The sequence below is a fragment of the Xiphophorus hellerii genome, chromosome 10, assembly GCF_003331165.1.
Source record: "Xiphophorus hellerii strain 12219 chromosome 10, Xiphophorus_hellerii-4.1, whole genome shotgun sequence".
Classification (NCBI taxonomy): domain Eukaryota; kingdom Metazoa; phylum Chordata; class Actinopteri; order Cyprinodontiformes; family Poeciliidae; genus Xiphophorus; species Xiphophorus hellerii.
In genome coordinates, this window is record NC_045681.1 from 9201223 (window position 1) to 9312308 (window position 111086).

Here is a 111086-nt window from a genome sequence, read left to right on the forward strand (position 1 = left end):
TAAAAGACAGTGGAGTATTGTCTCTGTTGAGACTTAAAATACCAAATGTTAATAAAAAAAAAAACTAGAGGTTTCAGTTTGGTCTTACTGCTGCTGTGCAGTAAATTCAAATTCAAGTATTTCAGTCCTACCCAGTTACTTTTGTGTGTGACTTCACTATCTTGGAGCAAATTCTTCACCTGATCTTACAGGCAGTACTCCTCTGATGTGTCTACAAGGCGTGTTTTTGTTTCTGACCTGTTTAAGGAAGTGTGAGACCTCCTTCACAAAACATTTACTCATCAGGCACATCCTTATCCACCTTTTTCACGCCTATATTCCTCAGGAATGGCACGTCAAGAAGTCAAGCTGGGGTTTTTTGTGTTGGTGATTTTATTCAGTATTGTTCTTTTCATAATGTCTCAGGGATATTTACCAAGTAACATCAGGTAAGTGCTTTTATGATTTCTTACTTAATGTATATATATTAATATGTTTTGTGTTGTGCTGTGTGATCACCATTTTTGTTTTTGTTGTTATTTTATCCAAACCCAGATATAGATGGATAGCCATGTCGGCAGTAAAACATTTCAAACGACTGGACAGCTTTTATAAAAATGAAAGATTGTGGCAAAATGAAGGAAATGTGACCTTATTGAATGCTACGAGAGATTCACTGACAATGTTGGAGATGGATCAAATGAATAAATCTCGTTCTGAATATCCCATTCCAATAATATACAAAAGATACTTCAAGAAGCTTCCTCAGTGGACTTTTGAGGATATTTATAACTTGGATGCTCCTCCAAGATCTACGGTAAGTCTGGTGATACACAAAAGGGGAAAAAAAATTAAAGTGTAGAATTATAATAGGGCTTCCCAGGTCTGGTATGTCTTTTGTTTACTTATTAGCTTTTGGTGTGGCCCTGTTGACTTTCCTCCTCATATATAGTTTGTTTTTACCTGCCTTTGTGTGCCTCTGTGGTTCTAACCAAAACAAACGTTTGACGGGCTGTTTTCACACCTGATAGTCCGGTAGGCTCATTTTGATTGGGGATCAAAATTAAAATGTTACATTTTCACCTGGTGCTGTTCACTTTACTGCACTGTCAACCATCCAAACTAATTGAATAAACTGTTCTCCTCCTCACCTGTGGTGGCGCTGCTCCAAGAACTATTGAAGGAAACGGCAGAAAAACCTCAGAAGCAGACATGAACTCAACTTCCTTCTTCACAAAATGTAAACGAAAATCGAATAGAATTGCATTTTACAGGTTGTAGAATTTCTCTTTTGTATTTGGCAACAGACCACAAGCTATTTCTCCCTCTAATGTTAGAGTCTTGTGTTTGTTTTTGTTTTATTTACCCAGAATGCCCTGGGTAGGGCAAACAGGTAGCAAAACTAAAGTTTGCTACCTGTTTTTGGAGTGATCTCTCCAAAAACAAAAACTGCATTCATATATTCATTTAAACCGCACTAGAGTTCACTTGAACTGAGATGTAGGTTTTTAGGCGGACCAAACTTTGCTTTTCGGTCCACATCAGAGTTCGATTTCACATTCACACCTCCCCAAACAAACCAGACTTTGTAGGCAAATGAACTAGAGTTTTATTCAAGTTGACTAAACAGAATTTATATGAATGCTGCCTAAGATTACACAAAATAAATAAATAAAACATTTTTTTTTAGCATTTTTTCATCGATAAATAAAAATATGACTACTGTCTCCCCTTCAGAAATGTGCCCAGTCTCTGCGCAACTCCAAGGACGAGGACTTTCAGAAAGCTTTCCTTCCCAACATTCGCATGTTTCTGCACAAAGATAACATCAACATGAGAGAGTGGAACCGGCTCTCACATTTCAACAATCCCTTTGGCTTTATGGATATGGCGTATGAAGGTAAGGGTTTGCTTAGATTGTAAGAGAAACATTTTCTTACAATACCTCTTGATTTTAAGGTATTAGTTAAAGGGGTTGCACCAACTAATCGACAAGTCGATTTCTTTCTCTGCAGTGACTTTTTATCTGGCTAGTTTACTCGTTGCAATCACTTAAAACAGATTTTCCAAGAAGATGAAAGACAATGAACTTTGTGTTTGTCATATAGTTTGAATTGTATAAAATATGTAAGTAATTTTGCAAAGACTATTGGAATAAGTTTGAACATACCTTTTACTTTTGGCTAATCTAAGCCTTTATTTTGCTGGGTGAAGTATGTTCTATTATTGTAGAATTTAATCTTTCATTTGACGTTTTGTACTGGAATAGTAAAGGAAATCTATTGGCACGTCACCCCCACATGCTGCCACTGAGTGTATCTTTAAAAATCACCACCAAAGGAACTGAGTTATGTTATTATGCTTTTGTCTGCAGATGTAATGCCAGTGTTGAAGCTGATCTCAAAGCCCAAAGAACCGCTGCTCCGCCCAAAACCAGGCGGGGACGGCTGCATTCACTGTGCCGTGGTGGGAACAGCAGGCATCCTGAACGGCTCCAAAATGGGCGCTGAGATTGATGCTCACGACTACGTCTTTAGGTAAGAAAAGAGCAGAGCAAACAGGCTGCTTTAGATAATTGTGCACTAGGTATTTTAAACATTTTATTTACTGATTTTGAGATATTTATTGGAGTCGCTCGCCCTGAAAAATAAGCTCATCATTGAAAGGATGTGCAGCAAAAGCTTGGCAGAGCCTCCCCAGTTCTGCAGAATCAGAACAGCTAAAGCTATTCTTGTGGACCCAAATCCCCTTTATTAGTGTCGTTACAATTTATGGTGATAAAACGCAACTCTAAAAGTTGCAAATGTTCATTTATCCTAAAATGTGTGTCTTTCTCATCAATAATTTTAGATGATAATAAGCCCAAATAGAGACTGTGGTTGTCTATAATTGTATCGTGTGCAATGCATCAGTGATGTTGTGGTTATTGTTAATATTCCATTGTGTTTGTACTTTTATTTGCAATTGTTCTTTGCTGGCTGCCGAACAAAATGACCACTGAGGACAATAAAGTTGATCTTAACTCAGCGTTTTGTAAAAATGGTTAAATGGTTTTCATCAATTCAAGGTGTGGCATCAGATTATCATCCTAAAAGTGGATTATCGATGGGTGGATAATAAGAAAAGGAAAAAAAAGACTGGAATAAATTATACTGAAACTAAATATGGCAAGGCATGTTGAGCAATAGACGCGTTTATATGGACAAATGTAATTGGAATAAATACGATCAGAATAGAAATGTGTAATTTAAACACCTCAACTGGAATACATTTATAGTCGTAATGAGAGGGATGGTTTATGCCGATTAATAATCCAAACAGTGCACATGTAAATACTTGTTCTGATTATGTGATGGCATCATTGTGTCTCTGGCAAACTGAGCTGACCAAGAATGTATGTCTTTTGTCAGAATGGCATTTACAACTTCACTGGTAAGAAAAACTGGCAGGGAATCAAAAGAAAGCTGTTAATCTCCCATTCAAGAAAACCAGCAGCTTCACACCTGCACTGCCTGCAGCTTAATGACAGAGTACAGTAACATCTCAAAACAGACTGCTGCAGTTGTTTTTATGTTAAGCGCAGACTGAACATAAAAACTGTGTCGGTGCTTCTATTCTGAATAAATTTATACATTTGGATTATTTTATTTGAATGCATTTCAAATGTGCGCTTGTAAATAAAGCTACAGATGAGGAACACAAATATAAAGAACAAGGAAATGATTGAAGAACAAACACAAATGAAAACCAAAACTTAAACAACACAAGAATGTGACGTTTGTGTCTTAATTAAGTGTTGCTGTTTTGTATTTGTAAAACAATTTTTTATGTAACCTAACATCTCAACTTACTTTAGGTAAAATCTAAAACGCAGAGTATTCGTTCCACTTAATGTATGTCCCAAAAACAGTAAATAAAAAATGTGAAAAGAACCAGTCGTTCTATAAAAAGCAGGAGCTTTGGCACAAAAAATATCAGCATTGACTTCAACAAAGTGGGAATGGTTATTCGGCCAAAAAAAATTCAAAACGTTTATCATTTTTCAGAACAAAATTGAATTCATGCGTGAGATTATTTTAAGACATCTGCCCACCAACTTCACCTCCGTCAGATCGCTCACCGAAACTGAAAGAGCTCCACTCAAGGCTTTATGTGATTCTTCTAGTCAAATAAGGCTTGAACTTTGTGACAGGATAATTATATGAACAAGAGTGACTGGCTTTTGAAAGGTTGCTGAGATAATATCTCTTGACAAAAAGGAATGCAGTAGCATTGTGGTTTACTTATTTAAACAAGTATTTCCACCGGAGGCCTGGCACAATATTTCTTCTTCAGTGACAATGGAGGCCTTTTCATTTGAACTCAAACGAGGCAGATGAATGTTTCTGAATCCATGGCTATTAAGCCGTGATTCCTCCACATGTCACTTCATTACACCAATAAAACACGTTTTTAGAAATTAAATAAAAACAAAAAAGAAAAATATGGCAGAATGCAGGTCATTTTAAGTTAAATACACAATTAACTCTGAGCTTACATTACTTGCAGTGTACTAAAATATTGTTTTATCTGTCCTTTGAGTTTTTACTATTATTAAATATTGAATTAGTTGGCATTAAATTACAGAGTTGAATACCACAGAACAACACATTAGTTCTGACTTGGGTAAAATGCCTCTAATTTTAATAGCATTTTCCTTTTCAGAATTGGTGTTAATTTAACTCATTCAGTTATTGAGTAATTTTAACATTTGAAATGCTCAATCTCTTGTTGAAATAACTCTTTAAGAGTTGATATAACTCTGCCAACTTCACGTTTTGACTAAACAATATATTTTAAAATCAAATCACAGCTGTTTTTGTGACAGGATGAACGGCGCGGTGATCGAAGGCTACGAGGAAGACGTGGGGAACAGAACATCGGTGTATGTTCACACATCTTTCTCCATCTCTTCGTCCCTCTATATTTTCAAAAAGTACGGATACAAATCGGCTCCACATGATGAGGTACAGAAGCTACAACATCAGCACAAAGTGTTGGTTATTGTGTTCATGAAACATTATGATCCCAGCTGATATTCTGCTCTTTTTTACAGGGTATAAAGTACGTCATGATTCCTGAGGGGATGAGGGATTACAAGTGGCTCAAGGCTCTGATCAGAGAAGACAAGGAGTCTGGAAAGAAGTGACTATCATCTTGTTTCATTTATTTATTCTCTATCTGTAGAGGATGCAGATAAACCTCTAAATACTCTGCACTAAACAAGTAATAACAGATGAAAAAGCTTCAAATTATCTGCTAAATCTGGTTATTAAAAAAAATCTGTACGGTATATTTACTCAACATTTAGTCGAGGCTTCGTTAGCTTGAATTGACGCAGAAAGGTTTCGTTTCTTTGAGGAAATCTGTCCAAATTGTCTCTGTTGCTAGTTCTGGTGTCTTTTTATCTTCCTGTTGAAAAAACTCCAAAATATTTTCTACTAAGTTTAAGTCAGACCAGTTCATGTGCTAAATAAACACAAAGGTACCAAAGTCACTGAACAAGGTTTTCTACTTTCAACCTGATTTACAAAAACAGTTTCTCACATTGTCAAAAGAAAGCACAAGCTGCTTTCTATTCACCGTTTCTTTTTTTCATGATGTTTCCTTTGTGTTTTTACCCTGCAGCCCCAGAACTTACTATTCAGGCCAGTACAATGAGAGCCGGTTTTATGTTCTGCACCAGGATTTCCTGCGATACGTACGAAACAGGTCAGTCTCTGATCATAATCCTATTCAAATGCCTACAGTTTAGGCTACAGCTGGTTTATGCAAAGTGACAACTATTTCAAATGTCATTTCTAGGCCTGTCACGATAGCAAATTTTGCTGAGCGATTAATTGTCTCAAAAAATATTGCGATAAACGATAATATTGTTTGAAGACCTTTTTACACTGATTTAATGGAAATGACATAATAATCCATGCGATTTCCTGCCAAAGATAGATACACTTTATTTTCAAAAGAACACTAAACACTGGAACTGATAAACAAAATAAACAAAACAACCAAAAACGAAAATAAAATGGATTCTCAGTCTCCATTAACAAAAAACTCACTTGAAAAAAAAAACCTAAACAACATAAAGTAAAAGTGGAAATAAATACTGCATTCAACCAAAATAGTGCAGATTATGAATTCTGTATATTATGTTGCCCTTCAGTAATAATTAGATTTAAATAGAGAAGATGGGCACATCGACTACCTGATGCAATAGTTCACACTACATGATTTTTTGCTGCTATTTTTCCCTTTACAACAATCTTAAAACGTTGGTCTTTCTAAGATTGTGTGGTGTGTTACGGTAGATCGTCGTTGCCGCTCCGATCCAAATCAGGGGTTTTCCCCGACTGGGATCTTAACGCAGCCTGTTGAAAGTGACAGGCAGCCAATCAGAAAGCGCAGATTCCCTCAGTGTTTTCTGAGGGGAAATTACGTCGGGGAATCCCAAACAGCTGACACGACGCAACACGAAGTCCAGCGGACATTGGAGATGATATGTAGAAACAACATTAATGTTTATTCAACATGCAAAGAATATAGAAATGACAAGGGAAGGAGTTGGAGCGAAATTGCTACCGCAGTTGATAAACCCGGTAACTTTTCAGCTGTTCTTCGTTAACGTGACGTAAATAGGTTATAATGATTTTCATTCGGTCAGGACTTTACGCTGACACTAGCCACATGCATTGCAGGTAGATTGTAGTAACGCATTAATTAATGCCTGGTTTTAAAATTAGTTAACTGGACTTGTAGCCATTATTTTGTGCCCATTGTTGGACACCACACGGCAGGAACGAACCCGATCGAACCGTTATACCTAGGATCTCTGTCGGCTAATGTGTGGTCTGTCAGGGTTTGAAAATGGGCCGACAATCGGCCAACAGCTCTAAGATCCTGTCGTGTGCGCTGGGCTTTACACTGAGGAAATGAGGAAGGGAGGAGTCAGTGGAGAGCACCGGAGTTGAGCTTTTTTTTCATTCAGTGTCATTAACAGAAAGAGAAAAAGGCCGGAAGAGACGATAATGCCGATAATTAAAATGACGTCGATAGTTTTAATTTATCATACGATTAATCGATTTATCGTTTATCGCGACAGGCCTAGCATTTCTGAGTAGATTTATGTCTTTTTAGTTGTTTGTTTAGCTTTAATGGAAATAAATATGTAAAATAGTTTCCTGAGTGTCCAGAGAAGTGAACACACAACTTTTTCATCAGAATGAAAGTTAACATCTAATACAAAATTATACGTAAGATTAAAAATATTCAGTTCTACTTTTAGTAAATAATGCATAAAATATCTTAAATAACATAACTTGCATATCAATGTGTCAGGAAAAATAACTTTTTGACTAAATAAAATAAATTTGATGAATAAATAATCCAGTTTTGACAAACCTCACATCAATAATATTGTTAAAATAAAACCATGTTACACCTATAATTTCTTACTGTATAAGTTTCCAGTAGCGCGTCAAACATAGGTATAATAAGGTCGAACTTACACAAAAATGGAGATTAGAAATCAGTCATAATGTTCTGATTGATGCATATATATTAATAAAATATTTTTTAAAAGCTTTTGGACATACCTTTAAAAGCAACTGTAGTGGCACTCTGCGTCCCAAAAGTTCGTTGTACCACCTTTGCAGTTTGTCTAACAACAAATATTTGAATCACTCGACTGAAACCAAGTCTTCTTTTATGATGTTTACTTAAAGAACTCCAAAAGTACACTTACAGAAAAAATGAAAGGCTCGGTACAGATCGGTCAAAAAATTGTGTTGCTTCCACCGTATCCAACTGCAATCTGACCTCAAACGTGCATACGGGCAATATTAATGTTATGCATTACGTAGTGGAAGCCAAAATTACTTTTCACAATAAAAGTATCCCTTTATATTAACTAAGTTATACATTCTAGAAAATATACTCATCATGAATTTCTTAAAATTAAATTAAGCATATTTATACATTTTTAATCTAAATTATTATTCTATATGAATTCCCCATTAACTGGCTCTTACAGCAACTTTTTCCTTAACTCACAGGTTTTTAAAATCAAACAATCTTAATCGAGGATACTGGGCAATCGTTCGTCCAACCAACGGGGCATTCGCTGTCTTTACAGCTCTGCACGCTTGTGACACTGTAAGTACATCAAACTGCACTTTATTTGTGAATACAGCTTTTACTTAATGCCATTTTGTTGCTTTTGTTTAATTCGTTACTCTTCCCCTTTCCTCCACGTTCTTTTTCAGGTGAGTGCCTACGGATTCATCACAGAAGACTACAAAAAATACTCCTGTTACTACGCTGAGAGGCACCTGAAAACCAACGTGATTTTCTACAGCAACCACGACTACATCATGGAGAAGAATTTATGGAAGAGGCTTCACGACAAAAAGATAATAAAGCTTTACCAAAGAACTTGATCACAAGATGGGATCAACAAGATCCCACAAGATGGGATCTGTTCTGAAACTCTGAGGATGATTTTAAAAACAAAATATACGGAGAGTGTAGTTACTCTGGTTTGTGTCATGCTTTTGCGATGGCTTAAATAAATGTGAAATGTATAGACCAGTGAAGATTTTTGGTATAAATGTTGCATTTGATATTAAGAAATGTAATAAACATTGTGTGACTGAAGGAAATTAAGATTTAATTTCAGTGTCTAATCTGCAAATTCCCAGAAATTATGTGGCAAATTTAGATTTTATAAGATTTGTGCAAAACAATGTCCCAGAACTTATTCTTTACTGCAGAACAATGAGACCGGGTTCTATTTTCTTCTTTAGGACTTTCTGTGATATGTACTGATCAGGTCAGTATTATTTTTGCAGATTTTTTGGCACTTTGTGGCCTTTATTGGATAATATAAACAATGTGGAGAAGGGGAAGACTTGCAGCAAATTACAGCGACCAGGAATCAACAACTGCATCGAGGTTTATAGCCTCTTAAATGTTGCTTCAGCTCCATAAACTGAGCCACCCAGCAACCCAAGGTCAATATTTAATCACCATAAAGCGGTGCACATACTTCGCTAATGTGCTAATGACAGAGCTAATTTTTAGCTTAGCGCTGCACCTTAAAACTCAGAAACTACATATTTTAGTCATAAAATAAATCTGTTCACCTCAACATCAACCACCCAGCATTGTTTGCAAGACAATGTGTGCGTAAGTGATGTGTATATTATCACCATATCGTCAAAACATCTTCGTGTTTCCCTAACCGCACCACATCGCATTGGTGCCAGAAACATAATTAAAGAAATAAAAATTTTCCTTCACCGGGGAGGATCCTTTGGTTTTATTTCCTGGCTACAGTACAATGCACTTAGTCAGCCCTATTACGTGCATGGCTTTTATGTATTCAAAGTTCCTACAAAGCTTTGAAAAGGGTGGAATGTGCTTTCAGTGCCAAATTTTAAATCCAGATCCGAGCCATCTCCACTGGCTCCTTTCAATGTGAAACTTATGAAAACTAAAACACTTAAATTAATGAATGAGCTTAACAATATGTTGGTGTTCAGGGCCACTGAATTTGTCACAAAGCTGTTTATTGAGAATGACACCATCTGTTTTTATGATGCACTAAAAACAGTGGTCCCCAACCTTTTTCTCACTGCGGGCCGGTCAAGATTTGCCTATTTTACTGAGGCCCGGGGGAAGATGGGGGGAGTGAATCGTCAGATAAGGCTTCTGCATGTTGGTGTGTAAGCTAAGGCCTAGTTCACATGGCACCATTTTACATTTTTTGCCCTGGTTTCCCTAACTGGGAGCGAAAACGCAAACTGTTGAATGTTGAATATGACAGGTAGCCAATCAGAAAACGCGGTGACATAAGAACGGAGGGGAATCCCAAACAGATAACATGGCCCAACCGAGAGTCCGGTGGACATCGGAGATGATATGTGGAAACTACCATGTGCTCAATAAACATGGATGTTTATTCAGTTAAAAATGTTAACTACGAAAAAAATAACTCGCCTCCAAATCATAGTGCAGCACCGCCGTCTTTTATCAAATGCCTCTTCTTTTTGTTACGTCTTTTATCGCTTAAAATGAGTCCACAGACTATCACTGCTGCTTGTTTGGAAAATCGGCCGACAATCCTTAAATCGTGCCGTGTGAACCAGACCTAAAACTCACAAGCTCTACAGCTCAACTCCTCTGTCTCCATCGCTGCCCTAACGGTCTCTGACTCTGGTCGCTATGGCAACGTTTACATATCCCTCCAAAATAAGATACAAATGCGCCACAAAACGAACATTTTACTTTCGTGAAAATTTTAACTCACGATAACGACTAATGGGAGCCCTGAGCTTGTTTCTCTGCAACCAGACGGTCCCATCTGGGAGTGATGAGAGACAATGACACCCGAAGTGTTGCTTATGCTCAGGGTTCTTGGTCTCTACGTGGCGAAGCAGTTTGAAGCTTCATTGCCTCATTAACATCCGGTCACCATATCATGCAGAGCTTGGAATGTGGGAATCACCTACCGGGATAAATCCATTCTCCTTTTCCCCTTCGCAAAGAAACTTCGCAAAGACATCTGATCTGTTTCTTACTCATTTTGCTGCTTGTGGGCTCAATTTTGGCGCGCAAGACATAACCGAGAGAATCCGGTTAAAGGATTTTCAAAATAAAAGATCCTCCAGACTCAAATAATACATAAAACGGAAATATTTAATTATTTCTTGTGCGGCCCGGTACCAATTGGTCCACGGACCGGTATCGGTCCGCGGCCCGGGGGTTGGGGATGACTGATGTATATCATGTGAGTAAATGTTACCAGATATCTTAGCGTTTCCCTAACCGCACCCCATCGCATCTGTGCCAGAAACATAATTAAGGAGATAAAAAATTCCTTCACCGGGAAGGATCGTTTGGTTTTATTTCCTGGTTACAGTACAATGCACTTAGTCAGCCCTATTATGAACATGCCTTGTATGTATTAAAAAATCCTACAGAGCTTTGAAAATTGTGGAATGTGCTTTCAGTGCCAAATTTTAAATCCAGATCGGAGCCATCTCCACTGGCTCCTTTCAATGTGAAACTTATGAAAACTAAAACACTTAAATTAATGAATGAGCTTAACAATATGTTGGTGTTCAGGGCCACTGAATTTGTCACAAAGCTGTTTATTGAGAATGACACCGTCTGTTTTTTTTTGTTTTTATGGTGCACTAAAACGCTCAGAAGAAGAGAAGGCATCCAAGTTGTCTGGTTAAATTCCTGATTGTGAATCATTTGTAACACAATCCAGTAGCTAGAAGGAGGGTGTGTTTCAGGGAGCGATTATCTGGAATATTGTCTTTCATTTCAACGTGATGGTATATCAAAAGGTTATAAACCACAGTTCAAACGACAGGACACAGTAGGTCTCCCATTAATCTGAAACTCAACTGGACTGCTTTAAGTTTTGTGGCCAAATGTTTACTTTCAAAACTTTACCGATTTTTAAATCTCCAAGTAAAAAAAGGCTAATAAAAGACATTCTTTGGCATTTTTCTGTGGGTTTATACAGTCCCTGCATACAATTTCCAAATAAAGCCAGTGGTGCAAGTAACATTCTTGTGTTTATTAGGCAGCAAACTGTTTATTGCTCTTCCACAATTCCTTTCTAGTTCCTTTGGCCTCATGGATGTTAAAATTGGATGACTGCAAATGTTAAATATAGCACATTACCATTATTTCACACACACGCACACACACACTGTCATGGTGTAAGCAAACCAGACTGAGGCGGCGTGTTGCTGAATATTTAAAGAATATGAGAAAACATGAATTTACAAAAACTAAGGAATCTCGATAAGAACCAGAGATGAAACAAAAAGCCACGCAGGAAGTAACCAGGCAGGGAACTGAGCAAACAGGAGAATCCAGCAACGAGTGGCAGAGAATGAGGATCTTAAATACAGAGGAGCAAATAGTAGCAGGACGCAGCTGAGAGAGGGGACCATGTAGGCAGACTGAGGGAGAGCAGTGGCCCAGGAGGAGCAGAGAAGGAGTAAACACTAAATCTAACCATGAAAAATGAACAACTAGTCTAATAATAAGCAACAACAGATAACTGTTGCATGACTCAGGTATGCTGTACTTTTTTTCCTTGTTTGTTTCCTTGAAAAAACGTGTTTTCTTTGGCAAGTCCTTTGGGTCACTTTTGAGAAAATTCCTCTGTTGACTATGAAACAAATAAACAGCAACTAAGAACAGACTGATCACTGTAGGTGTTTTTTCGTAAAGTAATTTCAAACTGCAGTTGAGGATTGCTGAGTTAAATCAGCAGGAACACAATTAATGGAAATATTATACAAAGAAACCAAAACAACATCTGGTCTTATATTTCTGCACTAGGCTATAACCTCAGAAATAATACAAAAGTTGTACTTAAAAATACATTTGTACTTTTATAAAACCTCTTTTTTTGTTGGTAAGGCTACAAATTCAGTTGAACATGTTATTAATGTATCTGGTTAATTATGGTGTTCCTCAGGCTTGTGTACCAAGACAATTGCTATTTTACTTATACATATTTCTTTGTATCTCTTATCAGAAAATTTTATATCCAATGCTGTTGCTACACTGATGACATTCAGCTTTGAATGTCATCAAAGCATTGAAGCTTGATTAATTTAATTTTCTACAAAATGCATAAGTCTTGGATATCTAGTATCTTCCTTTCACTGAATCAAGTAAAACGAGTGTATTTTTCTATTCTGAAAGAAAACACAAAGACTTGATATCTATAGATGTTTATTTTTGTTTTCCAGCATCAATGTGAAAAACCTTGCAGTTGCTTTTAGTGTTAAACAGCCTTCTTCCACCTTTATATCTGCAAAATCAAGGCACACATTTTGTTTGCAGATGTTATGTCTGTAGTGAAGATGATTTCAAAGCCAGAAGAACTGCTGCTCCTCCCGAAACCAGGTACGGATGGCTGCGTGTGCTGCGTGTGCTGCGTGTGCTGCGTGCGCTGTGTGTGCTGTGTGCGCTGCGGATGGCTGCTGATGGCTGCGTGCGAGACGCCGTGATGGGAACTCCAGGCATCCTGAACAGCGCCAAGGTGGGAACAGAAATTGATGCTCATGACTACGTTTTCCGGTAAGGAAAACAAAAATAAGAGGCCAAACCTGTTTTGCTTGCTGGGTTGGTCGAACAATAGGATTTCAAAACATTCTGTCTGCAAGTACATCAATTAATCATCAGCTTTTTAAGGTTTGTTATTTTTAAGAGGTCAGACTGCTCATGGCGCTTGATGCTCAGATTTTATTTTCTTGGAAGCTTTTTGTACAGATCCACTTGCAAATCCTTTAGATGTAAAACATTTGAAGGTGGTTTAAATAAAAGTCCACCTGTCCACCCTTGAAAATGCATTGTCATGGCAGCTGGTTTAAGTCAACAAGAACATTGTTTTGGTTTTAACTCAGAAATGAAAGTTCATAAAGTTGATTTAATACGAGTCAAGTTGCCTAAGGATTGTTTTTTAAGTTCAATAACTTAAATTGTGAGTGTTAACTTAACCAAATAATTATTTAATATAATTACTAGAAAACAATGTCATCACCAAGTTAAAGGGCACACATTTGTCTTTTACTTTTACTCACAATATCAAATTAAAATAACTATTCATTTAGTGTGAACAGGACATTTAAGTTTTGCAAACTTAAAATAAACATTTACCTTAATAAAACACAAGCGTGCCACAAGCCACATAGTTGTGTCTAATATCTTCTATTCTTTAAATCAAACACATTTATCAAGATTTAGACTTTGAACCTAAATGTGTGAGTTTGTGAAAGATAAACTTACAGCAGTAAGTTGTGTTAACTTTTGATTAATTTTGTCAAACCTAAAAGAATTGAATAAACTAGAGTTTTTAGGCTCACATTTAAATACAACCTGGACAAAGAAAAAGACAGGAGAGGGACCTATTTCCCATAATGCTTAGCGACATGTTTTTGTATCCTGAGATGGAAGTGCGTTACTTTGATCTGACTGCATTATTAAGGTAAATGTTTATTTTAATGTTCTGTTCACACTAAATGTGTTTAGTGTGAACATAATTATAATATTTCTCTGAAAATAATAGAGAAATGTGTCTCTTTAAGGAGGTGAGGGCAGTTTTTTTTCTTGCATATTGTGAAATAGTTGTTTGGTGTCGGGTTCTGGGGGTCTTGGTCCTTTTTTCCTTTTTGTTTTTCTTTTCCCCTCTTCCTGGTGTTAGTCTGTAGCATCACTGTGGCCCACTAGATGGAGCCAGAGGCTGTCCACCTGGGAGGCGCGCCCATGGGTTTTACGCACCTGGCAGTCATCATCTCATCATCCTCTGGAAGTTATAAGAAGCTGACTGCCAGCACTTCGACGCCGGAGTGTTTTACCTGCTTGGAATCGTCTACTCCTCGGGACGATTTGGATTCTCCAGAGTGACTTCCATCCTGGCTTTTTGGTTAAAGCCATCCTCGTGACGCCGTGGACGGTACCCACTGGTTGCCCGAGTCCCGTTTTTACCTCCCGTAAGATCTCAAGATTCTCAGTTGTCATCGGCTGGCAGTCGGACCTCACCTCCACCTCCGTCAAGTCATCGCTTACCTGCCCGCCCTCCACCGCAGCCTCCTTGCCGAGGAACCCGCTCGTTTATGGAAGCTGGATCCGTTGACTTCAACCTGGAACCCACAGACTACCTCCCTGATTGTGCTCAATCTTTCCCAAGTAAGAACCTGTCTATTCCCATCGTAACTCCCGTTTCCCAGTTGACCCGAACTCACCATCTCCTCCTGTTTCGCAGTTCTCCGCTGTCCTCCAGACTCCACCCCAGGATCCCCACCACATCACATTACTTTGCTTCAAATAAAAATCTTTAACTGATTTCTGTTCTCTGTGGTGTTCTGCATGTGGGCAAAGCTTTAACGCCAACATGACAGAACACTCCGGCCAACAGGCAAGCCCCGCAGACGCCATCAGACGAACACTATCGGAACAACAGTCACAACTCCACACTCATGAGTCCGCCCTACGAGAATTAAGTGCCCGTCAAGCCGAGACTAACCAGCGCCTAACTGATTTAATGAATTTCCTACAGAAATCTGTTCCGCAGGCTACGCCTCCAGACCCCGCGCCGGCTCCCGACCCGGCTCCGCCAGCGCGTCCTTCATACTCGGAGGTTCGACCTCCTACCCCGGAAAGATTCTCGGGAGACATATACAGGTGCAAGGGGTTCATTTTGCAATGCTCTTTAATTTTCAACCACTCTCCCCAGAGTTTCCCTCATGACGGCGCAAAGATCGCCTATGTCCTGTCTCTGCTGTCCGGTCGAGCGCTAGATTGGGCCGAGGCAAGATTTCCATCTCCCACTGATTTCGGGTGTACGTTTGACGCTTTCCTGAAAGAGTTTAGGCAGGTTTTCAGTCAAGACCAAGATAAAACATTTAACTCTCGTGAATTGTGGAAAATCAAACAGGGGCAGCGGACAGTAGCTGACTTTGCCGTCGATTTCAGGGTGAAGGCTGCAGCTTCTAATTGGAACACGGCGGCACTAAAGAGTGTATATTTTCATGCACTAAATGAGCAGATCAAAGATGAACTAGCCACGCTAGATGAACCCGAGACACTAGAGGATCTCATAAGTTTGACCATTCGTCTCGATAACAGAATCCGGTCCCGCGCGAAAGAGAGAAATCGGAGAGAACCACCTATTAGAACTTTAACATCTTCTACTCCCTCTCCCTCCGCTCTCAGTCTCCCACGTCCGCCAAGTCCCCCAGGTCCGGAACCGATGCAAATTGGTCATACTCGCCTCACCCCAGCTGAACGTCATAGGAGAATGACTTCCCGCCTGTGTTTATATTGTGGTTCACCTGATCACTTCATAGCTCATTGCCCAACTTGGTTAAACCCCCGGGCCCACCAGTAAAAGCGAGGGAACTGGTGGACCGTTTAGAAAAGGGGGATTCACCTCGCTTGCTAATATCGGCAACATTAATCGACCGTGATCAGTCACTTCCGTTGTCTGTCTTTATAGATTCGGGCTGCGAACAGAATCTCATTGATTCAGCACTAGTTCAGCAGCTGTCCATAGAAACCACCCCGTTAACCGTTCCCCTTTGTGTCTCAGCTTTGGATGGAAAACCCCTTCCTAAAATCACCCATCAGACCAAACCGTTGAAGTTAGTTATTTCTGGAAATCATAGTGAGATCGTTTCGTTTTTTGTTTTTCCCACAGTAAGCTCCTCCGTAATCCTAGGGTTTAAATGGTTGCAACAGCATAACCCCCACATCAACTGGACAGACAGACATGTTGAATCCTGGTCCACTTTTTGTCATCAATCCTGTCTTCGCTCAGCAGTTCCACCAGGTCCTCCCACGGCTAAACCAAAGGAGGCAGACATGCCTGATCTCTCCGCCATCCCACCCGAGTACCATGATCTAACCCCAGTTTTTAGTAAATCTAAAGCACTCTCTCTACCACCACACCGTCCGTATGACTGCGCGATCGACCTTCTTCCCGGGGCGCCACTTCCCTCTAGCCGGCTGTACAACATTTCTCGACCTGAACGGGAAACCATGGAGGGTTACATCAGAGACTCATTAGCGGCCGGGATCATCCGCCCATCCTCCTCTCCCTTAGGGGCGGGGTTTTTTTTTGTAGGCAAGAAGGACGGTTCGCTGCAGCCATGCATAGACTACAGGGGCTTAAATCTAATTACAGTAAAAAATAAATATCCTCTGCCCCTGTTATCCTCAGCTTTCGAGCCAGTGCATGACGCCACTATTTTCACCAAGTTAGATCTAAGGAACGCCTATCATTTACTCCGTATTCGTCACGGGGATGAATGGAAAACCGCGTTTAAGACACCTATCGGACACTTTGAATATTTGGTCATGCCGTTCGGCTTGTCTAATGCTCCCGCTTTCTTTCAAGCTCTAGTAAACGATGTTCTGAGAGACTTTCTGAATATCTTCGTTTTCGTCTACCTAGATGATATCTTAATCTACTCCAAGTCCCTCGAAGACCACAAGCATCACGTTCGTCTAGTTTTACAACGGCTCCTAGAAAACAAGCTCTATGTAAAAGCTGAGAAATGCGAGTTCCACAAGCCATCCGTCTCTTTCCTGGGATTCATCCTTGAGGGTGGGCAGGTAAGGCCAACGGAGGAAAAGATCAAGGCTGTGCTGGAATGGCCAACCCCGGAAACACGCAAACAACTCCAAAGATTCCTCGGATTTGCCAATTTCTATCGCCGCTTTATCCGCAACTATAGTCAGACAGCCTTACCGTTAACTGCCCTCACTTCGACCAAGATTCCATTCAGTTGGACTCCCGAGGCGGAAGTGGCTTTCATTAAGTTAAAGACTCTGTTTTCTAACGCACCCGTGCTAATCCAACCTGATCCTAAGAAACAGTTTGTCGTTGAAGTGGACGCATCTGACACCGGAGTAGGAGCTGTTCTTTCCCAAGTCTCCGAGGCTGATAATAAAATTCATCCTTGTGCATTCTTCTCCCGTAGGTTGTCCCCCCCAGAACGCAACTATGATGTGGGCGATCGGGAGCTTCTGGCTATCAAACTAGCCCTGGAGGAGTGGCGGCACTGGTTGGAGGGCGCTGAACATCCCGTGCTGGTCTGGACGGATCATAAAAACCTCTCATATCTACAAGCCGCTAAAAGGCTAAATCCCCGTCAGTCCCGCTGGTCCCTTTTCTTTTCCAGGTTTAATCTATCCATTTCCTACCGTCCCGGCTCACGTAACATCAAACCTGATGCCCTGTCCCGCCTACATTCTCCGGATGATTCGGAAAAAGGTCCTGCCTCCATCCTGCCTCCCAGTTGCACCGTAGCCGTTGTTACTTGGGAGATAGAGGACCTAATTAAACAGGCACAACAATCTGAACCAGCCCCTGACTCCTGTCCTTCACATAAGATCTATGTTCCCTCCTCTGTCCGAGCCCGTTTCCTTAACTGGATCCACTCATCCAGGTTTTCTGGACACCCAGGCATCAGTCGCACTATTGCACTGATAAACCGCAAGTTTTGGTGGTCATCCATTCACAAAGATGTTAAGGAATTTGTGCTAGCTTGCCCTGTCTGTTCCAGAAATAAACCATCCCATCAGCCCCCTTCAGGTCTCCTGCAACCCTTACACATTCCGAAACGACCCTGGTCCCACATCGCTATCGATTTTGTAACAGGCTTACCTTCATCTAAAGGTATGACCACCATTTTTACTGTTATCGACAGGTTCTCCAAAGCTTGCCATCTAATTCCGCTCAGGAAGCTTCCTTCTGCATTTCAGACAGCTCAACTCCTGGTCAAACATGTTTTCCGTTTACATGGTATTCCGCAGGAAATATTATCAGATCGAGGTCCACAATTCGTATCTCAGATCTGGAGGAACTTCTGCTCAGCGCTTGGCGCAAAGGTGTTGTTAACCTCTGGTTTTCATCCGCAGACTAACGGCCAGACGGAACATTTGAACCAGGAACTGGAGTCAACCCTCCGCTGTTTCACATCCTCCAACCCCTCAGACTGGAATCAGTTTCTTCCTTGGGTGGAGTATGCTCATAATTCACATATTTCTGCTGCAACCAATTTGTCCCCTTTTGAAGCTTCCCTGGGTTATCAGCCTCCGTTGCTCTCCTCCGAAGAACGTGACTTGGCCGTTACCTCAGTGCAACACCACATCCGCCGCTGTCAGAAAATCTGGAGAACTACTGTAACCACACTTAACAACACAGCCGAACAAAACAAATGCCTCGCTGACCGCAAACGGACTCCCGCTCCCAGTTACACCCTTGGACAGAAGGTTTGGTTATCTTCCCGGAATATTCCCCTTAAATCCATGTCTAGAAAGCTCTCTCCTAGGTTCATTGGTCCGTTTTGCATTGAACGCATCATCAGCCCGTCAGCAGTTCGTCTGCGTCTCCCGGCTTCCCTGCGAGTTCATCCCACGTTCCATGTCTCACAGATTAAACCTGTCCAGACCAGTGCGCTTTGCCCTCCTCCAGAGCCCCCTCCTCCCACCCGTGTCATTGATGGCCATCCGGCTTATTCTGTCCGCCGGATCGTAGACTCCCGTCGGCGAGGTCGTGGGTGGCAGTACCTCGTCGACTGGGAGGGCTACGGTCCGGAGGATCGTTCTTGGGTCCCTCGATCTTTTGTCCTTGATCCTTCTCTTATTACTGATTATGTTTCGTCGCTTCCCTCCAGCTCTTCTCGGCCGCCCGGTGGCGACCGTTGAGGGGGGGGTACTGTCGGGTTCTGGGGGTCTTGGTCCTTTTTTCCTTTTTGTTTTTCTTTTCCCCTCTTCCTGGTGTTAGTCTGTAGCATCACTGTGGCCCACTAGATGGAGCCAGAGGCTGTCCACCTGGGAGGCGCGCCCATGGGTTTTACGCACCTGGCAGTCATCATCTCATCATCCTCTGGAAGTTATAAGAAGCTGACTGCCAGCACTTCGACGCCGGAGTGTTTTACCTGCTTGGAATCGTCTACTCCTCGGGACGATTTGGATTCTCCAGAGTGACTTCCATCCTGGCTTTTTGGTTAAAGCCATCCTCGTGACGCCGTGGACGGTACCCACTGGTTGCCCGAGTCCCGTTTTTACCTCCCGTAAGATCTCAAGATTCTCAGTTGTCATCGGCTGGCAGTCGGACCTCACCTCCACTTCCGTCAAGTCATCGCTTACCTGCCCGCCCTCCACCGCAGCCTCCTTGCCGAGGAACCCGCTCGTTTATGGAAGCTGGATCCGTTGACTTCAGCCTGGAACCCACAGACTACCTCCCTGATTGTGCTCAATCTTTCCCAAGTAAGAACCTGTCTATTCCCATCGTAACTCCCGTTTCCCAGTTGACCCGAACTCACCATCTCCTCCTGTTTCGCAGTTCTCCGCTGTCCTCCAGACTCCACCCCAGGATCCCCACCACATCACATTACTTTGCTTCAAATAAAAATCTTTAACTGATTTCTGTTCTCTGTGGTGTTCTGCATGTGGGCAAAGCTTTAACGCCAACATGACATTTGGTTTAAATTGCAGCATTAAGTTAAAACTCACAATTCAAGATTAATGAACTTAAAAAATAATGTTTAGACAACTTGTCTCTTGTTATTAAATCAACTTTATGAACTTTAATTTCTAAACCCAAAACAATTTTCTTGTTGAATTAAGTTGTGTTTTCAAGGCAGCAGGTTTAGTTTCATTTTCAAGCTAAACCACCTTCTAATGTTTTTTTACAATGTGTGCCTCCTTGTTGTTTCTCTTCCCTTATTATACACCATAGTTCTAAAAAAAAAAAACAAATTATATAGAAATGGGTATTGATATGTCAAGTCTTTACTACAATCACATGTTGAGACAAAAGAATTTTTGTTAAATTATTTTTACATGACAAGTGATGATTAAAACCAACAAACAAGAAAAACACGGAGATTCTTTACATTGCAACCGGAGACCAATTTAATCCCATCCAGGCTGACTAAGTTTCTTTTTGACTCTCGTTCAAAGACAACTTCTGAACTAGTTTTTTCAGAAGTTGTTTAAAGACCTTAAACCTTTGGAGTTTAAAATCAAAAGGTTTTAAGCCATCCAGTTTAAGTCTTCAAGACGGGGTGTATGCTTGTGTGTTTAGGCTCCGTGTGTTTAGTTTCATTTGTGTTTCTGTTTTGATTTGTTCTGTTTTGTTCATTTGCTTAAATCTTGCCTCTGTCTGATAGAGGGTAGTTTTAGTATTAGAGGCAAATTTGTTTAACTGTTTAAAACACATTATCTTCATTAAAAAGTTTGAGCTGACTGGATTTTTGCTAATAAAGTTCAATATAGATGCGAAATATAAATATTTATGGTGTAATTGTTGACTTTGGCACTAGGAATAATGACCATGTATATCCTGAATTACATCCCCAATAAATGTATCTGTACCACACAGCAACGGTGATTTTAGAAAAGTAAGAAACAGAACTATATCTCCACATTTCAAAATATGAATACGGTTGTTTCCCCAGCACAATATGTCAAGCTAGCATATTTTTGACGAGAGCTCCATTATGTACGCATTCTCTATTGTACATCATTTCTAGTCAGGCAGCATTGTTTGCCTTCCACTTAAAGCTAAAACACAAAATATTAAGGTGTGTGTTCACTTCTGCTCGGGTTCACAACAGTTTGAAGCACTCTGGTTTATAGGAAGTAGAATATCAGGGTTGGTTCTATAAAGTTTATTTCATACAATAACTGCCTGATTGCACTTTTAGTGTTTTCATAAATAAGGTTATGTCTAAAGCTGCTATTATAATTTTTTTTATATCTTTCCTCTTAGGACAGGCTATTAACAAACATGATGGTGTGTCCTCTTATATATATCCTGATAATATTCAGCTTTAATGTCAAAAATTTCTCCCTTAACCAGCTGCTCATTTACCTCCAACCATTCATTAAATAACTATTTACAAGTGTACTCTGATCAAACATAAACCCTGATATACTTTATCTCTTAAACGTTTCAAACCTGAAAATCCTCATTACAAGTATTGAATTTTAGATTAGCAGCCAAGATTTTATGTCCTCAGGACTTGATTATTGCTGCAGCCGGTTACTTGTTTTAATAGGAAGAAGCTTGACTGCCTCCTAGTGGCTCAAAACGCCACTGCAAGGATTTAACTGAAGCTCAATAAAGGGCCCACATGATGCCTGTTTGGTTATCTGTGAAGCTAAGCATCAGTTTTAAGATCCTGATTTACACATTCATAGCCTTACATCATGGCCAGACTCAGTTGGAGACATTTCTTTTGAAACAACCTTTTAGTTAGATATAGTTTTACAACCAAACATTTAGTTTTAATCTTCTTTTGTTGAGGAAAAACTGAGAGCTGTGCAGCAAGTTTATGGTCAGCCTTCTGTTGTAAATCTCCTAAATCAAAATTGTTACAAACTGGGATTTTATTGACCAAAAGGTTGTAGTCAGGAGGAGTTACTTCTCCCTTTGGCGTGTTAAATATTTCCATTGTTTTTAGGCTGTTTGTAACTTCTTTTAAATGTGAAATGACCCATTTTAAACGTGCAACAACCTCTAGGGTGGTACAGAATGACAACTGATTGCTTTAAATGTGTGTGAGCTGCGTTTGATTCAAGTGGAGCTGAAATCATTGTCGTTTATGTCTTTAAATATTATTTTATTCTCTACTTCTCTCAAATGGCAACTTATTAACTACATAACTAAGATCGTAGGGGGTTTTGAGTAAAAAGAAATGCGACTGGGATACATGTGGTATTATAGAAACAGCTGCAGATCTGATTGTGTCCTGTTGGTTGCTCACTAATTATCCTGTTTCTGCTCCTTTGGTACATAACGCGTGTCAATCCTCCTCCATTTCAAACAATAACTTCTCGTCTCCACTTTCAGCGGTGTTATTTTTGGGGTGGGGCAAGTAAAAAATTAACTGCCATTTGCAGCCCAGAGAGGTTTTCTGTTATTGTCTCTACCCCATAAAATGTGTAAATTTCCCTTTAGGTGGCAAAGCCAAAATAACAAATTTAATATGCAGCTGTTCCCTAAAGGGTAACAGAGGAAACATCTAGGGGGGGGGGGGGGTTGTGTCAAAAATATTTGTAAATTCCTTCATGTTTAACATGTTAGCATGGTGATACATTGAACCAGAATAAAAACTGTTTGAATTGGGGCTTTCTTGATGTTATTTTAGAGAAAACAAAACAGTAAATATATCAGAAATGTCTTTGAATTCTTCCTTGTAAGGTTCTGTCTTTGTATTTTAAATAAAGAATGGCTGATAATTGTTTTAAATTACCGCTTCTAAATGCCTGGCAGTTCATTCTGCATGTTCTGTTGTGTAGATGTGTAACTTTTATCTGAAAAACAAAGTGATTAGAATTATATTTTTTCATAACTAATTACTTCCTTACTTATTTATTTACTTGCCTTATCACCATTGTTAATTGCCACTCTTTTGAAGCCAGTAGAGGTTAATAGCAACCATCTGACATAATGTGTATTTCTCTGCAGAAAGACCAAACTGACAGCACCACCTGTTGTATTTTTAGGGTAATTACAGTTACGTGCTTAAAGTTACATTTTAACTAAACAATCCATTTAAATTTTGAATTTTGAATGATGACACATGACGGTGGCAGCATCATGCTCTGAGCAGTGTTACATAAAATGTTCAGAGAATATGTAAAACGCAGGCACAGGTACAAATGCATGGTCTAGATTAAACCATATTTATGTTTGAAATGAACTATTTAAAGGCCAGGAATTAATCTAATTGAGAATTTTTATCCAATTTGACTGAATTTGAGGTATTTAGCAAAGAAGAATGTGCAAAACGTTCAGTCCATAGATCAGTGAGGTGTGACTAACTTTCTGGCTGCCATTCGATGAGAGCATGATGTTCCTCCTGTCTGTACGTCGCCAGTAAAATGGTTAAAAACATTTAACATATGAGCTGATTTTCCATAATTGAGCTTATGTATATAATGTACAGTGTTTTTTGTCACCAACTGTGTGTGTAACGAGCTTCGTGTGCGGAGGAGCGATCAGAAACGCCAGAGAACAGATTCGATGTGAAGCAGGCAGTTTTCTTGCCTCATGGCAGGGGGCGCTCGTGATCCCAGACATTGGTTTTGTGACTCCATGACTGCAGAGTAAGAGACAGCGCGCCAGCGATACCGTAAATAAGTCAATAAGTGCAGCGATATATTTATTGTTTTTGCCTCTCTTCCGACGTCAACAAGGATGACTACATTTTTACACTCAAAACAGTTTTCTGAAGTGGATTTTCAATCGAAGCAGGAAATAATAACTGAAGGAAGACCAACACAGGAGCTGAAAGGTTTGCTTCTGCCACAGAGATCACTTATTAATAATCGCAAAATAAACTTTAAGCCTAAAAACACACCACTGCAACAGACTGAATGTTTTGTGTGGGAAATATTTGAGTGGTTTTTTGGTATTGAATCCTGAAACTTAAAGTGACGTTGTTGTCAGTTGCTATGGCAACGAGTCTGTTTGTAGCTTGGTCGATACAGAGAGCGAGAAACAAGTGTGTTTTTTTGTTTTTGTTTTGTTTGTTTGTTGTTGTTTTTTTTTTTTTTTACAAATTTTGTTGCATAGGGACCCACAGACATTCACTTTGGGGTGAGGTGTTTTTTGAGTATCATAATAATTTATAAGGTTATTTGTGATCATAATAAGAAGATAAAAAAACATTTTAGACGGAGATTGTTCTCTTTTACTTTTTTCTTGCATTTGCAAATTTATTTATCATTTTCTGCAAGTTCTTCCACATGATAAATTGATTGAATGGCAAGTGGAGTGAATAGTGGACTGAATGGCAAGAGAAATGTGATTTCTTAAAAAGTAAAAGAAATAGCACCATCTGATGGATGGATTGAGTCCCTACTAGCAATGCTTTTCAAGGTGTCTTTCCGAAACTCACTGAAAATCTGGAATGTTAATTACAAAACCAAGAACAAATATTCTTCTTTCGATTATGGGCATTCATTTTGTATTATATTCTAAATTTGAGTCAATAAACACAGCTTTTTGTTTGTCTGTTATGCCTTACCCGCGCAACTAAAACGAGGGTGGACGGGGAAGACAGTTAAATCCCATCATGCATTGCGTCAAAATCTTTTAAAAAAAAGGTTTCCTAAGACAAATAAAGTCAAATTATTTTCATTAAAATTAAGTGAAAACATATTCTATGATGTGTTCAGATAATGTACGTTGCTTTATGCATCTTCTCTTTTTTCCCTTTCTGAGACCGTCAGTGAAAGCTACATATCCCTGAATATAAGGGCTGACTGTCCCCTTTGACAACAGTACACTCTTGTTTCTCTTCAGATCGTATAAATCTTTCGCCTTTTACTAAAGATTTCCGTGGAGAGGAACAATAAGAGTTTGTCTCAATTTTTGAGCGCCCTGCGAAAGTAGGGCTTCCAATTACTGTTATATATTAACTCCATCTGCTTACATGTAGATAAGATTATAGATATATCTATGAGTAATACATGGGCTCTCACTGTAAGTATCGCGAGTTTTCGGTTGAGCAGGAAAATAAAGCTTATTGTATAAATCCTTATTTCATAATCAATGAAAACTGGAAGTGTTTAATTTAATCTCATAACTACGTACGTAATTTCACTATAACTGAGCAATTACATGTGATCAACCGTAACAATTATATTACTTCATAATTTATAAACAAATGCAGATTTTTTAAAATAAAACTTAGTTTTAAATTGAAATTGTTTACAATGTTGGATTTTTTAATTTTTGTTACCTTTTCACATAAAGTTGAAGAAACTATTAAGATACACTATAAAAAGAGGCATGCATGTTTTGTCACAATTTGTTGTTAAATCAGACTAAATTTCCCCTGTTTTAGGTCAGTGAGATTATCAAAATTATTTCTGTTTCTGAAATACAGAATTATTGTGGATTTTTATTTATTTTATTGTCCCTTTGGGTTTTTTTGTAATTTATTTATTTCATTTAATTCTTATCTCAGTCTTAAATACATAGCAGTAATCCATTATTTCTTCTTATAATTAGTTCTTCTGAACACAGTTACGGCACAGGCTGCTATGAAATGAAACATGAAGGGCTTCTTTCATTTTTGATTCTTTTTTTGTTTTATTTAATAAATAAAGATGTTTTAAGCAATGGAAATTAGACATTTCTTAAACTTTATGCCTTTTTACCCAGCGACAACCTCTACGTCACATTATATTAAATTTATCATTAAATCATTTTCAGTGAATTAACTTCTGGTGGACATTTATGGAATATGGCTACAATCTCTGCAGATCCCACACATTCTGGACACAGCATACATGAGATATTTTGAAGTGATTTAATCTTGTTTTCCTTTTCTGTAAAAAGTATTCTGTATTTAAATATTCGCAATATTTTAAATTTCCCTTCTTATATCTTCAATTGAAAGTTTAACTTTTGTGGGGTTTTTTCTTGAATCAAAACACAGACTCCAACAGGCAGAAGCCTCCAAGCATAACACTACCACCACCATGCTTAGAGGTTATTACAGTACATTTAGGATTTAAAAGCTTCACATAATCTTCTTGTTATTGGTTTCCCGTCGTTCTCATTGTTGCTCAATCCAATAAGTGGTGTGAAACAGCTCCTTTTTATGCTGTCAAAGAGAAACTATGAGCTCCAATCAATCACAATCATTTATCAGAAATTAATAGGCCTCAGTCTTATCAAGTTAAAAGTAATTCTGATCAAAGTATTAAAGGATTTTCTACCAAATTTTGATTATTTTAGATTATATATGTAATTGTGACTATGTCTGGAGCATAGAAAACTAAAAAAAAAGTATACTTTTTCATTCAATCTTGTTTTTTATTCTTCAAAATCCATGTTCATGATGAGTGTGTGTAAACGCACTACTGTACTTGAATTTATAATCAGTGAAACCCAACCATAGCAGCAAATAAAAAAAAAAAAGGTGTAAGCAGTTGTTAGAATAAATAACTGATAAATTCTACTTCTATTTTACAAAATGGACACTTAAACTCCATCTTTTTAGGTCCAACTTGCTGGTAGCTGATATTTGGGTATGATTTTATTGCATACCCAAAATCTATTTCCCTCACCATTAACACACCGACGTGTACCGCACCGTTTTCCAAAAAACTGCTTGGTGAGGGTCCAGGTCTCTTGACACATACAGTAACCCCATTAAGTGTAATTCTGGCCTTTCCTCCGTGGTTTATCCAAATCACGTGACAGTGAAGCTGGTAGGAAGGTAGAAGAAGGAAAGAGGGGGCGGCTCATATGGTTAATGTTGAAGAGAAACTGCATCAGGTCAACCAAAGAGTCGCTAAATCAAACAGGAAGCTCGGCCATTAGGTTTCAAAATAAAGCTCAGGAACGACTGGCTAAGCTTTTTGACCTTGTTTTCTTTTGTTTTTTTAAATTATTATCTAATTTGAGTAACTTCTGACATTGTGTTGTAAAAATATTTCTTCCCCTTTAACTGTTTTACATTTTGTCACATTACATAAAATAAAAAAAAACACCAATATATTTGTGAAGTGAATAGAAAAGTATGCATTGCTTTTTCTTTACACATAAAAATCTAAAAAAACAAAAACAAATGCAGCATAAATTTTTTTTTGACTTTTGAACATTTTTTTAAATCTATAAGATCTAGCTCCCCCCAATCAGCAGCTAACTGCATGCGCAGCTCCACACTAAAAAATAACCACAAAAGTACAAAAAATGTTGAATTAAAAATATGGCTTATTCAAATCAATTGCAAATCATCTTTGATTGTGTTTTGTTTGAAAATATTTGTACTGTAATGCTACAGTTTTGCCATAAATTAAAGAAATGTATTTATTTTTAACTAGCTAGCTAGGAAGCTAATTTGCTATGAGCTTAAAAACCTTAGTTCAAAATGTCCCCTTTCATTTGTCAAGGCAAATATGTCTGAGATCGTTTAAAGATTCTCAACGTTTTATTTTTTCTTTGTTTCATTAAAATATTGCATGTGGTTTGCTTACATCTGCAAATATGCTTGTAAAATGTATATCTATATAACCCGGAATTGTGTCACATATCTGAGCTAAAACTGGAATCACCACTGGAACTGAGGTATTTTAGGGAATAGAAATTTAATTCTACGGAAGGTTTTGACTGCCAGAAATAGGAAATAAATTCAGAAGCAGTATCTGGTTATAACAAGAAAGTTTCTTGTTTTAACAAGTTTAAGGGGATTAAGGAACATATTTTTATATCTCACTTTAACGAGATATAAATCTGGCAGGTTACGACTTCCTAAAAGTGCATAAAGGGGACCAATCTGAGACTCCATTTATTCACTCTGTTCTTCCAGGCAGCACTCAAAAAGGTGTTGCTGTTTCACTTTTATGACATTCTCATTTCAACGAGAACATATTCTGGTTTTTATTATATAAATCTTGTCATATAATGAGTTCTATATTTTATTACATTGACAAAGTATCTCATTAAAATGAGAAAGTTTATCTTTTATCCAGTTTTAAGGATTTTTGTATCATGTTATAATTAGGTATTGTTTCAGAGTTTGTTCCTTTACTCTGGCAGGTAAGTGCTTCTGTATAGTTCAGAGTTTAAAGTTAAATTTATTATTTTTAATGGTTCTAATCCGCTTCCATATCCTTCAATATTACCATTCAAAAGGTAATGTTCTAATAAATCTTTCTGTCAATTTTTTTTTCAAATATTAGTTACGTTTCAACTCCGCTTCTGTTTATTTTTATTTTATACTGTGTTGTGAAAAAAAAAATAAGAGAAAACCTTTAGAACTCGGAACTTTATTTTGAAAATCCCTTCCGGAAGTAGTGTGCTAACGCTGTCGGTCTTGACTCAGGTTAAGTCAGCTTGTCTGCATTCCTCTTCTCTCCCCACAGCCTGGCCGATAGAGACAGAAAGAAAAGAGAGAAGAGGAAGAGGAGGGGGGGAAGAAAACACACATTATTATTCACAACCGTATAGGATTTTATGAAGCACGGAATCGACTCATACCGGATACATCAGGCCACGAAGCATAAGCATAACCCCCCCCTCCGGTTCAGACGGCTCCTTCAGGACTACAAAACAGAAAGAAAGACATAGATTTGTATTTTTTAGTGACGGGACCTTTCCTTCGTGTACTTGTGCGTAGCTCAGCTATCGAAAAGCAGCTTCGTTGAGACAGCCTACAACCTTTTCTCGGCGGATATTTTCTCTCTTTTTTTTCCTTTTCGTTTTTTTTTTTTTAAATGAGGATTTGCAAGATGGCTGATGACAGCTAGCCCCAACAAGGACAGAAAACCGCGACGTCCCCTTTAAGAACAGGAGGGTATATTTTTGTATTTTTATTAGCTAAATATAAAAAAAAAATATGGCTGCCTCAAAAAAGCTATGAGTGTAGCTCTACTGAAAGGAGTCTATCCGGTGTTTGTGTGTACCTGTGCTACGGTAGAAAATGGTGAGGTGACGTCTGAGGTAATTTAGGCGATTTAATCGAGATAAGGAAGTGGGACGAATATGTTGTTAGCTAAAGGCTGAGGCATCGATAGGCTAATAAGATTTGAGACCAAAGTACAAAACAAACGGTACATTTGGGGGAGGGAATGGTGGTAATAATCATTGTTTGAAGGAGACATTTGATAGATGTGTCAAAGCGAGAGAAAGAGAGGAGAGGAGGGGGGAAGCAAACGGCTCTGCAACGACAGCCAACATTCCTGCGGATCCTAAAAGCCTTTGTTTTGTGCGCAGGAGCTGGACTGGACCATTAAAACGATTAACTATGCAGTAAACAGCCTCGACATGATTTGCCTGGGTGTAATTTTCAGAAGAGTTGGATTATAAGGCCTTTTGTTGTGAGAGAGAAAATTGGATAAGGCAGAAAGCAGAGGCCTTGTGTACATATATATTCATCAAAACAGAAATATTGCTTTGTGTGTGTGTGTGTATGATTAAAAAGACAGAAGGTTGTGCTTGGGTTTTTTTCCCCCCTCTCATCTCAGCAATACGACGGGTTTTTCTCAGCCTGCGGCCAAACGATCGCAGGTTGTGTGTGATTAGATTGCTGCTGGATGCTTATTTATAATTCAGCGGACAAAAGCATTGCGCTGCGTACTCATTATTGAGGGAATCAGGCGTCCTTGAGGCTCCTATGGAATACAGTCACATTTTTCAGAGGCGTTTCTCTGTGTGAATAGAGAATAGGAACCAGGGTGTGGACCTGAACAGCCCTTTTTTCATTCTGAATTGGTTGCTATAGTCGTCCATAATCCGTCGTTAGGTTAGGGTGAAGGCCTGGAGTGGCAGCAGGAAAAAAGATCAAGATCCCTGTCATGTGTCACATGGAGATGCATGCCTCTGGGTGATGGTACGCTGTTCTCTGTGCCTTGGTTTTACCTGTAGCGGACGGGGTTTGGTTCTGTTCTGTGAGCACACACTGAATCACTGAAGGCAGGTCTGGTGGTTCCGAGTGTGACTTGGAGGAAAGGAAAGCACTGCTTCCTGTAATCTGAACAGCGTCACCCTGTCTGTTTTATGTGTTGAAATCCACCTAGGTATTTCGCCTGAAGCCTCCTTTAGCTCAGTTTTCCGGGAATTTGCCTTCATGCTGCATTACTAAGCAATACTCGTCATCTGTCAGGGAGGGTGTGCATACAAATATTGATCTTTCTGGACTCGGTTTTTGAGAGTGTCGGGTTTCCATTGAGAGAGAGACGCACAAAGCGGCCTAAAAAAGGTCTGATTTGTATGCCTGCCTGCACCACCATGGCCTCTGACATGGCTGAGACGTGGAGGAACTGTTTTGAGGAGGAGCTCATCTGCCCTATCTGCCTGCACGTGTTCTCTGATCCCATCCAGCTGCCCTGCAAGCACAACTTCTGCCGGGGCTGCATCAGCGAGGCCTGGGCCAAAGACTCCTCGCTGGCTCGCTGCCCCGAGTGCAATCATGCCTACACGCAGAAGCCCAGTCTGGAGAAGAACCACAAACTGTCCAACATAGTGGAGAAGTACAACGCCCTGAGCGTGGAGAAGGCCAGCACGCCGACGCTGCAGTGCATCCTGTGCCGCCGAGGCCCGCCGCTCCCTGCGGTCAAGGTGTGCCTGCGCTGCAATGCCCCGTGCTGCCAGTCCCACATCCAGACGCACCTGCAGCAGCCGTGCTCGGCCCTGGGGCACCTGCTGGTGGAGGCGGAGGCCATCAAGGCCTGGACCTGCCCGCAGCACGACGAATACCGGCTGTACCACTGCGAGGCCGAGCAGACGGCGGTGTGCCAGTACTGCTGCTTCGCCCGGTGCCACCCCAGCCACGGCCACGCCGTCACCGACGTGGAGCTGCGGCGCAACGACATCAGAGTAAGACGTACTAATCAATCACACATCAATGCTTTCAATTTAATGTTTAGTTAATCTATAAAGACGAACTCTATTCTCTCCAGGCCTTGAAGATAAATTGCCTCATTATTGTTGTTTTTGAAACAGTAAACTTACTTTTGTAAAGAACTCTTTAAACTAGAAGTGGAAGACATTTTAAATATCCAAAATGAGACACAACCAAACTGAAATAAAGACAACTCACAACGGAAACCATAAACAAAATGAATTATAAAGTCTCTGTAATCAGAATGGAAATGATTAAACTCATTCAAATTTATCATACGATTAATTGCAACAGGCTTAATCATCTCTCAAATTTCTGATCAAAAATATATAATGAATTGAATCTGATAATTGAGTCAAAATCAATTGCGTACATTCCAGTTAAATCCAGTCAGATTCACTTTTTAAAGCCAGGTGGTTAAAGAGTCTCTATCTCAGGAAGCCCAGCCAGTTTCATTGAGTCATTGAACGAGTTGCAGTCGCTCCTTCTGAGCAAGCATGTGGCGACAGTCGAAGGGAATCACTCCCTTCCAACAGAGAAACATTCTGTCAAAAGTAGGGCTGCAACTAAACGACTGAACAGTTCATTAAATCGGCTTATTTCATTTAAGCATTTTATACATATAAACCAATAGTTAATTTTCTTTTTTTCATAAGAAAAGAAACACTTTATTGCCTACGATGCAATAACACTACATTCCTTTACACTTGATCATTTGTAGCATCTAAAAAAAGTTCTAACATCAACAAACGAAAAGCTCTAACCTTTGTGCTTGACTTAGCATCAATACATCAGCTAGTTGTTTAATAAATGTATAGCGAAAGGTGCTTATGTTTTTACACAATTTGAACCGGGATAAGATAAAACTATGCCACTTGAGGAGTTTTGTGTAGAACATATTTTCAAAGTTTTCCTGTCTTAAATAAAAAATGTGTATATTTTTGCCCAGTTTTGTATAATTAACTGCTCTCAGGCTGTTGATACTTCTGCAATTAATCGATTACTAAATTAGTTTACAGATATTTCAGTAGCCAATTCATCAGGATTAATCTGGTTAGTCATTTCAGCCCTTGTCAAAATGGATTCATTTTCACCAAATGCTGCAAGATAACACACAAGAAGTAGTATAATAAGAGTCAAAGGAGGGTGACATGTTGCAAGGATGATTGATTATGTAGCTTAAAAATAAATATTGAATTTAACTCAAATTTTAAAAATTGTGCTCAGAACTGCACTTAGGTTCTGAAATGTGTTTCAAGCATTTTTTTATTATTTGTGTAACGATGGGAATGACCATTGAATCTCTGTATATTTTGTTGGATTAAAAATGGCTGCATCAAAGAGCCTGCAGCACATTTTGGACTAGAAAACGGTTTATAATCCTTATGGGAGAAAAACTGTGAGCTGGCCAGTCAGCACTAAAAAAACAAAAACAGAAATCGGTATCAGCCAATCATTGCACCGCTATAAGCAGTTAAACAGGCTATTGGTCGGTTTCTCTTTTCCCTAATTCACACCTCTACCTCCTACTCACTAAATAATTATCTAGAATTTAATTTTTTTTTGTTTTTCAAGTTTTCTTTTGAATTCTAAACAAATGATCAAAAGTCAAATCTCTTTTGTTTTTAAATTTGATCTCATGTGTTTGTCTGAAAGACATATATTACACCCAATTTCCATTATTTATGGCTTTAACGCCCATTTGGGCGAGTTAGCTCTTGCAAAATATGACAAATATGACCCTAATCAGGCCAAAAATAAACACAAGCAACCTCCTGGGAGTCAATTTTAGGCATTGGAGCCAAATGACACCACTTCCTGACAGCTAACTGATTAGATCATAAAAAAACCTTAAATCATCACTTGCCACAGCAGCTATGAAACATCCCTAAAATATTCTGTGGCAATCGACTCCTTTTCATATCCAGTTAAATCCAGAAACGACCAAAAATTCAAACTGGCATCCACTTGTAAATTTTCCAGATCTGACTTGTTGGAGTTTGTCAGATTATCGGTTATCAAAAAGGAAAGTTCAAGTGTTTTGATAATGCCGCTTCACTAACCAAAAGAGTGTTCTTTACATCTACTTTATATTCTTAACATCAACATAACAAGTGCCACATTCTGTGATCTCTCGCTGTCATTTAAAATTACTTGACTGGAGAAATTTGGGATGAAAATCTGATGGGGGGGAAAAAAAAAAAAAATCAAAATAAGATGTTCATGTTTTTATGAAATGCGTGCATTTTGAGTGCTTCCACTCTTATCCGGCATGTTTTCAGTTGCGGCCCTTTCCAAGCCTCCATTCTCATCTGTTGGAATGGCAAACAATGCGGTGGAGGGAGGAACAATGAGGGCCCCTCAGAGGGCCTTATCTCCCCAGCACAGGTGCATCCGAGCACAGGGATCACCAGTTGTCGAGACGAGGGGGGGCAGTTGGAGAGAAGTCGAAGGAAAGAGGGATTAAAGTGATTCATCACTTGCCTCTGCGGACTTTTCTGTTTTTTTTTTTTTTGTTTTCAACCTATTCGGTTTCTGGGGGAGGGGTCCGGTGTGCTCACCACCTCTGGTTCGCACAGGGGTCACACCGGTTGCTCTCGCCGGTTTTAAAAACGTTTAAATAAGGTGTGACAATACAGTTTGGCCGAGAGGAGAAACACGAAGGCGTCACTGCTCGCTGACTCATATAGTTCACCCAACATTTTTAGGTGTCAACCATGACATACAAGGCTGCCTTTCCTGTTGGTAATGCTATGACTCAGCTGTATGTACAGTTAAATATCCTCTGAGGGTCCGTGACATGGCCGTCGGGTGGAACTATTAAAAACTGAACAGAATCTTCTACTTTTACTAACATGCAATATTACAGTTTTACCCCAAGAAACAAGAAATGTATAGAAACTACTTTTTAGAGCTGTAACTGCTGGTTATTTTAATTATCAATGAATCTATCTATTGGATAAGAAAAAGAAGAGCACAATCTACAGATTTTTTATTCAAGCTTTCTTTATACAATATTAGAAAAACATTAAAAGATGCAAATAAACAAATCAATTCCTTTTTTAAAATTAGAAAATGAAGATTCTATTGCCTAACAAACATTTTTTAGTGAACACTTAAACATTTGTAGCAAAGCAAAAAAAAAACTTCTAACATCAACACATAAAAAACTTAGTGTACAGTAACATTGATCTGTTTATTGTTTTTGATTAACTGATACATGGACAGCAAAAGGTGCATAAATTTTGTTTTACAGAATTTGAACCAGGTGAAGCCAAAACCAAGATATTTTTGTCGTAAGTGGAACATGTATGTTTTTGGTTTTTTAAAATAGTTTTGGCTTTGTGTTCTTTCAGTAATTTGACTTTTTTGAATCTTTATACTTCAGTTAACCACAATTAACCAATTACTAAATTAGTTGACGGTATATATCAATAATTGATTCATCACAATTAATCGTTTCAACCCTACTACTTTTGGTGTTTTCTACCTTTGGATATTTATTAAAAAATAATTTTAAAAATGGAAATTTTGAGGGTATATTTTTTATGTTCAATGATTGCACAACCCTATAGGCTACCAGGTCGGGCTAATAGAAACAACACACTTTGGTGTGGAAGTTGCTCCTGACGGAAGGCGAAACAGCAAAGGTGTTATGTTTTATCTTTTTCAACTTTCTGCATTGAATACTCTGAACTTGGAAATATTGACAGCTTTTGTTAAACTAAGGCTTTGTTGGTCTGTTTTTAATGTTAACAATTCAGCAGCATTAACATCTTAAATGTTATTGGCTTAAAATCTACACTGTTATCATTTTCCTTGTTTTAACATGTAACCTCTGCTCCCAATATAAATAATTACTGCTAGAAAGACTGGAACAAATATATTTTCAAAGCTGCTCTTATAGCTTTTAAAAAGAGAAATTAGTATCAGCAGGTTACGGCTTTACAGAATTTGGCCACCAACTTGTGATCGGTGGATCCCTACCCATCACTGTTTTGTTTATCTTTGCAATCTGGTGTTTTTCATGCGGTTTGAATTGTGAGTAATAAAACATTTGTAAAAACAAACATCAGCAGAGTTCTCACCGTCCAAATCCAAAAGATTAATGGATTAGTTTTTAAATATAAACCTTGGTTAGGAAGCCATTTGTTGTTTAAATGTGGTGTTGCTTTTACTTTTTTATTGCCATTTCTAAAATGCCCTACATTTATTTGTCTAAAATACCTGCCATATAAAACCCCATCAACCCTTTTTTCCAATAAACTTTTAAAACTAACATCTTGATTTTGATTTCTAGTGTTATAAGGCAGTTAAAACTTACAGGGAAAACAACTAAAAGGTGCCAAATCAGGAAAAAACCTGCATGTTTCCATTCTTATGTTTTCAGATAAATGCAGACATAACACTGAGCACGAATGGCCCTGATTAAGTTTTAAATATTCTAACTTGTGCTGTATTGATCCAGGTTATTCGATTTGTACCAGATGGTTAAAACAGGTCTGACGAGCAATTTTATATTTGGTTGCACATAAAAAAATAATCAGGTTATTGGTGCTGTTGCAGAGATTAATATATAGTGGCTTTCCATCTCTAATAATGTTTTGTAGGTGTTGTTCTTGTTTCCCAGATAAATTCCTTAGAGATCAAGACTTTTTTTGATCTACAGCTCATGTTTTAACCAAGACTAATGTTTTGAAAAATCTATATATTGCTGCACAATACTGGTAATTATTGCGATGCCAATATCAGTTGCTATTTTCTTTCTTTGTCCAATTGGAGCATCTTCTCCTGTAAAGCTTTGTCCACCTGGTTAAATATTACATTAGCATGTAAAAGGCAAGTTTGTGATATAGATATTGCACACGCTGATATTGAGATGTTATTTGCACTGTATTGCACTGAAATGCTGTAGAAATAAGAAAACTGACAGTACAGAAAAAGTACAAATATAAACCAGCTTAAAAAACTGTTAATGCATCATTGGGAAATATGTTGCATAGAATGGGTGCCCCAAGGATCAAAATGTATAAATAATTGTACATTTAAGGTTGAGAATATGAGATTTAAGTGTCATGTAATGTAATGTGGAAATAATTTAAGTTTATCTGACGTTTGAAGATTTAAATTCGAACAGATAATGTAAAATTGCTTGCCAGTTGGGCATGATAATTTGTTTCAATAAATTTTTTAGTGTTTTTACTTTTTGTCTGTTTGAAATAAATAATGACAGAATAACTTTCTGAAATTTTAAATCTTAAAATCCATCCAGACTGTCATGGTCTTTATACTAAGAGTGCCGTGCACTGCACTGCTGACGACAGTGTTGGGGCGTCTCTGCTGCAGCAACATGTTTAGCATTGACTTTGGTGATTGGCTAATTCCTTTTAGCACAACTTGAACACAACAATAAAAATTTTTGAAGCAAATAAAATGGTCCAAGTAAAGCAGTTTTGTCATCCATAAATTTGTTTGCAGATGCTAGTACGTCACATTTATGGACGTACTAGAAACACGCAAGAAAGGTTCCAGCTCAAGACTTTTAGGTGCAGAAAAAAACAAATGTGATTGTGTTAAAATTTTTAACACGTTAAAATCTTTGTAATTAATTAATTGAAATTGACACTTTAACGTCCTGGTCCTAATTTTAATATAATGTAAATATTACATTAAAAGTAATTATGTTTTCATTTATTCATTTATTTATTTCAAACATGTTTTTGAAAACAAGAAATCAGTAGGACAAAAGCAAACGTGCATACATAACTAAGAACAAAGTAATAATAATAATATTTAATGACTCAATATTTATCAGAAATTTGTAATTATGTGACTTTAGTCAGCCGTTCTAGGACCAGGAACAGTTCATCCATATATTTAGATATTTGCCATTTTGTCCTCATGTTGATGATGATGATGGTGGTGCACTCACCGCCCTGCAGCCCCTCCCTCGCCCTGCTCTCCACCTCTATCAGCCCCCAAACCTCTTTCACCTCCCTCTCGCCATCCAGCAGCCACCCAAAGCCAGACCCGACCTTCCCCCTAGCCCTCCTCTCCTGCGCTGATGGAAGGGGCTCTGTAGTGAAATGACAGCTGAAGAGCACCCTTCCTCTGTTTTTTAACCTCTGCTTCCCTCCCCCAAAGGTATCCCATACATGTAGCTAGACACGCCCCCTCCCCCTCTTCCTCTTCTTCCTCCTGGTCCTGCGCTGACTTCTGCTCAGAGCCTAACTCAATCAGTCAGCACAACCAGGTCACCGTCCTGGATCCAACCAACTGTGCATGTAACAGAGCTATGTAGGGCAGCGATTCCCGACCATGTGCCGCCGAGACCCGACACTGTGCAGCTTTTCCTTCCTATCAGCCTCTAAAGCAGCTGATCACTAATGGTGAAATCAGCTGCTTTGTGCTGGAATGCCTCTGTGCTGAGGATGATGATGGCATGTGAAGAAACCTTCAGCTGGAGGGAGCAGCTGATCATTTAGGATTCACTCTCTCTCTCTTTAGGCTTGGCTGCGAAATTAATGCATGTTTTCTGTTTTACTTGTGAGGATATTTAAGTTTGCAGATTATCCCCAATACTAAATCGATAAGGATTGCAGAATGTTTATAGATGAGCAGTTTTGAATAAAGAGAAGTATTTTCATAAGTTATGATAATGTTAGGTAACTGTATTTATGTAGCACATTTTCAGCAACGAGGCAGTTCAAAGTGCTTTACACAAATTACAAGGAAATACAAACAAAACAACAAAATCAAAAGAAAGACCAAAAGATGAGGGTAACAGCAAAAAAGAGAAAAGTACAAAAGTAGTGCGTAATTTATAAACTAATAGAGGTTTCTCTGGACCTTAAGTTTGTTCTGGATTAGAGTATAAAAGTAAATGTTGTTTTGGGTTAAGTTCTAGATTTGTATAAAGCTAAATGTTGGTTCTCCATGTTTGATTCCCGTTCTGGGTTGCTGAGTAAACTAACGCGTGTTTCTCTGGGTCTTGCTCCAATATTAAAAGTATAAAGCTAAATTTTGGTTGGTTCTCCATGTTTGATTATAAAACTAAATGTTGGTTCCAGTTGTTCTGGGTTGCTAAGTAGATGGTACTGTCTAAGTTTGTTCTAGAGTTGTAAAGTACAAAGCTAAATGTTGGTTCTCCATGTTTGATTCTGGTTCTGGGTTGCTAAATCTTTCTCCGATATGAAAGTATAAAGGTAAACGAATAAAACAGTAATACTAATAGTATTTCTAATGCAAGAAGATTCAGACAATAATAAGACTTATAGGCCTATTTTATTCTTTTGGAAACTCCTCTTTGTTATTCATGTAATTTTTAATGATAATGAACCATAAAAAGTTCTCTTATTGGTGACACTGTGCACATGCTCATTAAGTTTTACTTGCTACCACAAATATTAAAGATACAAAGCGTTTAGTTATTGATTAAATTCAGTACCCTATAAGAGTAGCATAAGGGGCTTAAAAAAATCACTTTGAGGGCCACAAATGGCCCCCAGCCCACACTTTGGACACCATGAGTTGAACAGGTCCAAATAGTTACTTTAAAAATCAGTTTTTTTTCTGCCATTTAATGTTGCACATCATCACATATCATTAAAAATAAATAATGATGATAATAATAATAGTAATAATAATTATTGAAATAAAACAATACTTAGTGCTGGACAATAAATACGTTTTTATCTTTTAATAAAATCAAAGATTTTATTTGTAAGCCAGATTGTCCAGTCCTAATAATAATAATAATAATTAATAAGCACCTATGTCTAGTTTATTTGCAGCTAAAGCTGAACACACTGCAAAAACACAACATATTAGTTTTGTCTTATTTCAAATTTACTAACTCAAATTTTAGAAAAACTACTAGTTATAAATGAAATAATCTGCCAGTGAAACTAGTACTTTTAAAAAAAATCAATATTAAGGAATTATTGACTTTAAAAAAAACTCCTGTATCTTGCTTAAAAAGTTATCTGTATGTTAGTTTTGTGTTATTTCAGGCTTGCTAAGATATTTGCGCTTGAAATTGGATCAGAAATACTTGAAAAGATGTTTTTGTTTTTGCCGTGCAGGGAGATAGTTTGGCTGAGCAGCCGTCTGCCGCTGCTCACATGCCATCCTCCTCCCAGAAATAACAGGTGCTGTTGCTAAAACATTGCCACGGCTCATGGAGCAGCTTCCAGTGGGTGATCTAATGTCTTTTAGGAGGAAAGTGCTGGACGGGGGAGGAAGAGGAGGAGGAGGAAGAGGCGGAGGTGCACCAAGGGGAGAGCAGAGCTGCCGGAGCTTTTTACTGACCATTTATCTATCTCTGCTCTCTGCCTCCAGCTCCCCCAACTTCGGTCCTCACTCTCTAATGCAAACACTAAATAGCTGCTGGTTGCCATGGCAGCATCCCCCTCCTTACCTCCCTAGCAGGGATTGCATGTTGGATGGAGACTAAATTAGCCAGCTCCAGGAGTTCTAGTATCTCTGGTATGGTGAGCGAATGCTTGTGGCTAACTGGAGGTTATAACTTCCCTTTTTTCTTGGCTTTTTTTTTTTTTCCAGCAAAACCTGCTGAGACAGCAGGAGCGCGTGGAGGAGCGAGTGCAGGAGATAGAAGAGCAGCTCTGCAAACTTGACTCTGACAAGTGTACAGTGGAGGTACGTATGAAGGACTTTATTCACACATTTTAGCTGTAAAGCTGCAGTATGCAACATTTATAAACGATATATATTTTTGCAAATTTGACATATAAGACTTGCGGTGTGCAAGTTTTCTGGGTTTCCCCCAGAAAACTTGCTAAGCCCGGGGTTGAGACGCTAGGTCAATCATCCAGCCGGCAGCCATGTTTTTGAGTTAAAAAATGTTTAAAGTTGACAGGAGATTTGAATATATCACTTGAAAGTCATGCAGTTTTGGAAGACTGGAAGGTTAATGTCTGAACACCAACTATAAAGTCTTACAAAATGCAAACATAAAAAAAAAAAACTTAAACAAATAAGCAATGCTAAGCCTGGTGGGGGCACAAGTCAAGCTTGGTGGCCCGCCAGGCTAATAATAAACTGAGGAAACCCTGAGTATGGTATGAGACAGATAATCTGTGAAAAAATATCTAGCTCCTCTGCCTTCTGACAATGAAAGTGAGAAGGTAGGTTTTAATGCTAAGGCTAGTTAGCATGACCAACTAGCCAATAACGGCAGATAACTGGTTTTCCTGTAACTGTAAGTTATTTCTCCGCCAATGGCATTTTTATCAGCGAGTACATTAGGTTGATTGACAGCGCTAAGACCTGCCTTCTGGCTCTGATTGGTTGTTTTTGGTCGGGAGCTGTGCATTTCAGTAGACGGCATTATTAGCTCAGGGATAACATTGGGCTACTAAAAAATATTTTTATAAGTTTTCTATGTTTTTTCCACTGATTTAGGACTATTTTGCACCACTGAATCCAAAATTGACATCCATTTTTCTCAATCATGTCCGGTTTTTATTCTAATTTGGTTTAGAAAAAATCTGATCTTCTCACTAAATTGATGACATTTTTGTGACATTATCACTTCATTTCTGTCAAGATTTCTCATCCAAAAAATGTTTTAGGAGAAAAAAAAAGTTTTATACCAAAGTATATTAACTAAATGATACAAACTTTCTGTAAATTGAGTAATAAACACAGGTAATGGTAAGTACATGTAAATTGAACATTACGTCTTCACTGTGCAAAATTCAGGGCATGAGCTTCTGTTTCTTCGAACGCCTCGTATGCTGAGCAGCAGAAATGTCTCTCTTCAGTCTAACAGTTTTCAGCCGTCATGACTGCATCCCAAACTAATACGCATTTATTTCAGAAAGTTGACCCGATTGAGCAAAACCAACGTGATTTTTGGATTCAGCCCATCAAAATCATCCTAAAACAGTTGAAAAACCCCCAGACATTTTTGTTGGCTGTTGACCAGTGTTATCTGTCTCATACTATGCTTTCACAAAATGGAGACAATTTTTAAAAAATAAAAAGCATATATTTTTTTCTAGAAATATCCATACAGCAGTTTTAATTCACTCTTGAACTGCCCACAGGACAGAGTGTGTGAGCTGAAAGAGGAGGTGCGCCTGCAGTACCAGCGCATGCATCAGCTCCTGGAGGAGGACCTCGGCCGTACGCTGGAGGCCCTGGACCGGGCTCAGGCTCGCTTCTTCCAGGAGAACGCGGCGCAGATTCTGGCCCTGGGGGAGCAGCGGCACGAGGCCCAGAAGCTGCTGAGCTCCATCCACACGGCCTTCAGCAAGGCGGAGGAGCTGAGCTTCATGAAGAACACAAAACCCGTTAAAATCCTCACAGACAGGTGAGAGACCTGAAGCATCTGGATCGTTTAGAGGAGATCATCTCATTTTTTGCCTGGACAGGGAGGAAGACATGCGGCAAATGTCGCCGGGTCCGGGAATTGAACCCGCGACGGACTCGAGGCCTCCAAACGTGGGTCGCGCTATCCCCTACGCCACCACAGCACGCCCTCAGAAATGTTTTATGTCATTTGTAATTTCTTTTTTAGAAAACAAAGTGAGGAAAAATCATTCTGGTATGAAAAAATGTAAAAATTTTATTTTTAAGCCATATGGCTCATATGCGAACTGTTGCATCGATGCAGCGTGTCATGGAGGAGATCAGCAGTGGTGATTGCACATTTTGTCTTAGCAGTGTCGTTTAGCAATTTACTGGAAACAGGAACAAACGAGTTCCTGAACTGGTTCAGTTCACAGGAGGGACCTTGATTTTATCTACCAGATCGCAGACGGCCGTCATAATATGTGAAGGTGTCATGTGAGGGTCATCACCCTAATATGTGAGGGTGATTAGTCAGAACAATTGATGGCTAATTTTGCTGAAATTAGAATCGGATTTGAACCTTTAGCCTCTGAGCTAAAGTAGAAAGATGATTCCATTGTTTTTGTTTTTCTATTGCTCTGGCTTTTAAATCATATTTGATCATTTCTCCTTGAAAAAAATGAAAAATACTGATCAATTCTGCCACAGGCAAAGTTTGTAGCCCAATAAAGCGCAGTGAAACCAGTCATTAAATCAGGGTTTGGCTGATTGGCTGTGCTGTCTTTGGACATGAATGAAACACAAACAAATCACTTACTGTGGAAAATTTCACACTGGACTTTAAGCAGTTTGGATTCTCTGGCTCTCCACTTTTTTATTTTATTTACATTAGTTTTTTCTTCTACTAAACTTTCCATTAATGTTCTTGGATGCAGTACTTTGTGAATAGCGAGCTTCTTTAGAAATTAGCTTTTTGTCAGTGATGATGCAGCATTAACTCGGCATTTCTGTATTAAAAATATTTTTTAATAATCTTATTCAGTATTTAAGTTTTCTTTGTAACTAAATTCCTTAACAGGAAAAAAATGTGTTTGAAGGATATCACTTTGTGTGTCATAAATCAATTTTAACAAACGAGTTTAGCTTTCTGAAGTGAATTACAGAAACAAACATTTTGAATATGTTCTACTTTATTGCGATGCTTCATCATGATTTCTTGCTGTTGTCACCTTGTTGCAGGTCTCAGGCCTGCGTGGGAAGCAGCCTCCCTCCTTACAAAGTGGGGAATCTGAACTCTAAGCTGTTTCTTTCTGAGATCTCAAAGCGAGAGAAGAGCTTGAAGCGAACGCTTGAGGGTAGGCAGCGTAACATTGGCACGTGGAGAATCAACCTCATGGCTGTGATTAAGTTTTTAATCTTTTTAATTTGTATGTTTTGTCTCAGTTCCTCTCACCCCGCCGTCGGCGTTCCTGCAGACCGTCGCCGCTTTCCCCAGTGGCCAGAGCTCCGGCTCCGGGGCGGAGAAACGGAAACATTCCACCGCCTTCCCGGAGGGAAACGGCAGCACGGGGAAAAACGCCACTCCGGGTTTCAAAGACTCATCCTCATCTTCCTCCTCTTCTTCCTCTTCGTCGTTAGCCAAGCAGCCCTACCTGGGGTCCGGCTCCGCCTCCGGAGAGGGCCAGTCCGCCAACCAGCAGACTCTGGGCCCCTGTGCGCCGCCCCACATCGGTGAGGGCGGCGGCGCCGGAAGCGGGAGCGGCTCCCTGACCAACCATCACTCCGGCTCCGTGTTCGGCTCCTCCCACTTCCCGCCGGGGGGCAGCGGCTCCTCCCACTCCTCCCAGCAGGCCGTGCTGCCGCAGTACGGCGGCAGGAAGATCCTGGTCTGCACCATGGATAACTGCTACTGCTCCGGAGTGCCGTCGGTGTCAGGCCACCGCAGCCACCCTCCCTACCCGCGCTCGGGCTCCTTCCCCTGGGTGAGCCCCCAAGACTACCCGCCCCCTCCCGGCCTGGCCTCTGGAGGGCCGTCCATGCAGGGGCTGGCGGTGAGGGACTGGATAGACGCCTCACAGACGCACAGACATGCTGATTTCTACGGGCTGTACGGGCAACCGTCCACCAAGCACTACGTCACCAGTTAACGCAGCGGTTATGCTCTTAAAATAGAGACGGGCACCAAAATAGCACACACCTTTACAGATTTATAAATCTGAAAACCACATATAGTGGCCGAGCTCACGAACACTGCAAAAACAAAATCCGACCAAGTATTTTTCTCTGGTTTCTAGTGCAAATATTTTAGTAAAGTTGAAATAAAACAAAACTAACTTGCAAATATCTTTTCAGGAAGATATAGGAACTTGTTTTAAGTTTGTTCCTTTAATGTTAATGAAAAATTAGTAATACCACCAATAGATTATTTCTACTATTACATGGAGAAAATGTCTTGTTATAAGTGAAATAATCTGCCAAGTACATTTTCAACAATATTAAAGGAATTATTGACTTAAAAACAGGGTGTCCTAACTTTTTACCACATGAACCAAAGGAAAAAAAATTTGGGGATTTCTTTAATAAAAAAGGGATGTTATTCATTTTAGATCCAAAAATTAAAAAGAATTTTGCACACTTACTGTGTTAAGAGGCATCTTGTTTAAAATTTTTAAACTTTTTGGGCTCGCTACATTAAATTTATTTTCAGTACAAGGATAAATTTGAGGCTAAAGAGTTGCTTTCTTTCGAAACGTTTGCTACAAATCAGAAATTTTTAATAGAAACTAGACCAAAAATATTTGGTAAGAGTTTGTTTTTGCAGTGAATGAAATTGTGTTTGCATCTGCACACACATATAGAAGACACACACACACACATTCGGGGGCAGGGTTGATCTGTTTTAATGTTCCTTTAATTTTATCCAGTGTTTCATGTAGATAAAACACAAACTCTGCTCACTTTGGCACAACTCGGCTCTGCGTTTTTACACAGGGAAAAAAAAACAAAAAAACTTTATCTGGAGACAAGAGGGTGATGTTAATCTTTTTATTTATAGAATAGGAATCAAATTGATAGAAAATGAACTGTTATTAGAAATAATGTTTTCATTCTTCTACACAATTCTTCACCGAGGCTAAAGGGAAAAGGAGATAACAGGCTTCTGGTTTCAGCTCGTGTTTCTCTTGATATAATCACCCCTGCAGTTATGCTGAGGCCCAGCTGCCTTATGATGTTCATATATTATTTTTGTCCACAAGCCGACTTTGTTTGATCCTTTTTAAAAAGAGGAGAAGATGGCTGCCACTTCTTCCCGCTCTCTCTGTCTCTTTTTGATTTTTATCAACTCTGCACTTCTTCTTCCTTTTCATTTGCTAAGTTCAGGGATGCGTCGCACAGCTTGAACGCAAAACGCTCTTCCATGGAACACCCACAATGCACTTGTGGACGCCTTCCTGCTACAGGAGAGGGGGGGGACGGGCCTACAGATCTGCGTCTTTGGGGCACCAGCAGCCCCCTAATTCCTTAAACTCCCTTCCTGCTGCCACAAGAGGGCAAACAAAAACCTACGAAGACTTTTTCCCCCTTTCTTTGTGATTACTATGGCTTTGTGTTATTTGGTACATCTGTAGGAATCATGTAGAGACAGAAACTGGACAAACCAAACCAATCATGCATCTGGACGATCTGACGATGCTGTAATTGTACTTCCTGCAGGGCAAAGATGTCACTTCCTCTAAAAAAAACAAAAAAAAAAACAAGCACATGAGCTCTTGGCTTCCTGTTTGCAGCTGAAAGCATGCAAGGAAGAATTTCTGTTTTTTTTAAGCACTCAAACGCAGAACAATGGGGAAGGCGGGGACTGTATGCCGTTTTAAATGACTGTATGAAAGAAACAAACAGCGGGAGGAAGTTTTTCATGAACTTTTTCTAAAAGAACAAAGATGAGAGATGTAAGCAATGATTCATCATCCTATAAAGGAGTTGTTACAACAGCTAACATTATAGCGGGGGGGGGAAAGTATCGTTTTTTGTAAATATTTTGTGAAATGGGAAGTTAAAAAAAAAAGAGGAAAAAAAAGAAAAGTTGCCGACGTGATTTGGAGATGGGTTCCAAATAAACGAATAATTTAATCTGGTCTCTGCTGTTAACTGTTCACGTGCAAATCCCATCATCTCATTTAAAGGATAGAAGTGGTGATATCCTATATTTTTGTTACTGTAAATAAATCCCATAAAACGGCAAACCAAGAAGTGTGTTAGTGTTCAAATACATCCTGTTTCACGCCTTGATTTCTCATTGTGAAAGTCGTTTGTTCCTGGGGACGATCACTTGTTTTTGCAGTTAAAATTGGATTACAAGACATTTAAATTAAGTTGTATTTATAGTTAAAATAGTAAAAAAAATTAAAATAACCATAAAAAAAAGAAATAGAAAAGAGGCCCTTTTTTTTTTTCAAATTTACCATCAACCTACACACCTCAATTTGTTCTGGAAAAATAAATACACCCTTCTTTACAGCCCATGCAAACATTGGATGAGTGTTTTTACCATCAAGTTCACAAGACAATAATGTTTTTCATCTAAACTCGAGAATAAATACTTGTTTTTTGCTTTATATCTCTTTAGAAATTTAAGAAAATTTATATAAAATACATTTAAGATTATTTCAGTGGAAATATAATTGCACCATCATTGGAACACATGGGAAAATGTTATAAGTGAAATAATTTGCCAATGGAACTAGTACTTTTTCATCAATAATAAGGAATTATTGATTTAAAACACTCATATAAGGAAAGATATAGGAGCTGCAGGTTAGCTTTATCTTATTTCAAGTGTACGAAGATATTTGCACTAGAAGCTAGACCAAAAATATTTGGTAACATTTGTGTTTCAGTGTACAAAACATTCTGCAACTTGTCATGGGAATATTATCAAAATTTTAGAATCTGTGTGAATTAAAGTTATTCTAACATATACTGGCAGTTCTTGTTTCCAGAAAGAATTGCTTCTAGATCTAGAATAGCTTGACTAACCCAGAAAAAAATGTTCTTCCCTGGTATAAATCTATGAGTTGTGCAATCCGACAATTTATTTCCACCAACCAGTGCTGGCTGTGGCTTTATCTTACTTCCCTAGGGGACTTCTTTTGGATGGTGCAAACAAGCAGAGAACTACAAACGGCCGTTCATTTTACCATTATGTAGATTTATGCTCAGTTTATAAGAAAAAACTAAACATTAAACAAAGAGGCTAGCTCTTGTGCTAACTTTTATGTCTCACAACAACATAAAAATTGCTTGTAAAGATGCTTCAGATTGCTCAAAATTCGCATACTGACCCATGTTGAGTAGTGAAAACAAATGGACCAATGTAGGAAAGGGAGGCGGTAGACTGTGATTTAAAATGTTTATGCATTACATGCAGTTGATACAGTTGGTGTACAAATGCGACGAGTCAATGTGGGCGTTATGTTCTGCTTTGACATCTACGACTGGTAAAATTCATCACTTCTTGCAAATTCCTGATGGTAATTTTCTGTACAGAGCAAGAATGTTTTTCAAGCAGAGTTTCTGAGTTTCTCGTTTGGGTTCAGGCTTGTAGTTCACGTTAGTCGATGTTCAAAATCGAGACGTATGCGTCAAGCTAGCTCAAGACAAAATGAAAGTTACTGAAAAGCACCGGTGCTACGAGGACGACGGTATAGTGAAGTCTGCCGCTTGAAATTGTTAATAAAATTAACATATATTTATGTATATTAATGTAAATTAATGTATATGGTTATTTATCCAGTAAAGAGGAGTTAAGTCAGGAGAAATGTTGCCTGAGTACAGCAGCTTGGAGATGTAGCATACCGGCACCGTACCCAGAGATTTAAAAGCACTCTGCCAAGATCCGACTGCTTTTAACTCACCACAGTAGAAAATAAACATTTACAACAAACTTTAAAACATGTAAGAAGATTCTGACAACATTCAGGTAATTGTCCAGCAGTGTCACGTTGACTGCTACAGGTGTCAGCGCTCCTGTTTCTCCAGGAAGTTTTACATTAAAGAATTTTGCAATTGTCGCATAATCGGTTTGCATTTTACTCACTAGCTGCACTACATACCTACATAGCTATTCTTCATTTGGCTAATTTGGCTCAGAAAGAGAAAATAATATGCTGCTATTTGCTAAAGGAAAGTATTGAAACTGTCCCTTTATATTAAAGAGTCAAATTGTTTCTTATTCCTGGGCTAAAGGCTTTTCCAGTGGAGAGACTGTTTTAGTTTAGCTGTTTTGCATATTCGATCTTTATTGAAAATGTGAAATAATTTTTCTTTACTGCATTCATTTGACATAAAAGGTGCCATAACATACAGTAAACCATCATCCAACTATGGATGGTTGTTTTTGTGGTTACTGCTCAAAAAGCTCTATTTGTTAAAAGTGTGTGGTTTAATATTTAGTATTCACTTTGAAAGAAACGGAGAAGCCAATTGTGATTCATTTGTTTCATATTGTCCAGAATTTTACATTTTTAAGCCCTTTGACCAGTTACACCGACAGTAACGGGAACTCTGTCTTTCATCTGGATTATCAATGCATCACTTTCTGTACAGACATGGGACTGAAGTGTCAATACATCAAATTACATGTAATTACATAAACATAGTTTAACACCACCTGACGTTATAGATCAGTTTATGGCATAATAAACCAGAAACTGTCATAATTTAGCATTTGAGAAACAAGAATGTGGATCTTACAGCATTGGTAACTCAACATTTGTCGTTCTTGGTCTTAAAGCAACAGAATAACTCGCATTGAGGTTCAAAGACTTTACCTTTTGGTCAAATGTGTTGGTTTCATTTCCTTACAGAGTTTAAATACAATTTGTTTTTTAGCTTCTACAGTTTAACCCAAATACATTACAAAAAAAGCTAAATCTTACTTTAAAACTTAAGTATTTTTGGTCTAGTTTCTTGTGCAAATATCTTACTACTTGAAATAACACAAAACTAACAAGTAACTTTTCAGCAAGATAAAGGAGCATGTTTTAACTCAACAATTCCTTAATATTGAAGAAAAAGTTCTAAATCTACTGGCAGATTATTTAACTTATAATGTATAAAAAAAATCTGCACTTTTTCATCAACATTAAGCAATTATTTATTCATAAGAACTTACTATATCTTGCTGAAAAGTTCCTTGTAAGTTAGTTTTGTCTTATTTCAAGTGTACTTTTATATTTGCAATAAAAACTAGACAAAAACACTTTTGTAAGATTGTGTCTTTGCAGTACAAACACGTGATCGAAAAGATAATTGAGCATAAAATGAATGTAGACATGGCAATAACACCTTAAAGGCAAACTGATTTAACATTCCCCACAAAATAACATTTATTTTTTCTCCTTTCCATGCTGTAAACCCCCCAAAGTAAACCGCGTCGTTACAAAAACACAACTTTTCCCAATTGCACCGTAACGTTACACAAGTTTTACTGTGGCCCTCTTAGTTCAGCAACTAATCTGCCTGGCTCCACTGTTCTGCTTGATTTGGTGGGTGTTCGTTTATCTTAAAGGACGCGTTGATGGTGGAAAAACCCATTTAGTCAAAACCTTAAATACTTCTGTGTCCACTCAGTGCAAAGAAGGCTCTGGAGTGCATGGGGGTGGATGCCTGCAGAGACAGAACAGGATGGAAAGTCTTGAGATGACTACTCACTCAGGGTGTGTGTGTGTGTGTGTGTGTGTGGGTGTGTGTGTTCCCTTCAGCCTGATTAAGCCGTTGCATTACTGCTTTCCCCTACCCAGCACTTTGAGCCTCAATCCCATTCACACAGCAGGGATGATCCACTTGTGTGGAGGAGGGTCTCAGACTAGGAATAACATTTAAAAAGTGGAATAATTTGTTGATATTATGACTCCATTTCCAAATAAGTGTTTTAAACCTCTTGTGATTGTTTTGTTTTTCTTATTTGCCAAGTTGATGGTTAAAAAGCGAGTCTTGAAGAAGAATTAACTTCTCAGATGCAGCTGAAGCTTTCTAAATGATCCTCAAGGATTAAGAATCCTCCGTTTTGGTAAGGCATGCATTTATTTACATCGCAGTTCAAGTTTTAGGTTAATATTTCCCGACCTCTCAAGTTTATACGACAAATACGACAGAGTATTAGTTTCACGCCAAGAAAAAAAGTTAAATAATAAAATTACAAGAATAAAGTCGTATGAGAATAAAGTCAAAATAATTAGAATAAAGTCATAATATTCCAAAAATAAAGTCACAATATGATTTTATTGGTGATTATCCTACTCAATCACCAATTGGTGATTTTAGATATGGCTTTAGATAGTTTATATTTGACACAACAAGTTGATTTTACTACAGTCACATTGTACCTAAAAGTGACATAAATCGCATATTTTATATGTTTGTCTGCTTTGATTGTCTAAAAAAGGATCTAATCTTTTTAAGATCCTTTTTTAAAAAAAGGATCTGCATCACTGCAGGAAGAAGATCCTTGTGGTCAAATATCCCCATTTAGCGTCCGTGCATTGTCCTTCTTCCCACCATTTTTATACCAGTTAAAAACCCACTTTGTTATCCAGAGCCTGTGGAAAGTAGAAGTGCACAAAATCTGTGCACTTTCCAGCACCATCTGCTGTCCAATCAGCACCATTAACAGGGCCACCATGTGTTTAATTAACGCTATGCTAATGTTGTTTAGTTAGCTGCAAAAGCACAAAATCTTACCAAATATTTTTGGTCCAGTTTTTAGTGCAAATGTCTTAGTACACTTGAAATAAGACAAATATAATGGCTTCTGATTGTTTCATTTACAACTAGTACTTTTTCATCAATATTAAATGAATTGTGGACTTAAAACATGTCTTAAAATGTACCTTTAAGTTAGTTTGTCTTTTTTTTTAAAGATAATTGCTCCAGAAAACAGACAAAAAATACTTTTTGCAGTACCAGCAAGGCAGGAGGTGAAATAATTTGGTTGCCAAGTTAATTGAAAAACAACCTCAAAAAGTCTCATATGGCTAAAAGCGCAAAAACCAAACGTATTGTTGCAGCTGAAAGCTAAGCGATCCTCCAGTGCTTCAAACCTTAAAAATAGGATTTTCATCTCATGGTTTTGTTCGGCAGGCCTTCATTTACATGTCAGTTTCTGAGCGCCATGTCTCCTTCCCGTCTAACAACATATCGCGGTTGACATACACGTAAAACCAAACATTTCAGTCATTCTGCATCTCGCTCCACCTTCGTGTTCCTCCCACCTCTTTCCCCTCTCGAGATGAAGCACAACTCCCTTGTGCTGCGTTTTTTTTTTTCTCACGTCAGCAAACCTCAGCAGAGACACAGGCAGCCAAAGAGTCGAGGGGTCGGAGGTGCAGCATAAATTACAGCGCCGCGTTTCTGTCTTTCTCTCTCTCTTTCTGACACACACTAACAAACACTCCCTCTTTTATCTCCTGAAACACACACACACACATCCACGCAGTTTCTCACACTTGTGCACACAGCTGCTGAACAGCTGCTTGATCCGCAAGAGAGACAGTAAGCCTACGTCTCAGATATGGATCTGTGACAAACACACACTGTCTTTTAAATTACTCACACAGCAAAGGGAAAGAAAAGTAATTACTCAACTTTGAAAAAAAAAAAAACACACACACACAGAAGTGTTTGTTCTTTCAGTTAAAGGTTTGGTCAGAAACTTAAAAGGCAACAGATCTTTTTTAGTCACACTGTAAGCTATTTTCCTCTCCATATTTGACGTTATTGGTAGTATAGAAACAATCTAACATTTGCAGGGACACAAATATTCATATCTGATTGTCTCCATGGTGAGAAAAAGAGCTTGCTAAGTTTAGTGTAAGACTTGTTTTAGTTTATCTGGTTTCAAACCATAAATAGTCTTCTTCAACGAGTTTATGGATGGTAAGGATTAAAATGTAACAGCTTGACTAATTTGTTCTTTTGTAATGTGCAAAACATTACAAAGTCAAACCAAATTGGGCAAAAATTGTAATTAAATCGAGAAAAGTTTGAAGGTAATTGCACTGCACAAGTTTCAGGGTATTCTATTTTGATTTTAAATGGTAGACCAACAAAGAGTAACACGTAATTGTGAAGTTAAACAAAAATGATACATTCAAACAAATCTGATATCTCTTAAAACATCCAGTCTTCACATGCCAACCAGTAAGTCAACAGAGTCCATTCTTGTGGGTAATTTGATCTCAGTAAAAATACAGCTGTACAGAGAACAAATGCTTGACTTTACGCACCAAAACATATCTTTATATATAGAAATCTTTGACATCTAGTTATTATGTTCCAGTTTGTTCTTTATGGCGCTTTCAATAAATAAAAACAAACTTTTGAAACTGTTTCATATGACAAACTGATCTACAAACGAACCCAACGTGCCGCCTTTAGATGTAAACTAAGATAACGTTTCCTGAGCTGAGCTCAAATACAGACAAATACAGACTTGTTCTAAATAACCTATGGAATTTAAAACATTTTATTTACAAGTTTTCCTCCATGTCAGCAGTGAATGATCTGTTTGTAGCTGCATTTTATATTAGCTGTCAGGAGAAAGTTTGACAAAAAAAAAAAAAGTGGAAGGGGATTTTATTTTATAAATCAACTCAAAAGGAAAAAGGGATACAATTTTCATATCTTATACAAATAAAAATCTATGGTGTGTGTTTAATATTTAGCCTCCTTCACTCTGATGCATAGTTAGTGAATACTGGGTTTTGGGGATGTTACTGTTACTCTATTGAATAAAATATCATTGGTAAATCTTTCCATCTATATTTTATTCCAAATTCACGGATACACTGATGAATACTGGCTAGCGTTACTAGCTAATCACAAAAGCTGGTCTTAGCATCCATTCAGCTCAAATAACTACATATTGCGTCAAAGTAACTTTAAAATGACTGAATAATATTAGAAAAGGGAAACTGTAGCATAACTTTGTTGCTTTTCTAGGTGAAATAAGTTGGGGGTTTTTTAAGTAGCCCTCGTAATGAGATCATGCTAACTCTTTCACCACTTAGCATGCTGAGCTAACTGTAAGCTACACTATCTACTCCCAACCTGAAAAGATATTTCTTCCGGTTATATAAAATCTATAAAACCTTTCTAAATGTGAATCTGTTAGTGCTTTATGTTTTGTCCAAAGGTGATAATAGTGATAATGTGAGACGGATGAAAGCCACAGACGACGAGGAGCAACAACAACAACTCGTACTTTCTGTCTGTGTGAGAGAAGAGGAAGGCTGAACAATGACAATCTTTGTGAGGCGAGAAGAGGAGGCTGCTCAAAAACCTCGAAGGGCCTCAGTATTATTCAACGCAAAGCCAAGTAAAACACTTCGTGCACTGTTCCTGCAGCAAGAGCACTCTGTTAGACATTTAACACCTCCAAATGTCCTCAACTGGGCCGCTTTTTATTATCTGAAAATATCTGTGTTCTGCAAAGAGCCCACATAAGTCAAACTTTCTCATGACGGCTTTAAAATCAGACGTTTCAGACAAGACGAATTATGTTCTCGTTTATTTATAAATAGATTTAAGTGGATTTAAGAATAGTAGAATTTGTTGTTAATGTTTTGCTGATCAAATATAGTATTTCACCTCACTTCTGTTATTTTTATTTTTTTATTTTTTGCTGTTCCTAAGGTCATTGTCATGGCGTGTGACCCAACATCTGGTCACATTTGACTCAATAAAACTTGTGGCATTAATAGTAATAACAGGTAAAGACATCCCTGTCTTCTGCGACATTTACTAGCTCATTCTGGGGAGTCCCATGGTATTCCCAAACCGGATGGGAACAGAAGTACCTGGAAAATCTCCAAAAGAATGTAATTTGCATTATAGATGTTTATTTAAATATGTTTATTTACACGTGCACATTTGTACTCAGACTCACTCAGTCTGGAAAAGTAACAAACATGATTTTAGTACAGAACAATTCAATATATTAAAATAATATTAGAGGCCATGTCACTTTATCACTAAGTGAAACATATTATATAGACTAATAACAGAGATGGATGTTTGAAAGAATTAATTTGTTAATTATGATGATTTTCCACTTACAGCGATAAAGTTGACAATATTACATCAGACCATTTAAAAACAGAAAGTATGTTTAATACTTGCTTAAAGGTTATTAATACCAGTTGTCTGATTCTAATCAGACAAGCAGGACTCATCAGGATGCATGTTCTAATTTATTGAATATTAATGTATTTTCCAGGTCTTGATAGAAACAAAAAGAATGATGGAAAAATGGTTGTATTTCCAGATTTTATTCTCTTCTTATATTCTTCCTTCTTTGTTCTTCCTTGTGTTATACTTTCTTTAATGCTATTAACGCTTATATTGTTATTACTCTCTTTGTGTGTGTCTTTCCTTATTTCCTTCCTTCCTCCTTTCTTTCCATTCTTGCTATCCTTCCTTGTCTTCTCCTTTCTCCATAATTCCTTTGATGAATTCTTGTTTTCTTTCGTTCAAGTTTATTTTTTAGGCTCCATAATTAAATCCCGATCAATGTAAAAATATTTGGCATAAATTCATGTTAAACGTCCGTCTAGTATATTTTAAAATTAAATAAAGTATAGTTATTATAACAACAAAGGACCAAAAATAAAGAAGAAGGGGAAAAAAAGAAAAATAACAGAAAACTCTAGAAAGTTTAGTCTGGAAAGCTCGAACTTATACAGAAATAAAAATGTGCAGGATCTCTGAATCATAAAAATAAACGTTTTCTGAAACCTGCTACAAATGCTAGCTGTTTATGGGACCTTACATTCCTCCATAGGGTGGAGGATCAGGACTGCGATGTCGTCCAGCAGATGTTTCACCCCTGCAGCCCCTGCAGCCTGCGGGTGGTCTCGGGAGAAGCAGCGGTCTTTCCAGGTGGACGAGGCCCGTGTTTGTTTCCAGATATCTGCGGGTGAAGAATGGAGTTGTACAGCTTGTCCTGTGCAGCCTCTGGGCCGTGAGGCTCTCACACAGGCAGCTTAATACAGCACCACCTGTCTGCCTGTCCGAACAAATCAAATCTGATCTCAGATCGCAGCTTTTATTCCGCAGCTCAGACTCAGAAACGGAGCGTTGAAACTCAAGAGTTACTGATTATTTCCAGGCACGACCAGCGGACACAAAGCAGGAAATCACTGATGGACAGCTGTGTATTTTCAGGCGCAAAGATTAAAAGTGCTTCTTCTGTATCTAAACAAATTTGAATGTCCAGAAGACGTGTCAAAGTCAAGGCCCGTGGGCCAAATCTGGCCCGCCAAAGCTATTGACTCCCACCTGCAGGTGGTGGTATTTCTCACTTCTACTACACGGCTTCCTGCAGGAGGAAGTTATATTCCATGAGCGATACGGCGACTAACGTGAGTCACATTTAATGTTATACAAGCGCAAATGTTTAAAAATTCTTCTCAAATATTTATAAATTACCAACACAAAATCTGTGATTTTGATTGTAAAAAAAATTCTAAAAACAATCTTGAAGTCCTGAAGGGACAGAGCAATGTGACAAGAAAATAAATAATAATTTTTAATTGTTTAATTAAAATAAGCTCATATTGTGCTGAAAAGTTATTTCTAAGTTAGTTTTGTCTTATTTCACGTGCATTAAGATATTTGCACTGGAAACTAGACAAAATTACTTGGCAAGATTTTGTGTTTTTGCAATAATCGGAAGTAAATCAGTTAATCTTCTTCCCCTTATTGAGCTATACGCGTTTTTATGTATAAATTATCCATCCATCCATCAGGCAGGCTGATTACTTCCATGCAACGGTGCATTGATGCAGTAATTCATGCAAAAGGAGCCCAGACCAATAACCAGTGGATATTCAGTTGTGTGTTTCAGAACATCAAACTAATTTAAATATTAGTCAGGGACAACACAAGTAAACACAAAATGCATTATTTGAAAGTGTTCATTATTATGGAAGGAAAAAAATCAATTTGAGGTTTCCCTGACCTCAAGCAAATGAAATGAACTTGATCATTTTGTGATTTATTGAGATGCCGTTTGTATGTGAATGTGTTGAATTCTTAGGTAGCCATTTTGTTCTGCCAACTGTTCAAACCTCTTTAATTTTTCTTTTACATCCACGTACATTTTCTTTCAAACCGGACAGATTACATTCAGGAATAACAAAAAGAAAATGCTAAAACAGTGAATTCCCTCACTAACCCAAGGAGTACATAGAAACGCACCGAACCAGACAGTACATTTATCTCTGCCATGTTAGAAATGCAAACATTATAGACTACACGGTACAGCAGGATGCAGAATACTCTATAACATGACAAAAAAGGGCCTATTTATATACAACTGATCCAAAAATGTAGTGTTCCTTGCACATTAATTTATTCGTCTTTTTGTACATATTAACACAGTATCATTTTTAAAGGGGAGAGTCCAGGCAATTCTCGTTCTACATCACCATAAATAAAACAGTTACAAAAATATACCTCACTTCAAACAGAGCAGTAGCAGGAAATGGGCTGGGAGCTGCCGTGGAATGATTAAAACAAAAAACAAAACAAAAAAAAACAAAACAAGAATACATAAGAATGAGATGGAGATGTGCTGGAAGATCCTGCAAGAAGAAGCAGCAGATAAATGGAAACGCTTCAAATAGACCACAGTAAGAATCACACGGGTGGTGCTGGTCGATCCCTTTTGAAGGCTAACGCCTCTCTTCTTCATGGAAGCCAGACGATGCGCGGAGATTCGTACGCATCAGCGATGTGGCGATGCTTTGGGGGGGGGGAGGGGTTAGAAAACGTCCACGTCGGATTAGTAGTGCGTGTACATTCACAGGTAAATCCCACCGTACTGAGGCTCAGGACGTGTCGTGTGTGTCGGTGTGTGTTTCGCACGCTGCTGCTGCACATCCTGAGTCGTGAAGGAGTGAAAGTGATGCTATTTCTTCTTGGAGTTGACGCTTTTGCAGACCCAATTCATGCCCTCCTGAGGAGTAGAAGAAGAAACAGTTTGACGAGCCTCCGAAATACAAGTGAATCTAAAAGAATAGAATATTGAAAGTCATAAAGTTTCACACACATAGTAATATATTTTTGTTGAAATACACATCTGTTTGGGGGCAAAATAGTCTGGGTGTTAATATGTAGGCAAACACAATACTGGAAAGTTTAGTGGAAGAAAAATGTGCGGTGCAGGGTTCATACACTTAAAATTCAAGGACTTTTCAAACTTTCCAAATACCACACTTTGGAGATAAAAACAACACAAATGACCTAAAAAAAGACTGTTACATAATATAATTTATTATTGTTATTATTGTCTTGTGATAGTATAACAACATTTTATGTTTTAAAATGTCTCTCACACACCTTGTGCACCTGACTGGTTCGAGAACAAAACACTACTTTAACAAAAAAAATCTCCCAATTTTATTAACGCTATTAAATGCATAAAATATAAAATATTGAACATTTATTTCAGTTACACAGATCCATAAGTTACCTTTTGAGAAATTAGAAATAATAAATTTTCCTTACAATGAAATTATCCAAACAAATTGTGTGGAAATTAAATGCTTAAACCCAACACAATGTACAACAACTACGACCTGACCATCCTCTGCATGAAACTGTCTTGGGAAACCAGAGTGTCTTCAGTCAGAGGCTTCTTCAAATTCGCTGTAACACAGACTGCTACAACAGATCCTTCATGCCAACAGCCATCCCGGTTTACAATAACTCATTGAAGAATTTGAATTCATATGAGTTACAACAACATTTAACTTCCCTTTAGGATCAATAAAGTATTTTTGAATTTGAACACCTCAGGCTGATTGCCTCCATGTCTCACTGATCCAGTAATTTATGCAAAAGGAGCCCTGACCAAGTACTGAGTGCATCCAATGTACAATCACTTTCACTAGACCAACATTTCTGTATTTTAAAAAAAAGATAGTGTTACTGTTTAATATTCTCATTTTCTAAAACTTTTAATTTTGGATTTACATGCCCATTTTGTTGATATTGCTGTGAATTGCTGACATAAATTAACGTTCCGGTGATGTTCTAATTTATCAGACATTGTTTATTGTTCGTGACGAGCCAGACGTTGGGCTTCCTGCTCACCTGAATCCCCTCTCCAGTGAGAGCGGAGCAGGACTGGATCTGCCACATCCGATCGCGGATGGTGTGCAGATTGAGTCCCTCTGCGATCTCCGAGGCTGGAGCCGCCGTCAGCAGGTCCTGCTTGTTTGCAAAGATCAGCACAGGAACGCCGCTCAGCTTCTCCTCGTCCAACAGCTCCGCCAGCTCCTGCAACAAACACACACATCTGTCCATCAGACACACGGACGAAGCGAGGAAAACAGAGGGAATCCATCTGTCTCCTAGTAAAAACAACAAAAAACAGAGCTATAGTGTGGCTCACTAGAGGCTTCTGTTAATCTAACTTCCTTTACAATATAAATTTTAAAAATCATAATCCGCTCGAATGAATGTGTCTTTCAAGGAAAGGGATCAAAATGAATCAAAGTAGAATGTTTTCTTATTGAAATGTTCTTAATGTATTGGATTAAATCACTTAATTGGGAATAATTGTACAATTATTTTGGTGTTTCTCAATAAACAAACAAGCGCAGCCAAAATGAAAGCAGCACCTTATCAAAAAGTTTTTTGTTTTTCTTGGGTGACAGAAACAACATTTCAGAGTGCTCAGGAATAGAAAGTGCACAAACAATTCATGACAACGCCAGGTATCAAACTAAACCTAAATAAGTTTTACAGCAGCATACTTAAACACAAATTGCAAAAATAAATAAGAGCAGGTTATTATCTCGTGTATAACACAATAAAATTACAAATGATTTGATTAGCTATTGCAGGAGCCAATTAGTGGCTAATTTTTGGTGTCACCAGAAAGGTTTAAAAAAAAGAGAAAATATACTTTCTGGTTGTTAAAATTTGAATTTCATTTAATTTTACCACAATATGTTAAAAGTGTGGAAATGCATCTGCTTATTGCACATACCTGCCCTGTTTCCTCAAACCTCTTTCTGTCAGCACTGTCAATAACGTAAATCTGAAACGAGGAAAACATTTCGGTCATCAACTCAAACATCTTTGTTTGATTCAGCGACTACAATATAAACTCCCAGAGGGGCGGGGGGAGCTCTCCTTACCAGCACATCAGTGTTTTCAAAGTAGTTCCTCCAGTACGGCCTGATCTTCCGCTGGCCTCCGATGTCCCAAACGTTCAGCTTAAACCCCTGAGACTGTACGCTCTTAATGTTGAATCCCTGCAGGGAGCACAAAGCACAGAGCTGCTGCCAATCCGCACGGAAAGCAGGGAGAGGAGGAGTCTTCAGCGCTTCGCTACCTGTGTGGGGGTGATGTGGCTGATGTCCTCTGAAGCCAGCTGCTTGAGAAGCGTGGTCTTCCCCCCGTTGTCTAGACCCAGCAGCAGTATCCGAACCTCCTGGTCTGGAGTGCTTTTTAGCTTACGAAGGATGGACAGCAATCCCTGCAGCAAACAGTGGCAAGGTTCATTTTTCCAAGGGAATAGAGAGATTATAATAGCAGGGAAAATGACAGAATATACAACACATTTACTCATAAATTCATAATTATTTGTTTAAAATAACAGAATGACAGAAATAAAGCATTACCACGAGTAGACAAACAAATTAACAAAAAGAAAATGGATGTTTTTGATGAAAAATTGGCAGATATCACTTTAAATTAAAGTACTATATGCTTGTAATATATTTGGTGACACTTGAAAAGTTTTTGAGAGTAAAGAGACTTGGCCAATAGAAACCCTGTGGATAAGATGGAAATATTACATTTTATTTTATTTTTCCCAGTAGATAGACAGACTATTCATTATCTGGAGTTCAAGTTTGCTATGAAACACTTCAAAATTATTTTGTTTATTTACTGCAAGTCATATTGTCATATATTATGTTTCCATAATATTATCCACACCTTATCTGAAAATGGTCACCTAACAAGCTGAAATTATAATTATTACGATTTTTGTTAAACTTAAATTCACCTTGAAATTATAAGACGAATACCAGAAAAAAACCCTTCATGAGTTGAAGCTTATTATTATTATTTGATAGTTTTGTGAACAAATACTCTCTCGATTTTTGGATGCTGTGCATCTGAAAGGATTTTTACTTTTGGACACGTAACCGTGGTACAAATACATTGTTTTTACAACTGGGAGCAGCTGATTGACATTTCTAGAGCTCAAATAATACCTGAACTATAAGCCCTAGTCACAAATGGAGGCTGAATGAATGCATCTCTGCCATCGATTATCATGGGCTTCTAACCATACAGCTAAAAAGAAGTTTAAAGACGAGCGGCAAAAGCAAATGAAGTGGATTAACAGTTCTTGCCAACAACTAATGGCATCATCCAAGGCATGCTACCGTGGAATATCGTGTCTGCTGCCCAGATATTGAGCTGCTAGCATGCCAGTAATGAGCCTCAAGTCAGAGGCCTCTTCAGATTCGTTGCAAGCCTGACTGCTACCAGATCCTTCCAGCCCACAGCATCACCATCCAGACTTTTTTAAGATTCGTGGATAATATGAGTTACAACTATTAACTTTCCTCTGGGATAAAAAAAAAAAAAAAAAAGTATTTTTGAACTGGTTTAAATGTTCTGCCCTGGGCCCAGTTTCATTTATTTTTTTAACTAATCCGTCTATGGCCTTGGGACAGGAGGAGTTGTTACTCTTCTTCCCTTCATCCACCTGGATTCCTCACCAACAGGCCAGTTGCAACAAAACTTTATTTTTATTTCATAGCTGAATAAACTCTACCCCAGTCGCATCGGATCATGACGACAGCAGTTAACCGTGAGAGTTTCCTGAACCTGTGGAGCGGGATGTTCCCACGCAGCGATGCACAGATAACGGTACACAAACAGGAGCTGCGCCGAGCTAACGAGCTGAGCTAATCTCCCCTGGTAACTGAAGGAGCAACAAGACGGCTCCGACTGGGTTTTCTCCTCACGATCCAAACCGCAAGAACCGATAAATCAGCTCCTGACAAAAGTAAAACCTACGTACTATAAATATACACAAAAGTAAGGGCGACATTTAACAGTTATTGCCTGTTTTGGGGGATAAATTAAACTCACCATCTTGCTGGATTCTCTCCTGGAGACGCCGCTAAACGTGACGTCAGACGCACAGTGCGTACTCCTGGGATCGTGCTGCATTCACGGTCCTCGGGGAAAATGTCTAGATATCGTAGAGTTACGCTGAGTTGATTTGTATCAGATTTTGTCACGTTGTAGTCACACTTCGGAGTATTTTGTTGGGATTTTACGTGATTGGAAATCTGAAAAGCGACTTTGTCTGAGTTACACTGCAACTCTAGCTAAGTCATTTAGTATATGTGTCCAAAGGCAGTATTTACTGTATTTGCTCATTCTTCTTTGCAAGATTGTGGAAGACCATTTTCAGCACCGATGAAAAAACACTTGTATCACTTGATTTATGAGATAGACTCTCATAATAATGATATCTCATAATGAGAGTATGAGATAATATATCATAACATCTCATGTTTATGTAATATTACCTCATAAAAATTAAATAGCATTTCATAATTATGAGATAATCGATATGAGTTAGTTATAATAGCTTAGTTATAAGTATGAGATAGTATTTCACTCTTGAAATAGCTGGTCATATAATCCTACTAAGTTCCACATTTGTATGTATGCTTACTTTATACACAAAAGGGAGAAATGTAACATTTATTGCCTATTTATTTATACTATAAAACAGAATCTTTAGTCTTATAGTATAACATTTGTCATTATATATTTTTACTTTTACCTTTGTGTGAATATTCCTGTCTGTTTGCTGATGGACAAATCGGTTTATATTGCATTATGCAGAGCTGTTACAAGAACATATTTTGATGAAGGATAAATTGTCCCAGAAGTTATTGCGATAAAGGATAATATTGTTGTTTTAAGATAATTTTCAAGTAATATAATAGCAATGGAATAGTACACAGTAAAAATGCCAGTGTTAAAATCTCAGGTGTAGTGTTAAATAAAGAGTGTGAGTGTTGTTTTGACACCACACAGCTTTAAAATAACACTGCAAGTGTAAACTCCGTAATATTTGCGCTGTTAACTTCCAGTGTTAATTGGTTGGTGTTGCTTAAGCCCCGCCTTCGCGTAACGGCTGCAGAGCACGTTCTACCTTCTGTCGTCACGCCACCAGTCAGTCGATCGGTACGGCTTCATTTCGCCCACGGAAGACGCAATTCTTTCCTAAAGGTGAGCTAAATATTCATACATGACCATTGTTTCGTTGGAAATATGCTTTTTAGTTTGAGACTTCAAAGAGTGCACGATATTCAACCCATTTTGCATGGAAAATCCACCAAATTCAAGGTCCCGCCGTTTTGCCAAATCTAGGCGAACGGTAAATTTGAATTCTGTTATATTTGGTAAGTTCTAGTTGTCATTTTAAACCATGGATAATACTTGTATATCTGTATTATTTGAAATATTGGCGATGTGTGTATCTAAAAAGCTAACTTTGCAAACGGCTAGCCTCCGAGAGGATGTGGGGATGTTTTTTTTTTTTTTAATTCCGTGGCGAAGTTGTTCGTTACGTCAAGGAAGCAGTTCATTTTCCGCAAGGTTACACTCAAAATAAAATAAAAAAAGTTTTTAATCCAACATAAATGTCGAATGTGTTCAACTCTTTATATAATTTATGGACTCATTGTGGCTGTTGTCTGGTTCGTCAACTTTGCAATAAAGTGTTGCTAGGGAAGGCTACACTTTTGAGAGGGAACGCAAGAGAGAGCGAAAAAAAATAAATCCCCATGTCCACTAGAGGGCCCCGTAGACTATACCAGTAGCAAAGCAAGAGTATAAAATGCCACGTTACGGCTAGCCGATAAGGTAACAGATTCTGACTAGCTAGCTAGCTCAACACTCTAGCTTGGATGAAGTTTATATAGTTGACAGAGCTGACGTGTTCAAAGTGATAGTGGAAGTGATAAAGGGTTGGTTTAAAATATCTGTAAGGTGGCAAAGCTTGGACCGTGTCCCGTTTTTGTTACACAGAAATGCTGGTTCAAGTGGAGCATCAGACCGTCCAGAAATGGGTTCGGGTTCCAGTGACGGATGACTGCTATGATTACTTGAAATTCATGCTTGAGGGTAAGTTGAGTACTAAATATGTTGTTGCAGCTGCCATTAAATTAAGTGAGCTTAAGGTAGTTTATCTTAAATTATGTCCCGAATGCTTATTAATCAACCCCTGTCCTTGTTCAGGTAATTAGTATATTTGTTTCCTTCCAGTTCATGCTAAATTCAATTTGGCAAGTGAAATCTGTGTAGACCTGAAGGACTCTTCTGGAGTTGATGTGGATGCTGATATTTTTGATGAACTCCTGAGGTCTGCTACAGTATCTTTCAAAGTAGTCACTAAGCAGTTTGGTAAGATTTAAAAGCATTAAAACAAGTGTTCCTTCTAATGCATTTTAAAAATATATAAATCTGAAGTTAATTTTAAGTTGTTTGCTAATGAGTCTTCTAAACTTTGTACAGTGGGCACCGTTGACGAGAGTGAGGTAACAGACGCTTCCTTCAGTTCTGAAGATGGGTCAGCCTCGTCAGTTCAATCTCCAAGCTCAGCGATCTCATCTGCTACAGTGATCACAGAGAACACCAAAGCACAGAGACGACGACTGGCTGAAGGACCACCTGACAGCAAGATGGCAAAAGATGTGAGTTGTGTCAAGGTGGGAAATAGAATGATGATCCATTTTAAAATTCATACCAGGATGACATGTGAAATCTGTTGCAGATTGTCTATGTGGCTCTACACCAAAAACCAGGGGGGGAAGATGTATTAAAAGAATACAACAAGACCAAAAGTCTCTCTGATCCAACAAGAAGGAAACTTGTCAATATTTTAGTGGCAGATATGATCGAAAGTCATGGGTATGTACCAATAAACCTCAGCCTGCTGATTGGGGGCCAGAATTTAACCTTGATATTTTGTAGTACTTTGTGTAGTACTTTTAAAAGTTAAACATGTGTATGAAATCCACAGAAATGTTGGAATTGTCTGAAAAAACATCATTATTAACATAATGATTATTTAAATAATTAGTAATTGCTGAGAATGGGGTTTCTATTTATAACCTTTGCTTAATTGGTGTGAGTTTGTTTAACCCCTATGTGGAACAGGAATATTCTTATTGAATTGTTTTTTAGGAGAGTCCCTCCTGTCAATGTCCGCATCACCTATGCCCTGGGAATTGTCACCCTGTTTCCCAGTTTGAAAGATAATTGCTCACCAACTGGCTATGTGAGTAGCTGAAGATTCTCTTCTTGGGTCATAATTTGGTTGGATTTCTTTCTTTTTTACAATGTGGATTAACCATGTAACTGTCCTTTTGAATACAATGTAATTAATATTTTGTGGTTTCTGTTCTGGGATAGGAGCATTTCTACGATCCTCAAAGTGGACAGGGCTACCTGGCCTATCGTTTGAAAACCGTTCAGCGTAACACTGCAAGCGACTTTAAGAGGAACTCCCTGTCTGCTCATCAAGGCGGCCCGAGAACTCAGAGGGAGACCTCCACATCTGAACAGCTGTTTGGTGATGGATGCAAAGAAGCAATGTCCATAATGAAGCATGCATCAGACCAGGACGTTGTTAAGGGGAAAATGAAGGCAACATTTAAGCATAGACAGAATATGCTACATGATCTGGACCAGTCATCACTCATCTTGGATCACTTCCCAAGATTCTTGGATACACCAGGCTTGGTGAGAAACTCTCAGATTTGATTAACTGAACTTTTGAATTGGGTTTTTTGATGGTATTTTGTCTTCTGTTAGGTTGAGCAGGACTTCATCATGCTCTTTGGAGAAGACATCTCGGGGAAGTTCATTGCAAGATGGCCAACGTTCTACAAACCGAAGGTCATCACTGTCAGCAAAAGCCTTCGACAGAGCGTTCACCTGGATGACCTTCTGTCTGCTCAGGAGGAATCAAGTGATTATGGTATGTATTGATAGATAAATATGTTCAACAGTCTTTTCTATGTATGCATTCTAAACATGGCTTGTTATGATTTTATCAGAATGGGATAGTGACTTGGCGGCCATTCTCCTGCTGGTTCATCTCTTGCCTCCAACTTCCAAAGGGAAGAAACATGTAAAAATTAGTGCAACTGAGGCAGCTGATCGTGTTGTGAAGTTCATGAAGGTATGTTTTTGACATGAATTATTGTGCTCCAATTACCGTAAATTGATCTCATTTTTACAAGACTGTAAAATGTAAAGTCATTATTTGGCGTTATTTGTATTATAAATTTATAGTTATTTTTGGAGGGGATGGGAGAGATCAGGGTTAATTTTATGACAAAATGGAACAAAAAGTTGGTTATGGGAAAATAATGGCATAAAGAATTGTATGAGCCCATTAGAACTGATCTTTTCACTTAAGCTCACAGGAGTTTCCTTGCAAGTCGCATCCCCTTTTGTGGCATGTTCACAGCTAAAGGAAGGTGGAAAATGTTCTTAATTTGTTGCTAGTGAGGGACTAAAACCATTATTTCTAATGTGCTGTCTTTTAATCTTAGGTGGGGACAAGCATGGCGACATTCCTTGGAAAAGTTGGATCTGCACAGCCCTTCCTCCTCTGCGTTGGAGAGAAGAAGAGCAGTATTCAGAAGTTCTACATCATCCTGGATCAGAAGCCCATTCCTTGTGTGGCACAGACTGCAGTGGCTGCCTTCGATGAACTTTTTAAGGCGCACTTTGTGTTTGCTGTGTCCTACGATGCAACCCTCCTCAACTTCTACACATTCATCCAAACAACAGTTTATGGGATTGATGCGGCAACAACAAAGGAGAGCCCCAGAGTCAAGGAAATCAGAGTGAGAATTAACAACACTTAAATATGCCAACATGTTACATTTGTAAGGTTCAGCACAGAAATTCTTTGACTCTTTTTCAGCATTTGAAATTTAGTCATGCTTTGTATCCAGGGCACAAGTTGCGTTTGAAATGTGGGGAACATAGCTGTTCATCTGTTTTTTACACGTATTCTGGGTTCAAAAAGCACTTGATGAAAGCACATGGAGACACTATTGCCATAGATTCTGTTTATGTGGACAAAGTTGGAACAGATAGTATTGAGACCGATGATGTTTGTGCTGATGACACATTGAGTAGTACTTCTGTTAGTCAACAAAGTCTTCCTAAAAAGAGGCAGTTAATGGACATGTGTAGCTCAGTTATTGCCCAAGTTCAAGCAGCTGGAGTTTCTGAAAATATTGTGCAGTCTTTAACTTGTTCAATGGAAGAGGTTGTTAATGATGTTCATATTCAAGCACAGGATGCTGTTCTTACATATGTTTCATCTGAAGTGAATGAGCAAACCTTAAACAAAGTCAAAGAATGTTTTGAGACCATGGAAAATCCATTCACACACCTTAACACTGAAACAAAGAGGCAAAGGTATTTTGAAAAAAAATGGAAAATTGTTGAACCAATAGAGCATGTCCTTGGAGTGCGTTATGATACACGTTTGAATAAAACGACAGGTGTTTACAGTCAAATTCCTGTTAATGACAAATTTATGTATGTACCTATTTTAGGAACTCTTGAGTCATTGTTTACCAACAAAGAACTAAGTACTTGCTTTCAACAAGTAAAGTGCCATAAAGAAGGGATCTATATAGACATCAGTGATGGTTCCTATTTCAGAAATCACTCATTATTTTCAGAGCAAGAACATGCACTCCAAATACAGTTGTATTACGATGATTTTGAAACAGCAAATCCACTGGGACCCAAAAGGGGTTCACATAAACTTGGCTGTATTTATTTTATTTTAAGAAACTTACCAGCTAAACTAAATTCAGTTTTGATGAACATTCATCTTGTTTCTCTTTTTCATGCTGAGGACTTGAAGAAGTATGGTTTTGGTCCCATCTTGGAACCTCTTATTAATGACTTGAAATGTCTTGAGACGGAAGGTATTAAGGTACCATTTTCTGACGTACCATTAAGAGGTTCAGTTGTTCAGGTTACTGGTGATAATTTGGCATTGCATAGCCTTTTTGGTTTTGTTGAATCATTCAGTGCAACTTACTGTTGTCGGTTTTGTTTAACTGATAAAACAAAGTTTCAGTCAGTATTCAGTGAGGATAACCAAGACCTAATTTTTCGCACTAAAGAGCTCTATTCAGAACATTGCAATGCTGTGGCACAAAATCCCACTCTTGTACATTCTTTTGGTGTAAAAAGAGAGTGTCCTCTTAATGCACTACAGTATTTTCATTGTTCAAACAACTATGCAGTTGATATTATGCATGACCTGTTGGAAGGTGTTGTGCAGTATGAACTTCAGCTTCTTTTTCAGTACATGGTTAGGACTTCTATAGATTTAAACACCCTTTCAGAAAGGATACAGAGCTTTAACTATGGATACCTTGAGAGAAACAACAGACCTAGTGCAGTCAAAATGGATGGTAGCAATGACCTGGGCCTCAGTGCTATTCAGTCGTGGTGCCTCTTGCGCAATACACCTTTGATTTTTGGAGATCTGATTGACAGGGACAACAGTTACTGGAGAGTAATTCTTCTTTTGATTCAAATTGTCAATATTGTGTTCTCACCAAAAATCACAGATGGTATGACTTATTTCTTAAAGCATTTAATTTCTGACCATCATAGACTCTTTAAGTCTTTATTTACAGATAAGAAGTTGATTCCAAAACATCATCTGATGATTCATTATCCCAGATGCATCAGAAAAATAGGACCACTCATCCATATGTGGTGTATGAGATTTGAAGGTAAACACAATTTCTTCAAGAAATCTGTAAAGAGCTTTAAGAATATAACTAAAACACTAGTAAAGAAGCACCAGAGGCAGTTGGCATTTCATTGGGAGAATTTTTACTTTCAAAGGTTTCAGTTTGGCCCTCTTAAAGATTACCAAACAACTGAGTTAGATTGCAGTGGCGTCTTAAGGTCTTGTCCCAGATTGAATGTGCCTTGTGTATCCACAACTTCATGGCTAAAAAGCTTTGGAACAGAATACCACATTGGAATGATTGTCTGTACAAGTACTGAAAATGAAATCCCTGTTTTTCAAAAAATACTTAACATCATAATCAAGGATGATGAAGCATTCTTTGTGACTGCTAAAGTCATTACAGAGTGTTTTGATGATCATCTGAATGCTTTCAGTATAGAGATTGTGGATGATGTGTTTGCTATTATTTGTGTCTCTAATCTGATATATTATCAGCCTTATGACAGGCAGTTTTCAGCTGCTGATGATGAAAAAACATATATTGTGCCCCGCTGCTGTTTTGTATGAGCTGTGCATTGAAGGTCTGTAATACTGAAATGGATTTAATAAAAGTTGAACTTTCCATTTCTGTGTATTGTTTTGAATATTTTTTTACCACTGGATTTAGTTGATATTGACACCTTGTGGGGTCAATTATTTACCTTTTTAACACAACATTATGTTTTGAGGTTAACACTACACTGGTGTTACTTTTTGACATTATATTTTAACACTAACACCGTTGTAATGTTAATGTGACACTCGGTATTGTTGAATATTAACAACATCTGGTGTTAATTTAACAAAAAATGGGTGTCAACCTTTTAACACTTTGAAAAGTGTTACTTTAACACCAGCTGACTTGGACACATATAGACACTTTGTGGGTGTTAAAATTAACACTGTGGGTGTTAATTCAACACTGGCATTTTTACTGTGTAATGTAAGAAGATGAATACATTTTACATTCTAACGAACATGTAACACTGGAACTGGAAGAATATCCTAAATAAATAAACAAAGCAAACAGAAACAACAAATAAAATTCATTATGAAGTCTCTGGAAACAAAATTTAAAAAAGGAATAGTTGAGACCAAAGCACCAGTTTTTAGTTTAGTTAATTTTAAGAGGGAGGAAAAAAAAGAGAAAAACGATCAATTATGCAAATGGAAATTAAAGATCTCGTCTTCATTTATCATGCGATTTGTTGCGATAAGCCTATACTGCTCTGTATGTTTCTGGTTTCCAGTATTTCCTATTTGGGAGGCGTGTCGAGTTTTGCCACGTAGCACGGTGACGAAAGCTTACCACCGCTGTTGTCATAGAATTTTTTTTAACCATTTCACCTGAACGCAGCACCAGTTTCACGTACGAAGAGCATGTTTGTTTAGCTGCGTGCTAAATGTCCTACAGATAAAAACAAATAAACACCCCAACATTTTGGTTATTGTGAGCTACGCTCGCTCGTGGATGTTCATAGTTTTCCTCTCCCACGCTGGCAGCAGGAAAAACACGTCACGGAGGTAATTCTTAACTGGCTGTAAAGCTGAGGCTGCGGTTCGTTCCTCATGTGTTGGGTTTGGTTCTCGCCGGTTTACAAGAGGTGGGTTAGTGGAGGAGTGTCAGACTGAGCTGGTAACTGTGTTTCATCACTTTCTGCTCAGTCTGGCGTGTTTCTTTGAACGATCCCTTTTTACACTCCACAGGCCAAATGATTCCGGTCCAAACACGTGATTCTTTTTTATTTAACCCAAGCTGGATGCACGTCTTTGAAATCGGTATTGGAAATTTGTCCAGATATGCTGGATGTGCTCTGACCTGCAGATCTGGTTTGTCAAGCCTGAGTAAATCCTAAACTGTAGTAACCAGTGGTGGAAAATGAATGCAAGTAAATCTGCAGTATATCTGTGCAAACTAGATCTACCTGGATAGACTACAGCGAGCCTTTGCTGCTCGTTCATCTTTGGAAATCTCTACTAAAGTCTCAAGTGTTTTTTCCTTGTATTGTGGCTATTTTAGATAGAAAAAAAGAAATTTTAGCCAATGAAATCTCAGAAATTATTTTTGAAAAGACAGGGAAGTTTCTAAGTCTGAAAGTGGAAAATTTGCCAGAAAAAAAACAAAAACTCAGAAATTTTGAGATTAATCTCAAAATTTGTGAGCTTTATTGTGGAAATTTACTCGTCATTATTTCTATATACAGTGGCCCTAATACACCATCCTACTTTCCAGCCTAAGGTCTTATCTTGGAGGTTGTATTTCCGTCCAGCTTCCTTATATGTGCTGGAAAAACATCCCCTCAACATAATGCTGCCACTACCATGTTTAAGTGTGGGGATGGTGTGTTTGTGGTGATGTGCAGTGTTGGTTTTGGTATGTTAGAATCATAGCAACAAACCAGTGAAATGCCAAAAACTTTGCAACATTTCCAAGCAAACCAAGAGATTAGCTTTACTCTGCTATACTTTTCACTTTTACCTGATTATTATGAACTATAGCTACTTTCATCTGAAAAATATTCCATCCTTTGCTGGTTATTTAATGCCTCTTTCATTTCTGTGCAGAAGTTTTGCACACTATTGTTTTTCACATATTTAAGGATTTTTTTATTGTTGCAATAGATAGAACAAAGTCAGGGAGGAGACATTAGACCAGAGGCCAGCAGCAGGGACGATGATGCAGGGTCTGCAGGTAAGGAGAGATTGTAACTTGGTGAGAAAAAGACATTTGTTGCAGGGAGAAACCAGGCAGACATCAGGGCACGGCTTCACAGACATTTCAGGATCACTCCAGAATATTTTTGTCATTATAGCATGAGCAGTGTACTGTTTCCATTTGCAGACATTTTATTTCTCACTCAACAATGTCTGATTTTGAATTTAAAGAATGAGACTTCAGAGATCGGAGATTTTAGTTCCTTACGTTTCTGTCATCATAACCACTCAGCATTTTCTCTCTTTTGCTCACATGCCGCTGTTTTGTTATCATTGTTTATTTTGTATCGATGATTGTTTCATTTGGAAGGCTACATAAACATTTATTTATGTTTAATGTTGGTATGAAATAAAAAGCCCCAAAATAAGGCATAATCTCCGCAGTTTAAGTTTTGTACACGCATAGCTGGGTCTTTACAAAAACAAATATCTCTGCCAAATCAAATAAAAGAGGGAAAATCTTAAACCATTTGGCATCACTAATCAACACAAAGGTTTTCCTTTTCCAGAAAAATTAGACGTTCACGTTACTGTTGAAGTATTTTTCTATTTTTTTAATTTGGCACCTTGTATATTGGTTGTTGGTTGGTTGCAGCTACATATTTCTGTTTTTATCTGGTTTATTTGTTTCTGGATGATTGTTTTTTCTCAGTAAAAATACTATTTGTTTTGTCTTATTTGCTTTTATAAAGTTTAAAATGGCTTATTTGCCTTTATAAGTGCTCCCTGCTGCATCCTGTTGCTTATTTTGCTTCAGAATTTAAATAATTAATAAAAAAAGGCAATGTTTGAGGGATATTTGGGTAATTATCACTAATGCTGTTAAAACAGACCTTATTGCAAGTTCCACATATAGTGAATAATCAATGTTTATGCTAAAGAGATAATTATCCCTGCTCATAATTTTTGCTGCACCCTCCTGATCCTTTCATCTGCACTTTAAATCAGTTTTGTGACACTGTGAACAGAGCAGTTGAATCTTGGGTTGTACTCTGTGTTTCCCACCAGCATCTGCAGCCCTTTAATCTACTTTCTGAACAAACAGCTTTAGAAACAATCCAGTTTCAGTCAGACACTATAGATATATATGTGCTTTTCTTTCTTTCCTGTTTTAACCTGAAACTTTAAGGTTTCATTTCACATACAGAGGATAGTTTGGATTTTCTACTGCTTATTCAGCAGGTTTTGGTTCGTCTTGGCGATTAAGATGAAGCGCAGCAGCTGCAGAAACACAAAAAGGCTGCCGATGGAAGGATTTAGCAGGAGGTGGTCAATGATTTCCAGTGAAAGTCTGTTGGGCCTTCAAATTGTTTCAAGGGGAAATGGGAGTTTGTTTTTGTTCGGGGCTATGAGAGTACGCTGGATGTTTCCAGCAAATCTGAGAAGTGCAGAAGTTTGATGGTTATGCAGACTGTAAAAAATATGTAGTATCTTTAATTGGAGAATATTCTGTTGGTCCTCAGGTTTCGTCTGGGGCTCCTGGTGACGTCCTTCAGGGCGAACAAGGTGCAAGAAGCCTGACTTTGACAAACAAAATGGCTCTGAGCTCCTTCGACATCGATGCTCCCCGGTGGGATCAGTCCACCTTTATGGGGCGGCTGAAGCACTTCTTTAACATCACCGACTGCAGAACCGCGGTCCTCCCAGACTCACGGCTGGATGAAGCCAAAGCGCTAGTAGAAAGCTGCAGGTGAGAAAAAATGACGGTAACTCCACCTGTAACATCTGGGAGGAGCATTTCCTCTTTTTTTCCCTCCAGTGCAGCACTTTACTATAGAAATCATTATTTGATACAAGCAGAAAAGTTTGCATGCTCGCCCCTCAGGTTGTATGTTCTTCATGTTTTCCATTAACTACTTGGATTTCAAGATGACAACCATTTTTCAAGATGGCTGCCATTTTTGAGCCTTTTTAACCAATCATTGCCATAAAATGTTACCCATTTCCATGACTGGGATGATCTTTGTCACATCAGATGTTTTCTGCTTTGGTCATCCTATTTATGCAATTTTAAAGTAATAATATGTTGCAAAATTAGAAACTGAAGACATTGTCGTCAACTGGAAGGAGATGAAGATGTACAACAGGTTGAGAGTCAGTTGTCTCAATGGTTAGTGTTAGCTTCTGCAAATTTTTGTGTTTTTCAGTTTAGCATTAGCTCTGCTAATCAATAGCTTAACCCCGTTAGCTCTACTAAGCAATTAGCAAATTATTTAGGTAAACGATTTGCTAATTGTTTAGCGAATTAGAGGTCAGTGAGCCTAATGTTTTGGTCAGCTGTGCACTTCACTTGTAATAACTGCTAAAGATTTTAGTGCCATCATTTATTTATCCATTACAACCACAGTGGCCATTTTGAAAACCAGAAAACACAAGGACAAGAAAATATATATGACTTCTTTGTGAAAAATATTCAAACTTTGACACCAAACACATTCATCTAATCATCAATTTTATTTAAAAAAAAATAAAATGTTGGTGGCCATCTTGGAAAATAAAAAAATATATAAAAACGATTCTGTGGGTGCAACTAAGTATGGTTTGACCATCCATTAGCAAATTTAGTACAAAAATAAATTTTCCTTGAAGACCATGGCGGCCATCTTGAATTTTTCAATGTCTTATGTTTTGTTTTGCTTTTTCAAAAAGACAAGCCTCTGGAAAGATCTGTGCCACGTTGGGTTCTTGTCGCCGTATGTGAACGATTTGCTGAAGTATTTAATCATCTGCTGCACTATACCTGAGTGGTATCGTTCTGTGGTTCTGCGCAGGGCAGGATCCACTCCCCCAGGTACTTCAGTGGAGCAGCTGTACTATGCAAAGAAGTTGTATGATTCGGCCTTCCACCCAGACACGGGGGACCGCATGAACCTCATCGGCCGCATGTCCTTCCAGGTCCCCGGAGGCATGGCCATCACAGGCTTCATGCTGCAGTTCTACAGGTAGCTGGGACCGGACCGGAACCACCTCCACGTATCTTTCCTTCCTGCTGTGAAGCGGAAGCTGAACCCGCTGCTCTGGTTTCAGGACCGTTCCTGCTGTGGTGTTCTGGCAGTGGGTCAACCAGTCCTTCAACGCTCTGGTCAACTACACCAACCGCAACGCCGCCTCGCCCATTTCCCCAAAGTGAGAACCAGAATAAAGCTGCGCATCCATCCATCCATCCATCCATCCATCCATCCATCCATCCATCCATCCATCCATCCATCCATCCATCCATCCATCCATCCATCCATCCATTCGTTTGTTCATTTTTCATCCCTCCCTCCATCCATCTATGCATCATCCATTCGTTTTTATTTTTCATCCCTCCCTCCCTCCCTCCATCCATCCATTCTTTTGTTCATTTTTCATCCATCCATTCGTTTTCATTTTTCATCCATCCATCAACTGTAACCTGTTTTCCTGACATCTGACAAACTTTTGACTTCATAATGTCATCATATCATATTTTAATATTATAGATTTTTGCCTTCAATCATTGAAAATATGTTTTCCTGCATATTTACAACTTTTTGACATTAGAAAACATCAAACTTTATTCTCGTAAATATGATTTTTGGAAGAAATTAGCTCTTTTCTGGCCACATAATTTTTTTTGTTTTGCTCTACAATTCACCTAATAAATACTTTGTTGTTGAAATTATATTTCTGTTCACCAAATATTATTTTTCCTACATGAAAATTACAAGAAGAAAGGATCTTGTTGGGATTTCACTTAAACATTAAAGCTCAACTTACAAATGTTATCAGCTCCCGGGTTCAACCAGCTCAGTTCGGTTTAGATCGGCTCGGCCTTATCAGTCGTATGTGGGTGAACACAGGGCCAGCTGTGCAGTTTTCTGTTTATAGGGAAAACTGTTTGGCTCTGCAGTAACATTGCTCATGTAGAAAATACTATGGAGACACTTGAAACAAAATAAAATGATGTAAAGTGTAAAGCTACATTGTTGGTGCTAAAAACCTACCTGCTGGGCGACGAGCACAACACTGTTTCATTACAATTTTAAAGACTTAAATTAAACTGATTATTTAATTTGAAAGTAATTAGACAAATGAGACACAGGCAAAGCTACCTTTTGTCTTCGAAGAGGTTTCAGGTAATGCTTTATTCATAAGATAGGAGGCTTTGGTATCAGCAGTGAGGATGTATCTGTGGGACAAAATGAGATTTTAACTTCAATAAACATCCGATCAGAAATGCTTCACGAACTTTGATTCTTGAATTGACTGAAAATGTGTTGTTGAGGCCGTTTTAAGAGCTTTTGTCCTGTTCCTCAGGCAGATCGGAGTGGCTTACGTTACAGCAACCAGCACAGCTTTAGCAACAGCAGTTGGACTCAACCTTTACACAAAGGTACAAACACACACAGAGGAGTTCATTCAGCACGAACTGGTCCCTCTGCACATCACACCTCAAGCTAGCAGTCCGATTGGTTCAGTTTTCAGGCTGGCGTGCTAAAACTACAACAGATCAGTGTTATTTTATCATGCGATGTAGATTACCTGGGAGATCATTGGTGTTTATGATGATTTGTTCTGCAGAAAGCTCCTCCTCTCGTGGCTCGCTGGGTCCCGTTTGCTGCCGTGGCAGCAGCCAACTGTGTCAACATTCCCATGATGCGGCAGCAGTGAGTCCTCCGTCGTGGAACTTGCTTCACCCATAAATCCTTGCTACATTGTGCCGCCATACAACCAAAAGCTTTTTAATGCATTTGCATAAGAAGTTTCCTAAATAAAACCTTACTTGAAATAAAACCTATGTTGCAAAAACACAAAATATTACCAAAAAAGTATTTTTGGTCGGGTTTCTGGTGCAAATATCTTAGTTTGCTAGAAATAAGACAAAACAAAATTACAGCTTTCAGTAAGATATATGGGCTTGTTTTAATATTGACCGAAAAAGTAGTAGTTTCACTGGGAGATTATTTCACCTATGACATAAAGCATTTATGAGTGGAACTAGAACATTTTTATCAATATTAAGCAATAATTTATTTAAAACAAGCTCCTATATCTTGCTGAATAGTTACTTGCAAGTTAGTTTTGTCTTATTTCAAGTGCACTAAAATATTCACACCACAAACTTGACCAAAACTACTTGGTAAGATTTTGTGTTTTTGACAAAGGACTAGATTTATCTCATATTTCTGAGTTGTTTTTGATACATCATCAGGCCACATTATGCTTCTGGACTAATTTAAGGCTCTTGTGGTCTGGTTGAATATCTTGGATATCTTGTTTTACTGGAAACACTCATCAACGCTTTTTACACATCTACTTATTAGCTGTCTGACTTAAAAGCTACAATGCACGTCCTGATAAACCATTTAACTAATTTATTGCTTCATCTGCATGTTGATCTTCATTGCTTTTCTCCACCATCTTCAGTCCAGACCACAGAAGTCAAAAACTGGATCACATTCTGAGAATGTCTCTAAAATTCGTCCATTTTTGGTATTTTTCAGGGAAATTCTGAATGGCATCGCTGTCACGGATGAAAACGGCAACAAACTGGGTCACTCAAAGGTCAGCACATCATAACCTACATTTATAACTGTAGAATTTAAGAGGCTTGAACTAAGTTTAATCTTATGACTTCACTTATTAGTTCATAATAGTAATATTGTTTTGGAATTTGAGAAAAATGACCTCAATAGTTTTGTTATGCCTTTCCATTGCTTACAGATTAGAGTCGTGTTATATGGAATTAACTGTGATTTTGACATAGATCACTTTTAAAACGTCTTCACAAGTTTTTACTCTTTTTGTACTAAGATACTTTTGTTTTTCAGCTCAACTAAGGATGATAAATGTTGGGTTAAAGATAGAAAAAGTTTAGTTTTTAAAATTGTGATTAAAAGAATAACACATTTGAAGAACTTTTTTATACACTTGAGCTGCCTTGTTTTATCTAGCAGGGCTTTGCATCAAAAGTAAACCTGCTGGCTTGTGAAAAAGGAAAATGTTCAGATTTACTCTTCAGGATTGTCAGGGGAAACTAATTAATTCTGCTGCTTTCCTTTTTTTTTCTAATCAGAAATGGACAATCCTTGTTCTTTAGCTACCACTGATTGACTGAAAAACTAAGAAAAAAATCTTCTAATGACTTTTGTCCCACACATTTATTTAAAGTTAATACCTGGATGAAATGTAAGTTTCACATTTTGTGTCCCAACTGATTCTAAAATCAGCCAAAGCGCTTAAAAAAAAAAAAACACCCGGACATTTTTTAGCAATAAGTTGCTGCTTTTTTGGTGTCTAGAAAATTAGCCCATTTCAAAAGTCAGCAGCATTGCTCTGGTACCTAGCAACCCCAGCTGAGCCCAGGTCATCACCTAGCAACACACCTAGCAACCCAAGCAGAGCTACAGCACATTTCCTCAGCTGGTTTTACCGCTGTTTGCAGTAAGAAATGAATCAGTTAATCACATGATAAATTAAATGAGGTTGATCATTTCCATCCTGATTGTTATTTTTTCAAGGGCAAATTTATTTACAAAGACATTATAATCAGTTTCATTTATGGTTTCAGTTGTACGTGGTTCTTATTTATTGTTTTTGGTTGCCATGTTTTATTTTGGACATTTAAAATATCTTCCAGTGGCAGTGTTAAGAGTTCCTTAAAACATTTAAATGAATTGAGCTTTGAAAGCTCAAACTTGCATTATTATGCTATCATCAATATATTACTCGAAAATGGTGTGAAAACAGCTAAATTATCATCCATCGCAAGAATTACTGGGAAAATTTATCATTCAGCAAAATTTGTTATTGCGACAGCCTGGGCTGTACAATGGCTGCTGGAAAAGACAAGTGTTTTATTGTTAACTTGGCATACGGAAACCAGTTGCTGCATTCTTGTTGGTTGTGCAGGAGGCTCCACTTCTGCTTTTTAAACATGTACAGCTATATAACTGTGCATCTGTTTGCAGCGATGAGTTGCCGTGGCCACCAGCAGCTTATGTGGAGTTAAAGTGACAAGATTCTTATCGAAGAATAATTTTGTGCAAAAAAAAAATATATATTGATTAATATATATAAAATGATTAATATATTTTGAGTAGCCCATAGACCTACCCTAACCAGTTCAGGGAAGCATAACAGGTTACCTTTAATTTCTATTTTTCACCGTGAAATCTCATCTCTCACCTGCAGAAAGCAGCAGTAAAAGGCATCACTCAGGTGGTCATCTCCCGGATCACCATGGCAGCACCAGGAATGAGTATGAAACACAGTTGCTCCTTCTTTATCATCATCATGTTGAGATTTATTCCCCTTTCCTGTTTTGACTCCCTTTACTTCCTCTCCTAGTCATCCTCCCCATCATCATGCAGAGGCTGGAAAAGTACAAGTTCATGCAGGTCAGATCGTTTGTCTCCATCAGTGTGCTAATGTCAGGTAAATGTGTCCGCCCGTCCTCACGTCGCTTTCCGCCCGTTAACAGAGAATCACGTTTCTTCACGGACCAATTCAGGTCATGCTGGTGGGAGTCTTGTGAGTACAGAAGGTCACAGGGTCACATTAGTTTTAATGGCTTCCACAGTTTTTAAGTGGTGACTTGTATATTTCCTTTCCTTTAAAAGTCTGATCTTCATGGTGCCGGCGGCCTGCTCCCTGTTCCCTCAGCGATGGTAATGAAAATATCTCGTCCTTTCACCTGCTGCCACATTCAAACGCCTCATCACACGCAGGTTTTCGCTGTCCCTTTTGACTCTATGTCTGATTGAGTCAAACAAGTTGGAAATGGGGAGAGAAAATTACAATCTGTGAGCTGTTAAAGATGCCAAGCAAGTTCAGCGCTGTAGAAAGTCTTGAGCCAAGGCCTCATGATTTTCCTTTGATATTGTCACTTAGTGACAATATTTAGGCTTCTAATGCAATCTGGAAAAAAAATCTGAATGCAGTATTTTCTAGATCTGGACTAGTTTATTCTTTCTTTGAATAGAATAGAATAAAATATTTCTTTATTAATGCCAGAGTGGGGAAATTTACTTGTTACAGCAGCGCAGAAACAAAATATACTCCTGCTGAATATAGACATATCAAAAAGTAATATAAACATCTGTATACTAATATATAGTTTATTCCTTTCTTCCATTTTTGCATATTCTTTTTCACTGTCCTTTCACTTTCCCTTACTTTTTTGCTTCCTTTCACACTTTTTTCTCACTGTCTGACTATTTTGCTCTTTCTTTCCTTCTCTCGTTTTCTCTTTCACTCTCTATTTTCTTTCCATCCTTGTGACCGTCGGAATAATTTCAATAAAATCCCTCTTCCCCCCCCAACACTTCTTTGATTAATGTATGCAAACCTGTAACTTTGACTTATTTTAATGCTCTCTGCAGTATTTTGTGAAGCTCTGAAATTGATCTCTCCATCACTCAAACTGTATTGCATCTTAAAGTCTTCAGACCAGCAAAGAAACTCCCAAATTAAAAAGTCTGCTAAATGTTATTGAGCAGTCCAGATGTTTTTCTCGCTGCATTCATGTTGATTTACTTGGATGACTAAACAGTCGTAAAACTGCTCCTGCTGTCTGGCTAGCAGATGGTTTTTATGACCTGCAAACAAATCTATAAATCCCGGTTATCTGACTTCAGATGCTGAAATAAAATGTCTACGAGGAAATGATAACGGGGAGCTGAGCTGTGAGCAGAGAAGTGAGCGTCAAATAGTTTAAAACAGCGAGCTAAAATGCTTTGGATTATCTTACGGGACACATGCTAACAAAAGAAGTGATGCAGATTTTATAATTCGGCTGTAATAAAACTTTGACAGCTGATTAAAGTTTAAGTCCTTCTCAGAAGACATCCAGTGACCCTTACATTTTTTACAACAGTTAGCTTCTTTTAAATGTGTGGGAGAAATCGAATCGAGCAAACAATTTAGGAGCTACGATCAGAAATTCACTATCGCTCTTCAATCATTAATCAAAGTGTAAATATAGGCCAGAACCAAATAGTTTATTTATTAAGAATAATTAATTTAGGAATTGTATTTCAAGCAGCTTCACTTTATATCTTGGATATTTAAGATAAATTTGAATCTGGTTTTGAATCCAGTAAGGAAGAAAGGACACTCATTAATATTTATGAGGTGTAAAAAAAAAGTCGGTAACACTTTATTTGACGGGTTGTGAATAAGACTGTCATGACACCGTAATAAACAGGACAGAACACCTGTCATAAACATGACATAACACCTGTCATAAACATGACATAACACTTGTCATAAACAGGACAGAACACCTGTCATAAATAGGACATAACACTTGTCATAAATAGGACATAACACTTGTCATAAACATGACATAACACCTGTCATAAACATGACATAACACCTGTCATAAACAGGACATAACACTTGTCATAAATAGGACATAACACTTGTCATAAACATGACATAACACCTGTCATAAACAGGACAGAACACCTGTCATAAACATGACATAACACCTGTCATAAACAGGACATAACACTTGTCATAAACATGACATAACACCTGTCATAAACATGACATAACACCTGTCATAAACAGGACAGAACACCTGTCATAAATAGGACATAACACTTGTCATAAACATGACATAACACCTGTCATAAACAGGACAGAACACCTGTCATAAATAGGACATAACACTTGTCATAAATAGGACATAACACTTGTCATAAACATGACATAACACCTGTCATAAACAGGACAGAACACCTGTCATAAATAGGACATAACACTTGTCATAAATAGGACATAACACTTGTCATAAACATGACATAACACCTGTCATAAACAGGACAGAACACCTGTCATAAATAGGACATAACACTTGTCATAAATAGGACATAACACTTGTCATAAACATGACATAACACCTGTCATAAACAGGACATAACACCTGTCATAAACAGGACAGAACACCTGTCATAAATAGGACATAACACTTGTCATAAACATGACATAACACTTGTCATAAACATGACATAACACTTGTCATAAACAGGACAGAACACCTGTCATAAATAGGACATAACACTTGTCATAAATAGGACATAACACTTGTCATAAACATGACATAACACCTGTCATAAACAGGACATAACACCTGTCATAAACAGGACAGAACACCTGTCATAAATAGGACATAACACTTGTCATAAACATGACATAACACTTGTCATAAACATGACATAACACTTGTCATAAACAGGACAGAACACCTGTCATAAATAGGACATAACACTTGTCATAAATAGGACATAACACTTGTCATAAACATGACATAACACCTGTCATAAACAGGACATAACACCTGTCATAAACAGGACAGAACACCTGTCATAAATAGGACATAACACTTGTCATAAACATGACATAACACTTGTCATAAACATGACATAACACTTGTCATAAACAGGACAGAACACCTGTCATAAATAGGACATAACACTTGTCATAAATAGGACATAACACTTGTCATAAACATGACATAACACTTGTCATAAACATGACATAACACCTGTCATAAACATGACATAACACTTGTCATAAACATGACATAACACCTGTCATAAACATGACATAACACCTGTCTTAAACAGGACAGAACACCTGTCATAAACATGACACAACACCTGTCATAAACATGACACAACACCTGTCATAAACATGACACAACACCTGTCATAAACATGACGTAACACCTGTCATAAACATGACGTAACACCTGTCATAAACATGACGTAACACCTGTCATAAACATGAGTAAGTCTTGACTGTTGTCATAAAGTGTCATTCGGTAAATCATGACACCTAATACAAAGTTGACATTATTCAAAATGTCTTTGTTATGAAAACTTGACATTAACCAAGAAATCATGATCTGACATAAATTTGTTATAAAAGTATTACTGATTACACTTTGAAAATTATGTAGCTTTATGTTATTAAAGCTAAAGTTTAATCTAGTTTAATATTTCTTGGTTAATGTCAAGTTGTCGTAACAAAAACATTTTGAATTATGTCAACTTTGTATTAAAAGTGTCATGATTTACCGAATGACACTTTATGACAACAGTCATAAATATTCATGAAGAGTTACTCATGTTTATGACAGGTGTTATGTCCTGTTTATGACAGGTGTTATGTCATGTTTATAACGGTGTCATGACTGTCTTATTCACAACCCGTCAAATAAAGTGTTACCAAAAAGTTAATAGATAAATAAATAATAATTGCTACTATTATGATTACAACTATTATTAATAATAATATTATTACCAATATTATTATTAATTTATAAGTATTGTTGTTAATAACAATAATATTGTTAATACTATTCTAATAATAATATTCAATAACGTAAAAAATATAATACTAATAGTTATTATTATTAATATTACTATTATTATTTTTTACCTACATTATTATTAATTATATCATAGATAAATAATATAACAGGAACAATAACAAAGATCATTTAGATATTGATGATGAGAAAAATAATAATATAATAATTGTAATCAGGACAATTGTCTGTTATTTAGAATTATATGAACATTAATAATAACTGAGATAAGGACAATGATTATGTAGTAAAATTTGTCATCAGTTGTTACTATAAAATGATATAGTATTAATATAAGTAGCAATACTTTTGATTATAATAAGAATGATAATGAAAGTAATTTATAAAATGATCATTTTGATGCAACAATATGAATAATAATGATGATTATAATACTGATACTGATTTAAAACATTTTATGGTTGTAAATCAGTTTAAACAGTATGTTTTCATTAACTAATCATGTTTTTTCTTTATTTTTTAAATGTATTTTTTCTCCTCCTGCAGCTCCATGGCCGTGTCGAAGCTGGAGCCTGAGCTCAGAGACGCCATCGTGTCTCAATACGGAGACAAAGTCCAGCTAGTTTACTTCAACAAAGGCCTCTGAGGGTCAGAGGGCCGCTTGCTGTTTCTACTGTCACACACTGCATGGGCTGCTTCAGTCAGCGCGTTCACAAAGCATGCCGCCATTTTTTAATCATTGATCTAAAAGAATTTATAGGTTTATTTCATTTCAGAGTCTGCTTCTTATCCGTCGTATTCAGCTTTTCTTTGTCACCAATCCCTTCTCTGTAGAGAGGGCAGCTGTTCTGAAACCAAACGATTTCAACTCAGGAACGCAGTGTTACTTTGCCTTTGTGGATCTTTTCTTTGTTGTAAAATGAGCCGCCGGTGTCCTGATCCCCCTGTGCCTTTTACAGAGCAACAGGAGCAACGCTGCCGAACTCAAGTTGTTTTTTTTTTTTTACGTTAAGAAGCATTGGCTTCGCTGTGGAACCATAAAATGCCTTTATGAACACAATGAGTCTTTAACGGTCTCTCATTCTAGTGGAAGCTGCTGCTCTCTTGTGCCAGAAAGGAGTAATGCTGGAGATTTGCTGTTTCATTTGAAATGGTTGCCAACCTGGCGGTTTAACTCGGCATGACCTGTAATAAAACCCACACAGTTTTAAAACTGAGCGCTTCAGAGTGGTGTTTTCAGAAGCTTAACTAGTACTACTCTTGTGTCTTGTTTTTTCCCCTTGCACTAAGATACATTAATAAATGATGACCTATTATGCTACACTTCCTTGAACAGGTTATATGTCTGTGGGCTAAATAAAATGTTTATTAATTTTATTTTTTTTTGCAGAAAATCATTCTTAGATGGTGAGATTTCAGTCTCGTCAGTTCTGCCTATTTTGAACTGTTTTAGAGCGTCTTGTCTCTTTAAATCCAAATAAGTTGCTGCTAGTCATGCCCCAAAATTCAACATTTACACTCGCACAACAAAATGGCTGCAAACTATGGTATTAGAGTCATTGTAGAAAGAAAATAAATGCATACATTTCCACCAAAAGATTAATCTTAGAAGTTTTCAAAAAGTTTTTTTTTTGACATTTCTGAGTTTGAAAAGTCAAAAATATATTAGAAAAAAAGTCTGAGTAATCTCAGAAATTTTCTAGAATTTTTTTTTTGTGAAAATGTTTGAGTTTCAAAAATGTTCAACTTTTGACACTGAAATTTCCAAGTTTTTTTTTCTACAAAATTGAGACATTTCTGAGACTAACTGTGCATCTTTGAAAAGCAGAAGTAGAGCCTTCTGCACAACCAACAAGAATGCAACACTTGATTTCAAAATGGTAATTCGACAACAAAACACTTGAAGGTAGGGTAAAAGTTAATATTAAGTGGTATTTATTTGTTTAAGTGAGTAAGTTTCTTATAATAAAATGTAGAAATCAATCTCTGAAACAGATTTATGTAATGCCCATTCAGGAAAAAAGATGCACAGGAAATCTGATTAATTCATGGCTTTATCTGCTCTTGTAACTTTTACTGCTTTAATTTATTTTCTTTTTACTTTAACTCCTGTTGACTCCATAAAGGGAATGTTAGTGTGTGGAAACTGCTACATTATTTGAAAATCTTCCCTTTTATATAATAAAGAGGACTTTTCGTGTAAAATTAACCTTATTTACTGAGACACTGCTGGAAAGATAAAGGTGCTTTTGTCACGATCATGAAATACTTTTTGCAAGTTCCTGCAAAGGTTTTGTAAGATCTTTTAAAATTCACTGAGGATCTTGCTTAAGCACCTATTGAGCAAGCTTGCAAAAATAAGCTTGGATCTCATAAAAATAACAACAAATCTTGTAATGTTTGTGCTGGAGCTCACAAAAGTACCTCAGAATTTCACAAAAGTAACTTGGTATTTTGGAAAAGTCCATAGGAGGATTGCAAAAATATCTGCGGGAGCATGCAACTATAACTCAGATTCTTGTAAAACCTTTGTGGGATCTTGCCAAAGTAATTCAGGGAGCTGTCCGTCTTAAGACTTTGCAAGGGAACTTTGGATCTCGGAAAAGTGCCTTGGGAACTCAAAAAACTAACAGAATCTCCTAAAACTTTGGCAGGAGTGCCCAAAAGTAAAACTTGAAAAAGTAGCTGAGAATCCAGACTCTATTTCATTCTCAAAATTAACAGTTTGGCTCCAACAAGGTAATTCCCAAAGAGGTATTAACCTAAAACTTGGCTTGCAGTCGGATGAATGATGTGTATTACAGGATCTATCAGGGTTTGTTAGATTTTATTTCTTATTTCTTAGATTTCTATTCATTTGATTTATGCTGTGCATATTATCTAACCTACAAATGACTTCTTTTGCCCTCAAAGGGACATTTTGCCTGTCTTAAAATAGTGTGCTGTTACAATTAAGTACAAACGTTTTGGAGGAAAATTTGTAGAAAAGCAACAAAGGTTTTCTACAATTCTACAATCCAGGGAAACTAAATTGTTAAGACCACTCAAGAATTACAAGAAAGTTTTTGGAGTGGTATTAAACTTTATTTGCTTTTGGTTTAAATGTTTCTGTTAGACTTGGAAAAATAAAGATTCAAGTCCTGTAAAAGTGCCTTAAACAGGGACAGTTTCTTGCTATAGTTAAACATGGCAACTGCTTAGGACCTCCAAGCCACCAGGGGGCCCCAAAGCTGCATGTTCAGCATACAAAACATTAAAATACCCCGTCTTTATCTGTAGCTATCTATTTGTTACATATTTTATATGTTTGAAAAACAAATAAAACTTGATAGTTTTGTGTTTTTTGCGTTATCAGGTCATTTGTTGGACGCATTTGTTGGTGATGTTGGCTGGATAATTGGTTGCTAAGCACTTTTTAAAAATTATTTTTCTACTAAGTTTCTGCTACGCGTAAGCTAGCCTTGGGTGATTTTCATTTAGCTGGCAGGAATGTATTCTTCATTAACTGAGCTATAGTGTCACACTGTATATATATATATATATATTTATATATATATATATATATATATATATATATATATATATATATATATATATATATATATGTATATATAAAGTCAATTTTCACTAAAAAACTCAGAAATTTTTGGGATTATTCTCAGAATTATTCTAAAGTTTCAAAAGGTCTTTTTTTTTTTTTTTACTTTTTGAAACAAGTAAAAGTTAAAAAGTATTTGGTAAAACATATACTGAAGTACTGGTAATTAATCAAATTATCAATCATTTGATATTTAAAGATGACATAATCAGTCGGACCAAAATTTGGGTATTTTGAGAATAAAATAACAATAATTCATACAAGTAACAAAAAATAACAAAAATCAAGCAAAAGAAATCAGTATCTTTCAATAAAAAAACTTATGAAACTGTAACAAAAACCGCAGGTGTGTCTGTGTCTGATCAATTTTTGAATAAAACTTTCACCAAACTTTTCGCAATGTTCAATGAAGCAATGTTCTTCACTGCTTCATTCAGTGAATGGGTAGACAACCCAGACATTTTACTCAAGTAAGAGTAGCGATACTTAATAAAATGACTCAAGCTAAAAGTGAAACGTACAACGTAATAAAAGAAAATACGAGTAAGTGTAACTAGTTACTACCCAACTGTTCACATTCAGTGTTTAATATTGTAGGTCAGATTCAAGTTATGTTGGAAAAAGGGACCTTTTCTTCTCATCATGTGGGAGGCAGCGCCCTCTGCCGGTGGTCCGTGTAGCGAGCGGGGAGGAGCCGCAGATTTATAGAACCTCCTCGATCCCTGAAGTCAAAACACTCCGGGCAGACAGACGTTTGCTGACAGCAGTGTGAGGACGGGTCTCTGGTCTCACCGTGTAGCCTCTCTGTCATTACGGAGCCGAACCGGCAGGTCCTGCCCGGTTGTTGTTGTTGTTGACGTGCGTGTCGGGTGAAACCAGCGGAGGGAGGAAGTGTTGCCTCTGGATCTACTCCGCAACGCAGCTGCGCAGAGGGAGACGAAGAGGCTGAAGAAAAAGAAAAAGAAGAAGAAGAAGAAGAAGAAGCCCCGCGGCAGTGTTTACCAAGATGCCGTTTTCCGTTAACGGCATCCTTTCTGCGCTCGCGCTGCTGCTGCTGCTGTGGCGCGCGGAGGAGCTCGCGGAAGCGTGCAGCTGCGCTCCGGTGCATCCGCAACAGGCGTTCTGCAACGCCGATGTAGGTGAGTGCAGCTCTGTTGTTGTTGTGCTGTTGTTGTTGACGTGTTGCACCAGGGTGCCCGGCAGCTGTCCGGAGCTGCTGCGGCGCTCCAGAGCCTCCGAGGCGGCTTGAAAGGGCGCCCTTGGCCGGTGGAAACCGCTGGAAAGCCTGACGATGAGAGGGGGGTGTTGCTCCGTGAGAGTCAAGGCCATGGCTCAGGCAGTTTGCACCACATTCAAGCTGCACACTTGCATTCCTACGCAGATTTAATTTAGCCAATAATTGCCAACTGAAAAGCAAAAGTTTAGCAATATTTTGGGAGAAAGAATACTTATAAATATGCTTAAATGTGCATGAGGTAATCTCTAAATAAGGAATAAACACAAATTTCCAAGAAAAGATTATATTAATTTTAACATATACAGAAATCTAAGTCAGTGGGGTTGCTAGATGTAAAACTATCCCAGGCCACGGCCGGATTTAAGAGGATGTGGGCCCCTGGGTTCAGTTTTGCTGCCCTGCCCTGTGTACTCCATAGGCCTCCACAGACACCAGATCTTAATCCAGTTGACTAACTTTGAGATATGGTGAAATGGACCATTTGCGTCATGGAAATGCGTCCGATTTGCCCAGACAAGTCTCCTAATTGCAACAGATTGATCGTTGATTACACTTCGAAGTTTTCAGTCCGGGTTCTCGTGAAAATGAACTTTTCCCAAAATCACAGATTTGTTATTAACAGTCTTTCTTTGAACACAACGTCATCGAACTGAATATTTACTGTAGAGGATCAGCAATGACATCAATGTGCTCCAAACACAAAACATAGAGAACACATTGCAGAGAAAATCGCTTATGAAAAACGAAGTTACCTTCTTTCCAAATGAATTTATAGTCTAGCTTCAAGAGTAAAAAACTTTCTTTTTTTCTTTGTTTTCTTCTTCAGCTCATTTGCTCTTTCCTTAGCAAAAACCATAGTTTGCAGAGAGGCGTCAAGGGATTAAAATCAAGGTAAAGATGAAGGTGATGAGCATTTACAAAAAGTATCAGTCAGAAGAAAAAGGTCCAGAGTCGTGAGGAATTTCAGAAAATATAAAATCGAAGAACTATCAAAAATGAATAGGATAAAATGGAAAGTGGTCATAGAGGCTGAACTAACAATGAAGCAGCTGCAGGAATGTCCAACAAGTTCTGGTTGTTTTCTTCAATAACAACAATCTCCTGTTTTCTCCATATTTATGGGAAAATAGGGAAGAGACGCAAACATTTTAAGGATTTTTTTTTTTGCAGATGTTGCCAACATGATGTGAAAGATCGAATACTAAAATCGAATCATGAGGTTGTTCAAGGACACCTTTGGTGTATCATTTTGTCAGAGGTGGTTACACCTTTGAGATCTAAAATGTATTATATAATGTATTATGTCAGATTTATTTGTGCAGCCCATTTAAATTAACAGCAGTTGACCAAATTGCTCCACAGTTTACACCAACTATCACAACATAAAGAAAAGAATAAAACAATAAAAAAATAAAAACTCAGTGATATTAAGCAGCAACAAGAACACAAGTGGAGTAAAAGTATCAGGAAAAACAGCAACTCAAACTGTATTAAACTGCAATGAAAACATAGATATTAAAAGTGGAAGCGCCTACTGTCTAATGTCAGAGGGCAGGTTGTTCCAAAGTTTAGAAGCCACAACCCAGGAAAAAACATAAGACTGAAGTAACTCAGAGAAATTTGGTGGTAAAAGCACATATAGGCATTTATATGGCACTCTGCTATGACAAAGTGCAGATATTTTCTTTCTTATGTCCACAAAAACCTTGAAAAGGTGATGTTTCTTTGCAGATTGACTAAAGGTGACCTATTATGCTTCCTTGAACAGGTTAGAATATATCTATAGGCTATACAAAATATGTTTGTTAAATTTTTTGCACAAACTTATTCTTGGATAATGAGATTTCAGTCTGGTCAGTTCTGCTTATATCGAGCTCCTTTCAGATTGAGCTGTTTTAGGGCCTCTTGTTACTTTAAATCCAAATAAACTGTTGGAAACGCCACCAACTCCATGTTTACACTTGCAATGGCTGCTACAGATGCGCTGTTACACAACCATATATGTTTGAAAAGCAGAAGTAGAGCCTCCTTCACACCCAAAAAATGTAACAAGTAGTTTCTGGTTGGTAAGTCAACAACAAAGCACTTGTCTTTTCCAGCAGCCATTGTACATCGCACACAGTGGCTCAGCTGGGGTTGCTAGGTAACGAACTGGGCTTCCCTGGGGTTACTAGGTAATGGGCTGGGCTTGTGCCTGCTGATTTGTGACGTTACATTCAGAAGGTTTTTGAAACTGCTCGTTTTCCAGACACCAAAGACATTAACTAAAGTCCAAAAAGCAGCTGGGTGTTTTTTTAAGGACTTTAGCTGTTTTAAGAAGAGTTGAGACCCAAATGGAACTAACAAAATGTGTAAAATGCATATTAGGTCCCCCTTTACAGAAAATACTAAAGTCACACTTTCAGATGTATATGTTCTCATGGCAGTCTGATCTTCACTAGCAGTACTGTGGCTAACTCCTTAGTCTTTTCTTATTCCTCTAAATTTTCCTTCTAAGCATTTAGACTTAGTTTCCATCTTTCAAAGTGGATCCTTTGGAGCATGTGGCTCCCAGTAAAATAGATTTATGCCTTAAGTGCATCTGCACTCAGTCACTGCTCCGTTGGTGTTATTATTTCCCCCTGTGGTTTTATTTTCCCTTCTACCCTTATGTGCACTATCTTAGTCTGATATAACAGGAGAAAATCCAGCCCCATCATTGCGCTCAGCGCTAAAGCTCCAGGATGAAGCCTGGGTTTTGCGGTGCAACGTGGCACCCCTTGTCAGAAGGGGACAAGGGGACGGAGAGAGTATGAATGCTGGGTAAAATTCAACCGCAGAATATGCAACACCACAACCTTTTCTCAATTAGAAAAAAATATATATCTAAAATGCCACTTCTGTGCATTTTTCTGGGTGGTGCTGGAGAGGAATTGCAGGAATGTTTCTGGGGTTTTCCCAACTTATGTTTTTGCTCCGGTGCTGCATGGGGACAACACACCCGTGTGCAGGCTTTCAGAAACCAAACACAACTGAAGGCCTGTGTGTCCATGCCATGCTCCCACTCACTGGCTATGTAGGACATCTGGCTGTCAGTGCTGGGAGGGGGAAAAACGGGCAATAAAAAAATGGCAGTGGAAGTTGAAATATGCATGGTATCCTGAAGAAAGTTGGAAAACTGGATTGCTGTGGCTTCAGCTTTTCTGCTTTTTAACTCAAATCACACAAGAAGTATGTGTGCTTCACAAAACGGAGGCTCTATTTTCAGGTGTGACTCAATCTCTCGCCGGCCGGGTGTCAGCTCCAGAGACAGGATGTCTAGCAGCAGAGGTGCATAGGTGTGCTTGTGTTGTTTTTTTTTTCTAACTGCGTATGAGTCAGAAAAACATTTTTAATGGTCATGCAGACCACCAAACCACAGAAATTCCCAGTTTCATTGGTGGCGCATAATTTTTCATCAGCTTAGAGGGTAAGGCGGCAACGTGCCATCAGAAGCACCCACAGAAAGCACAGCAGTGGCATGGAGGAGGGCAGGGATGCGGTTGAATGGCGTTTAGATGACTTCAAATAGGAAAAATCATGGAGAAATTTGCATAAATACAACAGTGCAGGTTTGTTTTAGTAAACCGAAGCCTGGCTTTAGCTGTTTGACTCAGTGTGTGTGTGTGTAACCTCTTCAGTTTTCATCCAAAGTGATGCTCCAGGTCAGACCGCAAGTCATCAAGAGTCCTGCCGTGTCATGCGTCCACTCCACAACTAGCAGTGCAAACATCCTCTTTTTAAATAAATCACTTGGCCACAGAGGGGGACTTCCCCCCCACTGCCCTGCCCAGTCAGACTGGTTTATTGTCTGGAAGGCCAGAGTCACCAAACTGTCTGCACAGAAGCAGAAGTAGCAAACAAACAGTATTTTCAGCTTAACATTTTTATCCACCCTCCATATATGTTGTTTTATTCACTAAGAGGAAACAAAAAATGAAATGCTGACTTCTTCAACCAATTCAAATTCAGAAAATCATCAAATTAGTTCCAGTTTATGTCTCTTGATAGTTTGCAGCTGAAATTTGGTATTGTTTTGGTTTTTATTTTATTTATTTGTTAGTCTCCCATTTTTATAATTAACTTATTATTTTTATTAGACTTAATTTAATTTTTCTATTTTATTATGCATCTACTTGTGATGTTGTGTTTGTTGTGAAGCAGTTTGGTCAGCTCAGGCTGTTGTAAATGTGCCTTATAAATAAACTTTGACTTGACTTGAGTGTTTTGATCAAATATGGGGATAAATAACCAAAATTTGCTACAAATTTCATCGATGAACTATTTGTCTCAAGAAGTATTTCTAAAGGCTTCAAATGATTAAGCAAATTTATAATTTCAGAGAGACATCAAGTCCTGTAAAAATACATCATGAAAGAGTTAATCTAACATGGAAGTTTTAAATGATTTGATTAAGAATAAAAATTCCCCTAAACCTAAAAACCCTTGATGGTGAAAACTGTTTTAAAGAATTTCAGATCATGTTTTTGGTCACCGTGGAGAAATTTCAGCCCTCTTTTTTTGTAAGAATTTAGCCACAATAGAGGATTTTCTTGTTTCAGGCCATGCCACAGGACCTTGATAAGATTTAATTCAGACTTTGACTAGGCCACTCCAAAACTTTCATTTTGAAAATTGTTTATTTTTGAACTCTTATTTTTTTTCTTGACATAAATGTCGTAAGAAGATGGCTGCACATTTTCCTTCTTTATTTTATGCTTGAGAGCAGAATTGATGTTTTAATGCATTACAGAAAGTTACCCAATTTCTGGAGAAGCAAAGCAGCCCCAGAGCATCACACCACCTCCACCGTGTTTGACTATCAGTTAAGGATGGGCGATATGGACTTAAGATTTTATGACGATATTTTGAAATGAAAATAATGGTAGAAAAAACAGTTAATTATTAACTTTAGGTAACCAATGGCACCACAAACATGAATGCTGCTTTTGAAAAACAACATTTCTATTTGAAATAAGCTTCTTCAGGACACCATACACTTAAAAAAGTGTGATTTATTTCACCAATCTGCACATAGATACTTCATTTATCATCATATTTTTAAATTTACAAATATTTTTAGATGCTATTGTGGAAAAAAACAGGACAGAATATAGTAAAATTAACATTTTAGTCAGTTTTTTAAATAATTTAAATTTACTGTAACAATAATAAATCAGAATTCTTATTTCTAAATTATAAATGATACGATAAGAGCCTACTCCTTCTGTCAGCAGGATTTTCTTTCCTTAAACTCTGTGGTCATTTAAACCAGATGTAACTGGGCGCACACCTTCCATAAAGTTCTGTTTGTGTTCAGAAAGATAAATCCAGAGCTTTAACACAGATGTTGCACGACAATCTGAGAGCAAGTCGGATTTTTATTTAATGTTGAAGTGAAGTAGAAGACCCACTTACATCTGAAGCTGATTAAATCAGACCAAAGAAGACGCTCTGCTGATTTGGTGATCACTGGACGGCGAAAAAACAAGTTGACAGACGTGCTGAACAATCAGTGGGGGGCTCTGTGGTGTGTGTGTGTGTGTGTGTGTTTGAGAGGAAATCATTGCATATTCCAAATGATACATGTGTATAAGTCATTAGGCGTCATCTCAGCTGGCAGGATCAGGGAACAACTGAAATGTGGGTCACTTAGTGGTTTATGGAGGGGGTGGGGGGTCCAGGCTGCTGGATGATGCGCACTGATCAGACGATTTCAGGATCAACCGGCTCCCAAACTCAACCGCCTTACTGGTAATCCTTCGCTTCTCCAGATCTTACACGAACATAATCTGATTAGTTCTCGATATATGTATCGTCCCAATAATTATTGCGATAGCTGATGTTATTGAAATGGTATAATGATGCTCTCAAAGACTGGTAAACTTTAATTTAGTAAAAAAAAAAAATCCACAACACTGGAACTGGAAGATATTTTAAACACCCAAAATTAGTGAATAAAGTGAGAAACAAAATCTTCTTACAAACACAAACATAAATAAAATGGATTATTTCTGTAAACAAATTCACGCTCCACAAATATTAACCATCAGAATGTAAATTATCGCGATTATTTTAGTTTATGATGCGATTAATTAGTGTAGGCTGTGTTTATTTGTCCACTGTAGCTGATGCTGCTGCACATTTGCACAAGCTTCAAATGTAACTAAATTGTACAAGTTTTTCTGGGTATTTTGATTCCTCTAAAGCAGAACCGATATATTGTTTTGCTTCCTGTGTCAACACTTTATGTTGCTGTCCTGTTGCAGCATGTCGGGCAAACCACACGGAGAAGCTGCCAGGGAAACAAAGAATATCTGAAGACGAAATCTTAATTGCTTGATTGACTTTATGGAATCAAGATCATCAGAGTAGATGAGTTACATTGATAAAATGTGAGCCTGTGTTTGTTTTTTGGTGGTGAACATATGTGTAAAGTGGATGTGTGCGTGCGTGTGCTAGAATTGCAATGACGTTGCAATGAATACAAACTGGTATGAAAAAACAAAGAAAGGAGACCCAGAGAGGTGTTTAAGGGGGATCTATTATGTAAAATTCACATTTTGCACATTTTTAATACTTCCATTTAGGTCTCTAGTGCTTCTCCAAACAGCCCAAGTACTTAAAAAAACACCCACCCTTGAGTGTTTTGGTAATAAGTTCATTCTTTTTGGTACTGAATAATGAGCAGTTTCAAAAATCTCCTGATTGAGTCACAATCAACAGGCACTAGCAACCCAGCCAGAGCTCCAGCACATTTGGTCAGCTGGTTTTACCGTTGTATGCACTGTACAATGGCTGCTGGAAAAGACATGTTGATGTACCATCAAGAAACCACTTGCTGCATTCTTGTTGGATGTGAAGTAGGATCCAGTTCTGCTTTTCAAAGATGTTTGTTTGTTTAATTGTGCATTTGTTTCCAGCCATTTTCCTGTGTGAGAGTAAACGTTGAGCTGGGGGGGCGGCCATCAGCAGCATATTTGGATTTAAAGTGACACGAGGCCTTAAAACAGCTCAGTGTGAAAGGAGATCAAATTAGGCTGAACTGACCAGACTGAAATCTCATTATCTTAGAATATTTTTGTAGAAATGTAGCAAACATGTTTTGTATAGCCCATAATGTGTTCAAGGAAGCATAACAGGTCACCTTTAACGGCAGAATACAAAAGGCTCTCCAAGAATATAGAGTAAACTGAGCCAAAGGGGGGTGAGAACAGCAGTGTGTGTCTTTATCTCTGTGCACGTCCTCTGTTCATGCTCATTGTAGCCACCCCCACCAAACACACGTACACCCACACTCTTATTGCTCATATTTTCCATTCTGAAATAAATGCTCCTAGCATAGCTGAAGCTTGAAGTCAGTCAAGCCATTAAAACACACAAAATACACACACACACACTCATGGCCGAGTCATTCTCCGAGCTGCGAGTCCAATTTTTTAATCCCTAAATCTGTTCCTGTCGTTGGTTCCTGCTCCTGTTTTGCTGTAAGCTGGTGTTGTTGTGGTTTGAGTGTGCTTAGGCTCTGTTATTAGCCTGAATTGAGAATCAGAGGTTTGGGTGGTAATTTAGAGGAGGATGCGTTGGCTGCACTGCGTCCATAATTAGCTGCACTTATAAACGTGGTTTATAAGTAGAAAACGTTAGAGTGTGAATGCTTGCTTCTAAGAATTTTTATTTTTATTTGAGATTTTTTTTTCAATCTAATACAAAGCAAATATGTAACTTTGTATTTGTTTTTCAAAGAAACTCTTTCAAGGGCTTAAATTTCTTCAGGTTTAAAAATATGCAGCTTCTCATGCATATTTTATATTTGGAAACTGAATATTAGAGTTCTGTTCGACTCCGATTTTACACTCCAGTGTAAAATAATTCATGTTGAAAAAGTTTCTTATTGGACTATAAATGAATTGGAGACATGTTGGCTCATTAAGCGTCTCAGTTACCAAGGTCCATCTTTAATGAAAGACATTTTGCAGCCCAGATTGTAACCTTAGCTGATGCATGCAGGCTGCTAGCGGAGGTGTCCTTCATTTGATGCTATCTGGTTCTGTTAAGCCACAACAGCAATAGCTGCAGAGTTTGTAGTTTGGGTTATTTTGGCTTTACAGGTGAAAAGCCAACAGATGAGTTAAGTTCTTTATTTGATGGAAGCTTCACAAGAAATTATACCAATAAAAGATTGAACTGTGGGCAGGATTAGCGCTAATATTCTCCAAAATTATTGCCATAAAAATACATCTTATCTCTATGAGACGAAAAGGTGATCCTGCTTCAACTTTTCCCTGAATATTATTGCTAGGAATCATTTAGTTTCTGTACAATTATTTGCTCAAATATTTCAAACCAATCAATGGATGAAAGTTTTAAGCTGGTAATTTTCTAGCTTCATGTAACACTTAGCTGCGCTGCAATCATTCTTCCAGAAGCACAATATCAATACTCTTTCAATATCTGCTTTACAAAATTACTTTTCCTTTTTTTTTTTGCTAGAGCTTCACCAGTCAGGTATTTTCTGGCCGATGTAATCTTTTAGCTTCTTTTCTTATTTTGTAAAATCACTGGTGAAGATATGTAACTTATTTTATTTCGATTTCTTTAATTCAGCTTTTGATGACATGATTAGCCCTCGCAGCTGGTCAAGCATAAAATCTGCCAGTTACTATCTTTAATTTTGATTTTAGTTTATCTATTTTCAAGTACAGTAGTTTGGGCATTTTTATTTTTAATAAACAAAGACTGTTGACTATTTATCTCAAGGTAGACAAATCAAGAAGAAATACCTACACCTTATGTTTTTATGCCCAAATTCTAACATTTCTGGTTTTTATTTAACCTTTTCTGAATAAAAGGTCACTTCTTACTTTGTGCTCAGCTCTTATTTGGTGGACCGGGGTTGGCAAGTTGAAATCTGAACAAACACCTGGACTTCCTCAAGGCTGGATTCTATGACACAAATAAGAAACGATATGAGATAAGAAAGGACATGAATGTGGAGGGATGGAGGAAATGTCACCACTTTTAGACAATCGAAAAGGTGGAAACACAAATGTTTTTCCTACACTTATCTCTTCCCACGTTTATCCAGACATAGAAAATCTTGAAATCCTATTCCATACGTGTGCAAACACATCTATACTTCTGAGTTAAATCTTCATCTGACTCTGTTTTCCAGTGATCCGTGCAAAAGTGGTGGGCGAAAGAGAAGTCGATTCTGGGAATGACATCTATGGGAACCCCATCAAGAGGATCCAATATGACGTCAAACAAATCAAGGTTTAAATTAACCTACAGATGCCCAACATGTTAGAAAAGGTTTTAGTGTTTTACTCTTAAATATTCTTGTTGATATTTCAGATGTTTAAAGGACCCAACCAGGACATTGAGGCGGTTTTCACTGCACCTGTTTCTGCTGTGTGTGGCGTCACCCTGGATGCAGCTGGGAAGAAGGAGTACCTAATTGCAGGTATTTATACTAAATAATGTTGCACAACTATTGTGTTAATGAAGAAGAAAGCAAATTCACAGAAACACCCAGAAACTGAGCTATATGTAGAAATTAGTTTGAACATTTCTTTGTCTTGATTGCAGCAGCTTCAGTGTAATAAACAAAAGTTAGGAAACTTTGTGGAGACAGTGAGGAGAGGTTGGAAAGCAACGGGAATTTTTAAAAAAAGATGACATTTGGACATGCAGGTGTGCTAAACCAGGCAGACAAACACAGGGTAGATAAAGACTAGTGGGCATGTTGGGGGAGGAAACTCTTTATGTCATTATGGATAATGATACGTTTCTGTCTAAACTCTGTGGAGACCAGTGGGCCCTCGTCTGCCGTAAGACGCTTCGAGTCTCCGGGAACGGTTGAGTAGCTGTTTACTCCACAGTGCATTTCTCAACAGCTCAAAAACTGCAAACGGGTGTAATTATCATTTCTATGTTAACACACAGCGTAGCTTTAACGAGAAATGCATCACTCAAGAAAAAACGGAGCTCCGCAGGGCTTAATATTTGACCCATTTTTAAATTTTTTATTCATAGCTGCTGTTTCATAGAAATAATTTGACTTTTTAGACTTAGCGATATTGAGCATCTTAGAGTGAGATGAGAGTGTCACTATTTTAAAATAAGTTCAGGCTGAAACTAAATGCAAAGGATCAGGGATGCTTGAATATTCTGTAGAGTCAGAAACAAAGATCATCATGAAGACCAAGGAAGAATAAAACTGTGTGAACTTCTCATGGAGTGATGTTTAATCCATCACATGAAAATGGAAAGAGCATGACACAGCTGCAAACCTAAAACTAAAAATTATTAATAAATTATTAACTCTGCATTCAAAAAGTATTTTTTAAAATTAAAATATTTTCACATTGATTTAATTTGTCAGTGTGCATCTAAAATCTGCTTTAATTTGATTCATGACAAATTTAACACAACTATTTACCTTGAAGATTATATTTAAGTGGCCCTTTGTAGTCTAGAGGGCCACATACAGAGCTGGAGCGGGCAGGATTTGGCCCCTGGACCTCGAGTTTGACATATGTGATCTAAAGTTGCTATAAGAGCTCTTTCTGAAAATATTCAGAAAGACTAACTGTAGCTACGAGAACTGTTAATGAGACAAAATATTAGGATTAGTGAGGAGGATATTTAGACTCTCTTAAGACGGAAAGACACACAAAATGGAGAGATATTCTGTATCAAATGGGTAGAGCTGTGAAAGCAACAGACATTTATAATAATAAACCTTTTTAAAAAGTAGACAATCTACAGCTCAAACATTTTAAGTTATAATATGGTAAACTGGTCTTATTCCACTGGCATGTTATTTCACTTATAGCTTGAACTTTTTCATCAATATAAAGAAATTACTAACTTAAAACAAGCTCACTTATAAGTTAGTTTTGTCTTATTTTGAGCTTGTGGAAACTACAAGACCAAAAATACTTGGTAGGATTTTATGTTTTTGTAATGTTGCAGCGAGAATTGCAGAGAAAGATTGTGCTACAAAGTGTTGAGTCTGGTTGGATGACTGGACTTTTCAGAGTTTTATTTCAAAACAACAACAAAAAACATGTCTCTTTTGCTTCCTTTCCCACTTATGCACAGCTATGTGTTCAGCCAGTTACACAAAAAATACACAGAAGTTTGCTGCTGCAACATGACAAAATGTGAGAAAGCTTCAGGAGAGCGAACACTTTTTCACCACACTGTAATGTTTTCATGTTGAGAGAGGTTGATGTTGTGAATTCAACGAACAGGAGCATCTGAATGAGGCGGCAGACGAAGCAGAGGAGACTCAGCAGATCATGAGGTCATTCATGCTCTGGTTTCCCCATCTCAGACAGAGATGCACCCGCAATCATTCGCCCCCTCTAATTACACGGAGTTGTAAGAGGAGGAACTGCTGAAGCCAGCGTTTCCTTTCGCAGCCTCAAACAGTGGCAAAAACCAGTCAGTTTTCTGCTGAGTGGGGCATCTTTGGAAAATTATTCATCTTCTCTTTAGGTGGAAGGGTCAAAAGTTGGAAGATTTGCGATGAATTGTGAGTCACATGAAGACTCCAACATGCTGAGAGGTGTTTTACAGACAGACAGTGATGAGGACGAAGGGACGCACATCTCAGGAAATCTGCCAACTTTGCTCCACATATCTTGTTTTGTCTAGTGCCACTTGTGTGGGTTGCACAGACGCTGGCGCAGTCGTTAAGTGTGGATGCCTGCGGGCTCCAGTCTGGAAAGCAACAGCTTTTTATCTGGTGCACCAACGAATCTGTTATCTGTTGTTCAGCCTGTGAGAACATCCAGGGCTTGTTGTTTTTCGCCTAATCTTGTTTCGTCTGAAATGTTCTCTCACATGTGCTGTTTTGACGCTCCACGCCACGACTCGCTCTTTTCCAGGCAAGGCTGAGGCGGGCGGACGCATGCACGTGACCCTGTGCGATTACATCATGCTCTGGGACTCCTTGAGCGCCACCCAGAAAAAGAGCCTCAGCCAGCGCTACCAGATGGGCTGTGACTGCAAGGTAAGGCAGCATAGGGCCATCTGTGTCTGGTTAACTCCCAGCATGACTAAACAAAACAGCAAAACAGGCAGCAGATATTCGCTTCCTGCAGAGAAAATCCAGACACAAGCAGGCTGGGTGAAAACAAGACATCACAACAACAAACTGGATTTTAAAGTTAGAATTGATCACTTTTGGTGGTTGGTTTTTAATTTTATCTTAATAAATTAGGTGAAAACAACATATTGTTGTTTAAGGAGTTCTCGACATCCATCAAAAGCTGCAACTTTTCAATTCAGTCACGTGATTCAAGTGTTTTTTTCTCTTAGTTCTGATGATTACGAATAAAAACCCTCAATTGCATTTCTTAGAATATTACATAAGACCAAGCAAAAAGGATATTTTTAATACAAAAATTCTACGTTATCCTAATAATAAGGAAGACTGCTGACTTTGATAGTTGTTCAGTAGACAGTCATCAACAGCTTCAACTGGGAGGGTAAGCAGCTATAAAGTTCATTATTAAGTAAGCTGGCTGTTTGCAGAGTGTCGTATCCAAACATCTTAATTTAATTGGAGTGGAAGGAAAAACTGGGTTAGGAAGTGATGCACAAGCAACAGGGATAACAGCATCTTATTAAGTGGTTTAGTAAAGTTTCTAACAAGTCTGCAAAAGCCTTGAAGAGTATTTGATTTGACTATTTGGGTGGAGAAAAAGAATAAAGTTAAGAAAAACATTATTTCCAGACTTTACTGCTTATATCATTCTCTAAAAATGCCATCCCTCATTACAGTTGTCATAGCATGTAGTGTTTGGAGATTCAAACTGCTCAAAACCTTCTCTATTTTTTAGTAGATGAGATGCTAGAGCTCACAGAAAATGGTGACAAGCTTACAATAATGTAAAATAATTATCGATTTATTCATTTGATTTAACAAATTTCTTCGGTCTATACAAATAAGTAATTACAAAACAAATTTCCATAGCGGTAGACATTAAATGAACAATATAAGTTACAAACAACACATAATTTTCCAGAAGTGTATGACCTAAAGTGTTTTGAATTGATTTAAAGTGGAGCATTTTTTCCTCATCTAAACTGATCCAAAGTTTTACTCCATGCACTGAAATGCACATTTCTGTTTAAAATCACACTTCATTCTGTTATTTTTGTCATCTTAAGACAAAGAACTTTTATACACTAATTGGCAGTAATCTCTTCATAGCATTTTTAACATTTATAACAAAAAGAATCACCAATATCTTTAATTTCCTGCTAATATTATTCAGTTTCATGTTAGCACAGAGTTCACAGGGACTGTGTCTTGTGTTTTTCTGCAGATTGTGCGCTGTCCCTCTCTGCCCTGTGAGATCTCAGCCCCTGAGGAGTGTCTGTGGACGGACCTGATGATCGAGAAGCAGGTGCATGGACGCCAGGCCAACCACTATGCCTGCGTCAAGAGGGCAGATGGCTCCTGCTCTTGGTACCGTGGCGTCGCCCCACCCAAGAAGGAGTTTCTGGACGCAGAGGACCCTTAAGTCCGTAACCTGACAGAGAGAAACGGAAACAAGGCAATTGAAATAAATAAAAAATTAGGCTATTTAAAAATGTAAAGCTATCGTGATAGAAATTAGCTGCTGTTCTGAAAATAACTTTTAGCCTCTTGTCGATGTGACCACTTTTCATGCTAAAGTTTCCCATGATTAAACAACTCAGAAGTGGCTCAAAAGTTGTCGTCGGATGCAGCATTTTTTTATTAAAAAAAATTTAAAAAAACATGACATCATGAGACTTTGGCTGTGTTGGAAATGTTCACTCACTCGTTATGTAAAGTTCATTTTAAACTAATTCGTATTTACAGTTATTTATTTCATAAATAATCACCTGCAAGATAGAGGCCCAAATTTGAGGTGATAGAATCGGAAAATCAGACAATTAGCATTGACGTTAGCAGTACGACGCTGTTTTACACACTTCACGCACAGTTAGCATACTAGCATACTGATACTAGCAGTCAGGCTCAGTTAACTTAATGGTTAGATGTTTAATATTAGCCTTCACTCAATCTGTTTGTTATTAAAAGTTGATTACTTTTCTTGAAAGCAAAATAATTGAAGTAATTTCCTGTTTTATTCAAGTCAGCCCATAGTTAACTGACACTGTTGTTAGCAGTTAGCATGCTGACATTAGTGGTCACCACTCCGCTATAAGGTAACTTCTTAGCATTAGCTTTGATTTGTCTTTTAAGACCTTTAGTGAAAACACAACAGTGGTCCTAGAAATCAGTTTCTGATTCTAAAACATCCATTTACAGTTAACATTTGCTAATGCTAACGGTTAGCATAAGCCGTAGGCGGTTTATACAGACCTCCCTGTATTCTACTTTACAAAATGGGCGAATTACTAATAGTGGACTCAGTAATGAAAGAGTGGACAATTTGAACACAACTATAGACTGGTGGAGTGTCGGTGCAACTTCCTCCTGAGGCTGGCGTTAGGAGGTAATAAACTCTTGCTGAGACAGAGCGCTCCCTGTCCAAAAACGCTCGACATCAGAGCGGCAGTCAATCATTCTCTGCTCCCTCAGCCCATCATTTACTCTCCATCTTGCTTCAACTTTTATTACCTCATTCTCTATTTTATTCCAAAGCAAATTTCAAGTTGCCTTTCTTTTTTTAAGACTTAAATATCTCTTATTTACACTTCTCTCATTTTCTCCCCATAAGTACTGGTGACGTTAGACGCCCGCAACCTGCTTTCCTTAAATAGAGCGCGTAGATGAAGATTACCCATCTAAATTAAAGCCAACTCCTCTTCACTACTCTGCAGTCGAATCTTAAATACTGTGTCCCCTTCTTTCTTTTTCATCTTTATGTATCTGTACAGTACCTATGCATATACTTTTGGTGTTACTTGATAATTATTATTTACTGCGTTAGAACTAGATTTGCACTTTTTGGAGGATGAATTCCAGTAAAGACAAGAGCCTGAGCACGCGGATGTGACATTTGTCATTTGCCCAGACTGCCAAATCTGCCTCTGGCGCAGATTTTGTCTGCACCAGATGAAAGATTTTGTCTGGTGATGAAAGAACACACGCAAATCTTCGCTATGTTTGTCATAACACAAAATAAAATATTACAATAAAACCGTAGACGTGTGAAAGTTCTGGGTGTCGGGAAACTTGGGGGAGATTGAATGTGTGAAAGAGGGATTGAGACGAGCTCGCAAGATGATATTTCAGTGTCTTTGTATTATCTGTTGATTGTAAATGCAAACAGCGGTTTAATGGTATTCTCTACATGCCTAATGTTAGCTCTGACTTCTCTTTCAAGTTATTATTAAATAAAAGCTTTATCGCTGTCCTAGAAAGCAACCTAATCAAAGTTTACAGTGCTGTTTTATACACCTCAACCTACAATAACTAAAAATATATATGTATGATGAAGTATTAGAGGCATAATTTAAAAGTAAACTCTTTCTATTTCCATTTACTTTGTACTTTTCAGTGTTATTATAAAAGCCGTCATGATTTTTGTGTGATTGTCCACAATTGTTTTTAGCTGTCTTCAAACAGAGGGACCTCTTGCGCTGGAGTAACGTGAGAGTGCGGTTAACAAGTCCTTTTAGCGGAAGTGTAGAGAAATAAGTATACATTGTTTTATTAGAGGACTTTGCATGTTTTTGATGCTTTGTGTAAGTCCAGGCAAAGGACAGAATATTCAGTATTATCAAATAAAAACACAAGTTTGAAAGAGTATCTTCTGCTTGTCTGTGGGGGTTTTATTTTGCTTTTGTTTCATTATTTTAATTCAAAAGATATTCCAGGCCAGAATACAATAGCGTCTTTGCTCGTTAAATTTCAGCTTAAAAGCAGGTCAAGGCTTTACAAGAATGAGAGTATAGCAGCTAGATATATACTTACTCAAATTAGCGTTATTAGCATTTCTATGGGGGAATTTCTCTGCCATAATCCAAAAGCACACATTTTCAGTCCTGAAAGCAGGAATTCATGTCTTTCTTCTCAAAACTTGTAATGCTTGTACTCAAAACTTCTCCTTTCGCTCAGGCTCTCTGCTTGCTTACGAAGCATTTTCTGCTTGCTTCTTGAACAAGAAATGAGCACAGGTGTACCTCAAGACTGTGTTCTCAGTTCTTTATCTTTTACTCTGCTGACCGATTATTCTTCTACAAAATGCAGCACAAAAGAGGTGTTGAAGTTTTCCAACCAAAAGAAAAGAGGATGAAACATCCTACCAGAGCAGAGTGAGTCAGTGCGGGAACAATAATCTGCCTTAAGACCTCAATAAAACTACAACGCTGAGAGTCAGCAGAACTAAACTTCAGAGAGTCTTAAATATAACAGACTTGACCCAGAAAACTCAGCAAAAGCTGACATTAGTGAGAATTCCCCTTCTCAGTCTCTCAGCTTTTTAAAGAGAGCGTCTCAACGAACCGCTCACATCACGGGATAACAACGACACCACTCTCATTTCGCCTGTAAGCTTTCGTATCGCTTCTATTTTTGAAAAATATACAGTTTTATTGTATTAACAACATTTACAATATGAAATAGCTTATATTTACTAGTGTCAATTATGCTGCCAAATTCCCACGATTTTCAGAAAAATCAAAAACTGAAATATTCTCAAAGCATCTCAACAATCTTTCTACAACTTTATACAAAAGGTACAGTTATGTTCAGGTAAACTCATGAAAAGACGTCAAGCTTGTGGAAAAGATTGGTGTCGAGGCCATGGACGTTCAAAGATAAAAACCAAACTGAATGTTTAGAGGATGACAAATATTTCAGGACATTAGGTTTCTTTCACACACCACAAAATGCAAAAATTAATAGAAAAGCTGATCATTTCTCAGCCAAAACACCTTGGCATTAAATCAGCAATCAGCCACACATTAATAAAATTATATTTGAACTGAATTCATCAGCTTACATTATAGATGATAAAAAAAACCCGGCATGGACTCAAGGTCGGTTCTTCCGAGATTGTACCCTCTACACCACTTGTGTCAAACTTGAGGCCTGGGGGCCAAATCTGGCCCGCCACAACATTTTAAGTGGCCCTCTAGATGCTTAATTACATCCATAAGTCCCTCCAGTTTTTCACAAATCTGCAAAATTCACATAAAATCAACAGATCCTCACTTTTGTTTCCTGATTTTACTGCAAATTTTTCTCAAAATTGATCAAAAACATGGTTTAAGTGACTGCAGCCTCAGTCTTACTTAATGTCAAGTGATTGATAAGGTGATTAATAAAAAGTCACATTAGTGCGCATATCATAAATGTTCTTGAAAAATATTCCAAATTTTTAAAGAAAACCTGATTTTCATTGCAAAAAACCCACAAAAACAATCACAAAATCCTGGGAGGGACTGGTCAGTGTGAAAATCTTTTCAATATTATTTAAATTTTAAGAAACACTTATTGAAAGCCAAAACAACTATTTATTAGTATTTTAATAGTTTAACGGGTTTTATCAATACATTCTGGCAAAACCCGCCCTTTAAGAACATTCAGATTTTTGATATGTCCCAAAATTAAAATGAATTTGACACCCCTGAACCCAAGACCAAAAAAATAAATAACTTGAAAAGGATCTTGAACAATCCATCCCTGGATGAGACACAGTTCAAGAGAAAAATACATTTTTCTCAGCTCATTTGCACAACACGAAAGTTTAAGTAGATTTTTATCAGTTAAAGACAGTAATTGTTAGGGTAATTTTTTTTAAAAAACTCTGACTATTAAACTGAATAAACTTTCCAACCTGCGGTGAATCTTCAAATTTTCAGAAATCTGCAGTGGGAATGAGTGAAACTTTTAAAACTGTCACTTCAGTGCAAAAACATAAAATATGACTATTTTTTGTCTAGTTTCTAATGCAAATATCAGAGTATACTTGAAATAAGACAAACTTACAAGTAACTTTTCAGCACAAAATATAAACTTGTTTTAAGTCAATAGCTTCTTAATACTAATGAAAAGGTGCTAGTTAAATAATCTGCCTTTGGAAGTAGCATTTTTGACATTAAACAAGCTCAGATATCTTGCTGAAAACTTACTTCTAAGTTAGTTGCGACTTATTTCAAGTGAACTAAGATTTTGTGTTTTTACAGTGTTCAGAGCAGAAAACCACTGAACTTATAGAAGAAATAAAAATCCCAAATGAATTGTGTTTCCTGTTTTTTTAGTTGTGTCTTTGTATTAAAATACATTCCAAGCAAGAAGGTTTTGCATTAAAACCTTCATAAAACAGAAGGGTTGTGTTTCACTGTGCACATAAGTTGAACATTATATATTTATCTTATGTCACGGTGTTAAAATTGACCTTTTAGTTTCCCACTGTGGGACGGAGCCCAGGCAGAACTGAGATGTGTCCTGTGAGAATTCAGTAGATGTGGCAATCGACTCAGCATGGAAACTATTTGAGCAATGTAGAGGCTAGGCCCACATCAGGCGATTTTATCATCTTTGTTCCTTCTCTGCTTGATCATTTCAAACAGGACTGTCACAATCACCCTGAGTCAGGAGGGGTTTTTAGGTTATGTCATTATATCTCAGACAGGATGTAATTTTAGCATGTGAAGATTTTTTTATGCTTGTTCTGGGTCGTTTTTTCAAACATAAATTCAACTTTTACTTGTACGCTTGTGTCTGAAAGCTGTTGGGCAAACCAGATAGATGGGGAGATGATGTTGCAAGCTCTGCTGTGCAATCCTGGTTTGCCAACGGCGAGAAACCGGACAGGTGGTTTCAAGCAGGGGTGTTGAACTCAAACACACAGTGGGCCAAAATTAAAGACTTAGTCAAAGTTGTGGGCCAGGGTTGCTTTATAGGAAAAATGTAACAGCCATGTTGGCTCCATGCACAAGACGCAGGTCTGTCATTAACCTAGTGAACAGATATTTTGCTTCCCACTTGTCCAGAAAAAAAAGTCTGTTTTTCACGTTTTGTTTGATCAATTTATTATGTTTTTTCTGACTTTCTATATTTTATTTATTTATTTATTTAATTGTTATTTTATGTCTCTTGAGATAAAATCTTCAATTTTATTTTAGGGAGACCTGGAAAAGAGGACAGAATAACAGAACAAATAAAAGATTCACATCATAATTAAAACATTATACAACTCACGTAATTACAAAACCAAATTAAAACTGACGAGAATTACAACATTACAACCATACCATAATAATAAACTAATATTCAATATAAATATTACAACAATTATAATCCTGTATCATAAAGTTAAATAAGAGCAGTTTGATTTTTGGGTTGTATGGCAGTGGTTAAAATAATAGCGATTTGTTTTCTTTAGTTTCACTGCCACCTAGTGGCCACTAGGCGACACATCAGTTTTCTTATACCACTTAAAACCTGCTAAATCTAAAATATCTATAATAAATTGATTAAGAAAGGCAGTGGTGATTAATTATCACTTAAATAAATAAAATGTAAAGAAACAAAAACTGTTTTAAGTTTCTTTTCTTGATTTAAATAGTGAACCAAAGTGTAAATAAATGTAAAACTTTATTTTACTATATACAGATCACATATTTACAGTACCTTGAAGAAGTATTTACACCCTCTTAAGCTTTTCACTTTGTTACATTACAACAAAAACCTTCACATTATTTTTATGTACATCTCCAGTTGCAGTGGACACAGGAAACACGTGGAAGAAAGGTTTCAGATGAGACCAATGTCGTACTTTTAGCCTAAATTCTAACACTAGAGAGACGCAAAACTACAATTCCCTTCCGCACACCACAGGCAGCATCATGCTGTTCATGTGGATGGAAGGAGCTGCAAAAGACATTAGACAGGAAAGGAAATTTATCTTCCAGCAACCCAAAACATCTAGCCAGAGCTACAACGAAATGGTTCAGCTTGAACGATATTCGTGTCATAGATGGCCTAGTCAAAGTCTACACCTAAATCAGTTTATAAACGTGCAAAGCTGGAAGAGACGTACCCCCACCTTTCTACAACTACAGCTGTTGTCTCGGTGGAATTAAACACAGATGCACACCACATTTTTCAGTTTTTAAGTTGTATTAAACCAAATTAAGCCATTTTCCTTTAACTCCTCAATTAAAAACACTGCATCATGTTGGTTTGTCACATGAAAATTGTAATAAATGTATTTAGTTTTTTGCTTGTTTTGATAGAAATATGTGTTCTTTCCTATGAATTGCATAATGAGGTGTTTTATTTTGTGTTTTATTGTATTTGTGCTAAGTCCTGCATATTTAGACAGCCATAAACTGCAGTAATGTTGATTAATGTGCACTGTCCTAATCAAATAAACTGAATTAAATGTTGTAGCCTAGCAAAAAATACAAGTGGTTTTAATGCCTCTGTAAGGCCATGTGTGTTTTGTACAGAAAGGCAGAAAGGAAAAACAAAATCATCGTTTCCCAAACACATCATCCCTTTGAGGTCTGTGAGAATTTCACTGGTTTTGCTTGGATAAGATTATAAAACAAACATATTTATGTAATTGTTGGGTATTTCACTAACTCCTGTCAGTCAAAAACATAAGATAACACTCAATTTATACCAAAGAGTGCTGGCCTAAAGCACTTAAGTGTTTTAAAATACACCTTAATTCTCTACTTTTTTAATTTTTGCTGTATTTTCTGCAGTTAAAGCAACAAAAAGAGTCCGAAAATTTTATTTTTCCAGATGTTTTCTTCTCTTTTATTCTGCTTTTGAGAACAGTTCACTCTTTAGCCGTTTATTCTCCACATTTTTTTCAATTCCTTCCTCATTTAAAGCTCAGATTTGATCGTTTTTGTGTTCGTGTCTGAAACCCTGTCGGAGATTTACGGCGCCGCTTGTTCTCTGACACTCCCAGGTGAATTTCTTCTTAAAAGACTTCAAGCTAACTTCAATCTGTTGCCAGGGAACTGAGTTCTTTCTAAAAATATGTCTGTGTGACTCTGCATGGTGACAACGGTCATTCTGAAAGTGTGGGCACAATTTCAGAAGGCCTGATCTGTCCTCTGACTGCAACAGCCATTATTATGGCTCCTGTGTTAACTTCCAGTCCACTTTAATGTTCTGCAAAACATTCTGTCTAATATAACACACATCTTCTGGCACTGCTTGTAAAGCTGTACATTTTCTGAAAATGTATATTTAAACTGAAACCAAAGGGTTTATAATCAATATTATTTGTTGTTATGTCTGCAGCCTTTATTAATTATTGATAATATGATATATTGTGATGTGCCGATGACTGATTCAAAGTGATTAATCTCTGTGTGTTGGCAGAGGAATCAACTCTTTACACTTAAAAACAAAGCAGATATCTATTGCACTGAAGATGTAAATGTTTGATAAAAATGCATTTAAAAAAACAAAACAAAGGCCACCGATTGTCTAATGTAGGAAGTAGGAAAAACTGCTTTCCAAACATTTACTCTGTGTGTGTGGAATAAATTAACATAAATTTATTACCTTCACTTAGTGATTTTAAACAACCTTCGTCTCTTTTAGCGGAACATTGTCACCATTTTGACTCAGTTTTCAGTCAAGGAGTAATTTTATTTCATTTTGTGTAAAGCGAGTAATGTGTTTGTGTTTTAATTTCATGTTTTCTCTTTTTAAACTACTAACAATTTTAAGTTGAAAGAAATAATCTCCTTAAATGCATCAAATTAGCTTTTTTAGTTTAGCGTCAAGTTGAGAGCTTCAAACTTTAGTTTTCTTTTTCTGGTTCAGCTTGTGTTGTTTATTTTGTGGGATGGATGGTTTGTTTTTGGAGAAAAATGTTGTATTTGAGTTTAAGCACAAGGACTGCGAGACAGACGTTGTATGGAGCTCTGATAGAGCCAAGAAAAAAGACTGCGTATACATTTTGGTGATCTTAAAAAAAAATCTGTAAAATGTGCCTGAATTTGTTGGAATTTTTCTAATTTTGCAGCAACAACAAAAAAATCCCCAAAGAACAAACTAACAAAAAAACACTTCAGTTATTGTTTTATTATAATTAGATTTTTTTTTTTAAATTGGATGTTAAAGAAAAACTTAGACATGTAAAAATAGGTTCATTAGGTTTAGTAAATAAAAAAAACAGCTTGCCTTTGCCTACTTGTGCCAAAGACAAAACACTTGGATATACAGTATATATATATTTATTAAACTAAAACGTCTATAAATGTGTTTTAATTTACCTCAGCTGCGTCAATCTTTGTAGATTTAATGTCCACAGCTGGTTCTATTGTTTCCAAAAATTTGTAGCCTTACTTATGATATTTCTAAAACATTTATACAGTGTATTCTGCAAAAAAAAATAATAATAATAATAATTAGGGAGGGAAAAAAAAATCAAAATTATTTCATGCTCAATTCTCATTTTCTGTAGTAGTTTTATTTTGATATCACTATTATTGAAATAGTTTGTAATTGCTGAAAAAAAACTAAATTACATTTGGGAATGTTATTTTAAAATCATACTCCAGAAAACCTCGAGGAACTTAATGTTACATGACGCAACATTTTCTTGTGTCAACCCCCCCCAAGCCTTTTCTCTTGTTGGGTGTGTGTGCTGCTCTGTGATGCAACTCTGCAAGGATAAACAGAACATATAGACGTAGGTTGTTGGGTTGATTTTATTATTCATGTTGCTTCAATATTAGCATTTAACAGCCATCACAATCAGAGTCCCTCCAGCAGTGACTCACTCACACGAAGCCAGGACGTGCTTCGCAGGATGCATTTTAAACTAGTACATTAAATAAAAAGCATTTATTCAGAATTTGCCCACACCTCTCCCCTCAGAGCTGTAACCTGCCTGCATGCTGGAGCAAATATGTTTGTGAATGTAGCATTTACTGTCTGAGTGGGAAAGCTTTGCAGAAAAAGAGGTCCATTTACCACCCACTGATAAAATGCCGCTGATTTTCAGCTGTTCACTTCCATAAAACACAATTTAAATCCTCAGCAACAGGCGCTTCAACTCTAACCCGACGGTATTTATCCTCCATGGATTTATTCCAGCACAGACGAGGGGAAAAAAATATATACCCTGACTGGCAATTTTTCCGTCCATATGCTAATCTTGTAAAAAGTTCACAGAGGCTGCCTACATCACAACACCTACTCTTTCTCTTTCTTTTCAGTGGCGCTCTTGTTCTTTCCAGATTTAGAGACACAAAGCAAAGAGATGTTCAGAGTGTAACCTGCTGAGGGATGAACAGGGCAGGGAGGATAAGAGGCACAGAAAGTTCAACAGAGGAAGAGGTCAGGTCTGGAGAGAGAGAGGAGGCCAGAGGAGGCTTAAATAGATTTAATGAGAGCAAAAATTAAGAAAAATCATGTTCTGGTGAACAAACTCCTTCAAAGTGAGCATCAAAAATTATTGTCAAAATTGTCAGCTCAAAAATATATCATTTCAAAAAACAGTGACCTTTTCCCTACTTTAACATAAACTGAACATTTTACCTGTTTAATCAAATTAAGCAAGAAATATTTTTTCTTTGTAGAAATGGGATTGTAGATGCCAAACTTCAAGTGGCTTCCACAATTTTTTTCTTTTTAAATGAAAGGCATGCAGTTTGCTTATTATTTTTCACTTGATGGAAGAAAAATTTAAAAATATTTTGTCTTTTCTCAGCAACAAAAACTGGATCTAGGTCAGTTTTCATTTGAAAGCATTTCCTGTATCTAACCAGGGTTTTATACAGCATTTAAAAGCAGATTTGGTTGCAATAAAGTGTAATATGAAGCACAGATTAATGAGTAGCTGTGGTATTCACCAAGAAAATAGAAGGAAATATCTTTGTAAGCTTTGTTGCTTTGCCCTAATTTTTTCTTGAATTGTGGTTGTGGGGGCCGCCAAAAATCATTCCACGGGCCACAAATGGCCCCCGGACCCTCACTTTGAACACCCTTCGTCTGGACAGCGGCTCCAGCGCTTTACAGCAGATACAGTTTATATTTAGATGCAGGAGAAGCTTCCAACGCCTGCAGGACCTGCTGTGACAACTGCTGACATTTTTAACATGTATTTGATTCAAGTTGTTATACGACCCGCTTTTTCTTATTTCCAAAACATTCAAGGTTTTAAAACTGGTTTTTAAACTATTTTGATATAAATAAAAAAGAAAGAAAGAAGGACATTTGGACAAGATGGAGCCTGAGAGCCAAAGCAAACTCTATGATATCCTCAAATAAGGAGAATAAATCTTGAGAAATCTGGGTGAAATAAATCAATTTCACAAACAGTTACTGTGGAGCTGAAAATCAAAGATAAGTTTTTCATTTCAATGTGTAGAATTGGGGTAAAGTTGGTGTCGGTAGAACCAAAATATGCAGAATAAAATGGGCAAAATGAGAGTTATTAAATCTAAAGAGCCACAAATTGCAGATACTTGAATTAGATTTTTACATTTGCATCTGAATGAATCACTAGATTTCATTAATCAACGTTAATTTGATGGATAAGGGAGAAGAAAATTATATGTTTGATCATACTGTGCGGATCCATGTTTAGAGAAAATCAAACTGGTCATATTTACTGTCAAACATGGTGGTGGAGGGATGATCATTTGGGCTTCTTTGTTAGTGACAGTTTAAGCTACTTTGGAGCTTAAACTCCAAAGTAGTCTAGAGAAACACGAGAGCAAGTCTGTTCAACGTCTACAATTTGACTGGAAATGTGTCCTCAGTGGGAAAATAATCCAAACTAAAGCAGCAGATCTAAAACAGAAGGACCGAAAAGGACAAAATCCCCGGTGGTTCAGTTAAAATTCACACCTCAACCCAAGTAAAATACAAAGTTTGGACCTGAACAGAGACGTGCAGAAACAAAAGTTTTCAAATGAAAAATGAATTTAAGTAAAAATATAAAGTCAGACACTGAAAAAGTCAAACAGAAAACAATTTCTGCTGCTGCTGCTGGCTCTACAAGCTGCTGAGACATCAGGTGTGTTTAGTTTTTCTTTTGCATTTCTTTCCAACTTGCTAACTACAGCAAATGTTTTGTCATTTGAAAAATATATTTTAAAAAAACTTTCTTTTTTTA

The 111086-nt window shown here is 37.7% G+C and overlaps 5 protein-coding genes, 1 long non-coding RNA gene and 1 other non-coding gene across 9 annotated transcripts; 6 read left to right on the forward strand and 1 right to left on the reverse strand.

The window, feature by feature from the left end:
- Nucleotides 1–260: 260 nt before the first annotated feature.
- On the forward strand, nt 261–8679 carry LOC116727707 (alpha-N-acetylgalactosaminide alpha-2,6-sialyltransferase 1-like). 2 transcript variants are annotated; one of them, XM_032575314.1, is made up of 9 exons: nt 261–428; nt 535–796; nt 1717–1879; nt 2354–2516; nt 4847–4985; nt 5075–5163; nt 5647–5730; nt 8070–8169; nt 8280–8679. In XM_032575314.1, the coding sequence occupies exons 1-9, from the start codon at nt 328–330 to the stop codon at nt 8451–8453; spliced, it is 1275 nt and encodes a 424-aa protein (XP_032431205.1). In that variant the 5' UTR covers nt 261–327; the 3' UTR covers nt 8454–8679. The 2 variants fall into 2 exon arrangements, with proteins under 2 accessions (XP_032431205.1, XP_032431204.1); XM_032575313.1 differs by having other exon boundaries at nt 262–428; nt 5644–5730.
- A 10842-nt stretch (nt 8680–19521) lies between these two features.
- Nucleotides 19522–19983, forward strand: LOC116727708 (uncharacterized). The gene is made up of 2 exons (XR_004340842.1): nt 19522–19564; nt 19637–19983. It is a non-coding gene; the product is annotated as an uncharacterized LOC116727708 (long non-coding RNA).
- A 4874-nt stretch (nt 19984–24857) lies between these two features.
- Nucleotides 24858–24971, forward strand: LOC116727757 (U5 spliceosomal RNA). The gene has a single exon (XR_004340847.1). It is a non-coding gene; the product is annotated as a U5 spliceosomal RNA (small nuclear RNA).
- A 3419-nt stretch (nt 24972–28390) lies between these two features.
- On the forward strand, nt 28391–45004 carry trim8b (tripartite motif containing 8b). Its single transcript, XM_032573781.1, has 5 exons — nt 28391–30904; nt 39492–39587; nt 41000–41265; nt 42486–42601; nt 42690–45004. Exons 1-5 carry the CDS (start codon nt 30299–30301, stop codon nt 43391–43393), a joined length of 1788 nt encoding a protein of 595 aa, XP_032429672.1. The 5' UTR covers nt 28391–30298; the 3' UTR covers nt 43394–45004.
- Nucleotides 45005–55276: 10272 nt separating this feature from the next.
- Nucleotides 55277–60555, reverse strand: arl3b (ADP ribosylation factor like GTPase 3b). The gene is made up of 6 exons (XM_032575010.1): nt 60432–60555; nt 58654–58797; nt 58457–58573; nt 58306–58356; nt 57405–57590; nt 55277–56265 (listed from the first exon to the last, which is right to left on the reverse strand). The coding sequence occupies exons 1-6, from the start codon at nt 60510–60512 to the stop codon at nt 56218–56220; spliced, it is 627 nt and encodes a 208-aa protein (XP_032430901.1). The 5' UTR covers nt 60513–60555; the 3' UTR covers nt 55277–56217.
- A 7928-nt stretch (nt 60556–68483) lies between these two features.
- sfxn2 (sideroflexin 2) lies at nt 68484–82386 on the forward strand. 2 transcript variants are annotated; one of them, XM_032575306.1, is made up of 12 exons: nt 68484–68673; nt 71328–71554; nt 72636–72806; nt 72892–72990; nt 74146–74221; nt 74410–74495; nt 75333–75393; nt 77023–77089; nt 77179–77228; nt 77312–77361; nt 77451–77498; nt 81716–82386. In XM_032575306.1, the coding sequence occupies exons 2-12, from the start codon at nt 71400–71402 to the stop codon at nt 81813–81815; spliced, it is 963 nt and encodes a 320-aa protein (XP_032431197.1). In that variant the 5' UTR covers nt 68484–68673; nt 71328–71399; the 3' UTR covers nt 81816–82386. The 2 variants fall into 2 exon arrangements, with proteins under 2 accessions (XP_032431197.1, XP_032431196.1); XM_032575305.1 differs by lacking the exon at nt 68484–68673 and adding an exon at nt 69809–69841.
- Nucleotides 82387–85473: 3087 nt separating this feature from the next.
- timp2a (TIMP metallopeptidase inhibitor 2a) lies at nt 85474–101788 on the forward strand. Its single transcript, XM_032573809.1, has 5 exons — nt 85474–85906; nt 95198–95298; nt 95380–95488; nt 97923–98047; nt 99369–101788. Exons 1-5 carry the CDS (start codon nt 85774–85776, stop codon nt 99564–99566), a joined length of 666 nt encoding a protein of 221 aa, XP_032429700.1. The 5' UTR covers nt 85474–85773; the 3' UTR covers nt 99567–101788.
- Nucleotides 101789–111086: the final 9298 nt, after the last annotated feature.

Excerpts from the sequence above, each read along its gene's own strand:
- LOC116727707 (XM_032575313.1), top strand. The coding sequence starts at position 328 with ATGGCACGTCAAGAAGTCAAGCTGGGGTTTTTTGTGTTGGTGATTTTA. Across the intron at positions 5,164-5,643 it reads GACAAGGAGTCTGGAAAGAA|CAGCCCCAGAACTTACTATT; the intron begins GTGACTATCATC and ends GTTTTTACCCTG. Across the intron at positions 5,731-8,069 it reads CTGCGATACGTACGAAACAG|GTTTTTAAAATCAAACAATC; the intron begins GTCAGTCTCTGA and ends CTTAACTCACAG.
- trim8b (XM_032573781.1), top strand. The coding sequence starts at position 30,299 with ATGCCTGCCTGCACCACCATGGCCTCTGACATGGCTGAGACGTGGAGG. Across the intron at positions 30,905-39,491 it reads TGCGGCGCAACGACATCAGA|CAAAACCTGCTGAGACAGCA; the intron begins GTAAGACGTACT and ends TTTTTTTTCCAG. Across the intron at positions 42,602-42,689 it reads CTTGAAGCGAACGCTTGAGG|TTCCTCTCACCCCGCCGTCG; the intron begins GTAGGCAGCGTA and ends GTTTTGTCTCAG.
- arl3b (XM_032575010.1), bottom strand. The coding sequence starts at position 60,512 with ATGCAGCACGATCCCAGGAGTACGCACTGTGCGTCTGACGTCACGTTT. Across the intron at positions 58,798-60,431 it reads GGAGAGAATCCAGCAAGATG|GGATTGCTGTCCATCCTTCG; the intron begins GTGAGTTTAATT and ends TGTTTGCTGCAG. Across the intron at positions 58,357-58,456 it reads TTGAAAACACTGATGTGCTG|ATTTACGTTATTGACAGTGC; the intron begins GTAAGGAGAGCT and ends TCCTCGTTTCAG.
- sfxn2 (XM_032575305.1), top strand. Across the intron at positions 74,496-75,332 it reads ATTCCCATGATGCGGCAGCA|GGAAATTCTGAATGGCATCG; the intron begins GTGAGTCCTCCG and ends GGTATTTTTCAG. Across the intron at positions 77,229-77,311 it reads AAAAGTACAAGTTCATGCAG|AGAATCACGTTTCTTCACGG; the intron begins GTCAGATCGTTT and ends GCCCGTTAACAG.
- timp2a (XM_032573809.1), top strand. The coding sequence starts at position 85,774 with ATGCCGTTTTCCGTTAACGGCATCCTTTCTGCGCTCGCGCTGCTGCTG. Across the intron at positions 95,299-95,379 it reads ATGACGTCAAACAAATCAAG|ATGTTTAAAGGACCCAACCA; the intron begins GTTTAAATTAAC and ends TTGATATTTCAG. Across the intron at positions 98,048-99,368 it reads AGATGGGCTGTGACTGCAAG|ATTGTGCGCTGTCCCTCTCT; the intron begins GTAAGGCAGCAT and ends GTTTTTCTGCAG.